Source organism: Ochotona princeps, chromosome 25, assembly GCF_030435755.1.
Source record: "Ochotona princeps isolate mOchPri1 chromosome 25, mOchPri1.hap1, whole genome shotgun sequence".
NCBI classification, from domain to species: Eukaryota; Metazoa; Chordata; class Mammalia; order Lagomorpha; family Ochotonidae; genus Ochotona; species Ochotona princeps.
In genome coordinates this window covers 30,375,805-30,519,983 of record NC_080856.1, presented here as the reverse complement: position 1 = coordinate 30,519,983, position 144,179 = coordinate 30,375,805, and the positions used below count along the sequence as shown (strand labels likewise).

At 46.8% G+C, this 144,179-nt stretch overlaps 2 protein-coding genes, 1 long non-coding RNA gene and 2 pseudogenes across 3 annotated transcripts; 2 read left to right on the top strand and 3 right to left on the bottom strand.

Annotated features, from left to right (window-relative positions):
* The first annotated feature begins 16,539 nt into the window (after window positions 1-16,539).
* On the top strand, window positions 16,540-21,125 carry BICRA (BRD4 interacting chromatin remodeling complex associated protein). The gene is given in 14 exon segments (XM_058681285.1): window positions 16,540-16,920; window positions 16,922-17,139; window positions 17,141-17,367; window positions 17,370-17,866; window positions 17,868-18,237; window positions 18,240-18,435; window positions 18,437-18,527; window positions 18,530-19,560; window positions 19,562-19,662; window positions 19,665-20,249; window positions 20,252-20,423; window positions 20,425-20,513; window positions 20,516-20,653; window positions 20,656-21,125. Coding segments are annotated over 14 exon segments (4,449 nt in total). The 5' UTR covers window positions 16,540-16,656.
* A 23,805-nt stretch (window positions 21,126-44,930) lies between these two features.
* On the top strand, window positions 44,931-50,888 carry LOC131483370 (uncharacterized). Its single transcript, XR_009247621.1, has 3 exons — window positions 44,931-45,164; window positions 45,462-45,566; window positions 50,766-50,888. It is a non-coding gene; the product is annotated as an uncharacterized LOC131483370 (long non-coding RNA).
* A 12,397-nt stretch (window positions 50,889-63,285) lies between these two features.
* On the bottom strand, window positions 63,286-97,461 carry LOC131483349 (zinc finger protein 260-like). Its single transcript, XM_058681284.1, has 8 exons — window positions 97,370-97,461; window positions 86,947-87,004; window positions 70,642-70,768; window positions 70,418-70,510; window positions 69,770-69,830; window positions 65,041-65,338; window positions 63,655-64,899; window positions 63,286-63,486 (listed from the first exon to the last, which is right to left on the bottom strand). Exons 2-8 carry the CDS (start codon window positions 86,980-86,982, stop codon window positions 63,286-63,288), a joined length of 2,061 nt encoding a protein of 686 aa, XP_058537267.1. The 5' UTR covers window positions 86,983-87,004; window positions 97,370-97,461.
* A 26,156-nt stretch (window positions 97,462-123,617) lies between these two features.
* Window positions 123,618-132,577, bottom strand: LOC131483348 (transcription factor SOX-2-like; annotated as a pseudogene).
* A 9,312-nt stretch (window positions 132,578-141,889) lies between these two features.
* Window positions 141,890-144,179, bottom strand: part of LOC101524143 (BRD4-interacting chromatin-remodeling complex-associated protein-like) — a 4,249-nt pseudogene continuing 1,959 nt past the window's right edge.

Sequence of the window (144,179 nt, the reverse complement as noted above, 5' to 3'; positions counted from 1 at the left end):
GCCCTGGGATCCCATATGGGCGCCGGTTCTAATCCCGGCAGCTCCACTTCCCATCCAGCTCCCTGCTTGTGGCCTGGGAAAGCAGTCCAGGACGGCCCAGTGCATTGGGACCCTGCACCCACATGGGAGACCAGGAAGAGGTTCCAGGTTCCCGGCTTCGGACAGGTGTGCATTGGCCTGTTGCGGGCAGCTCACTTGGGGAGTGAATCGCCGGACAGAAGATCTTCCTCTCTGTCTCTCCTCCTCTGTGTATATCTGGCTGTAATAAAATGAATAAATCTTTAAAAAAAGAAAAAAAAAGTTAATGCTGTCTGTGGACACAAAGAAGGCCCAGAACCCAGGGACATTCAAGGTATGCTTGTGCCCCCAGCCTGCCCTGCTCAGGAACCTTAGCAAGAGCCTGGGTGCCCCAGTTAAGGGATCTGTACACGTCCTCATCTGCCTTCATCTCCCTCGGTCCTGATTCAGGGACACTCCACTGCTTCTCACACCCAGCCAGGCCTGGCCATCTGCTTTTGCCTACAGCCCTGCCCTTCTTCCTGTTAGGTACACCTGGGCAGCTTGGCACAGAACAGGCACTATGTGGCTGGGCCCAAGAGGAAAAGGAGACTGCAGCACGAGACCCTGAGTTTCAATAGGTTCTGTGTTACCTGGCCTGCCCTCACCTGGGCCTGCCTTATCCTGGCCTTGCATCATCTAGTAATGCCCACACCTGAAGTGGCTGGTCTACATGTCACACTCATCTCTCAGCAACTTCTGGGAAATGTGGGAAATTGAGAGTGTTGGTAACGAATGCCGACTATCACCCTCATGGGCTGCCATCAGGAAACAGGGTGCACTGGTGTTGCCATCCTTACCCCCTCATACCATCAACACCAAGTTGTGTTTGTAGCTGCCCAAGAGACGGGCTTGAAGAAATCCATTGCACAGTGTCAAGTCAAAGCAGCTTCCACTGTCTGGTTGGAGGTGGGCTCTCCTGTGTGGAGCAGCACGGAGGCTGATAAAGGTGTGGCTGGGACACCAGTGGGGAAGAACTTGGGCCTGACTGTGCAGATTCCTCAACAGTGTGGGCAGGAAGGGGGCTTGACAGAGGGATCTGACAGAACCCCTGGCCCGATGCTGACCATAGTGGTCCCTTCTGCAGGTGCTGAAAGAGTAGGCCCGACTGCACTGTGATCAAGTCCATCAGAACGACACTGCGGTGCACTGGAAGTTCAGAAATCACCTGATGTTCCAAGAAAGATATGGAATGAAGTGAGGCCTCTGGGCTACAGGGGCCCAGAGGGCATGGGGAGGAGCAAGGGGACTGGAGGGGACTGGGGAGACTGGGTGCAGGCCTAAAGCACATGGGCTATGATGGAAAAAAATAGACCCATATGCCTTATTTATACTATATACAATTTCCAAAGACACCAGGGAAAGAATGAAAGGAAAAGAAACTCAAGGGAAGAGATGCACTCACATCTCATCATGGTGTGACTTCCAGCATATACAAAGAACCCTTCAGCTCAGTTGTTAACAAGAGCAGTGGATAGCCTCCCAGCACCCCGGGGACACAGGTTCAAGAGGGACACTGCGTGAAAGCACAGGCATTTCATCTCGTCCACATAAGGACAGTTGCTTAGTACCTAAACCAACATGTGTGCCTGCACTTACTGCTGTGAAAGAAGCCTGTGAAGACACCAGCTGCTGTGGGCATGGGACACAGGCACAGGGCTGGGTCATTGCTAGGAGGATGCTGCAGAGGTCTTGGCACTTGACAGCACTGCCAGGCAGATGCTCACAGAGATCAACACTCAATGCCCACGTGAACATACTACACACATGCACACTTCCCCAACACTGAGGAACTCACTGCAAAGAAGCATCTTCTGCTAGGATCCACTCCTGTATTCACAGTCACTAAATATGGAGGAAGCCTGGGTGATGGTCACCTGGGAACAGATCATCTGTGTTGCGTCTGATTCCTAGACAGGATTCAGAGAGAAGCAGGAGGGTCATGACTCTGGGCTAACCAGCAGGGATCTCAGGTGTGTTCTGCAAAAGGAGGAGGCCAACACTCAATGCCTGCCTGCCTGCCCATGCTGTGAGGCAAGGACAAGACAAGGGTGGCCCAGGCTGGTGGAGGGTGAGAGATGCCAAAGGATTCCATGGGCAACTGCTGGGTCCAGAAGCTGCTCCTTACATGGCTGAATTGGCTTGTGAGTGGTGACTCTCTGGCATGGAAACCCCTCCAACTGCATCTCAACAGAGATGCTCAGCTGTGTAAATTGGAAAGCCACCAGAAGGATGCTAAGATTGCACACACTGCATCCCTGAGATGTGTGTGAGTCCTGCTGGGCAGCCCTCACTCTGTGCAGAAAACGCTGGTGCCCTGAGCACAGCCCTACTCCTGTGGGAGGGCAGTGGACTGTAGTACCTTCCATGAGGCTGGCGGGATCTGGTGGGCAGGACCACACTGAGAGCCTCAGGCAAGGAAACAGCACCTCTTCTCTCTTCCAGGCAACGGGCCTTATTTGAAGTGCTGGCAGCCTAGGCCATGTACAACCCCGTGAGTATTTTGGAATATCTTTCCCGGGTCCCTTTCCCAGGGAGTGTTTTGTCACAGAGAGCCAAGGCTGGTTTGTTGGGAGCTCTCCCATCCACGCCTGAGAGAGCAGGTGCAGGGGTCATGTTCATGTCCACCCTGGACCCCACCTTGAGTTCTGGAAAGAGAAATAGTGCCTTCTTTGTGAACTGCAATCGGTACCCCAGGAGCAGACAGTGTAGGGGATGCTCCTCAGAGTACCAGCGTTCCACAAGGATGGGCAAGTTGTGCCACTTCGCAGTGCTCATCACAATCAAGTCTGGGTACTCTTGAGCTATGGTTCTCACCAGATACGTGGCAGGTGCTATGGAGCTGAATGCTACTCCACGCAGTTCCATGACCTTGCAGTCCCACTCAGAAGAGCTGCTGAAATCCTCAGGAGACCTCAGCAAGGTCTGCCTCACCTCTGGGCATCCTGCCTGCTGCCTGTAGGAGTGGTAGCCAGGCACCCTGTATCTACTACACTCATGCCTTACCCATTCTCTGCTCTGGCGCTGGCAGACCTGACCCTGGTGCTTCTTCCTCTGGGCTAAAATGGTACCCACCAGGGCACCCAGAGAACACAGAGTTCCAGGGGCTGCCTTAAGGGTGTGGTCTACATTTGCACAGCAGCTTGCACTACCCTGAAATCTTGGGGTACACACATGTCCTTGCCTCTGGTCTCCCTCTGGCACTACCTGAGCTGAAGTCCTGAAGGATTCCCTCCAGAAACATGCAAATCTGGTACATGCACCAATTCTTAAAGCCCCGACAGCCAGGGGCAAGACAGGGAGGGGCTCCATCCATCTTCCTACTCACTTCAGCATGTCATCAACCCTCCCAGTGAGGGCATCTAGCCTACCTGAGCTCATGCTGACACAGCGTTTTGGGCTCTTGCAGGAGGGTGGGCGATGGCCAGGGCCTGAGCCACATAGTGGCACTGTTGCTCATGTGGCTCATTGAGGAGGATGCATTTTGGGCTCTGGTCCAGCTCATGGAGAATAAGAAGTACTTGATGTCTGGTAGGAGGATTAAAGGGGTGGGCCCTGTGCAGGCCAGTCTACTCACAGTCATAGAGCCATGTGACTGGGTCTGTGTCCCTCTCTGGCTCCTGGATGTGGAGGGCAGTCTCTCTTTGGAGGGTTCCTTAGAAGTCTTGGCTGGCAGAGGCCTCCCCTACACATTCTGTCCTCCCTGTCACCCAAGACCCTGCAGCTTTGCTCTAGCCTCCAGGTCAATGGGTCCCATCTGTGTCCAAGCGCCTGATGTCCTCACTGGCTTCTGTGCCTCCCACCCACTGAGCACACTAAGGAACTCCTGAAGGCAGCATCCCCAGTAGGCCACCCCTTCCTCCATCGTGTGTATGACCATAGTCATGACACACCCAGTCAGTCTGTAGCATTTCTCACAATTATTTGGGGCAGCCTGGATTGCATCCCGCGCAGTCCCACAAGTACCCACATTCTGAGGTTTCTCTCACTGGCCATCTGCCCATTCACTTGTCCTCTGAGAGTCTCCTTTGGCTTCCTGGGAGGGGGCTCTGATCCCAGAGCTGGGGCTGACCCTGCTCAGGTCTCTACAAGCCAGGATCACCAATGCTGGAGACACTCCAGGAGCACCTGGGACACCATACACTCCCGACTCTTGAAAAACATCTGGTGAGTGAGCCTCCTTGCTTCCCTGGGGCTCTCATCACACAGATGCAGCTGCGGGCATACAAATTCATCAGCCCTTACTGATTCTTGGAGGCCTTATTTTTCCAAAGGCTTTCCTGGGTTATCCGGCTCTGTGGCAGTGTGGGTGTTAGGTTTGCTTTCCAGAACATGGTGATCGGCGTTTGCAAAGATGTAAAGGGGTGCTCCCCAGGAGACTGTATGGCTGTGAGATGCGCATGTACCTGCTACTGGGATTCCAGCACTCAGAGGCTCTGCTGAGGGGGTCACCAGGGGAGTTCCAGCCTGCTCTCAGCCTTGAGCTCCCTCTGCCTTTTTCTCAGGAGAAGCAGGGAGTGCGGCTCAGTGACACCATTGCCTACTGGTTTACCCAAGGTTTCCTGGATGAAGTAAGTGCCCCCTGGGGGACCCTTGCCCAGGGAACCTTCTGGCTCGCCCCCCCACACACACACACTGTGTCCCACAGCAGGGCTGACTCTCCCCACGCCCACCTCCACACATATACAGCCACTGTGCCCACAGCAGGGATGAGGTGCCTCAGCCTGGCAGATGAAGGAGGAACCTTGCTCTGCATACAGGGAGACTCTGCCTTCAGGCTGAGGCTGAGTGTCAGGCCAACAGGGAGGGATAGGTGCCCTGGGCACACTGCCTGAGAAGCCTGACCAAGCCCCAAGTCTGCAGGAATAGACAAGAAATGCTTAAGACCTGAGCAGTCCCTGCAGGGTGGAGCTAGGCTGCTGGGTTTTCATTGCTGGGTTGGCCCTCCGAGTGGACCTGGGCTGCTGTGGCCTCACTACTGGGTGAGCCCACAGCACACTTATATCACACACAGGTCACTGTGGCATGTGCCTGCCCATGTCCTCCAACACACACAAAGCAGGCTCCTTAGCCTCTCTGGCACTGTCTGTTCCTGCCAGGCCTTAGCCCACTTCTCTTTAGGCTTGGGAGCTCAGATGTGGCTGAGAGACATGGCCGCAGCAGCAGCAAGAAGAGTCCCCCACATAGGGGCCCATGACTTCAAGTGAGACAGCTCCCTGGGGCCTGCACCTGTGGTGGGGCTGGTGCACTGTCCATCCTACAGCCCTCAGGTGTCCTGCTCAGGCCTGGATAAGAGCAGTTCTCTCATGCCTGCTCTTCCTAGGTGCCGCTCCCACTGGTGTTGCGGATTTGGGACATCTTTATATTAGAAGGGACACACGTACTCACCACCATGGCCTCTGTAGCCTTGAAACTAAACCAAAGTAAGTTCTTAGGGTCTAGAGAGGCCAGGGTGCCAGTGAAGGGAAGTGAGGGTCCTTAACTGATGCACAGGGAGCAGAGGTGGGGATGAGGAGGCTTGATGATCCCTAGGTCACTGGGGAGGGCACTGAGAAGGCCCCTGGGCTGCCCCAATCAGTCCAGGACAATGCACAGGGATGCATGGGCAGGGGTTGTTCCCTGGAAGTGTGGTCCCAGACAAGTCCCTTCCATGCTTAGCTTGCCACCCATAGGTACTCATGACAGCAGCCAGCAGCTGTTAATGCAGGGACAAGGATTGGAGCAGCCATGGCTGCTGGACCCTCCCTGTGGTCCCTCCCAGCCTGACACCCACCCTCATGCCTAGAGCGCCTGCTGAAGATGCCCAGGAACCAAATCCAGGAGTTCCTGCAGGTTACCCTGAAGCAAGCCTGGAACCTGGACAATAATGTTGTCATCAAGCAGCTACAAGCTTCCAAGCGTGACCTGGCTAAGCGACAATGCCTCCTTCTGCCTTCTGAAGGTGAGCTCTGCCTAGGACTCTGGTCCACTTCTCTTCTGGGAGGATATCAGCAGTGAGAGGCCCAGCTGTGGGGATTTCTACCTTCTCCTCACACTCCTTGTCTTCCCATGCTCCTCAGCTCCGCTTGAGAACCTTCTGATCATAAGGCCAGGCTGGGCCTTAGGCAGTTTCCAATACGGCTATTTGGGGAGGGTGCAAGGTTGACGGTTCTCCCACTCCCACAAAGGCACCACCCCACCTGGAAGGTCCAGTTTCCCTGATTCCACCAGTGGGCATAGGACTGCAGATCCTTGCACAGAACTCAGAGTGCAGTTGAGTGTAGGAGTGACCCTGCCTGACACCAAGGCCTCTGAGGGCACAGCACCATCCATGTATGTGATGCAGAGGGTCCCTGTGCTTGCCTGCGGTTGCTGCCAGAGATGACTGGAGAGCCTGGGTCAGGCATGCAGAACAGAGATGGGCTTGTCCCAGTTCTGGAGGTTGTAGAGTGGGCTCAGGGGCCGGCCTGTGCAGGCACTGGTGAGGCCTCCCAGTGGGTGTCTTCCCTGTGTGCTTCCATAGCAGAGATGGTGATGGCCAAATCTCCCAGCAGGATGAGTTCATTTTGTGTCCTCAGGTGGCAGAGGCTCAAGGGCAGAGGTCCAGGGCTTGCCCAGCCCCCACTGTGGAGGACAGCATCTCTTGTTCCCAAGGACCCTGCCTGGGACTGCATCTTTGCCCCACATGCCTAGCTCTTCTACCAATCCTGGAGTGTTCAGACCCATCCTAGCCATTTAATGGGTGACTCAAATGCTCCTAATTAAGCCATTCCCATGATGCAGCACAGGGAAACCGAGGGGTTAGGTGACAGGGCCACCATGAGTCCTGAGTGGATGCCAAGTATCTGCAAAGATGAGGCCAAGAGGCAGGGCCCTCAGGTCCTGTGCATCTCTTGGGGCCTTCCGGGGGAGCCAGAAGTGTCCCTGACACTGCCCTGGTCCAAGCTACACACAGCCTTCCCTTGAGTGTCAGCAACCTGGAGGGTGTCCGCATGTCACTTTGGTGTTGGGGTTCCAAGAGATTAGGTGTGAACCATGCACTCTGTAGGTCCCATAGTGCCCAGAGAGAAGCAAACTTGCTCTGTTTTTCTTTCAGCAAAGCTTGGTGAGGCCTGTAGCAGGGACCATGGGCAGATCCACAGCCATGAAAAGCCTGCCTTTAAAGCCCTGCATGGCAGGGACACAGCTCAGGACCTGGGGCCACCATGGCAGCCTCCTGAGTCTCCAGATTCCCTCACCATGAGTAGCTTTTCTGAACCACCCACCATCTATGTTGATTGGGTAGAAGATACAGAAGAGGAGGAAAACTCTTCCGAGGAAGACATGTTTGAACACCTCGGCTGAGACACACACATGCAGGCTTGGAGGGCTCCATGTGGGCCTAGCATCACCAAGACTCCATGGAGCGTGTGGCACAAGGGAAGGCTGTTCCAGTGGTGGAGTCTGCCCAATCTCCAAGGGCCTGTGCCAGGTGCAGATGGCTCATTGCTGGGGACGGGCAGCCAGGAGGGCCTCCGTGCTCCTCTGCATTCCTCCAAGCCCCTGGTTCCAGGACCCACGCAGGCCATCCAGGCCCCAGGTTTAGGCCTGAAGACAGCTTCCCTCCGTGATGTCCACCGGAGTACTCTGGAGTATGGTGACTCTGATGGGCGGGGGTCTCCCCAAGCCTGACATCTCTAGTTGGCCAATCCATGGGGAAGCTTCATGTCTGTAGGAGTTTTGAAGAAGCATTGGGCCCCCATGGTGTCCACCCCAGAATGGACAATAACCTACTGTGCCTAAACATGGTGGCCTCCTTGCTGCAGGGGACACCTCATCAGGATTCCTGCCCCCCTCCCTGCTTCCTCTTGATGGGCTTGGGATGTGAGTCTGGGTGTGCTAAGCCTGGCGCCACCAGGCTGTATCCTTTTGTGCTCTCCGGAAGGAGCTTTTAGGACTTCACCCTCTTCATGATTAAGTAAATTGTTCAGCATGTGCTTGCTCCCATTTTGTGCCCCCAGAACCCAGGTGCAGCAGCTTCCCGAGGTTCCTACTGAGCAGCCAGAGGCTCCATGGGCCCCAGCTCCATGCAGATACCTGCTGACCCTGGATGTCTGCACTGTCCTGCTAGGGAAAAGCCACTACAAGCATGGGTGCCAAGTACTGGCCATGCTTCCCCCAGACCAGGTCCTGAGACTGTGGTGCCCAGAAGTCTGCAGTCATAGGAGGTACTCACCCATGGGGGAGGAGGATTGACTGCCAGGAACCATCAGCACCCAGGTTCCTGAAAGGGCTCTGGTAGCTGGGCCACAACGCCTGTTGTTTTGTGTGAGATATAGGGCTGGGCACGGACCTGACCAGGAAGCTACATCCACCAGTATGTGTATAGGCTGATACAGGTGACTAAACTGAACCCCACATTAGCTGCTATACAGAAAAGTCAAGTTTGAGGTCACCCCGGGTAAGATTTCTTTGCGGACTCCTCAACTAGAATCCTGGATTCAGGCCCTGGCCACAGGGAAAACACAGGCTGTGTGGTGTGATCTTTGAGTGCATGTATTGGGACTAGCCCTCAGGTGCTGATGCCTGTGTGATCAACAGCATGGCCAGATGCACACGAGGGACAAATCAGCTAGTTTATCTAGGAAAACAGGGTATGTCAACTGCCTCCTCAGAGGATGGAAAGCAAAACAGGTTAGGCAACTTTTCCTGGCTAAGCTTTGCGGTATGTCCCTGGGCTTGTGGATGCACTAAGGTGGGTGCTGTCAACCAACAGACCTTGGAAAGATTTTCTTAGTCCTAATACAGCAAACCAACAACTTCTCAGCAGTATCACAACCACACAATGAACACCCTCAGAACACTCTTCTCCACGTCAGGGTTTCTAATGCATCATCAAATGATGGTCTCCAACCCCAGTCTTGATGTAGTTTAACAAGGAGGATACTACAGAGGAAAAAATAAGACTGAAGCCCATGTCCCATCCATGTTCTCTGCACCTGGCATCCTGCACCCTAATCAGAGGCCCACATGGGCATGCACGCCTCTCGCTGGTGTAGACAATATTTTAAATAATATTTAAAAGTTAATTAATCTTTCAAACAAACAAACAAAAAGAATTCCAGATGAAAGAAAGTACAGGCTGCATTGTAATCTGCGCATGTGCACTGTCAGTTGCTGGGGAAGGGAACTGCAGACAGGACGGGAGGGAGAGAGCACCCTGACGCCAACCCTTCTTAGCCTGGCACAGGGAACTCAGCAGAACGTATGTAAACGGTAGAGCAAAAGTGCGGTTGTGACCCTGCGGGGTTGACCCTGTAGGTGAAGACCCGAGAGAGGCAAATTCTGCATCCTTTTCCACATGCTGAGTCTGGGCACTTCTGACTGTTAGCGCAGATCATCCAGCAAGCACTGCTTTGTTTTGGGGGGTTTGTTTTGTTTTTAAGACACTCTGAATGGCAATCCCCAATCTACTGCTCTCTTTAAGGGGGAATGAGTGAGCCAGAAGATGTGTTACTCATGTTTGTTTGCTACAAAGTGTTTTGGAACTCAGAAAACAAAAAGAATGTAGCGAGGAGTATGTAAATGTTTCAATGGGGGATCACAAGTTGAGGCCACTCAAATAAAATGTATGCACTTCAGTTAGGTAAAAGGAGATGTACTAAGACTTTAGAGGTTTAATTTAGTTTATTTCTGATTTACTGGGCAGACCTTTTCATCCACTCTCCCACTTCCCACATGTCTGCAACAGCCACCAGACCAAACGTAAGTCAGGTTTTGCACACTGGTACCCAAGCCACCGTCTCTGCCTCCCAGCCTGGGCAGTAGCTGCACACTGCATTTGCACAGAACTGAAACCCAGGCATTCTGATGGAGACACGGGAGTCCCAATGTCATCTTAGCCACTGTCACACACACCCACACAGGGCAGTGAGACCTTCCTGTGCTGTGTCAGGTGGGCATTCACTGCTTTTCTCCCATGCCTACTGTTCACGGAAAATAGTTTCTTTTACAGAGCCAATGCTTATTTTGTGAGGGAAAAAGAAAAAAGAAAAAGGACTACTTACAGAATTGTATCTTGGAGGAAACAGTGGTAAAGATGTGAATTTTTAGGGCAAAGTTTAGCAGTTGGCATTGAGGTAAGACTTCTGGACTTTCAGAGATTTATTCCCTGCCTTAGTGCTCTCTGTTGAACCTGACTTACTCCCTCTACAACTCATGGGAAGTTTTAATCCTGATTCTAAGAATTTGAGGGAATGGGTGACAACATACCAGAAGCCATCAGCATAAATCAGTAGTGCTGCCTTAACAACTCCTTCCTCAGGTTCTTTTAAAGAAGCCCCTTTGCGTGAGTTCGCATGCCCTCCGTTTGTTTCTCCACAAGGTCGCTGTGCCACCCAGGCCTCTGCCAAGCACAACGCCAGCACCACATGCTGCCCCTCAACCTTAGAGAAAAGCTGTCAGGAAAACAAGGCTGTTGGGCACGGTGGCGTGGCCCAGCGGCTAAAGTCCTCGCCTTGAACGCCCCGGGATCCCATATGGGTGCCGCTTCTAATCCCGGCAGCTCCACTTCCCATCCAGCTCCCTGCTTGTGGCCTGGGAAAGCAGTCGAGGACGGCCCAATGCATTGGGACCCTGCACCCGCGTGGGAGACCCGGAAGAGGTTCCAGGTTCCCGGCTTCGGATCGGCGCGCACCGGCCCGTTGTAGGAGGAGCTTCACTGAGGACTGAGCTGGGGGCTTCAGACACTGCTTCTCAAATCAAGATAATCAAGTAAAAAAAAAAAAAAAAAACTACAAATAAAGAAAAAAGAAATCATGCCTAACATGAAGACCGAACTGTCCCTGAACACACACACCCACCCCTCCTCACTGCACAATGGCTTCAACTGGGAGTTCTAGTGTTCAAGGTCAGTGCTGCAGAGTGAGGAACCCAAGCTCCCCCTCCTGGCCCCCCGCCCGCCCCGGGGCCTCAGGACATGCTCTCACACACTCACCCTTCCCAGCTTCTGGCCAGTCGGGGGTCCTGCAGAGGCTCCTGCGGGGAGGGAGCTCACAGGGCAGCACTGGCTCAGCCACCTGGGCCTCTCCACCAGCACAACCAGCAATGCGGTTATGATGGCGCCCACAACAACCTTCCACCTGCTGCCACAGGGCTTCCTGGGCGTGCCTTGGACCGCTCCTACACACCTTCACTGCGCATGAGGTCAGACAATGCGCAGCCAATCAAAATCACAAAGGGCAGAAGGCACTCAGGTAGAATTCTGGAGGGAGGGGGAGTGAGAGGCGGGGCTTCACCTCAGGCTGGAAATGGCCTTCTCTCTTGCACTTTAAGCCTTCCAACAGCACGGGCCGCTGTCCATCTCACATCAGTCCACCTCCTGGCCTCTTCTTCCCTCTGCTTGATGTTCAAGTCTGGAAACCCAGAAATACATGACAAGAGTCTGCAGATATGCCTCACTGGATGTTCAATAGTTTCTGGTACTTTTCTTCTTTATGTTGGCTTTTTTTTTCATCAGTTCATTTGACTTTTTAAAATGTAGAATTGAAGAATACTTCAAAATACAATATAATGTTTTCAATCTCATTTCTGCTACTCATGTTTATTTCATGGTCTGTGTTTCTTTATATTCATAATGTTGCATATCTCTTTCTTATTAGTACAGAGTAATTTGACTTTCTGCATTGATCACCTGCCCAGAAATCTTTCTTGATTCTCTCCTCTTTTAATTTGGTTTTCCACAAAAGCACCATTAGTGTACATTGATAGTTTTGCGGCTTAAAACTTGATAATTCTGCTAACAATTTCCTTTCTGTGCTTAATTACCATATTACAGATTAAAAACAATGTGTGAGAGACAGAGAAAAAGGCTTCTCTAAATTCAATCTAGGGAAAAAAACGTGCAGTGTTATATGTAGATATAGTGTATTTATACTTCCTATGTTTCTCACTATATGTATTTCCGTAACTTGATCTCCATAATGTGTGCTTTTGGTTTTTGTTTTACAACATCATTTTTGGGAAGATTTACAAAAAAATTTTTTATTGGAAAGTCAGATATACAGAGAGAAGAGATAGAGAGGAAGATCTTCTTTCTGCTGATTCACTCTCCAAGTAGCAACAGTGGCCCGTGCTGTGCCAATCTGAAGTCAGGAGAGTGGAGCCTCCGTCTCAAGACTTTGGGCTGTTCTCAACAGCTGCCCAGCCATAAGCAAGGGAATGGATGGGAAGCAGGGCTGCCAGGATGGGAAATGGTGCTCATATAGGATCACAGCTCCAACAAAGAAGGGACCTAGGCTACTGCCCCGGGCCCTGTTTTAAAACATCTTATGCCTAGGTATTTCAGAAAATGCTCTCATAATCTCAGAAAAGATTACAGGCTTTATGCCCAGATCTCAGACTCCAGACCCTATGTGCACGTGGTGAGCTCTCCCCCAGCCTGCCTGCGCTCTGGGGGCTGCTCCCTTCAGGGTGAGTACACTGACCAAGGGGGGAAGTCTCTGTGACTGAGCAGGGCAGGCCCAGGGTCTGGGGCCCACCCACCACCCTCATTGGGTGGTGAATGGGATTGGGGAGGGGCGCCACCTTGGGTCTGGGGTTTAAACTTCCTGCAGACTCTCAGCTGCAGGGGGGCTCAGGACAGGGGTCTCATGACCAGATCCCAGACTCCTGCCACCATGTGCACATGGTGAGCTGTCTCCAGGAGGCCAGTGCACCATTTGGTACCAGGGTCTGCCTGCTGGCTGCATGGCTGGCTGGGGAACTCTGGGGTTTTGGTTCTTTGAATCATTGTTTACGTAGCTCCACGTTAAACCCATTGTGCTTCTGGGAAGTGAATCAATCCTAAAGATTTCCAATGACAGTAACTCTTCCTTTGAAGAACTTGTAAGCACTGAACAATGCTGACCACCAAACAACAGTCCATGCAAAAGCTAAAGCTCAGGGCTTGTCCAGCAGGATATCCTATTACCTGATATGATGATGGATCAGCAGACGGACCACATTTGGCAGGGCCATGACATTAACTAGCACTCGAGAACCATATCCGGGGGAAGATTCTGTGGCGGATGTGTGTGCTCTGTGGAAATACTAGTCCCACTGGTTAGCTCAAGAGTTACAGTGGTGATGGACTAAGCTAGGTGTGACCAAAGAGCCTGCCATCACTCACAGGTAAAAGAACACACAACAGTCAGCATTGATCAAAGCAGCAGTACCCGAATGTGCATCCCGAATAGGGTGTGGGGTGGGCCGGGCTGCAACGTCCACCAGCTCATAGAAGGACAAATGGAAGGCCAGACTACACTGGGCACTGGCCTAAAACCCACTGGCATGTATGAGAACTGGGTGTGGGAGTGGATCAAGTGGAGGAACTTGGGAAACTCCCCTGGTGAGTCATAGCTCCCACTGGTGAACGTATGGTCCAGAACTGGGAGTCAGACAAGCTGGGCAAAGTAGCTCCAGCATCTGGCTAATGGGTGGGTTGGTAATGGAAAGGGGTGTACTGGGCATGACTGAGCAAACCCTAGCCTACAAGCAAAAATACAAACCAGGATGGAGCACAGGTCATGCCGAGCTAGGCTCTTAAACCTACTGTTCTGCATGAGCCAGGGATGCTAGGCCAAAGCATCAAAGGCAAAGGACAAGACAGGTGAGAGGTTATGCTAAGCTGAGTCAGAGCAACCACTGGCACATGCACAATTTATGGCTTGAAACAGGCCTGGTTAGGGAGCTAAGGGGATACCCTAGCTGAGTTGGGGTTCCCACTGAGGAGCGCAGGGGCTGAAGTGAGTGCTGCATTCTGGTATGCATATGGCTGCAGTCTCCCTTGGCACAAGTGTGGACTGGGACTGGACACACCAAGCCAGGGCAGACTCCAACACCATCTGATGTTCTGCAGGAAGAGGGTAGCTGTGGGATGGACTAGGCTAGGTCTCAACCGTACTGAGCCTTGTGTGACCTGTGTTTGGGTATGGATGAGCCTTGGCTGCACTGAAACATCCAACAATAACCAGAATAGGTTGAAGACCAGTCAGGAAAGACCACTGTTCCTGCTAGGACAAGAGGCAGACTGAGTAGGACTGGCTCATGGACACACCAATATATGCAAAATCTGGCATTGGGAGAGGTTCTGATGAAGGAGCCTGGGCAACTCCTCTGTCAGGACACAACCCTTCAGGTAAGTGCTAGAAGCACAAAAGGAACAGCTCAGAACAGGCCAGGGAAAGGTACCCACTGGCATACATTTGGCACAGGTCAGGGGTGGACCAGGCTGAACCAGTTCACATCACCGCTGACGAATCTGAGCAACAGAACAGTGTGGGTCGAATCAGTTATGGTTGCAACACATAGCAGTACATATTACAGCTGGAATTGGGGGTGGGCCGTGCCGGGCAGGCTACAGCACCCGCTAGCAAATGCTGAGGTAATGGCAGCCATGCCAGACTGGGCCACAGTGCTAGTAGGAACCAGGGAAGTAGGGGGTAAAGCTGGTAGGGGGAATGCAGAGGGCACCCTGCTAGAACAACTCACCCACTGGAGAGCATGAGTTGATACCAGGCAGGGCTATAACACCTGTGGGCCTTAGGCAAGCCAGATTAGGAAAGAGCCAGGCTTGGTTGATTGTTCCTACTGGGGCAAACAAAACAGAATGGGTGAGGGTTGGTTGGGCTTTACAACAGCATCAGATAGAAGATAATGGCACCAGTGGCTAAACTGTCAAGTTAAACTACACAACCACCTGGAGAGTACATGATCTGGGAGTGGGAGTGATTTAGGAGGGAAATAGGGGCACCTCCCTCTTGGGTTACCACTCACACCGGAGAGCATGAAAACCAGCACTAGGGCAGGGGTGGCTAGACAGAACGGCACCCACCAGCATGTGTGTGGGTTGGATAGTGGAGCTGGTTAGGTTAAACTAGGCTTTAATGCCCATTGGCATGTAGGAGAGCTGAATTGGATGTGGGACAGACTGAACTAGTCTGCTGCACATACTGGCAAGCATGGGAACTAGGGCAGGGGACTGGCCTGATGGGAATTACTGTGGGGGGCTCCGACTAGGCTGCAGCTCCCAATGGTTTATGTGAGAGCCAAGTGTGTGCTGGGCACAATCAGGCTGGACTGCAACACCCATTGATTCCAGTGGAAGACAGGGCTGGAAACACAACCACACCAGCAATTGCAACCACCAGCTGATTGGGGCAATGGACGGTACCACGTCCTGTACGTGCAAGTACACACAATAATATAGTCCAGGATCACCTCAAAGTTTCTTTGGGGATTTCACCAATCAAACTGTCAGAATCAGAACCCTACCAGTGAAGAGAAGTGCAGGTTCCATGGTCTACCATGGAGTGCAAGGGCCAGAGCCTTGCCTCCTCAGAGGCTCAGACAGAGCAGTGGAGAACATGACCAGGTACACATGGAGGATATGGCAGTCTATCAGAACCTGCAGAGGATACCCGGCACCACAACAGAGGACAGAACGAATCAATCCATTACCCCAGTCATATGTTGGCAGTGAGAAACTGGGCAAATGGAGACTCTAAGATGGACTATGTCAATCAGTGGATTCTGTAGTGACTTCATTGTGCTTAGAATGGTGAGATTAGGGCCTGGCGCCATGGCCTAGTGGCTAAAGTCCTCGCCTTGAGCACTCCAGGATCCCATTTGGTCACCGGTTCTAATCCAGGCAGCCCGCTTCCCATCCAGCTCCCTGCTTGTGGCCTGGGAAACCAGTCAAGGACTGCCCAAAGCTTTGGGACCCTGCACCCATGTGGGAGACACATAAGAGCTCCTGTCTGCCAGCATCAGACTGGCGCAGTACTGGCCATTCCGGTCACTTGGGGAGTGAATCGCCAGACAGAAGATCTTCCTCTCTGTCTCTCCTCCTCTCTGTATAACCGGCTTTCCAATAAAAAATAAATAAAATAATAAATAAATAAATAAATAAATATTTTTAAAAAGAAAAAAAAAAGAATGGCTTGATTGGCAGCAATTTGTAACTGTTGACCTATCAAAACCACTTGAGCAAGACCCTCGGAGCATGCTCCATGTTGGAGACCTGAGATAGGTGGGAGGCTGAGTGGAATTTTCCCTTTATCTCCCCCTTTACCCCAGATACAGAAAAAAAGAGAATGTGCAAATAATAGTCTTACCACTTTCCTGTAGCCCTTGAACCTTTATGCCCTAATTAACCATGTAAAGACTGAAAAAAAAAATTATGAGACACATATCCTTGGTATCTTCATAAAGGACAGAAAATGCAATCCTATAAGATATGCAGTTAAAATGAGGCCTTTGCACACCTGAGGGGCGCTCCCAGAAGCAGGCGCAGGAAGTGTGGGGGGGGGGGGGTTGGGACACATGGGCCACGGTGGGAGGCGGTGGCCAGGGCCTGTGGCACAGCCTGAACGGCCGCCATGCAATCAGGAAGTGCGCTGACTGGCCAGGTCGCCAGGCTCCATCTGGGTCCTCCCTTTGCAGCCTGTGCGGGGCCGTCCTGGAGACGCCGCGCTGGCAGCTGCTCAAATATCAAGCTGGCCGCCAAAAGGATGCTCTCGGATTCCCCAGCCGGGGGCCATGCATAGGCCTGGAGCAGACACCCCCTCCTTCCCTTCATGATTCGATTGTAGCGCAGTGGCGATGAATGATGAGGACAGGAAATGCTTACTGGACGTGATTTGTGACCCTCAGGCCCTCAATGACTTCCTGCTTGGATCAAAGAAGCTCAACAGTGATGACCTCCTGGACAATGCTGGTGAGGCCCCAGGTGCCTTCTATCAAGGCCCGGAGCTGAACATGCAGGAAGCTTCCAGTAACCATCTGAACCCAGAGCCCAGCTACCCGGCCCCTAGTGTGGACCTGAACTTCCTGGAAGATGACATCCTCTGCTCACCAGCCACCAGAGGGTGGGGGGGCAGCAGGCAGTGGGGGCGCCGACCAGCCCTGCAAAATACTCCAGCAAAGCCTGCAGGAAACCAACATCACCGAGCAGACCCTGGAGGCCGAGGCCAAGCTGCACCTGGGCCCCTTCCAGCTGCCTACCCTGAAGCCAGCAGATGCTGTGGCCGGCCCTGCTGGGGCTGCAGGCACTACTGCCATGGCCACAGGGCCCCAGGTGCTCTTCTTTGGCAGAACCAACTGTGCTGACACACCAGGCCCTGGTGCCGCCCCAGGACGTGGTCAACAAGGCCCTGAGTGTGCAGCCCTTCCTGCAGCCTGTGGGCCTGGGCAATGTGACCCTGCAGCCCATTCTGGGCCTTCAGGCCCTGCCCAATGGCAGCCCTGGGGATGTCCCAGCGGCCACACTCGGCCTGGCACCCATCCAGATGGTCAGCCAACCTGTCATGGCACTCAACCACCCACCTCCCACTTACTGTCCAAGCAGGTGCCCATCAGCGGCTACCTGGCCTTGGCAGTCGGCCCCTCAGAGCCCATGACACTGGCCTCTGCTGGTGTCTCCCCACAGGGGGCTGGCCTGGTCATCCAGAAGAACCTCCCAGCTGCCGTGGCCACCACGCTCAATGGGAACTCGGTATTCGCCAATACTGGTACAGTCACGGCCACAACTGGTGGAACAACTTCAGGACAGCCACTGGTGGTGGCTCTGGGCCTCGGCATGGCACCACTGGTCCCAGCGCCCAACGTGATCCTGCACCGTACACCCATGCCCATCCAGCCCAATCCAGCAGGGGTGGCGGCCCCCAAGCTATACCAACTGATGCCTAAGCCCTTTGCACTTTCCAGTACCACACTCACAATCCAGGGTGAGCCGGGCTCCCTCCCACCACAGCCCAAGGCACCACAGAACCTAACCTTCATGGCAGCTGGCAAAGCTGGCCAGAACATGGCAGCTGTCAGGCTTCCCCGTGCCCACCCTGCAGGCCAGCATCTTCAGGCAGCCACTGGCCACCACAACTGGGGCAACACCACTGCAGCCACTGGGCGCTCTGAGAAAGCCCATGAGTGTGCACCTGCTGAACCAGGGCAGCAGTATCATCATCCCTGCCCAGCACAAGCTGCCTGGCCAGAACTAGTTCCTGCTGCCTGGCACCCCCAACATCCAGCTCCTGCAACCACTCGCAGCCCTGCCAGCCAATGTGGGTGGCCAGATCCTGGCTGCTGTGACCCCTCACGCCACGGGACAGCTCATTACCAACCTCATCCTCACAAACCAGAAGTTCGCAACCCCGATGAGCCTGGACCCTGTGCTGGCCCCACCCTCAGTGCACACAGCACTGCCACACACTTCCTCTCCTCTGCGTCCATCCAGGTGGGCCAGCCCACGCTCTCCCAGATGCCCGTGTCGCTGGCAGCAGGCAGCCTGCCCGCACAGAGCCAGCCTACACCCGCGGGCCCCACCACCACCACACTCCTGCAGGGCATCACCCTGCCTCCCAGTGCCTTGGCCAGCAGCTCCTCCCGCTGTAGAGGCTGTCTCCTCCACAACTACCACTGGGGAGACCACCCCCACACTCACTGTGCAGCCCACCCTACCAGCACCCCCTGCAGCCAGGCAGCCAGTACAACCCTGCCCCTGGGCCTCCAGCAGGCGCAGGTACAGAAGTCCACCTAGGGCACGGCCCCTCCAACTGCTGCCCCACCTCAGGCCAGCACCGCACAGCCCAACCCAGGCCTGGCATCCAGCCCAGAGAAGATGGTCCTTGGGCAGCCACTACCCTCAGCTACCACAGTCATCCTCATTCAGGACTCCCTACAGATGTTCCTGCTCCAGATCCCGCAGCTGCTCCACTGTCCACTGAAGGGCCCCAGTCCTTCCTCGTCCCCCTTGCTACCTCACCAGGCCCCACTGGGAGACAGCCCACTCCTACCCTCCCCACATCCAGCCCAACCTCCCTCCCGCTCCCCTGCCAGCACCACTCTCACCCCCCCTTCCCAGCCCCAGAGCCTGTCCCGTCCCCCTTCTGAACCCACGCTGCACCCTCCTCCCCCACCCCAGGCCCCACCCACCCTGCCAGGCATCTTCATTATCCAGAACCCACTGGGCATCCCCCAGGCTGCCAGCACCCCAGCCCCCACCGTGGCCGGCCCCCAGCCTCCTCTGCCAGCTGAGGGGGCCACTGCCTCCCACCCTCCACACCATGCCACCCATCCCACACCGGCCTCCACCGTGGCTTCCTCTGAGACATTCACCAGGGTGCCCGTCCACCTGCCATCTGACTGTCAGTTTCAGTTCCCAGCTGGCCAGGGACCCCACAAGTCCCCCACAATCCCACTGAGCCCCCACCTGCTCCCCGAGCCCGTGGTGCCCCCGCTGCCGCCCCCACAGACCTTCTAGATGGTGGCTGCCCCCTTCCCAGCTCTGCCCCTGCCAAAGGCCCTGCTGGAGAGATTCCACCAGGTAACTTCTGGAATCCTCCTCCAGCACAAACCAGGCGGGGTCTCTGCTGCCACCCCACAGGCCCTGGCCAGCCCCACGACCTCCGTGCTGGTCAGTGGACAGGCCCCCTCTGGAACCCCCGCATACCCCAGCCATGCCCTTGTCCCGGCACCCATGGCCAACACAGGCCTCCCTCCTCTGCTCCCTGTTACCCGGCAGCCTCCCAGCCCTGAGTGTGACCAAGGGCCCTGTACCTTAACTGCAGCTGAAGAAGGTCCCTGCACTGCAACCCAGCAAGGAGGCCTGTTTCTGGAGCATTTGCACAATCACCAAGGCTCCATGCTGCACCCCGACTGCAAGACCACCTTCCCCTCCCTGCATGATGCCCTGCAGTGCCTGCTGCCCTACCACGTGTACCAGGGCGCCCTCCCCTGCCCCAGCAACTACCACAAGGTGGATGAGGAATTTGTAACAGTCTCCACCCAGCTACTGAAACGCACCCAGGCCATGCTCAGTAAGTATCGACTCTTGCTCCTGGAGGAGTCTCAGAGGGTGAGCCCCTCAGTGGAGATGGTCATGACTGACCGAATGTTCATTCAGGAGGAAAAGACCACCATTGCCTTGGACAAACAGCTAGCCAAGGAGAAACCTGATGAGTACGTGTCTTTCTTGCGCTCCGTCAGCCTCCCAATCCCAGCCTCTTCTGATGGCCATCTGCTGTCCAGCCACGGATCCGCATCGTCCTCCTCCACCACCTCCTCCCTGCCGCTGTCACACCTGCCCACCAGGCTTGTGATCTGGCATGGCGGGGCTGGTGGATTGCCGTCTGTGACCTGGGCGCAGATGTCCTCCTCCCTGTCCTCCTCCTGCTCCACGGCCTCCTCCCTGCACGCCAATAGGACGGCCCCATGCCCTCCTGCAACCTCCAGCTCATCAAGACCTACAAGGCGCGGAGCCACATCGGTTTCAAGCTCAAGATCAAACAGGAGGCTGGGCCCAGGAAGGTGGTGCACAACAGGGCACTGGACCCCATGCACCAGCCGTCCCTGGCGCCCCAGAGCGCCGAGCCCCCCGCTGCGCCCACCCTTGCCAGCACCAGCCCCGGCCTGCCAGATGAACCGCACCATGGACCACCCGCCACCTCCGGCGCCACCCGCCACTCACGCAAGCTGGTGGCCGTGGAGGACGAGCTGTACCAGTGGCTATTTAAGGGCACCGCCATTCCGCCTGAGACCGCCCACACAGTAGCCCATGCCAACGGTGGGGATGCCGGCTGGGAGGCCCCAACAATGCCACCCGCCAGCGGGGCAAGTCCGACTCCCCAGACGTGGACCTCGCCAGCTTCTTGCGCTACAGTCCACAGGACGACACTCTCAAGGAGCACTTGCAAAGTGCCATCTACAGCACCCTGAACCTGCAGCAGGTGCCAAGTCGGCCACAAGGTGCGCCAGCACCAGCTGCCTCCCTGCCACCCCTGCATGCACCGGCCAGATGCCTACCCACCCTCCAGCTTCAAGGTGGCCTGGGTCACCAGAACGTTGAACAGATAACAGCGAGCAGCCAGGACCACCCATCCAATGTCTCAGTTATTGCAGTCACTGAGGGCCACCTGGCGGAGATGCGGAAGTGGGGTGCGCACCTGGGGAGGGGCCAAGGGGTGACGGCCCCTCCTTCCCTCCCTCCCCGAGGCCCCCAGTGCCCGTGCCCACCACAGCTCAAACTCGCACAGCGCCTGCAGAAGGGCACCCACAGCAGGGAGGGTCCACCCTGACCGCTCAGCAGCCCTAGAGGAAGCCAGATGTGGGTGGGGCGCGAGCAGAGTCCCCCCACCTCTCCCTGTGTCCTCCCAGTGACCCGCACAGTCGCCCCTCACCCCTCTGCTGGGATGCTAGTGCAACCACCAGAAACCAGGGTACTCCCCGCCCCCCAAAACACATGGCACCTTCACGGCCAGTCTTCCTCTGCCTCAAGCCGCCCATGCTAAGTTTCCAAAACCCGGAGACAGAACTAGTAGTGTAAGATAAATTTTTTTGTACTGTATTTATTGTGTATAACGAGTTTTTAAAGGCGAATTCTGTACATTTAGAACTTTTGTAAATTAAAAGCCGATCCCTTTTTTCAAAAACCGAAAAAAATTAATCCGTAAAAAGGAGGGCATCTAGTAGAGTGGATGAGAAACTGCTTAGGAGACGCTCACGCTACACTGGACTTCTGTGTTTGTGTTAGCGCTGCACAACAAATCCCATCTCGCTGCTAACGCACTCCCTGGAAGCAGGCAGGGAATTTCTCAAGTACGGACGTCATTGCACCTGCTGTCATGGACACAGATTTAGTTCGTGGCTGCTATTTTTGACCTGACCTTGTCACAATCTTGAAGGACTTTGAGGAGTTAACCAGATGGTAGATCACTCTGTCTCTATGACTTGTATACATGATATAAACTAACAAAAATTATATTAAAAATAAGAGGAAAGCACTTTTTAAAGATTTATTTATTTTTATTGCAAAATCAGATATACAAAGATAGGGAGAGACACAGAGAGGAAGATCTTCTGTCCAGTGATTCACTTCCCAAGTCACCACAATGGCCTGCGTTGTTCCAATCCGAAGCCAGGAGCCAGGAACTTCCTCCGGGTCTCCCCACAAGTGCAGAGTCCCAAGACTTTGGACTGTCCTCGACTGCTTTTTCAGGCCACAAGCAGGGAGCTGGACTGTCAGGATTAGAACCTGAGAACATATGGGATCCTGGTGCGTTCAAGGCAAGGACTTTAGCCACTGTGCCAGGCCCGAGAAAAGTAATTTGAAAACAAGAAGTGGCATGGCTGTTTACTGCAGCTTTTCACACACAATTTGGAGGACCACATGCTTCTTCCCAGTGATTCTAAATACAGCAGCATATTATGTGAAAGAAAATCTCATAGAACAGCAAGGGAAGGTACACACCGACTGGCAGTAATCAGGACAAGTTAATGCTGCAGTGTCAGTGCCCAGCCAGTGGGAACTGCTACTTAGCAATGTGATCAGAGATCTCAGTTAACACTACATGAAGAAGGCCCAGCAGCATGGCCTAGTGGCTAAAGTCCTCGCCTTGAACACCCCTGGATCCCATATGGGCGCCGGTTCTAATCCTGGCAGCTCCACTTCCCATCCAGCTCCCTGCTTGTGGCCTGGGAAAGCAGTCAAGGATGGCCCAAAGCTTTGGGACCCTGCACCCGCATGGGAGACCTGGAAGAGGTTCCTGGTTCCTGGCTTCAGATCGGCGCAACACCGGTCATTGTGGTCACTTGGGGAGTGAATCATCGGACAGAAGATCTTCCTCTGTCTCTCTTCCTCTCTGTATATCTGACTTTGTAATAAAAATAAAGAAATCTTAAAAAAAAAAACACTACTAGTGTAGGATAGGAATAGATGCACCAGGCCAGTTCAGACCCCAACACCATCTGGTATCATGGAGAACCAGGGTAGATGTGGGACTGACTAGGCTGGGTCTCAATCCCCTACTGAGCCATGTGTGAGCAGTATGTGGGTATGGACAAACCATGGCTGGGCGGAAATATCCAACAACAAAAACCAGAATGGGGTGAAACCAGCCAGGAAAAGCCACTGTTTCTGCTAGGACAGGAGGTGAACTGAGTAGGGTTGGCTCAAGGACCCCCTGGTATGCGCAAAATCTGGCATTGGGAGGGGTTCTGATGGAGCAGCCTGGGCAACTCCTCTGGCAAGACACAGTCCCTGCAGGTAAGCGCAAGAAGCATGATAGGAAACAGCCCAGAATAGGCCATGGGAAGTTTCCCAGTGGCACACATTCGGCATGGGTCAGGGGCAGACCAGGCTGAATCAGTTCATGTCATCCACTGGCAAATCCGAACACTGGAACAGAGTGTGGGTCGAGCCGGGTTTGGTCACGACATATCCAGTACACATTATGGAATGCCAGGGTGAGCTTGCCTGTACTGGATATGAATGCTGCACCCAACCAGCACACGTGACATCCAGGAAGGGAGAGGCAGAACTGGCAGGGGGATTAAGGGGCTGGTCCCCTCACCAGACAGCTACTCCCACTGGAGAGCGTGGGCTGGGATGAGGACAGACCAGACTAAGCAAGGCTGCAACACCTGTGCGCTGCATGTGGACTAGATCAGGGAAAAGCCAGGCTGGGCTGATTATTCCTGCGGGTGCAAGCATAAATTAGAGTGGGTGAGGGATGTTTGGGCTTAGCTGCAGCACCAGCTGGCAGAAGCTGGCACTGGGGACTAATTCTGTCAAGTCAAATCACAGAACCACCTAAAGAGTGCATAAACCGGAACTGAGAGAGACCTGGGAGGAAAAAAGTGGGTTCCCCCTTCTTGGGTCATGAAAACTAGGATGGGGGCTGGGGTGGCTAGACAGAGAGGCACTCAACAACATCCGTGAGGGCTGAATGGTTGAGCTGGTTAGATGGAACTAAGCTTTAATACCCATTGACAAGCATGAGAGCCAAATGGCATATGGGACAGACTGGACAAGTCAGCTACACACACTGGCAAACCAGGGTAGGGGGCGGGCTTGGTGGGGGTTATTGTGGGTCGCTCCAACTAGGCTGCAGCTCCCACTGGTTTATGTGAGGGCCGAGTATGTGCTGGGCAGAACCAGGCTGGACTGCAACACCCATTGGTTCCAGTGCAACTCTGGACTGAAAACAGAACCAACCCAGTAATTGCAACCACCACCTGATCATGGAGATGGACTGTGCCGGGCCCTGTGCTTGCTAGAACATACAAAAAACTAATCTGGGAATACCTCAAAGTTTCTTTGGAGATCTCCCCAATCGAACTGCTGGACTCAGAACTCTAACCAAGAAAAGACAGAAGACAGAAAAGGACAATCATTCATCTCAGCTATATGTTGGCAGCGAAATATGGGGCAAACGGAGACTTTATGATGGACTATATCAATGGTGGATGACCTCATCGAGCAAAACTGGCAGTGATTCATAACTGGAGAACTATTAAAACCACTTGAGCAAATATCTCAGAGCATGCCCCATATCCGGGATTTGGGGTGGGTGGGAAACGGGGTGGGGCTTCTCCCTCAATATCCCCCTTTACCTCAGATACATGATGGAAACAATATGGACATAATTGTATTACCCACTTCCCTATACCCCCTGAACCTTTTTTAAGCGTAATTAACTATGTAAAGATTGTCAACAACAATGCAATAAAATAAATTTAAAAAAACACTACATGAAGAAAACAAAATCTACCAAGCCCTTGAGAAACACAAAATAAGCAAGTGCACATGGAGCAAATCTTAGACTCCAACCCTTCTACCTTAACAGTACTCCATACACCATCAGAATTTATTCACAATTTCAACCTAAGAATATTGAACCATCTGGAAAAACACTTGACAGAATTAGTATATGAGAAATAAAAAGCAAGAAAAATATTGTCACCAGTATCAAAAGCTAAAGCAGACACATTCTGGTGGCCTAGCAGCTAAAGTCCTCGCCTTGAACATGCCATGGTACCAAATGGGCACTAAATCTCATCCTGGCAACCCTGCTTCTTATCCAGCTCCCTGCTTGTGTGCTGGGAAAGCAGTCAAGGATGCCCAAAGCCTTGGAACCCTGCACCTGCAAGGGAGACCTGGAAGAGGCTCCTGCCTCCTGCTTTGAATAGGCATGGCTCCAGCCACTGCAGTCACTTGGGAGTGAATCATCAGACAAAAGATCTTACTCTCTATCTTTTCTCTATATATCTCTGACTTTGCAATGAAAATAAGAAATTCTTAAAAAAAAAAATGAACACTTCTTAAAAAAAAAAAAAGAGTCAAAGCAAAGGCCAGCATCAGGGTATAATATGTAAAGCTGCTAACTACAACACCAGCATCCTATATGGAATCAGCTGTTGCACTTCCAACCCAACTCTGTTAATCTCCTGGCAAAAGCAGTGGAAGATCATCCAAGTGCCTGGGCCCTGATCACCCACAGGCAAGCCCTGGAGGAAGCTGCAGGCTCCTGGACACAGCTTGGTGCAGCACTGCTTATTTTAGCCGTCAGAGTAGAGAGCCAGTGGATACAAGATCTTTGTTTCTACCTTTCTAACTATCACTTGGAAATAAACAAACAAAACAAACAAAATAATTTTTAAAAAAGAAAAGAAAGATATTTTTAAGGTTTATTTATTTATTTGAACGAGGGGAGAAAGAGATCCATCTTCTAGTTCACTCCGTATATGGCAGCACTTTGTGGGACAAACCAAAGCAAGGAAATTAGAGCTTCTTCTGGGAGTCCCACAGGGGGGCAGGAACCCAAGCACTTGGCACATGTTAGGCTGCTTTCCCAGATTTCATAGTGAGGAGCAGAACTGCTAATCAAACAGCCACATCTTGAACCCATATACAGGTAGCAGCTTGATTTACTGTGATATCATATTACTGAAAAATACAATATAAGCCATCACAAACATCAATTATCAGACAGTACTAGGATTCATTCATCTCTGGGGATGGAAGATCGGAACTGACAAAGAATTTTCTCGATAGGTATGCAGCTGATATTGTTTCCACTCTTACTGAAAACTTGCAGAAATAAAGTTGTCAAGAATTTACATTTCCTGGGCCCGGTGGCGTAGCCTAGTGGCTAAACGTCCTCGCCTTGAACATGCCAGGATAACATATGGGCGCCGGTTCTAATCTCGGCAGCTCCACTTCCCATCCAGCTCCCTGCTTGTGGCCTGGGAAAGCAGTCGAGGATGGCCCAAAGCTTTGGGACCCTGCACCCGCGTGGAAGACCTGGAAGAGGTGTTGGTTCCCGACTTTGGATCGGCACAGCACCAACCGTTGCAGTCACTTGGGGAGTGAAACATCGGACGGAAGATCTTCCTCTCTGTCTCTCCTCCTCTCTGTATATCTGACTTTGTAATAAAATAAATAAATCTTTAAAAAAAAAAAAGAATTTACATTTCTTTCTCTGAGACCATTAAAACAAACTCAGGTTCCATGCAAGAGAACAAAGTTGTGACATCCCTGTCAGGGCACAGCATTCCTGCCTAACTAAGCAAACTGGAAATCAAAGCACCAGGACATGACAGAGAATGAGCTCTGGGAAGCAGCCTGCTTACACTTCATAGGGAGACCCACACTCAGCAGCTTCCCCATGTTCCCAGGACTGGGGGATCACTCTCACTGAAGACACAGTGCCCGGGGGGCTCGCTGCACTGATGGAGAATCCCAAGCAGCCAGAAATGTGACAGTATGGACCTGGGAACCCCTCACAGCCTGCAGTGTCTCCTCCAGCAATTAGCTCTCTGCTGACACGACATATCTAAGATCAAGTGTTGGGCCCGGCGGCATGGCCCCGCGGCTAAAGTCCTCGCCTTGAAAGCCCCGGGATCCCATATGGGCGCCGCTTCTAATTCCGGCAGCTCCACTTCCCATCCAGCTCCCTGCTTGAATCCTACGCAACCAGAAATGTGACAGTGTGGACCTAGGAACTCCGCACAGCCTGCAGTGTCTCTGCTGTAACCACACATCTAACACCAACTTAAGGCTGTAGCCTCTGGGATTTTTTTGAATGCTAGATGTGTTATGTTTGCTTAATACCAATTTACTACCAACAACTAATCACAACCCAATTCAATTATTTCATCATCTGCAATTAGTAGAGGAATCTGGGTCAAGGCTCAATTGCGGTACACAGCTGTAGGTTAATGTTACTGCATAGTAGGCGTCAGCTCTCTTTCGGGCCTTTTGTCCACTTTAAGAAGTTACCTAGGGGGCCAAGCACAGTAGCCTAGTGGTTGAAATCCTCCCCTTGCATGGGCCAGGATCCCAAGTAAGTTCCATTTCTAATCCCGACAACCCTGCTTCCCATTCAACTCTCTGCCTGTGGACTGGACTGGAAAAGCAGTTGAGGACAGCACAAAGCCTTGGGAACCTGCACCTATGTGGGAGATCCAGAAGAGGCTCTGGGATCCTGGCTTTGGATCAGCGCAGCTCAGATCTCTGCAGTCCATTCGAGAGTGAATCAATGACTACAAAATCATTCTGTCTCTCCTCCTCTCTGTATATCTGCTTTCCAATAAAAATAAAATGAAATTTTAAAAAGGACTCTTATCCCAGACATTGAGCACAAATGACACTAACTTTTTCTTAAACCAGTCAAATACACTCACATTTTTTTTTTACCCTTTCTATCACCAGAATTGGATCACTGCAAATATTCACTGAAACAACTTATGAAACCAGTCACAAATACACTCACAAATTGATAAGTTATCTAGGTCACCAAAATTTTACCTTCACAAATTATCCTCACTCTTAATCAACTTGTGGATGCAAAATGAAACTGCTGTGTATCCCAAGCTCACTACCCTAGGATATACCTGGGCCTTTGCCAAGGTTTTACTCCCTAGGTAGCCAAGGCTGAGAGAAGCCAGAGTGCATCAATCATTTCTTTGGATGATATTAATATGTCACCAAGGAATGGAGCTCTGGATGGGTAAAGAAAATAGTAATGCTCCAAGGAGTTATCTATATAAACTAAATGGAACCCAATACATGCCCTCCAATTTTAGGGCATCAGCTGCCACTCTGAATTGCAACCTGCAATACTCTGCTATCTTTCAGGGGGAATGATGAGCCAGAAGATAAATTAGTCATGATTGTTTGCTACAAAGTGTTTTGAGCCTGGAACCATGGCCTAGCTGTTAAAGTCCTCACCTTGAGGGCACCGAGATCCCATATGGGCACTTGTTCTAATCCCGGCAGCTCCACTTCCCATCCAGCTCCCTGCTTGTGGCCTGGGAAAGCAGTTGAGGACGTCCAAAAGCCTTGGGAGCCTACACCTACAATGGGAGACTTGGAGGAAGTTCCTGGCTCCCAGCTTTGGTTCGACACAGCACCTGCCATTGCGGTCACTTGGGAAATGACCGGACAGAAGATCTTCCTCTCTATCTCTCCTGTCTGTATATCTGGCATTCAAAGTACAATAAATAAATTTTTTTAAAAAAAGCTGTTTTGAGAAAGTGGTTAAGAAATCGCATTTATTTTTAACATGTTGACTGCTCAATACCATGTCAATTAATTCCATAATGATGTTAAGTGCTGCAGATGGTATATTAGTGCTTTTATTTGACCGGGATGATACTCTGCTGTCTCTGCCCTCAGACCAGAGAGGGTCTACCCAATAAGTAGTTGGACTTGACTGGACTATAAGATGTTGTACTCTATGCTTGGCATATATTTGCAAAGAGGGAATTTCAACTGAACTTGAACTATGGTTATGCAAAAAGGTGGAGGAACCCACCATGGGGGGAGAGTGAGGGGAGAATCCCAGATTCTACGTAATTACAACACAATGTAATTAATGAATAAATTTAATTAAAAAAATAAAAAAGCTGTTTTGCAAATCAGAAATAAAGAAAGAGTGTAGTGAGGACCGTGTAAGGGTTTCAATGGGGGATCGTAGATTGTGGACATTCTAATAAACCATATGCACTTAAGTTAGGTAAAAGGAGATGTAATAAGATTTCAAAGCTTAATTTAGCTTCTTTCTTATGTACGGGGCAGGCTTTTTCATTCACTCTCTCACTTGCCACATGTCTGCAACAGCCACAACATAAAAAGAAATCAGGTTTTCACACTGGTACCCAAGCCACTGTCTGCTGCCTCCCAGCCTGGGCAGTAGCTGCACACTGCATTGGCACAGGACTGAAACCCAGGCATTCTGATGGAGACACGGGAGTCCCAATGTCATCCTAACCACTGTCACACACACCCACACAGGACACTGATGCCTTCCTGTGCTGTGTCAGGTGGGCATTCACTGCTTTACTCCCATGCCTATTGTTCACAGGAAGCAGTTCTTCTAAAGAGCTAATGCTTAGTTTGCCACATAGGGGAAAACAAGAAAAAGAAAAAGAGAGCTTACTGAATTGTATCTTGGAGGAAATAGTGGCTAATGATGTGAATTTTTCAGCGCAGAGCGCAGCACTTGGCATTGAGGCAAGAGTTCTGGACATTCAGAGATTTATTCCCTGCCTTAGTGCTCTCTGTTGAACTGACTTATTCCCTCGACAACTCATGGGGACATTTAATTCCAATTATGAGAACTTCAGGGAATGGGTGACACCATGCCAGAAGCCATCACCATAAATCAGTAGTGCTGCCTTACCAGCTCCTTCCTCAGGTTCTTCTAGAGAAGCCCCTTTGCCTGAGTCCCCTGCACTCCCTTGGCTTGTCTACAAGGGCGCTGGGCCACCCCAGGCCTCTGCCAAGCACTCAACCTGGCAGGAAAACTGTCAGGAAAACAAGGCTGTCTGTTCTAACTACTGGAGTCTGTGCTGCTCTGGTGTCAGCAACAAGAAACCATTTGAACAGAAACCTCAGAGCATGCTCCACCTCTGGGACCCTGGAAAATCAGATGGGCATCCCCAGGGTTCAGGGGTGTTGGGGATTCTGGGAGCAGTTTCTCACCTTCTTTCCCAATTCCCCAGACACAGAAAGGAGAAAATTTAGAAACAATGGTCTCATATTCACTTTCCCTGCATTCAAGACCCTTCCTAACTTAATCAGTGTCCACATGTGCATGCACCCTTCTCAGCTGTGTAAATATCATCAAAAATAAATTTTAGGGCCCAGCGGCGTGGCCTAGTGGCTAAAGTCCTTGCCTTGAAAGCCCCGGGATCCCATATGGGCGCCGGTTCTAATCCTGGCAGCTCCACTTCCCATCCAGCTCCCTGCTTGTGGCCTGGGAAAGCAGTTGAGGACGGCCCAATGCATTGGGACACTGCACCCATGTGGCAGACCCGGAAGAGGTTCCAGGTTCCCGGCTTCTGATCGGCGCGCACCAGCCCGTTGCGGCTCACTTGGGGAGTGAATCATCGGACTGGAGATCTTCCTCTCTATCTCTCCTCCTCTCTGTGTATCCGGCTTTCCAATAATAATAAAATCTTTAAAAAAAAATAAATTTTAATAAGAACCATAAGAAACTAACTTATGTGATTCAAGACAAATATTCGCTAGTATAATTTTATCACAAACAAAACACACTCTTAATTTCAACTATACTTTCTATTAACAAATGAGAAAAAACTGTCCATCATCGGAGAAATATAGAAGTTGAACTTTTCACTTAAGCTGTTCAACACTTAACCAATAACAACAGCAAAAATATCAAATAAGCAATCTAAGTACTAATCTGCAAGTCACAGAACAATAAGATGCCAAGTGTGGGAAGAGTAAAATGAAATTCAAAATAAAAATTAGTAAAGAATGAATAAAAGCTATGCTAAGCAATACTCAAGATAAAACAAAGATTCATTTGTATTAAAAGAAATCAAAATTAATGAATCTCTTGATAGATGAAAAAAGTGGGCTCAAGTACATAACATCAAAAAGAAGAAGAATATATTAAAACTGCTATCACAAAAGTACAGTGGATGTGGGCTGTCTGTACAAAGTGGGTTCCGCCACTGCTTGTGATATGACCTTCAAATGTAGATTCCACCTCAAGTCCTGCCTGATGTATTTCTTTCTCTCTTTCTCCCCATTTAAAAAGATTTATTTACTTTCACTGGAAAGTCAGATATAAAAGGGAGGAAAAGAATATCTTGCATTCGCTGATTCACACCCCAAGATGCCACAATGGCCAGAGCTGAACTGATTTGAGACCAGGAGCCCAGAGCTTATTCTGGGTTGGTCTTCCATGGCTTTGGGCTGTCCTCCATTGCTTTCTCAGGCCAAAAGCACGGAGCTGGATAGGGTCTGCTGGGCTTAGATTGGGCATCCATATGAAATCCTAGCACATGCAAGGCAATGACTTTAGCCACTAGGCTACTGCACCATGCCGGGCTGCTTTATTTCCGATCCTGTTCCCTGTCAGTGCACATGGGAATGCAGATGTCCTAAGTGCTTGATTCCCTGTACTGATGTGGAAAAATTGGGAGAAGCTATTGACTCCTGGCTTCAAGCTGGTCCTGCTTTAGCCGCTGTGGTCACTTGGAGAGGGATAAAGCAGATGGGCATCTCTCTTTCTGACTTTCCCTTTTTTCTCTATAACTCTGCCTTCCATGTAGATAAAATTGATCTTTACTGGAAAAAAATATAATTACTCACTAGGAACTACGAACAATAATTAGAAACAGTAAGTTGTAAGAAATGCTGAATTTCTGTATGCTTAGTATTAGCCTACCAAACCAATTCAGAAAGACACTAATAAACCTGAAAAAACTAACAGTAAATAGCAACAAATCAGGAATAAAATCTCTTCAAACCGAATGTCAACAGCAGGTATCCTCATAAATTCTACCAAATTAATACAAAATTTTCTAGAATTATTGTAAACAATTGAAGGGTACAACATAGTTCCAAGTTTGTGCTGAGCCTAACAATGCATAGATTCCTAAATTAGACTGAAACAGCAGTTGGAATACATCCACCTATATCTTTCTAAACACACACACACACACATACACACACACAGTGGAATTGCTCAGCAAAGATGCAGTTTCCATGCTGTACCATTGATTTTCTGCATATTCTTTTTTAATGCTTCTTCCAAAATAATTTTTCATTGATTCCATTGCATTATGTGACTCTGTCTCGTAGGCCCTGGGATTCCCCCAATCCGTCCCCATACCAAAATAATCTTTCATACTCCAGAAATTTAGATTAAAAAATCATTAACAAATCATAGACCAGTTTACCTGGGATCAGTGCAGTAAGCCTAGTCGCTAAAGTCTTGGCGTTGCAAATGTTGGGAAACCATATGGGTGTTGATTCTAATTGTGGCAGCCCAGCTTCCCATCCTGCTCCCTGCCTGTGGCCTGGGAAAATAATCTAGGATGGCACAGAGCCTTGGGACCCTGCACTCATGTGGGAGACCTGAAAGAGGCTCTAGGCTGTTGGCTTCATATAGAGTTCTGGCCATTGTGTCAGCTTAAGGACTGATACAACAGAAAGAAAATCTAGCCTCTCTCTCTCTCTCCTCCTCTCTGTATATCTGAATTTCCAATAAAAATAAAATATTAAAAATTTATTCACCGGGCCCGGCAGCGTGGCCTAGCGGCTAAAGTCCTCGCCTTGAAAGCCCCGGGATCCCATATGGGCGCCAGTTCTGATCCCGGCAGCTCCACTTCCCATCCGGCTCCCTGCTTGTGGCCTGGGAAGGCAGTTGAGGATGGCCCAATGCATTGGGACACTGCACCCGCGTGGGAGACCCGGAGGAGGTTCTGGGTTCCCAGCATCGGATCGGTGCGCATTGGCCCGTTGTGGCTCACTTGGGGAGTGAATCATCGGACGGAGGATCTTCCTCTCTGTCTCTCCTCCTCTGTGTATATCTGGCTGTAATAAAATGAATAAATCTTTTAAAAAAATATTGACCAGTATATTGGATAAAAACAGATATAAAATCATTATCATAATAAATGTAAAATAAATGCAACAACACATCAATAAACTCAAACATAATAGCTAAGCTGCACCTAACCTGAGTATGTACAACATGATCCAATAAATGCAAATCAACCAACCAAATATTTCACATAAACAGGATGAAGGACAAGCATTATTAAAATTATTTACAGAAAGAAATGAATGAAATTCTACATTTATTTTATAATTTTATGTATATATATATATATACACACACACACACACACACACGTGTTGGGCAAACCTATAAATATAAAAATATACCCGCATATACCTCAATTGAAGTACATAGAAATAGGACTCAATAAAAAAGCATCTGCAGATGACAAATGTAGAATCATCACACACTGAATGACAAAAAACCCAAGCACTTCCTTCAGGATATGTAACCAAATTCGAATGACTACTTTTTATTGTTATGTAATTTAATATTAAACCAAATAGGCAAAGGAAGGAAGTAAAAAATACAGAAGTAAAAATGAAGATACTCCATTCTTTTGATTCTAGATTTCATTTGTCTCACCTGATTTCCTTAATAGTGAACCATAATGAATGCCAAGAGACTGCATTCAGCCATTACAAAGAATAAGGTGCTATCATTTACTACAAAGCAGATGAAACTGGATGTAATAAAGTGAAATAAGGCAAATGGAGAAAAAAATCTAACATGTTGTCATATATAAGTGCTAAAAAACATCTGCCAATTTAGAATTGTGATGCTACAGCTTGCTAAGTGTGAAGACCAGGGATAGGAAGGAGGTAGAAAAGGCAGCAAAGAAAGCAAGACGGAAAGAACAAGATCCAATGTTCCATCCCAGTGTGTGGTGACTACAGCTCACAATATAAGCTTATGCAGAAAACTGGAATGCAGGACGGTGTGTGCTGTAAAAACAAGCATACATGAAAAGCCTGGGCACCTGGTTTACTCAGCTTACACTGTGTGTATATTCAAACACTACGCTGTACCTTATAATAGTATTCAAGTATATGCTGATAAAAATTCTCTAGCATTTTAACAATCACAATCATCCCTTGGCACTAATAATGATCTATTTAGAAGAAATTTAACATTCCCCCATCTAGAACATAAAATACACTTTAAGGAATTAAGCACCTGATGGTAGATCACTGTCTCTATGATTGTATAAATAAAATAAATTAATAAAAATATTTTTTAAATAAGAGAAAAAGAAATAATTTAAAAACAAGAATTGGCATGCATGTTTGGTGCAGCTTTTCACACACAATTTTGAGGACCACACGCTTCTTCACAGTGATTCTAAATAGAGCAGCGCATTATGTGAAGGAAAATCTCACAGAACAGCAAGGCAAGGTACATACTCATTGGCCGGCTATAATCAGGACAAGTTAATGCTGCAGTGCCAGTGCCCAGCCAGTGGGAACTGCTACTTAGTAATGTGATCAGAGATCTTGGTGAACACTAAATGAAGAAAATAAAGACAAGCCAAGTCCTAGATAATCACAAAACAAATAAATGCACATGGAGGAAATGTAGGACTGCAATCCGTCTAACCTACCAACACCTCATACACCATTAAAATTTATCCACAATTGGTAATCTAAGAATATTGCCCCACATAGGAGAACACTTGCCAAGAATTCATGCATGAGAAATAAAAAGCAAGAAATAAATATTGTCGCCATAATCAAAAACTAAAGCAAAGGCCAGTGTTGTGGTATATAATATGTAAAGATGCCAATTGCAACACCAGCATCCCACATCGGATCATCTGTTCCAATTCTGACCCAGCTCCCTGTTAATCTCCTGGCAAAAGCAGTGGAAGAGCATCCAAGTGCCTTGACCCTGATCATGTACACGGAAGACCTGGAGGAAGCTGCAGGCTCCAGGATTCAACTTACTCCAACACTGGTCATTTTAGCCATCTGGTAGTGAGTCAAAGGGCAGATCTCTCACTCTTATTCTTAATCTCTAAGTTGAAAATAAACAAATACAACAAACAATAAGTAATAATAATAATAATAAATAAACAAATAGATATTTTTAAGGTTTATTCACTTAGTTGAAGGCAGGGAGAAACAGAACCATCTTCTGGTTCACTCAATTTATGTCAGCACTTTCTGAGCCAAACCTAAGCAAGGAAATGAGAGCTTCTGGATGTCCCACAGAAGGGCAGGAGCCCAAGCATTTTGGGACATGTAAGGCTTCATTCCCAGATTTCCTAGTGAGGAGTAGAACTGTAAGTGAAGCAGCCAGATCTTGAACCCATATGCAGGTGGCAGCTTGACTTACTGTGATACCACATTACTGAAAAATACAGATTAAGAAATCACAAACATCAATGATCAGATGATCAATGATCAGTACTGGAATTTAGTCACCTCTGGGGATGGAAGATCAAAGAGGCCAAAACCTGAAATGACAAAGGCTTTTTTTTTCTCAATAGGTATGTAATTCACATTGTTTACAGTCTTACTAAAACTTGAAAGAAAATAAAGTTGCCAAGAATTTACTTTTCTTTCTCTGAGACCATTGCATAAACTCAGGTTCCATGCAAGAGAACAAAGATGTGACATCCAAATCAGTGCACAGAATTCCTGCATAGGTGGGCAAACTGTACATCAAAGCACCAGGACATGACAGAGAATGAGCTCTGGGAAGCAGCCTGCTTACACTTCACAGGGAGATCCACACTCAGCAGCTTCCCCATGTTCCTAGGCCTTGGGGATCACTCTCATTGAGGACACAGTGCATGGGGGGGGGGGGTGTCACTGTAGTGACTGAGAGAATCCTAAGCAGGCAGAAATGTGACAGTGTGGACCTGGGAACCCCTCACAGCCTGCAGTGTCTCTCCTCCAGCATCTTAGCTCTCTGATGCAACCACACATTTAACACCAAGTGAAGGTTATGGTCTCTGTGATTATTTTTTTTAACACCAGATGTGTTAGGTTTGCTTAATACCAATTTAGTACAACTAATCATAAAACAATTATTTCATCATCTGCAGTTAGTATAGCCCTCAGGGTCAAGGCTCAATCTCTATACACAAGTTCAGGTTAATGTTAGGGGGTAGCAAGTGTCAGATCTTTCTGGATTTTGTCCCCTTTGTGAAATTATCTGGGTGCACAGCGCAGTATTCTTGCAGCTGATCCTCCTCTTACATGAGCCAAAATCCCATGTAGGTGCCAGTTCTAATCTGAGCGACACTACTTCCCATTCAACTCCGTGCCTGAGGCCTGGGATAGCAGTTGAGGACAGCCCAAACCTGCACCCACGTGGAGGACCCAGAAGAGGCCTCAGGCTCCTGGGTTTGGATCAACACAGCTCAGGCCATTGCAGTCACTCTGGGAGTGAAACAATGAACAGAATATCTTCCTCTGTTTCTCTCCTCCTCATCTCTATATATATGATTTTCAAAAAATATGCATATATTTTTCATAAAGACCCATGTCCCAGATATTGAACAAAAATGATATTTTTTTAAACCAGTCAAACCCAATTTTTATTACTCTTTCTACCTGCAGAATTGGACCACTGCAAATATTCCCTGAAATAACTTATGAAATCAGGAACAAATACACTCACAAAATTGTAATTGCTGAAGGCCACCAAAATTTTACCTTTGCAAAGATTCTTTGTTGGTAAAATTGTCATCTGAGTAAAGCAACATGTGCGTGAAAAATGAAATTGCCCTGTTTCCCAAACACACGATCCTAGCATTTACCTGGCCATTCTCAAGGTTTTACTCCCTAGTAGCAAAGGCTGAGATAACCCAGAATGCATCAATCATTTTTTTAACATTTATTTTATTTTTATTGCAAAGTCAGATATACAGAGAGGAGGAGAGACAGAGAGGAAGATCTTGCATCCGATGATTCACTCCTCAAGTGACCACAACGCCCAGGGCTGCACCAATTGGAAGCAACCCCAATTCTACTGCACTCTTTCAGGAAGAAGGAGTGATCCAGACGATAAGTTTGTCATGTTTGTTTGTTACAAAGTGATTTGAAACTCAGAGAATGAAAAACAGTGTACTGAGAACCAATTAAATATTTCAATGGGGGATCACCAGTTGAGGACACTAGAACAAAATGTATGCACTTAAGTAGAGGGAGATATACTAAGACTTTTGAAGCTTAATTTACTTTAAAAAAAAAAAAAAACTGGGCAGCCTTTTTCATCCACTCTCTCACTTACCACATGCCTGTAACAGCCACAAGACTGAATATAAGTCAGGTTTTCCACACTGGTACACAAGCCACTCTCTGTTGCCTCCCAGCTGGGGCATCAGCTGAACACTGCGTTTGTACAGAACTGAAACCTAGACATTCTGATAGACCCATGTGTCCCTATGTCATCTTAATGTCACATACACCACACAGGGCAGTGACTCCTTCCAGTGCTGTGTCAGGTGGGCATTCACTGCTTTTCTCCCATGCCTACTATCCACAGCAAACAGTTCTTTTAAAGTGCTAATGCTGATTTTGTGAGAGGATAAAAAAATGACAACTTACTGAATTGTATCTTGGAAGAATTAGTGGCTAGTATTTCCCAGGGCAGAGAGCAGTGCTTGACATTGAGTAAGAGTTATGGACATTCAGGGGTTTATTCCCTGCTCGGTGTTGAACCTGATGTATTCTCTCTACAATTCATGGGGACATTTATTCCCAATTATGAGAACTTCAGGGAATGGGAGACATCATATCAGATGCCATCATGATAAAACAGCAGAGGTGCCTTAACAGCTCCTTCTTCAGGTTCTTCTAGAGAAGCCCTTTGTCTGAGTCCCTGTGCACTCCCTTTGCTGGGCCTCAAGGGAGACCATCCTTAGTCTGAAAGTAGAGTTGGCAGAATATAATCTCCTCCAATGAGATGTCATTACACAACTTCAATAACAGGAAGAGACATCAAAATGAACAACATCATGAAGTTAATTAACATGGCATTGAGTGACCAATATGTTAGAAAATGCAAGTTCATAACCACATCCTGTAACTACTTCCTTGACATCTCTCAATTTTAATATATACACAACTGGCTGCTATAAACCTTTTTTTTCTCCCAAGATAACATGTTTTTGAGTTTGACCTAAATCAGCGTGGCACCGGAACACTGAAAGGACCAGCATTAACATCCATCATATATAACAGCTGAGTACAAACTTAGCATTGCAGTTTCTATGCAGTTGCATCGTGTTTAGCATTAACAGTCATAAATTGAAAATGTTTTTTAGAATCTTAAGCCACAACCTAACCTTTGCAGTATAGAGTGATTAAGCACAGTTTTACATGATTTTGTATTTTAATAATTGAGAAATAAGAAAGTATAAGGCAGGTGAGCAGTGAAATCCCCAACAACCCAATGAATGAGGAAGAATTTAACTCTACATCCTACCTAATAAAGCCCAGGAGAAGCAAATAGAGAGCCTGACCAGTAAACGCAGGCTGAGCGATTAGTCTAGTTCACCTGTTCCCTGGCTGTTCCAGACTTTCTATATCAGTGTCTCTCTGTCTATCTTAAAAGCCAAATGGGAAGCCTGATCAGTAAGCTACAAGCTGAGGGATTATCAGCTATCCGGCCTTTATTAGTCTCTGTCTATCTGAACTAATTTTGGGGTTCACAAGCAATCCTGATTGTTAGTGTAAGAGAGGGCTGGGAGCCACAGCTGGAACTAGATAAGGACCAGAGAAAGCTTCTCTCCTGAGTCCACAAGGAAACTTACAATCCTTTTATTTCTGAGTGCCACCTGGGGCTCCTGGATGTAGTTCTGATGTCACCAGACTCTATGAGATTGCTTTTGTTCAAGGTCAGAGCTGAAGAAGATCCCAGAGTCGCCCTACTCTCCCCCTCCTGCCCCGGGGCATGAGGAGATGCTGACACACACTCACTGCTTCCAGCCCAAGGGGTCGGGTGTTCAGCACAGGCTCCTGCGGGAAGGGAGCTCACAGGGCAGCACCTCCTGAGCCACCTGGGTCTTCTTGGGAACAGATCCAGCAATGAGGCTATGGCGGGGCCAGAGAAGAACCTCCTGCACAGTTCCACAGGATTTCCCTGGGTGTGTGTGATTGGACCAATCCCACAGACCTGGGCTACGCATGATGTCAGAGGCTGCGCAGCCAATCAGAAGTGCAACAGGTGTAGGTTGTCCCAAAGAATTCTGGAGAAATGGGGAGTGAGGGGCGTGGCTTCACCTGAGGTCGAGGGGGGTGGCCTCCTCTGTTGCAGTTTGAGCATTCCAACAGCAGGGGCCGCTGTAGATTCTCAAGTCCACCTCCTGGCTTCTCCTTCCCTCTCTGCTTCATGTTGCAGGTCTGGAAACCCAGAATTGTACGACAAGGGGCTCCAGTTACAATTGACTGAATAGTCAATAGATTCTGGGACTTTTCTTTTTTCTATTGGGTTTGTTTTCCAACAGTTCATATGACTTTAAAATGCAGAACTGAAGAATATTTTGAAAATATGATATAAAATAACCTTTTCAATATCATTTCTTATTGATGTTCATTAACTGGTCTGTACGTTTTGCTTTCATATTGTACCGTAACTGCTTCCTATAAGTACGCAGTAATTTGACTCTATATATTAATCTGCCCAGAATTCTTGCTGGATTCTCTCATCAGTGTGTTTGGTTTTCCAAAATAGAGCCATTAGTGCACATGGGTAGTTTTGTTGCTTAAAACGTGATTGCTCTGGTGCAGTTTCCTTTCTGTGTTTAACCTCATGATTACACATTCACAACAATGTATAAGAAACAAAATGTCAAGAGGGCTTGTCCAGATTCAATCTAGGGGAAAAACTTGCGGTGTTCTATGCTACAGATATTGTATTTTTATTTCCTATGTTATGCAGTATATATATTTCTGTAATTTAGTTTCCATAGTTTGTGGCTTTTGGTTTCCACAATTTGTGGCTTCTGGTTTCTGTTTCAAAAGATTCTTTTTTTTTTTTTTTGGAGGATTTTGAAAAATTATTATTTGAAAATCAGATGTACAGAGAGGAGGAAAGACAGAGGAACATGTTTTGTTCACTGATCCACTCCCCAAGCAGCCACAATGGACAGAACTGCACCAGTCTGAAACCAGGAGCCCAGAGGCTTTTCCAGGTCTCACTCTCAGGTCAAGGGTCCCAAGGTTTTGGACCATATTCAACAGCTTTCCCCAGGAACAAGCCAGGAGCTGCATGGGAAATAGGACTGCCAGGATTAGAACTGGTGCCCATGTGGGATGCCAGCATGTGCAAGGCAAGGACTTATGCCCTTAGGTTACTGCAGCAGGCCCTGTTTTAAAACATCTTATTCCTAAGTATTTCAGAAAATCCTCTCATATCATAAAAGATTAAAAGTTTTATGAGGGATGATATTTATATTCTTGAAATTAATTATTTACATGGCATATTTTTCTTAATGGCTTCCTAATTGCTATTTTGATATTTATTTGCTTTTTATTGGAAAGACAGATTTACAGATAAAAGGAGAGACATAGAGACAAATCTTCCATCTACTGGTTCCATTTAGAATTGAACCCCATAGCCGAAACTGAGTTGATCTGAAGCCAAGAGCCTCATCCAGGCATTCCATTTGTGTGCGTGGTCACAAGGCTTTGTGCCCTCATTGGATGCTTTCCCAGGCTGTAAGCAGGGAGCTAGATGGGAAGTGGAGCAGCTGTAACATGAACTGGCACTCATATGGGATCCCAGCATAGGCAACCTGAGGATTTAGCCACTGAGTCATCATGCAAGACCCAAAATTGTTGCTAATTTTGTTAATGCATTGCCACAGTGGATGGTTTTCAGTATATGCAAACACTCACTTGAGGCTATAAATCAATCTTCAGCTACTGTGCTGGTTTATGGGATATATTCTGCATTTTATCCTATGCTTTAGAAACTTACACAAGTTTATGGGCCCGGCGGCGTGGCCTAGCAGCTAAAGTCCTCGCCTTGAAAGCCCCGGGATCCCATATGGGCACCGGTTCTAATCCCAGCGGCTCCACTTCCCATTCAGCTCCCTGCTTGTGTCCTGGGAAAGCAGTTGAGGATGGCCCAATGCATTGGGACCCTGCACCACGTGGGAGACCCGGAAGAGGTTCCTGGTTCCCGGCATCGGATCGGCTCTCACCGGCCCGTTGCAGCTCACTTGGGGAGTGAATCATCAGACGGAAGATCTTCCTCTCTGTCTCTCCTCCTCTCTGTATATCTGGCTGTAATAAGATGAATAAATCTTTAAAAAAAAAAAAAAGAAACTTACACAAATCGTCTGACTCCTCATGTCTCGAACCTTATATGCATGTAGTTAGGCCTGATTTTGCGTAGCTCTGATCTTGTTCCTGGGACTATAGGTTATCTGCAGTTTCAAAACCTCGCATGAATGTGGCCCATATTTATCCTTGCATTTTGTCATTATAGAAATCTGGACCATCTGCTGCTTTTGCCACAGCATTATCAGGGAGCTGGATCAAAAGTGGAACAGCTGCCATGATACAGTGAGCAGACAGGGATGGCAGTAGGATAAATAATGACAGCTTTACCACTATGCCACATTGCCAGCCCCCCTTTGACACTTTTTTATGAAATGTTTTATGGCTGAGAAAAGTGATCTTTCTTGGCGTATTCTCCTCTTGTCCATGAAGAGAATGTATATGCAACTCTAGTTGGATGAAGTGGTCTATAGTGGTAAATTGTGACATTGAGTGCAACTTACCAATGTTCTACCTGCTAAATCTGCCCATTCCTGAGAAAAGAGTGATGAAGTTTTCAACTATAATCATGGATTCTTCTGTTTCTCCTTATGGTTCGATCAGTCTTGTTTCCTGTATTTTAGCACCCTGTTTTTAGGTGTATGTACATTGAGGATTATTATTTCTTCTGTCTCCTCAAGTCTAAACTTGTATTATGTTGTACACTTATGTATCCTTTTTCCTTGGTAAAACAAAAAACTTTTTTCCGTATGTACAGACCTTTTTCGCTTCACCCATTGGCATTTCTTGGAGTCAGACACACTACCATTGCGCCACGAGGTCAGTCACCCATTGGCATTTCTTAACGTGGTTCAGACCAGTGTGTGATGATGTGAGGTATCATTGCAGATAGATGCCATTTGAGTGATCTGGGGAGTGATAGAATGAGGTCCAGGACAGCAAGTGACTAAACAGGTTGAGAGGGATCTTAACACTGGACAGCTCCATCAGCAAGAAATATGGCAGGAGGACCTGGCACGATGGCCTGGTGGCTAAATCCTTGCCTTGCATGTGCTAGGATCCCATATGGGCACCAGTTTGTACCCTGACTGCTCCACTTTCCATCCAGCTCTCTGATGTGGCCTGGGAAAGCACTAGAAAATGGACCAGAGGTTTGGGATCCTGTGCCCACGTCGGAGGCCCAGAAGAGGCTTCTGGCTGCTGGCTTTGGATCAGCTCAGGCTGTTGTGACCATTTGGACAGTGAACCAGCAGACAGAGGATCCTTCTAGCTCCTTATTTCTGCAAATCTGCCTTTCCAATAAAAATAAATAGATCTTTAAAAAAAGAAACAGAGCAGGAGAACCTGTAGAAGGTTAACTGGAGACTATGAGAGGGCAGACTGGTATCAGTATACCTTCACCAGCAAAGTTCCTTCTATCTGAATGCCTGGCTGTTAGTACACAGACTGGGGACTAGAAAATCCAGTGTGGAAGGAGGTTTCAGTGTTACTGGAGGGTGGAGCAAAGGACACGGGCAAAGCACAGATCAAAATTCGGAGTCCATCTAGACACCAGGGTCAAAATCACCCACACAGGCTGAGTGTCCAGCAGGCCTGCCAAATAGGGCCTTGGGTCTCTGTTTTGAAGCTCAATAGTTTTATTCCAGTGTACTTTCTGTGATCATATACAGCATTCGGAGCTGCTGAACCACAGTTTCAGTGTTAGCCATAACAAATATCTGCCATTTGAACACCCCACTTCCTTCCTTTCCCTCTACCTATTAACTGACTCTAGGAGTTCCTACAGCCACTATTTGCTCTATTTGTCCAGTTATGAGTCAAGCATTCCCATCTTTATCAACCTTGACCTTGATTGGTTTTGCCTCCAGTTAGTATGAAAAAGGGATAGAGGGCTCTAAAACAAGAATTGCTTATTGTTAACTGGGAGTTCTGATGAGGAGTAAACATAATAGCATTGCACTTGATACTGAACTGGCTGTATTTCAAAATATTGTTTAGTTCTCCAAAATCTTCTCACAGTTTATGCCTGCCCTGGTCATCAGGGCTTCCAGGCTCTTAGCATGAAAGTCCCCTCATCAGGCTTTTAATGTTAGCTGGCTACTGGCTCCAAAAGACAAGTATTGGCATTTGCTTGCCCTCTGAGAGAGGCTGTGACATCTTTTGGGGGCCCAAACTCCCCTGAATCATCTTTTGCTTCCATCAGAATATGGTCCTTGTTTTTCCATAACTGACTGGAAGAGAACACTCTCTGGTTAGCAGTTGGATTCTCCCATAAGCATAGCCCTGAAGCAAGGTGACTGCTGTGTGGTAAATACAGAGGAAGACTTCTCAGTACAAGCATCTTATCTCTCTTGCTTTGAATCAGTCAGAGACGAGGAACAGCAGGAGCAGAGCTGGGAACAGGGAATATGGTCAGGATGCACCGACACACCTTGCTTACCACAGTTTTTAGTCTGGCTTTTCCACACTGGTCTCAGGCAGGGGGTCATTTCATCATCAACTATTTATTGGGCACTTACTAGGTACAAGAAGCCCATGTAAAGCAGAACCAGGTGTTCTCCAACCTGCATCCAAGATGCTTAAAGTTCTATCTAGTGCATCTTAAACATCAAATTGGAGTTGGCTGAGAACACAAATGCATGGGTTGGGGTGGGGTGAGTTAGTGAATCCATAAAGAAGTACTGATCTCTTAGGAATCTGCTTGGTAAAGCTGGAGGACCAGATGAGGATCTGGCTTTGATGTCTCCAGCAGTCATATGAAACCAGATGGAAGCAAAAATCTGGACTTCCTTAAAAGCTCACAGGACAGAGACACAAAGTTGCAGAGGAAGACTGAACTGAAGTTAGCTACTGCCTTTGTGTAAGGACAAATGTGACCCAAAAGATAGTTGGGCCAAATTCATTTATGAGCTTAATGATTAATTTCCTAGTTAATAATTGATGTGTTGTAAGAGAGAAACTGGAATAAAAATGTTTATTATTTCATCATCTAGGACTCTCCTGTCTTTCTATGTCCTGGTTTTAGTCACCATGCATCACATGGGAACATCAGCAGCAAAAAGCACCTTTAAAAACCCTTTTTAAGAAATTAAGTAAGTTCAAATAAAATTAATTTAAGTGAAATCTCCTTAGTTCCCTGAAGAGGGACAGGGGTAGTGCAGGGGTACCATAAACACGTCCTCCTTTAGGATCTGAGACCCTTGGCTGGGGTAATGCTTTCATAGTAACCCCGTGTGGAACTGGAAAACTTAGTCTAACAAGAAAACTCTGAGGGATTTTACTTTGTTATTTCCTCTTTAAACACAACAGAAAGAAACCACTTAGGTGGTATTTTGGAACACTGCCATCACTTCCTGCCCTCTCTGACTATAAACTTCATCAAGGGATCACAAAAATATACTTGGGGAATCCTGTCATACAGAACCACTGATGTCAGTGACTTCTGCCTGGTCTCTGATATTTAGTCCAAACAATGGAAGAGACATGATAATTGTAGGACTGGCTCTGCTGAGGAGGGCTGAGTAAAGGAAATGGAGCTAGCCAGAAGTTCATTCCAGTCAGGCAGCCTTGTCAGTCAGTTGCCTACCACTATACTAAATGTGGCCTCTGGATTTAACATATTAAAAAAAAAAAAAAACTCCTATCCTGTGATTTTGTGTATCAGAAATTTACAAAGTTCAACCAGTAGACTAGCCTACACTGTGTGTGCCATCAGCCATGGAATGAGTTGCTGGGTAGTCTCCTCTGGAGGCTCCAACTGAAACACAGAACATTTCTAGAACAATGGTAGGCCAGACAGCAACTCATGAACTATACAAACTGGCAGTATCAATGGCCAGGCATCCTGTATGTGGTTAGGTCTCCTGGGAAATGTGCTCCAAGGCACCTGGATGGGATGTAAAAAGTGCTTTATGACCTCACCTCAGATGTGTCACTTCTGTTGCACTATGATCCAACCAGTCACCAAGAGCAGCCAGTTGAGCTTTCACCACCCGGCTCCTCCACCACCATCCTGTTGGACTGCCAGGCATTCACCACCCTCTGCTCTTCCACCGCCTTCCTGTTAGACTTCTGGGCCCTTCACACACTCAACTCCTTGACTGCCCTGCAGGTGGACTGACCGGTCCTGACTGTCATAGGCTCCTCCACTACCCAACAGTTGAACTAGCTGGCAAATCATCACCCTCGGGTCCTCCACCACCCTCTGGTTGGACAGGTAAGCTGTTTACCACCCTTGTCCTCGACTGCCTTCCAGATGGACTAGTAGGCCCTGACCATTCTAGGCTCCTCTGCTGCCCAAGAGTTGAACCGGCAGGACATCGAACACCCTGTGCTCCTCTACCTCCCTCTGGTTGGACAGGCAGGTGTTCACCACCCTGGGATGTTCCTCCACCAGCCTCTGGTTGGACAGGCAGGCTGTTCACCATCCTGGGCTCCTCCACCACCCTTCATGTTGACTGGAAGAGCTTTTCACTATCTCTGCTGCTCCACAATACTCCAATTTGGCCCACAGGTCTTTCACCATCCTCAACTCCTCTACCACCATTCAGATGGGATGGAAAATCAAACATCGCCTTCAGTTGGACTGCCAGACCGATCATCACCATTCCAACTGGAGGTCAGTGCAGGAACCAAGGTGGAGAAGGTAGTGAAGGTAATAAAGGGCTAGGCAGTCCACCACTAGGCGGTGGAAAAGCAGAGGTTGTGAGCAGCTTGCTAGTCTGACTAGAGGGCTGAGTGGCCCTTCACCAACCTGGGCTCCTGCACCACCCTTAGTTTAACTGGCAAGCTGTTCACCACCTCGGATCCTTGACTGCCCTCTGGTTAGACTTGCAGTCCATTCACCACCTTCAGCTCCTCTATCACCCTCTGTTTGGGCTGGTAGGTCCTTCACACCCCTTGACTGCTCCACCACTCTTTGGAATGGCAGGTCAATCACCAGTACAACTGAAAGGAAGTATAGGAATCAAGGTGGTGCAGAAAGCCAAGGCTGTGAGCAACCCTCAGTAAAACTGAAAGGTGGTGGTGATACCAAGGGTGGTAATTGGCTCAGCAATGCATTGGCAATGCATTGAACTCATCCTTCACCAACCTTGGCTCCTGCACCACCTCTAGTTGGACTGGTGAGCTGTTCACCACCTTGGCTCCTCTACTATCCTCCACTTGAACTGGTGGGGAGATCACCACCCTCAACTCCTCACCTGCCCTCCAGTTTTTCTGGAAGGCATTGAATGTCCTAGGCTCTTCCACCACCCAACAGTTGAACTGTCAGGAATTCACCACCCTGGGCTCTTCCACTGTCCACTCGTGGGCCCATTCATCCTCCTCAACTCCTCCACCAGCCTACAGTTGGAATGGCAAGCCAGTCATCACTGTCCAATTGGACTGCTGGGTCAGTCACCTCCATGAACTCCTCTACTGCCCTCCAGTTGGACTGATGGACTGTTCACCACCCTTAGCTCCTCGACTACCTCCAGGTGAATGGACTGTCCTAGGCTCCTCCATCACCCAACAGTTGAAACAGCAGATCATTCACCACCTTGGATTCCTCCACTGCCTTGCAGTCGACTAGTGGGCCCTTTGACACCCTGGGATCCTCCACCACCCTCCAGGTTGACTGGGAGGGTCTTTCACTACCTCAGCTGCCCCACAATACTCCAGTTTGGCTGTGGAGGAGCTGAGGGTGGTAAGAGGCCCACTAGTCAACCTGGAGCGCTATGGTGGAGCTGAGAATTGTGTAAGGCCCTAATGGTATTTCTGGAGAAATGTTGAGGATCCCATGTTGTGAAAGGCCATTCTGGTCAACTTGGAGAGGTTGGGGGATCCGAGGGTGATGAAAGACCCTGATTAATCTGGAGGGCTATGGAGGAGTTGATGTTAGTAGAAGACCCTTTGTTCAACTTTGAGGCTTGTGGAGGAGTTGAGCATGGTATGAGTCATTTCCAATCAATACAGAGAGCAGTGGCAGAGCTTCGGTGGTTAAAGGCCCTTTTGATTTTCCTTGAGCACTGTGGAGATCTTTGAGCCATTTCAACCCTCAACTTCCACAGCCCTCCAGGGTTACAGGGGTTCTCCAACCACCCTCGCCACCTCCGCTGCTGTCCAATTATAGAAGGTACTTATAGCACCATCAATTCCTCCACAGCCCTCCAGGATGAATAGTGGGCCTTACCATTCTCAGTTCTTCCTCAGGTCTCCAGGTTGGCTGGTGGGCCTTTCATCATTCTCAGGTCCTCCAAAGCACTGCAGGTTACCACAATGACTTCCAATACCACCACCGACTCCTCCACAGAACTCCTGATTGACCTGTGGGCCTTTTTAACCCTCAACATCTCCACAGCCCTCCAGTTACTGGACAGAACTACACCACTCTCAACACTTCCACAGCCCTCAAAGATACAGGAGGGGCTTACATAACCATAAACTCCACCAGAAAACTCCTGGTTGACCCATGGGCCTTTTTAATCCATGACACCTCCACAGCCCGAATTGTTACCAGAAGGACTTACACAACCATCAACTTCTTCACAGCCCTCCTGGTTGCCTATGTGCCTTTCATAACACTCAACAACTAAACAACCTTCCAAGTTGCCACAGGAACTTATACCACCCTCAACCCCTTCACAGCCTTACAAGTTCCCAGAAAACTTACAAGCCATTAACTCCTGCACAGCCTTCCAGGTCCATAAGGACAAAACCTGCAATCAGTTCTTCCACAGCCCTCATGATTGACCTATGGGCCTATTTAACCCTTGACAAGTTCACAACCCTGGAAGTTACTGCCGAGACTTACAACACTATTGGCACATCCACAGCCTTAAACCATAGTGAAGAGATAGTGGACACCTCCACAGCCCTGTTGGAAGACCCATTGCCCTTTTATCACAATCATCAACACCTCCACATCATTCCAGGATTCAGGAAGGACTGACACTGCCATCAACTCCAGTTTCCGGAAAGACCTCTAATTCCATCAAATCCTCTTCATCCTTTCAGGTTCAAAGAGAGATGACTCCACCATCAACTCCTCTTCTTTCTTCCAAACTCCCAGCTGGACTTACATTGCCATCTACTCCATGTCCTTCCAGGTTCCCAGATCAACTTACATCACCAACAACTCCTCCTGTTTTTCCAGTTTCCCATAGGGAAAGACTCTGCATCAACTACTCCAAGTACTTTCAGGTTCCCAGAAAGACTTACATGACCAACAGCTCCTTGTCCTTCCAGGTTCCCGGAAAGATTTAGAACACCATCAGCTCCTCCACATCCTTCCAGGTTCCTGGATCAACTTACATCACCATCACCTCCTCCAAATCCTTCCAGGTTCCCAGAAAGACTTAGAACACCATCAATTCCTCCACCTCTTTCCAGGTTCCCGGAAAGACTTAGAATACCATCAACTCCATGTCCTTCCAGGCTCCTGGAAAGGCTTAGAACACCATCACCTCCTCCATGTCCTTCCGGGTTCCTATAGGAACAGACTCTGATATCAACTCCTCCTCCTCGACACCGTCATCATCTCCTCCAACTACTTCCAGGTTCCTGAAAGGTTCACCTCCTCCATGTCCTTCTAGGTTCCTGGATCAACTTACATCACCATCAACTCTTCCACGTCCTTCCAGATTCCTGGAGAGACTTATAACACCACCAACTCCTCCTTGTCCTTCCAGGTTCCCATAGGGAAAGACTCTAGCATCAACTACTCCACGTCCTTCCAGCTTTCCAGAAAGACTTACACGACCATTAACTCCTCCACGTATTTCCAGGTTCCTGGATCAACTTACATCACCGTCACCTCCTCCACATCCTTCCAGGTTCCCAGAAAAACTTAGAACACCATCAATTCCTCCACCTCCTTCTAGGTTCCCGGAAAGACTTAAAACACCATCAACTCCTCCACATCCTTCCAGGTTCCCGGAAAGACTTATAACAACATTACCTCCTCCTCGTCCTTCCAGGTTCCCGTAGGTACAGACTCTGCCATCAACTCCTCCTTCTCGACACTGCCATCATCTCCTCCAACTACTTCCAGGTTCTCAGAAAGACCTACACCACCATCTACTCCTACAAGTACTTCCAGGCTCCTGGCTGGACTGACTCCACCATCAACTCCTCTAATCCTTCCAGGTTCCTGGAGGGACTTACACCATCATGAACTCCTCCACATCCTTGCAGGTTTCTGGAGCAATTTACACCACTATCAACTCCTCCACGGCTCTCCTGATTGACCTGTGGTCCTTTTTAACCCTCTACACCCTCACAGCCCGCCATGTTATTGGAAGGACTTGCACCACCATTGCTTTCCTCCACACCCTTCCTTGTTGTTGGTGCAGTTTACTCCACCATCGGCTCTTCCCCAGCCATTCTGAATGACTCATCGGGCTTTGATAACATATGAGAGGTAAACAATTACAGGAGGGACTTATACCACCCTTGACCTACCCACAGCTTCCAGGTATCTAGAGAGTCTTACACCATCATGGACTCCTCCACAGCCCTGCTGATTTTCCTGTTGGCTTTTATTGCATTTGAATTTTCCATAGCCTCCCCGGTTACTGAGGGACTTACACCACCATAAACTCCTCCACAGCCCTCCTGATTGACCCATGTGCCTTTTTCAAACTCCATACCTCCACTTCCCTCCAGGTTTACCTCAGAGCCTTGCAACACTGTTCATTCTGCCATAGCTTTCCTGGTTGACTGGAGGGCCTGTCATCACCCTCAAATCCTCCACAGGCCTCAGTGTTGACAAGAATGGCCTTTCATAACCATATTCAGAAATATTACTTGAAGACACAATCAGGGCCTTTCACCCACTTCAGCTCCTCCACAGGCCTGCAGGGTGACCAGTGGGCCTCTTATGACCTCAGGCTCCTTCACAAGCATGCAAGGTAGCCAACAGGCCTCTTACTATCCTAGGCTACTCCATAGGCCTATAGGGTGACCAGCGGGCCTCTTATAACCCAAACCGTTTCCATAGGCATGCAAGGTAACCAGCGAGCCTCTTATTATCCTAGGCTCCTCCATAGGCCTGCTGGATAACCAACAGGCATCTTACCATGCTAGGATTCTCCATAGGCCTGCAGGTTCACTAACAGCCTTTTCACCATCCTAAGTTCGTCCACGGGCCTGTAGGGTGACCAGCAGGCTTCTTAACACCTTAGGCTCCTCCATAGGCATGCCAGTTCACTAACAGGCCTCTTACCACTCTAGGTTCCTCCATAGGCCTGCCGGTTCACTAAAAGACCTGTTACCATCCTCGGCTCCTCCATAGGCTTGTAGGGTGACCAGCTGGCCTCTTACCACCGTTGGCTCCTCCATAGGCCTGCAGGGTAACCACTGGCTTTTTTTGTTTGTTTGTTTGTTTTGACCAACTTAGTCTCCTCCACAGGCCCACAGGGTGACCAGCAGGGCTGTTATGACCCTAGGCTCCTCCACAGGCCTTCAACTTGACCATTGGGTCTGTCAACAATCTCAGCTCCCACATGCCTCTAAGATGGCCAGCAGGCCGCTTACCATCTTCTGTCCCTCTGCGACCTCCAGGTTTAGTGAAAGTTCTACCATCTCTGACTTTCATTGGCTGTCCAACTGAAAGAGTTGTTAAATCTTTAAATGCATATTTAATTGCTGTTACAATAAATAATTGAAAATAGGCTCTGTCAAAGAATTATGCTTTTTCAAGTGTAGCTTTTTCTTTAGATGGAAGTGCAAAAGCAGATGTAGGTACTGTGGTATAGCTGGTTTATTCACTGCTTGGGACACCCGCATCCCACACAAGAGTGTCCTTGGTTAAAGTGCACCTCTCCTTGCATTCCAGCTTCCTGATAATGCAAACCTTGGAACCAACAGATAATAGTTCAAGTTCTTGGATGCCTCCTCACACTTGGTATACTCTAATTGGAGCTTTGGGCTTTTGCTTTCAACCTGGCCCAACCTCAGCAATTGCTGGAATTTAGGGAGTGAATCAACAGATGGAGGATATCTCTTGCTCTCATACTGTTGTTCTTGCTTTGCCTTTGAGATAAAATAAACTTTCTAAAGGCAAACAAGTCCTGTTTTTAGAAAGTATAGGAGCAGAAGTTATAATTTATTTTTCTCAAATTTCACTGGGTATCTCTGGATCTCAGTCTTGTTCTAGACCCATGACTGTTGCCCTCTGAATGGTGAGTCCAGTGATGCTGGAACATCTACAACAGCAACAAGCCTTCAGGTTTTAAGACAATGGATCTCTGATACCTCCATCTGTTAACAAGTTTTGGTCTACTGGTAGAGATTGGAACTGAAATTTGAGCAACTTTTCCCAAGCCAGTTTAGAAGAATAACCAATAACATCTTAGAATAACTCCTCTCCATTTAGCCAAAGATATGGTATAGTCTTATTTCATGCATTCATACAAGAAAACACCACTGGCTGCCTCCTGTGTATGATCATAAAATAGTCACCCCCCAAAAAATCACATTCAAATTGACCCAGATGCCACATTTTTGAAATGTGCTGTTTAAAGATATAAGGGTGCCTGAGTCACAATGACCACAACTACAAGGAAAGTAACAATACAATGAAACTAGCAAATGGTGCTGAGTTTGTAGAAAGACTTTAAACATCCACACCATAGATCCTGAATAATCTGCTTTATTTTTTTCAACGAGCCTTTATTCCTCATTTAAAGCCAAATTAAGTTCATGTCAAACCTGTTAAACACTAAGCCATTTTTAAATTAATGTGAAAAGCTTTTCTTCTCTTTTTCTTTATTTTTTTGGACAGAGAAAGAAAACATTGTACTCATTTTTAAAGGGATCCAAAAAGCCAGGTGGACTTCTAGGGAGTTTTCCAAACACAAGAGAAAGGGAGAAGTAAGCTAATGTTAAATATAAGAGAAGTTGGGACTTGCGAAAATTTCATTTAAATATATACAAAGATACTTCAAAAAGTTTGCAGGAAATGAAATTAAAAGATAAATTTATCTTACTGCAAAAATTTTTTGAGAGCCACTCAATTTTCTCAAAATACCCATTTCTGTAAATTTTTGGAAGATTTTTTTGAGTGAATTTTAATTTTTTCTGCAACCAAAAGAAATTTCTTCAAATTCAAAGCTTTTTTTTTTCTTTTTATTGTATTGTTGTTGACAATCTTTACATAGTTAATTATAGTTAAAGGAAAAAGAAGGAAAAAAAAAAAGGTTTAGGGGGATAGGGAAGTGGGTAATGCTATTATGTCCATATTGTTTCCATCATGTATCTGAGGTAAAGGGGGATATTGAGGGAGAAGCCCCACCCGGTTTCCCGCCCACCCTAAGTCCCGGATGTGGGGCATGCTCTGAGATATGTGCTCGAGTGGTGTTAATAGTTCTCCAGTTATGAATAGCTGCCAGTTTCGCTCAATGAGGTCGTCCACCGATTGATATGGTCCATCATAAAGTCTCCATTTGCCCCATAATTTGCTGCCAACATATAGCTGAGATGAATGATTGTCCTTTTCTGTCTTCTGTCTTTTCTTGGTTAGAGTTCTGAGTCCAGCAGTTCGATTGGGGAGATCTCCAAAGATACTTTGAGGTATTCCCAGACTAGATTCTTATATGTTCTAGCAAGCACAGGGCCCGGCACAGTCCATCACCCCGATCAGCTGGTGGTTGCAATTGCTGTGTTGGTTCTGTTTTCAGTCCCGAGTTGCACTGGAACCAATGGGTGTTGCAGTCCAGTCTGGTTAGGCCCTTACATCAACCAGTGGGAGCTGCAGCCTAGTAAGGGCGACCCACAATAACCCCCACCAAGCCCGCCCCCTACCCTGGTTTGCCAGTATGTGTAGCAGAAGACCACTCTGTCCCCCATCCCATTCGGCTCTCATACTTGTCAATGGGTATTAAAGCTTAGTTCTGTCTAACCAACTCAACCATCCAGCCCTCACAGATGTTGTTGAGTGCCTCTCTATCTAGCCATCCCAGCCCCCGTCCTAGTTTTCATGCCCTCCCACGGGAATAGTGACCCAAGAAGGGGGAACCCACTTTTCCCTCCCAGGTCTCTCTGTCCCGGTTTATGCACTCTTTAGGTGGTCCTGAGATTTGACTAGACGGAATTAGTCCCCAGTGCCAGCTTCTGCCAGCTGATGCTGCGGCCCTGATCTATTCCACATGCAGCGCACAGGTGTTATAGCCTTGCTTAGTCGGGTCTGTCTCTATCCCAGCCAAAACTCTCCAGTGGGAGTAGCTGACTGGTGAGGGGACCAGCCCCTTAATCCCCCCGCCAGCTCTGCCCCTTCCTTCCTGGATCTCACGTGTGCTGGATGGGTGCTGCATTCACATCCAGTACAGGCAACCACGCCCTGGCATTCCATAATGTATACTGGTTGTGTCGCAACCAAACCCGGCCCATCCCACACTCTGTTCTGGCGATCAGATTTGCCAGTGGTTGACATGAACTGATTCAGCCTGGTCTGCTCCTGACCCATGCCGAATGTATGCCACTGGGAAACTTGCCATGGCCTATTCTGGGCTGTTTCCTATCATGCTTCTTGCGCTTACCTGCAGGGACTGTGTCCTGCCAGAGGAGTTGCCCAGGCTCCTCCATCAGAACCCCTCCCAATGCCAGATTCTGCGTTTGCCAGGGGGTTCTTGAGCCAACCCTACTCAGTTCACCTCCTGTCCTAGCAGAAACAGTGGCTTTTCCTGGCTGGCTTTCACCCCATTCCGGTTCTTGTTGTTGGATGTTTCAGCCCAGCCATGGCTCGTCCATACCCACATACAGCTCACACATGGCTCAGAAGAGGAGTGAGACCCAGCCTAGTCAGTCCCACATCTACCCTGGTTCTCCCATAACACCAGATGGTGTTGGGATCTGAACCGGCCTGGTGCATCCAATCCCAGCCCACACTAGTGCCTCGGGTGACTACAGCTGTTTCCTAGATAGAACGCAGCCCCCATTCCAGCACATACACTCCTTGGTGGGAGCCTCATCCCAGTTGTGGTGTCCCCTTACCTCCCAGATTGGGCCTGTTCCTAGCCGTAAATCACACACCTGCCCGTGGTTGTTCTGAGGACCATTAGCTGCAAGCCTCAAGTTCATTTGGGATTCTCTCATTGCCAGCATTCTGTTTCCTCCATTTTGATTGAAGGGATCCCCAAAGAGACTTTGAGGTGTTCAGAGATCAGGTTACTAGCAAGCACAATGCTTCATGCCCCAAGCACTGTGGGTTCAGAGGGAGCCTCCCAGGCAGCAGGTCAATGAACCAAAAGTCAAAAACTCTCTGGCCGGGCGGCCAGCAGGCGGAGCCTGGCGCCAAAGCTTTTTGAAATAGCCTCATTTGATGCCAGTTTAGAAAAAAAAAAAATCAAGGTCAGCATTTCGCTTGGGCTCAGAATTAACTCCCACCCCAAAATATGAGTAAATATATTGGTTGTTATATAATTTATATTGTTGCAAATGCAATATCCATGTGACTTTCGCTTGAAGGCATATTGGGCACACAAGCCTTGCAAAACCAAGGCTGTTCTGGGTTTCTTTTGTTAGAAGTTGCTATCAGGATTTCTATATCAGCCCTTCTCTTGTGCTTTATAATAAACAGAGCTTCCCAATAAAGACAACAGTTATAAACCTCTTCTTCAGCTGCCTTGACTGGGAGACACCTTGCATGAATTAAAGCTGCAAAGTACTGCAAATGCTTGCGTCTGTACTGACTGGTTGTGCAGACCATAGGGTTCAGGAGACACCAGGACCTTCCAAAAAAAACTGACCCCTCTGAAGAGGCCACCAAGGTCCTCTCTGTGCTTCTGCACTGGCTTTTTCTTCACTCAGCTCAATCCACTTGCCTCCATGGGAAGCTGTCTGCTAATGAAGCTGTCCTATAAGTCCTTTTCCCAAAGTTTATATTAACTGGCACTCCTTCCCTACCCTCCCCCCAGACAATTCATCTAACTATGGCTCATATCTACAGCTGTGTCAATAGCCATGAGGTGTCATTTCACTTGCAAAAAGATTGATTTTTAAAACCCTATTACCCAATTCATTTTCTTCTGAAACTCAAAATATGTTTTACTATGTGAATGTGGATATGCATCTAGTCAGAAAGCCCACACACAGCTTCCGTCAGCCCATTTGTGCTCCACGATGCTCGGGAGCCAAGCACGTTACTTCACATTTGCCGTGTCAGCAACCCCATCCGTGGGTAGCTCAGTCTCCACGCACTTCGGCTCCCTCTATGTAAATGACTGACATGCTTCGTTTTCTCAAGCGAATAAAGAGTAATCACACTACTTTCAGATCAAACCAAGGACACAAAGCATCAACGCTGGGTTCACAGGCTTTGAGCCCAGGCAACTGGAGAGATTCATTGGGTCAGGTTTGACTATAAATCTGGAAACTCTAACACAACACATCCTGGGTTGGTATATGGATGGAGGAGACGAAAGCCAGGAATGGTGGAAATGGGAGAAAAAAGGACAGTGAATTTGGTTTGGGAACTGCCTATCTTATTAAGTAGGGTATTTGAACACACACCACCAGGTGCAATGGAAGATCCTCATTAGAGGTAGAGACTGAAGAGGTAGCTGCATAAAGGTGACATCGGACAACCAGACATTTGACTGGCTAAGGGACAATGCAAAATCAATGATAATGGCCCTCCTGAACTTCATGATATAAAAAACTGATGTCAGGTCCAGCATAGTAGCCTAGCAACTAAAGTCCGTGCCTTGCACATGCCAGGAGACCAATGGGCACCAGATTGTATACCAACGACCCCATTTCTCATCCAGCTTCCTGCGTGTGACCTGGGAAAATAGTTGAGGATGAACTAAAGCCTTGGGACCTGTACCCGCGTGGGAGACCCAGAGAAAGCTTCTGGCTCCTGGCTTTGGATCAGCTTATCTCCCGCCATTGTGGCCGCTAGGGGAGTGAATCAGCAGACATTAGATCTTCATCTCTATTTCTCCTTCTCTCTGCATGTCTGAGTTTCCAAAAAAAAAAAAAAAAAAAAAAAAGCTGATGTCCTCACAGAGGCTGTGAATGGGTCTGTTTATCTCACTTTGAGCAGTTTATAGTTCAATATCATTTGCAAGGAGGCTTTCCCTATGCAGAGTCCTTATCCAAACATGCATTGGTTTGGCCTGAGTTTGGCGATGATAGCGACTAACAGGACCCACAGCCTAATGTTAAGGCTGGGTGGAGGTGGTACTTAGAGTCACTTCCCCCACCCCACCAACCCCTGAAAGCCAGTACTAGTGAAAGTCATATAAGTGGTGCTAGTGTTGTGGCAAAGAAAGTTAAGTTACTGCCTGCAGCATCTGAACTCCATGTCAGAGTACCAGTTCAAATCCTGATGATTGCTTCCAATTCAGCTTCCTGCTAGGAAAAAAGTGGAAGATGAATCAAGTACTTAGGCCTCTGTCACCTCCATGGGAGACCAGGTTGGAATTCTAGGCTGTTGGCTTCACCAGGCCCAGGCTTAGCCTTGGAAGTCATTTCAGCAGTGAACCAACGGGTGGAAGATCTTTTCTCTCCACTCTGCCTTTCAAATAAGTAATAACTCTTTAAAAAGAAAGTCTTAGGAGGCAGTGGAAGGCCAGCAAGGGGCAAACAACAAGTTAGAAGGAAAGGGAGGGTGTGGAAAGGGAAAAATAGGTGTACTCAGCACAAGGGTAAAGATGCTGCTTGCAGCCCTCAAATGTGCATCCTGAGTAGGGTGAGAGGTGGGGCGGGCTGCTACATTCACCAGCTCATACAAGGACAAATGGAAGGCCAGACTATGCCAGGCACTGGCCTAAAACCCACTGGCATGTATGAAAATTAGGTCTGGGAGTGGATCAAGTGGAGGAACTTGTGAAACTTCCCTGGTGAGTCATACCTCCGACTGGTGAACATGTGGTCCAGATCTGGGAGTCAGAAAAGCTGGGCAAAGTAGCTCCAACAGCTGGCTCATGTGTGAATGGCTAATGGAATGGGATGCATCGGACAGGACTGATCAAACCTTAGCCCATAAATAAAATTAGAAACCAGGATGGAGCACAGGTCTAGCTGAGCTAGGATCTTGCATCTACTGGTCTGTCAGAGCCAGAGACACTAAGCCACAGTGTCTAAGGAAGAGGCCAGGACAAGTGAGGGGTTATTCCAAACTGAGTCAGAGCAACCACTGGCATCCACATGATCAATAGCTGGGAACAGGCCTGGTTGGGGAGCTAAGGGGACATCCTACCTTGGTTGAGTTGCCACCAAGGGGCGAGTGGGCTGGAATGAGGGCTGCTTCTGATCAGGAAACAGTTACAGTCTTGCTTGGCACTATTGTTGTCTGGGATTGGATGCACCAACCCGGGCAAGACTCCAACACCATCTAGTGTCCTGGAAGACCAGGGTAGATGTGGGATGGACTAGGCTAGGTCTCAACCCCTACTGAGCCATGTGTGAGCAGTATGTGGGTATGGACGAGCCATGGCTGGGCTGAAACATCCAACAACAAGAACCGGAATGGGTTGAAAGCCAGCCAGGAAAAGCCACTGTTCCTGCTAGGACAGGAGGTGAACTGAGTAGGGCTGGCTCAAGGACCCCGTTATGTGCAAAATCTGGCATTGGGAGGGGTTCTGATGGAGGAGCCTGGGCAACTCCTCTGGCAGGACACAGTCCCTACATGTTAGCGCAAGAAGCATGACAGGAAACAGCTCAGAATAGGCCATGGCAAGTTTCCCACTGGCATACATTTGGCATGGGTCAGGGGCAGCCCAGGCTGAATCAGTTCACGTCATCCACTGGCAAATCCAAGCACCAGAACAGAGTGTGTGTCGAGCCAGGTTCGTTTGCAACAAAAACCAGTGCACAATATGGAATGCCAAGGTGAGGTTGCCTGTACTGGATATGAATGCAGCACCCATCCAGCACACATGAGAACCAGGAAGGGAGGGGGCAGAGCCCGCAGGGAGATTAAGGGCTGGTTCCTTGGTGGCCAGTTACTCCCACTGGATAGCATGAGCTGGGATGGGGGCAGACCCGACTAAGCAGGGCTACAACACCTGTGGGCCACATGAGGACTAGTTCAGGAGAAAGGCTGGGCTGATTGTTCCTGTGGGTGCAAACTACAATTAGTAGTTGGGTGAGGGTTGTTTGGGCTTAGCTTCAACATCAGCTGGCAGAAGCTAGCACTGGGGGCTAATTCTGTCAAGTCAAACCACAGAACCAACTAGAGAGTGCATAATCCGGGAGTAAGAGAGACCTGGGAGAGAAATAATGGGCTCCTCCCTCTTGGGATAGTACTTCCACGGGAGGGCATGAAAACTAGGACAGGGACTGGGGTGGCTAGACAGAGAGGCACTCAGCAACATCCGTGAGGGCTGGATAGTTGAGCTGGTTAGATGGAACCAAGCTTCAATGCCCATCTACATGTACGAGAGCCATATGGGATGTGGGACAGACTGGACTAGTCTGCTACACATACTGGCAAACCAGGATAGGGCAGTCCTGGTGGGAGTTATGTGGGTCGCTCTGACTAGGTTGTAGCTCCCACTGGTTTATGTGAGGGCCGAATATGTGCTAGGCAGAACCAGGCTGGACTGCAACACCCATTGGTTCCAGTGGAAGTCGGGGCTGAAAACAGAACCAACCCAGCAATTGCAACCACCACCTGATAGGAAAGTGATGGACTGTGCCAGGCCCTGTGCTTTCTAGATCATACAAGAATCAGGTCTGGGAATACCTCACAGCTTCTGTGGGGAACTCCCCAATCGAAATGCTGGACTCAGAACCCTAGCCAAGAAAAGACGGAAGAAAGAGCAATTCAATTCAACCACCTCAGCTATATGTTGGCAGCGAAATACTGGGCAAATGGAGACTCTATGATGGACTATATCAATCAGTGGATTCTTCAAAGACCTCATTGTGCTTGGAGTGGCGAGAATGTCAGCGATTCATAACTGGTGAACTTAAACCACTTGAGCAAGTATCTCAAAGCATGCCCCACATTCGGGACCTGGGGTGGGTGGGAAACTGGGTGGGGCTTCTCCCTTAATATCCCCCTTTACCTCAGATAAATGAAGGAAACATTATGGAAACAATAGTCTTACCCACTTCCCAATAGCCCTTGCACCTTTTTACTGTAGCTAACTATGTAAAGATTGTCAAAAATATAATAAAAAAAGAAAAAGAAAAAAAAAGAAAATTTGGAAAAAGTGATCTCACTCATGCACCCATATTCCTAACGCCTTCTTATCCTGGTTAGCTGTGTAAGCATTATCAGAAATAAAAAAATAAAATAACTTTTTTTTAAGATTTATTTTTATTACAAAGTCAGATATACAGAGAGGAGAGACAGAGAGGAAGATCTTCCATCCCATGATTCACTCCCCAAGTGAGCACAATGGCCGGTGCTGCACCAACCCGAAGCCAGGAACCAGGAACCTCTTCTGGGTCTCCCAAGTTGGTGCAGGGTCCCAAACCCTTGGGCCGTCCTCAACTGCTTTCCCAGGCCACAAGCAGGGAGCTGGATGGGAAGTGGAGCTGCTGGGATTAGAACTGGCGCCCATATGGGATCCCGGGGCATTCAAGGCGAGGACTTTAGCCGTTAGGCCATGCTGCCAGGCCCAAATAAGTTATTTTTTGACACACACACAAAAGAATTGCTTAGAGAGACTAACAGAGGGAGAGTCTTCCATCTAATGGGTCACTCCCCTTTTAAATCAACACAACGGCTAGAACGAGGCTGCTCCTAAGCCAGGAGCACATAGATTCTTCCAGGTTTCCAACATGGGTGCAGGGATCCAAGTCCTTGGACCACGATGTGCTCGTTTCCCAAGTACCTTAGCAGTGAGCTGAATCATTTAAGTGGAGCATCCATAGAATGCTGGTGCTGCAGATGATGCTTACACATTATGTCATAGTGTCCGCCACTGTATGTTCTTACCAAAATGAAATATTGCAGGATGGGTAACATATAAAGATATTGGCTTGAAGTTTGAGGGGCAGAAAATAGTAATAGTATGGTGCCAGTATTTCCCAGAGTTCTTTTGACTGCATCACCTCAATGCAATGAGAGCAGAGTGATAGTGTGTGTGCATGTATGTGGGTGTGTGGGTGTGTACTGTACAGATGAAGAAACTAAGACACAGACCAATTGACTTTTTTGGGTCAAACACCCTGATACAAATCATAAAACTTCTTAAATTGTCATTAGTGAGCCTAAGGATTTTAGAGGTATAAAAGAAATGATTTTCAATAAATCATTCAGTAGCAAGGCAAAAAAAAAAAAAATCATAAAACTTCTTGACTTTGTACAAACTCATTTCCAGGAGTATTTAAAGATTTATATTTCTCATAAAAGTGCAAGTTTTTGGTAGCGAGAATTTCTCTTAAGGTTTTTAAACTTTTTCTTGGAAAAACAGATTTATACAAAGGAAGAGAGACAGAGATAAAAGTATTCCATCTGCTAGTTCACTCTCCAAGTAGCTGCAAAGGCCAAACTGAGGTGATCCAGAGCGAGGGGCCTTTTTCATGTGCCCCACACACGTGCAGGGTCCCAAGGCTTTGGGCCATCCTCAACTGCTATTCCAGGCCAGAAGCATGGAGCTAGGTGGAAAGTGGTGCAGCCATGACATGAACCATCACCCATACGGGAAATTGGTGCATGTAGGATAATTTGTCACAGAGGAAATGAATTGAATGAAAGCTAACGTTCCAGAAGTTAAAAACACAGTGGAGCAAGAATTGGAAGATATTTCCTGTCACCAGGGGAAACCCACCAAAAAAAAAAAAAAAAAAAAAAGCTGGAATAGAGCCAGGTCAAGATAAAGAAAAGTATCCAAGAATTTTAAAATACAATTAACAGGCCCAAATAAGAATGATGGGAGTTTCAAAAGATGCAGAGAGAGAAATTGGGATTTAAGCATTATTCATTGAAATAATATATGAAAACTTCCCCAATCTGGAGAAAGAATTTGCAAACAACATCCAGGAGGGGCACAATACTCCTAACAGAATTGATCACCATGATACATCATAATCAAGCTCTCCGCAGTTGAACATAAGAGAAAAAAAAAAAAAAAAAAAAACCCTTAGATGTGCATGTGAGAAAAATCAAGTGACCTATGGAGGAACTCCAATCAAACTCACAACTGACCTCTCAGAGGAAACACCATAGTAGAGAAGATAATGGAGTGACATATTCCAGATTCTAAAAGGGAAAAAAGTTTCAGCCCAGAATAACGTATTCTATAAAGCTCTCCTTTGTCTTTGAAAATGAAAAAATTCTTCCACAGTAAAGAAAAACTCCAAATATTCAAACCCTCCAAACCTACCCTACAGCTATAGAATATTCCAAGATTTTCTATTGAAAGAGAAAAAGAAGCAAAACCAAAGGCAGAAGTGGAAAACATCCCACTAAAAGGTGAACCGAAAACTAAATCAAAGGACAACCCATTACTAAGATGACAGCAGGAGTTTGCCCCTATCCCATATTAACATTGAATGTAAATGGCTTAAAAACATCAATCAAACTCCATAGATTGGAAGACTGGATCAGAAAGCAAAACCCATCCATCTGCTGCTTACAGGAGACACATCTCACTAACAAAGTTCAGAGGAAACTGAAAGTGAAACGATGAAAAAAGATATTGCAAGCGAATGGTAAGGAAAATTTTGCAGGGGTAGCCGTAATTGTTACAGATGACACAGACATCGATGTGAAAAACATTAAAAGAGATGAAGAAGGATACCATACAATATGCAAAGGTTCAATTCACCAAGAAGAGATCACTGTAATAAATGTATATGCACCACATTCCAAGCCATCTGGCTGTGTGAAACAAACATGAACGAACTTAAAGGGAGAAATAGACTCCAATATAATCATAGTGGACGTATTAAATACCACACTAACATCAATGAACAGATTAAAAAAAAAAAAAAAAAAAAAGAAAACAAAAAAAGCAGAAACTCAGCAAAGAAACAACACAACTCACCCAAATTCTAGAACAAATGGACTTAGTTGATTTCTACTGAGCCTTTAATTCTACAGAAGAAAATACACTTTTTTTTTTTTTTTGGTCAGTACATGGAACCATCTCCAAAATTGACCATATTATAGGCCACAAAACAAGTATAACCAAATTTTTAGAAATCAACATTAAACCATGCATCTTCTCAGACCATCATGGAGTGAGGCGAAAGACCAAGAAGCCATAAACTTAGGAAAACTTGCAAACACATGGAGACTGAATAATATGTTACTAAATGAGCAATGGGTTAGAGAGAAAATCAAAGGGGAAATTGTTAAAAGCCTGAAACAAATGAAGGCATCAACACAAGATATCAAAACTTACAGGAAACAATCACGGCAATGCAAAGAGCAATGTTCATCTCAGTGCTTGTGTTAAGAAACTAGAAAAGCTTCAAGTAAATCAGTTAATCTTACAATTGAAGAAAATAGAAAAACAACAGCAAAGCATTCTCAAGATTACTAGGGAAAAAGAAATAATCAAAATAAGGGAGAAAATAAACCAAATACAGACCTATGGCATCCTGCATGATACAAGAAGGCAGAGATTCAGGGGCGGTTTCACACAGTGATTATTCAAGGAGAGATAGTGGCCAAACAGGATCCACATTTGGCCAGATACCACAACAGAATCTTGCCTCTAGACAAGATTCATCCTTCAAACCTGCGTCTTTATCATTATAACTGCCACATGCATCAGTTGCTATTTGTGACTCCAATATAATTCTGTAACAAAATGTGGAATTTTGGGATTCTAAAAAAGCTCTATTAGATAAATGTGTAAATGATCAAGATGGTATCTTAAACAAGTGTTACACACTGAACATTTATTACCAACATTAAATCTGAAAGCAGCATTCACATTTCTTACCTCAAAACAAAGCAAGATCATATACAACTTGCATCTTAATTATTTTAGCGATAAATAACCTCTCTGCTGAAATTAAGTGAAACTCCACCTGTTTATTAAACACTTGCTGAGACTTTCAAAGTATGTTTCCATATCCATTACCCTTTTATAATGTTTTGTATTTGTACTCTTGCTAATGCTTGTTTCATTCACTTTGTAAGCTCTGACAGACTATAATTACAGGTTTATGGTAGCTTGTCTTTCTGTTTACATGCTTTTAGTTCTGAGGTACATGACTGTGCTAACAATTGACAGCAGAAAAATGACTTTTCTGATAATGCAGTGAGTTTGCTCATTTCTGTGAATATGCTAATTACTGAAGCATGTATGTTTTCCACTGTGCTCAAAATGTTTGTGTATTATTTTAACACATGTAATACATTCATGCTTTTCCCATGTGAATCCTATTTAATGAAACTTGACTGCTTGCAACAGAGTCTTCCACTCATTACATTCATGAGGTTATTATCCTGTGTGGATTCTCTGACGTTGAATGAAACCTGTCTGGTAAGTAAGGGCTTTAAGATACACACTACATTCGTAAGGTTTCATCCCTGTGTGGACCCTCTGATGTATGATTAAATTTGACTTCTGAGTAAAAGCTTTTCCACAGCCACTACATTCATACGGTTTTTCCCCAGTATGGATTCTCTGATGTCTAATGAGGTGTTGCTTACAAGGAAAGCCTTATCCACACTCACTACATTCATAAGGTTTTTCACCTGTGTGCTTTCTCTGATGTCTAATGAGATGTGACTTATGAATAAAAGCTTTTCCACACTCACTTCATTCATAAGTTTTTTCCCCAGTGTGGATTCTCTGATGTGATCTAATACTTGACTTATCAGAAAAGGTTTTTCCACACTCACTACATTCATAAGGTTTTTCACCTGTGTGGATTCTCTGATGTGATCTAATACTTGACTTATCAGAAAAGGTTTTTCCACACTCGCTACATTCATAAGGTTTTTCACCTGTGTGGATTCTGAGATGTATGATTAGATTTGACTTCTGAGCAAAAGCTTTTCCACACTCACTACATTCATAAGGTTTTTCACCTGTATGGATTCTCTGATGTCTAATGAGATGTGACTTATGAATAAAAGCTTTTCGACACTCACTACATTCATAAGGTTTTTCTCCAGTGTGGATTCTCTGATGTGATCTAATGCTTGACTTACAAGAAAATGTTTTTCCACACTCACTACATTCATAAGGTTTTTCACCTGTGTGGATCCTCTGATGTGGTCTAATGCTTGACTTATGAGCAAAAGCTTTTCCACACTCACTACATTCATAAGGTTTTTCCCCGGTGTGGATTCTCTGATGTCTAATGAGATTTGACTTCTGAGCAAAAGCTTTTCCACACTCACTACATTCATACGGTTTTCCCACAGTGTGGATTCTCTGATGTCTAATGAGGATTGGCTTACAAGGAAAGCCTTTTCCACATTCACTGCATTCATAAGGTTTTTCACCTGTGTGGATTCTCTGATGTGATCTAACGCTTGACTTATCAGAAAACGTTTTTCCACACTCACTACATTCATAAGGTTTTTCCCCGGTGTGGATTCTCTGATGTCTAATGAGACTTGACTTCTGAGCAAAAGCTTTTTCACACTCACTACATTCGTACGGTTTTCCCACGGTGTGGATTCTCTGATGTCTAATGAGATTTGACTTCTGAGCACAAGCTTTTTCACACTCACTACATTCATAAGGTCTTTCCCCACTGTGGATTCTCTGATGTCTAATGAGGTGTGACTTACGAATAAAAGCTTTTCCACACTCACTGCATTCATAAGGTTTTTTCCCTGTGTGGATTCTCTGATGTGATCTAATGTTTGACTTATTAGAAAAAGCTTTTCCACATGCACTATATTCATAAGGTTTTTTCCCAGTGTGGATTCTCTGATGTGCAAGGAGGTGGTGCTTATGAGAAAAGCATTTCCCACACTCACTACATTTATAAAGTTTCTCCCTGGTGTGGATTCTCTGATGCATGGTTAAATTTGAGTTATGAGAACATGCTTCTCTACACTCGCTATATTCATAAAATATTTTCCTTCTGTGGAGTCTCTGTTGCCCAATGAGAGATAATTGCTGGTGAAAGATTTTTCCATGCTCATTGCATTCATATGGATTCTCTGCACTTCGAAGGACCTGATCTCTAATGAGTTCTGACTTCTGGTACATGTTTTCTTTACATTCATTAGACACATATAAATTATCTCCTGTGTCAGCTCTGTGTTTGGTAGTAAGGCAAGATTTATAGGAGCCAACATGAATTGCTTCTCCCACACTGACAGGCTGCTGATTACACAGGTCTTTGGTATAAACATGGTCACACATAAGGACTATCGTCTTCCCACTGAAAGTTTTCTCTTTCCCATTGTGTTCAAAGGACTGCTGACAAATGTGGATCTTGTCAAGCTGACTGAGATTTTCCTCACTCTCTAGGTTGTTCTCAGGGACATTAGAAGTATGCTTCTTTTCAAATGGCATTTCATCAGGCTTCCTGTGGGATAAGAGGATTTAAAATAAACTATTATGTTATTTCCTCTCTCTTTTCAAAAGCAACCAGATCTCTGAGCTCCTCCTGGGAGTTGCTTTCCCCCACCCCTCTTCCAAGTTCAGCTGGTCAATTAACAAGTAAAAGTTTGGTCTGCAACTAGTTTCCATTTTCTGTTTCTATACTATGTTAAAGGAAAGATTCACTGAGCTTTCCTGGTAACATTTGGTTTGATGCACAATATGGGACTTGAAAAAGAATTTTGGCTCATATAAAAGATTTATGAGGATAGACTTAGGAAAAAGAAGACTCCACAAGGTTTGTACTGAACCTGTGTAAGTGACCTTAGGTACAACATGCCTCTGAAAAAACATGAACCCACCCACCTACTCACATAATCCCCAGCCACTGCCTAGCTCCGGCTCAACCTCAAGGTGGATTGTACTTGGATAGGCCACAGCACACAGCAACATGAAGTGGAATTGGGGGAAGACTAGACTGAGCCAGGCTGCAACACTTACTGGTGGAAAATAAGTTGAGGCAAGCCATGGCAGTCAGGGGGATGTTGCTGCTGGACTCATGATCCCTGGGTACAGGAGATCCAGTGGGGCCCTGGTAGCCTTGTCTGGGCCCTTGAGCACAGCTGTGTGATGAGCCCAGTTTATGAACCCCAGCAGCTGTATGCGTTGCCTGGCCTAGGTACTTGGCTGGCCAGTGCAATGGGTCCTGGGTCTGAGTCCTGGGAGTAGAGGGTGTGGCAAGCCTCAGGTTACCTGGCTTGGATAATTTACATGCCTGCATGGTGGTGCTAGCTCAGTGAGTGCTGAGGGTGGGACTCCACTGGGTCAGGACTGACTAGCTCAAGGTCTTTGTAAGAACTGGTACTCCTCGGGCTCGGCAGCGTGGTCTAGTGGCTAAGGTCCTTGCCTTGATCCCATATGGCTGCTGGTCCTAATCCCGGCAGCTCCACTTCCTCTCTATCTCTCCTTCTCTCAGTATATCTGACTTTGTAATAAAAATAAAATAAATCTTTAAAAAAAAAAAAAAAAAAGAACTGGTACTCCTCAGTTGAAAAGGAGTATTGGACAACTGGCCTGGATCCACCTGGAGATGGCAGCCCACTGAGGCCTGGAAAGCATACTGGGACCATCCAAGAGAAAGGAGGAGAGAACAGATTGAATAACTACCCCAGCCAAATGATGACAGCAAATATCTGGATGAGACTCTAAGGTCAACCATGTCAGTGAGATGGACCTCATTTCAAAACCACCTGGACAGAAACCTTGGAGTGTGTGCCACATTGTCACCCTGGTTTGGTCTCAGGGGTCCAGTACTCATCCCTGGGAAGCCTGGTATAGCTTCTCTGAATATCATTTAACCCTGAACTAAAACAGGAAGGAAAAATAGAAAATTTGGAAATGATCATACCAATTTCTCTGTAATGATCTAATATATATATATACACACATTGAGCGCAATTAAATCACACACACACACACACACACACAATACACAGAAACTGAACTCATGAAAAAATTATGAAGTTGCATTCCCCCAGGCCCATCCAACTCATGATGTTGGAGGTGGGTGGAGCCTAGGACTGCCTTGTTCCCAACGTATCTGCTCCCAGTGTACTCACCAGGAACAGTGAAGCCTTTTGAACCCAGGCAGGCTCAGGCCTAGCTCACCACATGGTCATAGTGGCTGGACCTAGGGTCCCAAGCATGGACTCCAATCTGGCTCGGGTCCTCCCAGGAACCGTAAGTGTATTTGAGGACAGTAAAATGTGTAGTTTCTACTAAAAACCAGTTGATCACATTCAAGAGAAAGTGGATCTCAAAGTCATTTTTTAAATTTATCTTTTGGGACACAGAGAAGTTTTATTTGCAAAGTGGTCATGTGAGCAAGGGAAGAGGAGGGAAGAGGAAAACACTTCTCGAGAGAAAACTAGATGGTGGTGTGCTTCTTGAAATTAGGGAATTCTAGTTAGTAACTCTTGATTGTTGTTCCAACCCTTGGTTATTGAAACAGGATGCATAACTGGAAAAAAGGACCCACTCCTCTATTTTCTCCCAATTCTTGTGAATCCCATCCTTCTACCTTATTCCACACTCCTACTTCTCTATATAAGTTAAAAGAATCACTGAGCTTTCCTGGTAACATCTGGTTTGGTGCACAATATGGGACTTGAAAAAGACTGCTGGCTCTTATAGAGGAGCTATGTGGCTGGACTTAGCAAAGAGAAGACTCCACAAGGTTTGTACTAAACCTGTGGAAATGACCCTTGGCACCCAATGTCTCTGCACAAACACACCCACCTAATCTCCAGTCACTGTCTAGCTCCAGCTAAACCTCCACACTGATTGTAATTGGGGGGGTGGGGTGGGGGATGGAGATAGGAAGTATAACACTTTAGGACTTTAGAGGCTTTAATCACCAACTACCTATTTTCACTTTTGCTATCACGTCAATTTTCACTTTAGAAGCAAGTCTCTGGGTCCTTATACTTGGAAAACTCTTGGAGGATTGACAGAAGAGGTCAATTTTCTGCATGACTTGAAACTCCTTCAGTAGATCCTGAATCCCAACTACCTGACATGGGACCAAAGTTCTGGGCTCCTTCTTCATGCTTCACATTGGTTTATCCTCATTGGAGGAGGGATGAGAGTCCAGGCACCACCAAATATTCACTTTGGTTTGAGTTTTTATTGTTAAGATGCATTTATATGTACTGGAAATTCAGATTATACATACAGCATGTGAGACACACAGGAAGATCTTCCATATGCTGATTCACTTCCCAAAAATATACAACTGCCAGAGCTGAGCTGCTTCAAAGCCAAGAACCAAGAGCTTCTTCTGGGTCTCCTACGCAGCTGTATAGTCATAAGTGTGTATGGTGTCCTCAACAGCGTTCCCAGACCACAGGTTGCTGAGGTCCATGCAGTGGGTGTGAAAGACACGAAGGTGTGAAGAGAACTTTTCCATTGCAGGCAGGGCCTCAAGGAATTTTGCGCTGCATGGCAAGGCCCAGTGGATGTTGCTACAACCACCTGAAAAGCAGTTCCACCTCCCTTTGCATACACACTGGACAACCCCACAGATATTTCTATTATTAATCATTGTCTGCCACTGTGCAGTTGTTTTTAGGATCAATGTGAACTTGGAAGATGATGTTGGTGATAACGTCTTAGCAAAAGGGTCTTTTACTATTCCTGCTCCCTCAGCTACCCCTCTGATCATATGAAAATCAAGAATAGTAAGTCCCTACACGTAGCAGGAACCTATGCTTAAGGTTGTCCTCCCACATTGACCATATGCTAATCAAGGATGTTAAGTCCCTAGATACAGTGGAAATCTATTCTTTCCCTCTTTCCTTAATCTTTAGGTCCCCCCTTCTGTGATGCACTTCCTCCCTTAACTGAATCAAGACTAAAATGTAGCATCAGAATTGTAATATGATTGTGTTCCTGATTGACATGTACCATCGATTGAGAACTTCCTGACCACAGGATTAGGACAGCTGATATCCTGCCTCAAGGTGAAACAATTAGTAGAACTATCCTTAGCAATGCCCGCTTGACGAGGTGTGAAAAGTAGGTGCCAGAGATTGTGAAGGCTTCTGTATAAATAAAGAGGACAGCTTTCTCACATTGTCCATTATGATCCTGAAACTGTAGTGGTCCATTTATTTTTTATGCCTACTCCATAGATCCTTCTTAAGTTCTGAACTTGGCTAAGCTGGACTCCAGCAACGGGCAGAGAGCTGGATCTTAAGTGGGGCTGCCAGGGCACAAACCAGTGTCCATATATGATCCCAGTGCATGCACGGCAAGAGCCAGGCACTAGGCTACCATGCCATGCCCTCAGGTTTGATCTTTTGAAATGACTTATGTGGATGACCCCCTCTACACTACATACATGAGTTCAGAAAAAGCCAGTTTCTTCAAATTGTCACTCATGTGGCTTCCTACCTCTAAGAGCTGAACAGCCACAGAATGGCAGGTGTTTGTAGCTGTGTAGTAGCAGCTATTCCCTTGCTGGTGGAGAGACAACCAATGGGAAGTGTCTTAGTGTCTTACCCACAGGTTCCTGTCCAGACAAGGAATGCTCAGGGGACACTTAAAAATCTGTGTTCCTTCTGAAAAATTCTGCAGTCTCCATCCAAGAGGCACACCATCTCCTGGCTCTCTCCCAAGAAATGCTATTTGACTCCCTCTGCTTTCTACATTCACCTGGTCACTTGGCAAATAAAACTACTGTCTGCAAATGAAAAGAAAAAAGGAGAAAGAATGAAATCCTATTTCTCAAGCCTCATTATTGTACAATTGTCCTTTCATATTGTGCTTCCATTATGGCCAGAGCTAATGCTAAGCATCTTCGTGGCAATGCAGCTCTCTTTTCAGTTATTATATAATTTTTCTGATTACAACTTACCTGAAGATTATTTCTTGATCTTTCTGATTAGCTTCAAACAGCTCATTCTTTCCATGGGGATCTGAAATGAGGAAAAGAGTAACCATATGTATGAATCACATCTCAATGTTTCTTTTCAAATGCTCAAGCGAAGCCAATGAAATTTGTTGCCATTCTAGATACAGCATATTTTAATATTAGTAAGCTATGGGCATTTGTGAGCATTATTAAATAAGCATTACATCTCATCTACTAATGCCTTAACATAATACCCATTTTTTAATGAAAATTTCAATGACATGACATTGTGTATTTAACTTAAAGTGGGATATGAGAGAAAATATGGTATAAAAATTTAAAATAAGGAGTGGGGTATCTTACATCCCATCTTAGCACTAGTTTGTCTTTTCCTGGCTACTCTTCAACCCCCTAAAAATGTATCTTGGGAGCTGGCAGTTGTCATTCAAGTGTATGGGATCGTGAAAAGACTCATATATATTTCTAGATTTATGGTGACAGGCTGGCAAATTGCTAGAATAAACCTATACATGGAGACTATAGAATGCCTGTGTCTCACCGGCTGTCCTTCTGGAAGAAACTCAAAGTAAAACTCCAATATAATTCCAGTCAACATTTACTGAAAGAAGTATCAACTTCCTGCTAACCTACCTGCAAGTCTCTGCTTGGCAGATTTCTCCGCTGTCCATGGTGCTGATTCTTGTTCCAACTTGAAGATCACATCAGGCTTTGTCATGGAATACCCTGTTAATGGAGAATGATGGAGATTTTCTGAAATCAACACTAGTCCTACCAACTACTACACTTTTTAAACTCCTCTTTCATTAGCAAACTATACAGAAGTGTTCTGTAAGGCATGACAGAACTTCACTCACCCACGGACAGCAGATTGTCATAGGTCTCAAGCATCACCTCCCTGTACAGGGTACGCTGAGTGTTGTCCATTGTCTGCCATTCTTCCTGGGTAAAGTCCACAGCCACATCTTCAAATGACACCAACACCTGTAACAGCACATGTCTCCTCACCTCTGGATCATTAAATAGAAAGACTAACAGTACATTCTCTGTATATTTAATTTGCAACTTCTATGGATATAGTTTAATTTACAATTCCTACAGCATCACAGAGTAACAGTTAAATGAAAATATCTTGTGCTGTATTACTTTTGCAATTCCAGTACTACAACAGAATATTCCTTATTCTCTTAAAGGTTGTTTTCTCCAAAGATTCTCATTCTAATGAACTGTTGCAGACATTGCTAGAATAGCTCTCCAAGTGGAAGATGTGACTCTGTGTTTCCTTTATTGCCACTCTACTTTTCAACTAAATTAACATAAGTAACCCTATTGACACTGAGCCGAAATATTAACTCAGGACTTATAATACTAAGCTGAGCTAATTCTTTTTTTTTTTTTTAAGATTTATTTATTTTATTACAAAGTCAGATATACAGAGAGGAGGAGAGACAGAGAGGAAGATCTTCCATCCGATGGTTCATTCCCCAAGTGAGCCGCTACGGGCCGGTGCGCGCCGATCCGAAGCTGGGAACCTGGAACCTCTTCCAGGTCTCCCACACGGGTGCAGGGTCCCAATGCATTGGGCCGTCCTCAACTGCTTTCCCAGGCCACAAGCACGGAGCTGGATGAGAAGTGGAACTGCTGGGATTAGAATCGGCGCCCATATGGGATCCCGGGGCTTTCAAGGCGAGGACTTTAGCTGCTAGGCCACGCCGCCGGGCCCCAGCTGAGTTAATTCTTTTGTGCGTGTTCAATTTGCATCATCTAGGAAGGCAGCTTAATTTACAATCTATCTGGCAACAAGGTAAAAACAAAGCATTTTGTCCTGTATTCTGTTCGCAATTATGAAGCTATAATTCTATTATTATTCTGTATCAGATTGTTTTCTATAATAAGCATAAAATGAGTTCATTGTGCAATCTTTAGATACACATGAGCTAAATAACATGCTAGATTAGATAATTAAGATAAATGCTTACTATTGCACAAGATGAGAAAATTATTGAGCAGCTTACTAATGATTTCCTCATACATACTAACATATTTAAAAATGTTGTAAATTCAATTTTCTTATTTTAAAGTGAAATAATGAAATACTGAAAATATTTGTAAACTTTACTTGCATGAGTAAATATTTCCTTCAGCTTATACTGGAATTCAATATATATAATATATGATTGTATATACCAATAATATATATATATATATATGTACATACTCAAAAGTCAAAACAGTATGGAATACATATGCATGTAATTCTAGTGTATAAATATAAAGCAATATATATGCTTTTTCTTTTTTTTACTTTTGAGTATGCACATAATCAAACTTTCTACTTTGTTTTTGCTTTACTCTTTATGGAATAACATAATTAAACTGAAGTTTTAATTTCTACATAGTAAACTACAGCTTAGGAGCGAAACACATGATACTCTCATACAGAACTCTCTTCTTCAGACAATTGGTTGGTATCAGCCAGTCACAGCCTGCCAGCTGAACAGAAGATATACATAGAAGACAAATGCCATGCTGTAACAAATCTAATCCTTTTTTTAATGTTCTGGAAGCCTTTAGCATTTACCAGTTTTCTGGGTTTGCCTTTTGTTCCAGGAATTTATTTACTAATTTTAACATAAAAACAGCCACTGTAGCAGATATACAGACATTTAACAGTATGATACTTCTTTTGAATCTCCCCTTTTCCCGTTACTCTCTTAAGCATTTGAAATCACATGTTTGAAATTCACATTGTACTCAAGATCTTAATTTTTCAGTAAGTGATTCAAAGAATAGTAAAATGACCAATTTGATAGGTAAGCACTATAAATACAATGAAATGAAAAGATATGTTTCAGTCATACAATTGACAAACACAAATCATTTAAACTACAGTAGGATATCATCATTCACTGTGTGACAAAGATATAAATCAAATGTAACAAATCATGTTTGCTTCAACACCGATATATACCAAGGTTTCTTCCCCACCTTTTTTGTTGCTGCTTATGATTCTTTAAGCTACTCTACATAACAAAATATCATATTTGTATATATGTATTTAGGATGTTTCTTTTTTTTAAAGATTTATTTATTTTTATTACAAAGTCAGATATACAGAGAGGAGGAGAGACAGAGAGGAAGATCTTCCAGCTGATAATTTACTCCCCAAGTGAGCGCAATGGCTGGTGCTGTGCCAATCCAATGCCAGGAGCCAGGAACTCTTCCGGGTCTCCCACGCAGGTGTAGGGTCCCAAAGCATTAGGCCATCCTTGACTGCTCTCCCAGGCCACAAGCAGGGAATTGAATGGGAAGTGGAGCTGGCCGGGATTACAACCAGCACCCATATGGGATCCTGGTGCATTCAACATGAGGACTTTAGCTACTAGGCCACACCGCCAGGCCCTGTATTTAGGATATTTCACTTAACATCTTGCACTCTAGTTATACACATTTTGATAGAATATACAGAATTTTGTTTTCACAGCTGAAAAACAGGCTGTTGTACACATATACTATGTTTTCCTTATTCAACTATCTGATGGTGGACACCTCAATTCATTTCACATCTTGTGTATTATGAATAGTGCTGCTATAAAAAAGATGGCATCTCTTTCATACAATGTTTTCATAACTCAGAAAATACAATTAGTAATGAGATTGCAAACTTACAGCAAATTTATAGAAATGTAATCTTTTTTATATTATTTAAGCTTTTTAAAAAGGTCTATTTATTTTTTATTGCCAAGTCAGATATACGGAGACAAAGAGTGACAGAGAGGAAGGTCTTCCATCCAATGATTCACTGCCCAAGTGGCCTCAATGGGTAGTGCTGTGCTGATCCAAAGCCAGGAACCACGAGCTCTTCCAGGTCTCCCATACAGGTGCAGGGTGCCAAGGCTTTGGGCCAACCTGGACTACTTTTCTAGACCACAGGCAGGGAGCTGGATGGGAAGCAAGGCTGCTGGGCTTAGAACCTGTGCATATATGGGATCCCAGCACATTCTAGGCAAGGAATTTAGTTACTAGTTCACTGTTCTGAGCCCAGCAATCTTATTTTTAGACCTTCAAGAAATTTTATACTATTTTTCACGTGTTGACTTAATCTATAACTCCATTAGCAATGTAAAAAAGTTCCCATTTTTTTACTTCCTCACCAGTATTTGTTACCAATTTTTTCCAAATAATAGCCATTCTGACAGGGTTGAGATATCTCATTGTGATTTTAATTTACATTTCCCAAATGGCTACATTTTGAGAACTATCTACTGAGGTCCTTTGATCATTTCTTTAGCGAACAGAGGATGTATATGTTGTTAAGGTCACAAGGAGCTTGAAAGATAAAAGTTGCCAATTTGAACAACACATGGAACTTCCTGTGTCCTGATATTTGACAAATTATTAACAGTGATATAGAGGGCCAGGCGTGGTGGCCTAGCCACCTTGCCTTGAACATACTGGAATTCCATATGCTGCCAGTTCTAATCCCGGCAGCTCCACGTCCCCCTTCCAGGACCCTGCTTGTGGCCTGAGAAAGCCATCAAGGATGGATCAAAGCTTTGGAAACCTGCACCCACGCGGGAGACTCAGAAAGAAGTTCCTGGCTCCTGGCTTCAGATTGGCGCAGCTCCGGCAGTTGTGGTCACTTGGGGAATGACTCATCAGATGGAAGATCTTCCTCTCTGCCTCTTCTCCTCTCTGTATATCTGACTTTGTAATAAAAATAAATCTTTAAAAAGAAAAAAGAGTGATATAGAAACACTAATAATCCAAAAAGCTCATTATACAAGTACAATCTCTCTAGAAAAAAAAAAAACACACAAAAACCTAATATTTTCTAATGGAACGCAACTTCCATTTAGATTTGGAATTTTTTGTTTCCCTGTTTTAGAATCATTTATTTATTTGAAAACCAGATATAGAGAAATTGAAAAAGGGGATGGCACAATAGCCAAGGGGTCAAAGCCCTCACATTGCGTGAACCAGGATGCCATGTAGGTGACAGTATATGTCCTGGCTAATCCGCTTCCTAGGCAGCACCCTGCCAGTGGTGTGGGAATGTGGTAAAGCACAGCCAAAAGCCTTGGGACCCTGAACCTGTGTGGTGGGTCCCGGAGAACCTCCAGCTTCTCATCGGCCCAGCTCCTTCCATTGCAACTCTTTCAGAGTGAAAGCAGATGGAGAATCTTTGTATTCCCTTCTTTCTGTATATCTGCTTTTTCAAAACAATCATATATGTGTGTGTGTGTGTGTGTGTGTGTGTGTGAACAAACATACATATGTGTGTGAATTTTCTTTGTTTATTGTGGATGAAGTTTACGTAAATGATCAGGGTGGGAAGGTTCAAGGCTTAGGGAAAAGTTGACGTGATCATTGTATCCAAATTTTCTATTCCTTCTTCCTATGGAACTGGCTCATATTCCGGTTGCTTATATCCCATCTAGCTCCCTGCTTGTGGCCTCCGAAAGCAGTAGCAGTAGGCCCAAAGTCATGGGTCCTGCACCTGAGTGGGAAATCTGGAAAAAGTTCCTGGCTTCAGATCGGCTCACCTCTGGCAGCTCCGGCCATTGCAGCCACTTTGGGATTATACCAGTGGATGGAAAATCGGTCTCTCCTTCTCTCTGTAAATCTGACTTTCCAATCACAATAATTTTTAAAAACACATTTAACAAATTGTACCATAACAATGGCATTATAGGTTGATTTGTAGTCATCAAGATTTCACTCCTCTTCACACATTACAGCACATTCACAGTGGGCTGCTTTAAGAAATATTATGCCACAGTAAACATAGTTGCGACACTGAAAAAGTTATTAAGGTCAACTCATGGTAGAGTTACAGCACAATCTTCATTTAATTTGTGTATCAGTCGCAAATTAAATAAGCATGTATTACAGCATAAGTGTGATTGTCAACTCAAATGCTACCTGGTGGGCATGACTAACAGCTCCCCCTGTCTATGACCCTGAGGCATGACTTAGAGTCATGTTTGCAGTACTTGACCTGTGACTTGATTGGAGTTCTAAAGGGATAGACATGCCTTCTAGTCAATTACAGTATCCTTGTTGTGTGGGAGGGCTATCTGGGACTGCCCTTCTGCTGTCTCCTTTCCTAGTGAATGAGTTGTGCTCACATTACAATAAATGGTCATGTTCCCTCAGACTATCCCCAGTGGTTCTCACAGCCCAGGACCACTGACACATCCCCTTGGTGGTCTCGGGCATGTTCGCAGGAAAATCCCAAAACTCAAAAGCAATAAAAACAGATACCTAAATGGACAAAGAACTAAATATATTTCTATAAAGAAGATAACCAAAAGGCTAATTAATTAGCACAAAAGATTTTCAGCATGATTGATCATTAAATGAATGAAAATGGCAATCACAATGATATACCATTTTATATCCATTGCAATGTCCTTCATTAAAACAACCCAAGCAAGTATGGCTCAAGCTGCCTTCAAGCAGCCAGGCACTGTTCTGTCCTTCCCCCAACTAACCAAAAGTGGCCAGTGGTACTAGAGTTCCTTTGGTGCACATGCCAAGGCCAGGATGGATCAAGCTGCCTTTAAGCAAGCAGGCCGTGCTGTGTCCCTCACCTCAGCCAAAGTTAGCCAGTGTGGTCCACGATCCAGTTTGGCACCTAGCCCAGGCCAGAATGGCTCAAGCTGCCTTTAAGCAGCCAGGCTACGCTATGCCCTTCCCACCACCAGCCAAGAGCTGACAGTGGGTCCAAGGTCACGTTTACACTCTCAGCCCACACCAGGTTGTCTGCAGCTGCATTCAAGCAGCTAGGCTGTGATGCTTGACTCCCAGAAGCAGGAACTGTGGATTGCTCAGGAGAAGGGGTAAGGCAATGTGAGGGAGGCAGGACCACGGAAGGAGTATGTTGCAGCTAAGGAATGACTTCTACTGACAAAAGCCACTTTACTTGCAGGCTAACATCTAGTGGTTTGGAAGCTATAACTGAGGAAATTTCTGGGCCAGACGAGTACACATGCCCACATGGGTAACTGAGCTGGGATAATTAACATGGACTACCACCACCCACCAATGCACACTTAAGGCAAGGCTGGGGGCCTGCCTGGCAAGGAAAGATTACACTACTGCCAATGAGTTTCATAGAAGGGGCAGATAATGTTAGGCCGGGTCATGATACAGACAGGCATGCACAAGAACTAGGTCTGGGGGCAGATCATGTGGGCAATACGTAGGCTCAACCTGTGGGACTAATTTCTCCTGGTTGGCTCAAGAGCTGAGAGTTGTAAAGAGCTGAGCTATACAGGACCATGGAACCCTCTGACACTCATGAATACTGGGATTGGGAAAAGGACACACTGGTCCACGCTGCAGCAAAGAGCAGTCTGCTGCTCAAAACAACATGCAAAGGAACCATAGCTGGGACAGGCCTAATATGGGTTATTAGGTGTCACTGTGACTGGGATGCAGTTCCCAAATGGTGTACATGAGAGCTGAATGTGGGATGGACATGGTTGAGCTTCACAACAGCATCAACTGGTTTGCATAGGAGATGGGACTAGAGACAAAACTTATCCAGCAACTGCAACCACCAGTGTGTGGTAGACTGATGTGGGTGACACAGTAAGCAGGACCCTGGACTGGCAAGTAAACAAAAATCTCTATGATTTATTCAGGGATCACCATCACTGAACCAATGGACTCAGAACTCCAAAAATGTGGACAAATGTGGAATCTGTGCATTCAACTTGGAGTGCATGTGTCAGAACTGGGCCGCCTCATTTGCTGAATGAACATGCTTAGATGCACATAGGGGATATGGCAGTCTGTTGGAGCCTGCAGATGAAGGAGAGCAGAACAGATTGGACAACTACCCCAGGCAAGTATTGACATTAAATATCTGGCTGAATGGAAACTCTAGTTGGAATGTCAACCAATCGACCTGAAAAGGATTTCTTATGTAAATCACTTGAACAGAACCCTCAGAGCATGCTCCACATCGGGGACCCAGGAAAATAAGATGGCCATTTCACATCCCAAGGTTCTATTGTGGGGATTCTGGGAGTGGCTTCTCTCCTACACCCCACCATCCCCCCAGACACAGGAAGAAGAACATTTGGAAACAATGGTCTCATCCACTTTCCCCTAACTCTCAATCCTTCCTAGCTTAATCAGTATCCACATGTGCACGCATGCTCCCTTCTCAACTGTGTAAACATCATCAAAATAAAATTTAAAAGGGAACCATAAGAAATGAATTACTGTGATTCAAGACACACATTCTATAGTATATATTTATGGCAACCAAAGCACACTCGTCTTTGTAACTATACTTCCTATTGCCAATGAGAAAGAACCGCCCATCATCACAGAAATATACAAATCAAGTTTTCACTTTACATGGTCAACACCTGAGCTATAACAACAAAAATGTCAAATAAGCACCCTAAGTACTGATCTCCAAGTTTCACAAAAATAAGAAGTCAAGTCTAGGTGTAGAAAAAGGATTTTCAAAATAAAGATTAATGAAGAAATGAATAATAACTATATTCAGCAATACTGAAGATAAAGGAAGCATTCACTGTTCTTAAAAGGAGAACAAAATCAGTAAAACTTCTGCTAGATTAAGCAAAAGGTAGGCTCAAGTACATAACATCAAAAAGAAGAGAGACATGTTACAATTGATATCACAGAAGTACAGTGAATCAAGGTGGTCTGGACAAAGTGGGTTCTGCCAATGCTTGTGATATGTTCTTCCCATGTAGATCCCACCTTAAGTCCTGGCTGCTGCATTTTCTCTCTCTCTCTCTCTTTTTTAATAAACATTTATCTACTTTTATTGGAAAGCCTGATATTCTTCTTTTTAAAAAAAAGGAGAGACAGATATGATGATCATGCATTTGCTGATTCACGCCCCAAGTGGCCACAATTACCCAAGCTGAGCCAAATTGAAGCCAGGAGCCTGGAGGTTCTTCCAGGTCTTCCACACGTGCAGGGTCCCATGTGTTTGGGCCATCCTCCACTGATTTCCCATGCTACAATCAGGGTGCTGGATGAGAAGTGGGGCCATTAGCACTCATATGGAATCCCAGCATGTGCAAGGCAAGGCCTTTACCCACTAGGTCACTGCGGAGGACCAGCTGCTTTAGCTATGATCCAGCTCCCTTCTAGTGCATGTGGGAATGCAGAGGATGTTGCAAGTGCTTGGTTCCCTGTACTGATATGGACTTTAGCTGTTAGGCCACCACGCCAGGCCTGACCAAATAAATCTTTACTGGAAAAATGGATGTGCAATGGATCACTAGGGACTATCAACAGCAGTTAAAAACAAATAAATCATAAAAAAAGGCTTAATTTCTGGATACTTAGCATTAGGCTACAAACTGAATGAGTAAGACACCAAAAAACTTGATAAAACAGGCAGTTAACAATGAATCAGGAATAAATCTCTTCAAACCAAAGGTCAAGACCAGGCGTCTTCATTACTAAATTCTACCAAATTAACACCAAATTTTCTAGAATTACTGTAAAAAATTAAAACAAAGAAACAATCCCAAAATTATGCTAAGCCTAACAATACTTGGATTCCTAAACTAGACTGAATCAGCAGTAGGAAGTTCTTCAACTATGTCTGACTGTTTAAAATTGGGGGGGGGGGGAGATGGAATTGCTCAGTAAAAGCACAATCTCCATTGCTGTACAATTAGTTCTCTGTATATTTACTTAATGCTTCTTCTGAAATAATTGCTCATAGTCCAGAAATCTAGTTTAAAATCATTAAAAAGTCATAGATCAACATACCTGATAAAACAGATGTAAAATTATTACCATAGGGCCCAATGTGGTGGCCTTGTGGCTAAAGTCCTTGTATTGCATGCGCCAGGATCCCATATAGTCACCAGTTGTAATCCAGCAGCCCACACTTCCCCACTTGGGTATGAAACCATCAAACCTAAGATTTTAATCTAAGTCTCTCCTCCACTCTATATATGATTTTGCAATAAATAAAATCTTTAATAAAAACATTCCTATAACTCATGTAAAATAAATGAAACATTACATCAATAAGCTCACATGTGCTAGCCAAGGTGCACCTAACTACAGAATGTAGAAAACAGGCCAATAAATGAAAACCGACAACCAAATATTTCACATTAACCCGATGAAGGACAAGCATCACTAAAATTATCTTATAAAAAGCACTCAATGAATTTCTACATTTATTTTGCAATAACATTTTTGTAAATTGAGGAAATCTCACATAAATAAATACATCCAAATATACCTCAGTTGAGGTACACAGAAATAGGTCTCAATAAAATAGTATCTATAGGGCCCGGCGGCATGGCCTAGCGGCTAAAGTCCTCGCCTTGAAAGCCCTGGGATCCCATATGGGCGCCAGTTCTAATCCCAGCAGCTCCACTTCCCATCCAGCTCCCTGCTTGTGGCCTGGGAAAGCAGTTGAGGACGGCCCAAAGCTTTGGGACCCTGCAACCGCCTGGGAGACCTGGAAGAAGTTCCTGGTTCCCGGCATCGGATTGGCGCATACTGGTCCATTGCGGCTCACTTGGGGAGTGAAACATCAGATGGAAGATCTTCCTCTCTGTCTCTCCTCCTCTCTGTATATCCGGCTTTCCAATAACAATAAAATCTTAAAAAAAAACAAAACAAAACAGTATCTATAGATAACAAACCTATAGCCATCACACAACTGAATGCCAAAAAACCAAAAGCGTTTCCTCTAAGATACGTAACCAAATTAGAATGACTACTTTTTATTGCTATGTAACTTAATATTCATATAAAAGTAGACAAGGTAAGGAAATAAAAGGCACAGAAATAAAAATATACTAAATTAGTATACTAAAAAAGATACTAAATTAATTTTGACTCTAAATTTCATACAATTTCATACAACATCCCCCGATGTTATTAAAAGTGAAACCTAATGAATGCCAAGAGACTGTATTCAGTCATTAAAAACAACAAATTCTTATTTGTTACAAAATAGATGAACATGGATGTAGTGAAATAAAATAAGGCAAATGTAGAAAAAACTAACATGTTATCATATATATAAATGTTAAAAAAAAAATAGCTGCAAACTTAGAAATGTGATTGCTATGGGTTGGTAAGAGTGAAGACCAGGGAAAGGAAGGAGGTAGAACAGGTAGCAAAGAGACAGAAGGAACAAGATCCAGTGTTCCATCCCAGTGCGTGGTGACTACAGTTCACAATGATAAGGCATCTGGAATGGAGGACCCTGTGTGCTGTTTAAAACAAACAAACAAACAAACAAACAAACAAACAAACACATGGAAAGCCTGGGCACCTGATTTACTCAGCTGATGCTGTGCATATGCTTAAATAAAACACTGTACCCTATGATATTATTCAAATACATGTTGATCAAAATTCACTGGATTTTTTTTTTTTAGAAATCAGAATCATCCCTTTACACTAAAATCTATTTAGAAGATATTAAACACCCCAGCTCTAGGCAGCTGTCTTTTTGCATTGTACCTAGGTAAGTGTTACACAGGTGAGAGAAAATCAGCTAAGAGCTGGTGGGCATCCTGGGTCTGGTTAATGTTAAATATGTGTTAACTATACCAGTGTGTCATCATAGCTGCATATTCTTTTTCTCCTTTTCTTTTATTATTATTATTTTTTAAGATACATGCGAGGGACCTCAGGGCTGTGTTAATGGAGTTGCCAGCAGCATGGGGGCTGCCAGGGGTAACTGAGTCAGCTCAGACTCATACTTGGAGCACTAGCAACAGCCATGGATGCCAAGTGCTGAGTGAATCCTGGGCTTGTGGGTAGCCAAAACACCAACCGGCACCGGGCTTCACCTGCTAGCTTCACCCAGGGGCGAGCTTTAGAGTCTTGGGGTGTGGAATTGTTACCTAGGGACATTCATGGATAAGGCCACTGTATGTGCAGGTAATGAATGAATCCTGAGGGACACCCAGTGACAGGGCCACTGCACTTGCAGGAAAATGAGGGGACTGAGACATGGTGGTTTGGAGGGGAGAGACTAGAAGCACTGTATGGGTCAGACTGATACACCAACCCATATGGGAGTCCTGAGTAGGAATTCTTAGTGAGGAATATTGCTGACCACCACATGCTAGCCCATGCAAAATTAGGACTGGGGATCTGTCAGAGAGGGCTAGACCCCACTGCCCGACTGAATGTCGGAACAGGGATGGGTCATATTAGGCAGGGCCATGACATCAGCATGTGAGAGAACCAGGTCCAGGGGTAGATTCTGTGGGGGATATGTGGGCCTATAGCTGTGGAAATACAAGTCCCACTGGTTAGCTCAAGAGCTGGGAGGGTGATGGGTTGAGCCACGTGTGATCATAGAACCTGTCAACATTCGCAGGTACAGACACCGAGAATAATTCAGGCAGGTCCAGGCTACAGCACCAGCATATGCATCCTAAAAAAGGGTGTGCAGCAGTCTGGGCAACAATATTCATAAGCTCTTACAAGGGCAAGATGGAGGGGCAGCCTATGCCGGGCGAGGGCCTAGCACCCACTGACATGAGATAGATCCGGGTCTGGGAGTAAGCAGAGTAGGAAAACTTGGGAAACTCTCCTGCTGGGTCATAGCTCCTGCTGGTGAGCATATGATCCAAGTCTGGGGGTTGGGCTAGGTGGTCAAGGTGGGCAAGTTAGCTCCACCTATTGGCAAATGTGTGGGCTGGCTGTGCAAGGGGGCAGACCAGGCAGGGCCAAGCAAATCTTAACTCACCAGCAAGTACAGAAACCAGGCTGGAGTATAGGCCATTCCAGCGAGGCTGTCACACCTACCAACTTTCATGGGCCAGAATGGGAAGAGACTGAGCCAGTGCAGGTTACAGTATCCACCAGCAAGAGTTGGGACTGGGGCAGGCTGGGCTTGGCCAGGCTCCAGCATTTGAAAGCAAAGGCCAAGACAGGTGAGGGACTATGTCAAGCTGGGTCAGAGCAACCACTGGCACAAACAAGATCTATGGCTGGGAACAGGCCTGGTTAGAGAGCTAAGGGTATACACTGACTGGGTTGTGGTTCCTACTGGGGAGTCTGAGGGCCTGAGTAGGGGCTGTTATCTGGTCTGGACATGGCTGCAGTTTATTTGGCACAAGTGTGGACTAGGTCTGGTGTGTGTAGACTGAGCTAGACTCCAACACACACTGGGCTCTTGAGAACAAGGCTTAATGTAGGATGACTAGGCTACATCTCTCCCAGCTGAGCTATGTATGAGCTGTGTCTGGGTGTAGACGATCCTGGGCTGGGCTGCAATACCCAACAGAAAAAACCAGAATGGGTTGAGGGTCAATCAGGAAAGGCCACTGTTCCTGCTAAGACAGGTGATGGACAAAGTAGGGCTGGACCATGATCCCACTAAACTGGCATTGGGATAAGTTCTCATGGAGGAGCTTGTGGAATTCCTCTGTTGGGACACAGTCCCTGCAGATGAGCTCAAGAACCATGACAGGGAGCAGCCTAGGCCAGGCCAGGTTATGGTACCCAAGGGCATACCTTTGGCCCAAGTCTGGAGCAAACCAGACTAGGCCAGTTCATATCACCCAGTGGCAAAAATGAGAGAATGGTATGTGGATCATGCTGAGTTGGGCCACAACACCACGCAATTCACATTAAGGATGGGACTGGCGGCTGGTTGGACTGGCTAGGCTGTAGCTCCCACCTATATGAGCTTGCACTGGGGACAAGCTGGGTTGGGCCAGGCTGTAGCACTCAATGGCAAATGCCAAGGTGAACTATGCTATGCCAGACTGGGTCACAGCACATAACCATCACAAGTGAGACCCACGGGAAAGCAGGCAAACCCAGTAGGGGGGCTGCAGGGAGCTCTGCTTACTGAGCCACAACTCGTACTGGTGAATGTGAGAGCTGGTATTTGGGCAGACCAGTCCGGGCAGGGATACAACACATGTTGGCCTGCATGTTTAGTGGAACAGGGAAAATGCAAGGTGGGCAGACTGTACCTACTGGTACGTGTATAAGCCAGAGTGGGTGAAGGTTGGGTTGGATGGGCTTTGCCACAGCATCACCTAGCAGATGATGGCTCCAGTGGGGGGCAGGGGAGAGTAAACTTTTTCAAACTAAACTGCAGAAACACCTGGAGAGTGCAAGATCCAGGAATGGGAGACAGCCCATGAAGGAAACAGTTAGCACCTCTCTGATAGACTGCAACACTCATTGGTATGTATAGAAGAGAGGGCTGGAGGCAGATCTGATCCAGCAATATCAACTACCAACATGTGCTTAAGCTGATTGGGGTGATGGAATGTGCTGGACCCTCTGTTGGTATGCACACACACAAGAATCAGGTCTGGGATCACATCAGATCAAGTTTCTTTGGGGATTCCCCCAATTGAATCACTGGATTTAGAACTCCAACCATGGAGAGAACTGCAGGTTCCATGGACTGATCATGGAGGGTATGTGTCAGAGCCAGGCTTCCTCAGTGGCTTCGATGGAGCAGTGAACAGCATACTCAGCTGCACACAGAGCATTTGGCAATACATTGGAGCATGCACTGGACACTGGGTACCATAACAGAGTACAAAGAACAGAACAAACCGATCAACTACCCCAACAAGTGTTGGAGTTGAATATGTGGGTAAACGGAGACTCTAAGATGGACTATATCAACCAGTGGATTCTGGACAGATTTCATTGTGCTTGGAATGGCGAGACTGGCAGTAACTCAGTTCTGTTGTACTATCAAAATCTCATGAGCAGGACCCTCAGAGCATGCCCCACATCAGGGATCATGGGATGGTTGGGAGGCTGGGTGTGGCTTCTCCCTGTATGTCCTCCCTTACCCAGATACAGGAAGAAAAAAAAAAAAAAAAGAGAGAGAGAGAGAGAATGTGGTAATGGTGATCTCATCTAACTTGCTGTAGCCTTGACCCACCACCCCAAACAACTATGTAACAATCACCAAAACTAAAAGCAATTAAAAAGAAACTAAACAGTCCCCAATCTACAGAGTATAAAGTGTAGTGGTTTTTAAATTCCTTTAAAAAAAATTACTTACTTAAAAGTGAAGGTTACAGAGCAACACTCAAATCCAGCCAGACAAAGATGTTCCCTCCACTTGTTTACTCCCCATGTGGCCACAAGATGCAGCATTCCTGTGGAGGGGTGCAGGTGTCCAAGGAACTTGGACATTTTCTGCTATCTCCCAAGCACATGAACAGGAAAGTAGATCAGAAGGTAAACATCAGGGACCTAACTGGTCCTTACTTAGAATTTCGGCATTGCATGCAACAGTGTAGCATGTTATCTCAAAACATGCCACAAGGATCGCTTAAATAAATCTGGTAATCAAAAGTCAGGTTGGTTTTCCCATTGAACCTCCTCTTCATCCCATACCTGATATACGATGACGTTATTTGGCATTTTGCATAATTTAAATACCACTACTGGAAAAGGAACCCTGAACCTAGATGGAAAGATATTTACACTGCTTTTACAATATCACTATTCACAAAACATAAAATGCCAAGGTGAAATGGCCTGTGCTAGTAGGGAATGCAACACCCGACCAGCACTCCTCCCACTGGTTTAGGTGAGGGACGAGAGTGTGATGGGCAGAGCCGGGGAGAGATGCGATACTCATTGGTTCCAATAGAGGTCGGGGCTCAGAAGAGAACCAACCCAGGGGTTACAACCACCAGCTGATCGGAGTGATGGACGGTGGCGGGCACTGTGCTTACTAGTTGTACATGTAGGAGCCTGGACTGGGAATGCCTCAAAGTTTTTTTTTTAGGGGGATTCCCCTGAACAAAATGGAGGAATCAAAGCATTAATCAAAAAAAGATGGAAAATGGAGTACATGAATCAACCACCTCAGCTTTATGCTTGCAGCGGAAAACTGGACAAGGGGAAACCCTAAGACGGACTATGTCAATCAGTGGACTCTGCACCAGCCTCATCATACCTGGACTGTTGCTGATGATATGTTGGAGCTTCTAACTGATTGAGGTGACGCTCTGCTGGCTCTGCCTACAAACCTGAGAGGGCCTCCCTAAGAGGCCGTTGAACTTGAACTGGACAAGTGGGATGCTGGACTCTGTATGGTGTAAACTTTTAATTAGGGAATCTCAACGGAACTTGAGCTGTGGTTATGCATCAAGGTGAAGGAATTCATGATGGGGGAAGGGTTTGGGGTGAAGGGGGGGGAATCCCAGTACCTATGAAATTGTGTCATGTAATACAATGTAATTAATGAATAAATGAATATTAAAGAAAAAAAAAAAAACAATATCACTATTCACTTGACAGGATGAATGACAGAAAAAACAAATGTTTTATGCAATTTTTTTTTTTTCTGAATGCATTTACTAGCTGTGACTGTGTCAGACTGACTCCAGGTCCGCATCTTGCATCTCACACATGGGTGTGACATATGCAAATACTTATACCACCACCAGATGCTTCTCAGATGCATTAGCAGGAGGCTGGATTGAAAGGGTGGAGTAGCCAAGACTAGAATGAGGTGCACTGTAATTACATGCATTGACCCCACCATACTGACACACCCTTACCCTGTTGAACTCATTTTAATACCGCTGTCAACTTACTGTGAATATCTCAGACAGGGCAAATTGCAGTCATCTAGCGGATAAGTTCTCACCTTGAACATGCCAGGATTCCACATGGGTGCCAGTTCTGATCCCGGCAGCTACACTTCCCATCCAGCTGCCTGCTCATGGCCTGGGAAAGCAGTCAAGGATGGCCCAAAGCTTTGGGACCCTGCACCCATGTGGGAACCCCAGAAGAGTATTTGGGCCCCTAGCTTCATTTGGTGCACCACAGGCCATTTCAGTCACTTGGGGAGTGAATCATGGGATGGAAGAGCTTCCTCTCTGTCTCTCCTCCTCTCTGTATATCTGACTTTGCAATAAAAATAAATAAATCTTTTTAAAGGATATATATATATATATATATATATATATATATATATATATATATATCTTTAAAATATATATTTAAAACAGAAAACCTGGAGAGGAAGTTTCAATCAGCTTTGACAGTTTCAATGTTTAGTTATCACAATTTTACCTTCTTTCTCTCACACTTTTTTCATTTTAGTTTAAAAACTATCATCATGCTCCTCACATACCATGGAAAACAAGCTGAGAAGTAAACAAAGAACTTACTGAAGGCGTGTTGGTGTTCTCCAGCCTGGGAAGCATGTAGCAGGCCTCAGGGCTACACCTGCAAGAGAAGGTGGAGAGAGGGAGTTATGCATTGCTCTTGATTGTTCCTAGCCTCTTTAGTGGTTCCCACTGTGCTAAGTCAACTTGGAGGCAGACACAGTGGCTGGAAAATAAAAGCCATCAGCTTCCCTGGGCAAGAATAGTGCCTTACAAGTGCCAAAAAGGCATCCTTGAAACAGTATCAATAATTTCAATAACTGGCAGTGATTAAAGTCAAGTAATCATTAGGTCAATGCAAAAAATTACAATTTATGTAAAAATAATGTTCCTGGGACTGGCACTGTAGCCTAGTGACTAAATTTCTCACCTTGCACCTACAGGGATCCCATATGGATGCTGGTGTTTATCCTGACTGCTATATTTCCCATCAAGCACCCTGCTTGTGGCCTGTGAAAGCAGTCAAGGACAGAACAATACCTTGTGAGACTGCACCCATATGGGAAGAAGCTCACAAGACGAACTCACAAGAAGCTCCTGGCTTCTGATTTGGCTCAGCTCCGGCCGCTGAGGTGACCTGGGGAATAAGGCAGCAGATGGAAGATCTTTCTTCTCTGTTACTGTAAATCTGACTTTCCAATGAAAGTTTTTTACAAATTAAAACAATCATAATGTCACTGCAAAGCACTGACTTATTTTTTCAACAAGTATTGTTCACATTACAAAATACCATAGGAAAATCATATTGTCACTAAAATGTATGTTTCAGAAAAATAACTGGATGGTATTAAGTACTTCAACATTTCTACATTCAAAGTAATTTTCTCTATAACTATATATGAAAATTGAATATAATATTAAATCTGTTAAGTTTTCTAGTAATTGTTCCAAATGAAAGGTCCTCAGTCTTCAATGACACTTCCCAGTTCCTAAACCCTCAACAACACTTGACTTTGCCATTTCATTTGCCTCAGCCCATAGAACATCCATAAATATGACAGCAACATAGTTTGAGAAATCCTTTTATTTTACCTCATTAAATAGTTACATTATGGCAACAGCAAGAGAAAACCATTAGATTCGAATGAGTAAATGTCCTGAACCAGGAAGCTGGGCTGCTGCTTGGGACAGATAATATCTGATACCCAAATGCCTTATTTATGCCTACTGGCTATGTAACACTTCCGATGCAGTATCCTGCTATTGTGCCTGGAACACGGTAGGTGGGTTCCAAGAATCCTCTGGGAAACCTAGAAGCATTCCTGTTGTTGGACTAAGCATGGCAGGGCCCTGACATCTTGGGAGTGAATCAACCCATTTTCTCTCCTATTCACCTTTCAAATATACATAGTATTTATAAAAATGGTTACGAAGAAACACACCTCATCTAGAACAACATATTTTAAGTTGATTTGTGGATATATCTTGGTGAGTAGCAAAGAATTACATTTCAAATTCAATTCAGAGAGCTTCACAAAGATACTTCTACAACTGACATTTTTATACGTATTTGGGCATTCTACTTCCTTTTTTTTCTCTTTATTTTATATTTAACTTTATGATCCATGGGCTCTTGGATTTCCTTTACTGCAATTTTCTATGCTATATGACCAGCAGTGATCTAACACACTACACCACAACGCAAGCACTAAAGGTTAGTCTTTTTGACTCATTACTACCAAAAATATTCTTATGTACCTTAGGTATCAGTCCATTTTTTTTTTAATATCTTACACCCGATGATTCACTCCCCAAGTGACTGGAAAGGCCAGTATACACTGATGTGAATCCAGAAGCCAGGAAATCCTTCCAGGTCTCCCACGCGAGTGCAGGGTCACAAGGCCTTGGGCCGACCATGACTACTTTCCAGGCCACAAGCAAGGAGCTAGATGGGAAGCGGGGATGCTGGGATTAGTACTGGTGCATATGGGATTCCAGCATGTTCAGTGTGAGGATTTCAGCCTCCAAACCAGCATACCGGGTCCTAATTGTAGTTTTTTTTTTTTTAATTAATTCATTCTATAACTTATTCTTCAACAGACAAGCACATTAATGTTCCCTTTCCCCGAAACTCTCGACCTGAAACAATCATTGTAATTCATGTCACTATGTGTGACCATCCATTATGGTTACATTTATATTCAAATGCAAAATACCATAAGAAGGAAAATCATGTTTAATGTGGGTTGGAGTATGACATAGTAAAATAAACTTGAAAATTTTGAAATAATTTATTGCATCACTTTACAATGTTAAAAATCACATAAGAATGAATAACAATTTAAAAAAAATCATTATTTTTCAATTATGACCATCACCACCATCAATTTTTAGCTATTTTCAGCTTCTAAAACTTACTGGAGTTGCTCATAGTAGTAACATTACTGCTTGGGACCAACACAACCCAGAGTGCCTGGTTTGAATGCACACGCTGTCGCTGTCCTGCAGCGATGGACTTGGTGCACGGAGCCGATAATAACATGCTTGGACTACTGACTGATGATCAATAGCCACAATTTATTAGGGGCAACAGACTTTACATGCTGAGGGTCATACAGGATTAGGGTAGAGATACTTAGTTCATCAACAGAACCATCAACTGTTTCTATGCCTTAGTTTGGAAGTCCTTTTGCCTTGTATATTACTTCCCACTCAACTGTTCTTATACAAATGATATCTCATCAGGTATACAAAAGGTAGCCATACAGTTGTTCTCATGCAAAGGATATCCAATCAGTCACACACAAGACATCCATTCAGTTGTTTATCATACAAATATTGTCCCATCAACTGTAATCCTGTGCTCCCTGACTACGGTCACTGACCTACAGTCACAATGTCCTCCTACACACACCATGCCTGATTCCATTATACCTACCAGCACAAATCCACCCGGGGGGCATCACTGAGATGTGAAGTTCAAGTAGACATTTCAGTTATGTTGAATACTTAGATTTAACACATAGCTTCTAACTACTAACAATTATGTGTTTATTTATTTATTTATTTATTTATTTATTTGAAATGCACAAAGAGCTTGCATCTGGTGGTTCATGCTACCCACTCTGACAAGAGCTGAGTCAAGCCAAAATTAGAAAGGAGGAACTCCTTTTGGGTTAAAGATTTATTATTATTGTTGTTATCATTATTATTATTATTATTTGGAAAGTCAGGTATACAGATGAGTCAAGTCAAAGTTAGAAATGAGGAATATTATCCATGCTCCCATAGGGATAGTTAGAAACCCACTTTGGTGGCACATTTTTGCTGTCTAACCAGGAAGTTGCTAATTAGAAGTAGCCAAATCCTGAGCTAGCAATCTTGAAAGATAACATGGGTATCCATATCACTTGATAAACTTGCTCTGCTACCATACATGCCTCATTAGCTCCCAGTTTTAACGTAATCTAATATGGGACAAGAATCTGGGTAGGGAACCAGCTTCTGAGAGTACTCTCTCTCCATGCTCTCTGTCCTGGCCTCTAAAACACAAACACACAAACACACAACAAGATGGCACCAGCATCCTGTGGCTAAACATCCACCATCAGTGCTGCTTCAACTTAGGCTGTTCTGCTTGCAATCCAGCTCCCTGCTAATGGCTAGGAAAGAGGTAAGGATGGTCCAAGTACTTGAGCACCTATGCTTATGTTGGAGGGCTAAGAAAAACTCCAGGCTCTTAACTAGCACCAGCCACCTTCAGCTAGTGAGAACAGTTAGGGAGGGAACCACCAGATGGAAGATCCCTCTCTGCCTCTGCTTCTTTTTCTGTAATGCTGCCTTTCAAATAAAAATACATTTTAACAGAATATATATTTCAAAAAAGAAAAAGAGAAGAGGCCCAGTCCTCTCTGGACTTCTCCCTAATACCATTAATACTTCTAATCCAAAGTCACTGTAAATGTGCTGCTTCTATAGAGATTCTCCCACAGTGGATGCTGCATATGGTGAAGATGGGATCTAGGTGTCCTCAGGATCAATAAAGAGCCTTATCACCCTTGCAGGCCCTGGGCCCATACCTCTCAGCACCACTCAGCAGAGCGTGATCCTGGCAACAGGCAACTGAGCACAGAAAAAGCAGAGCTGTCATCTTCTGGCAGTCAGCAGGAGGTGGAGGGCTGTGTTCTCAGTTGCAATTGCCTGGTCATGATGCAGGAGGGAGGAACGAGTTCTATTGTCAAATAACACTAAGTCTCCCTGCCTTGATCAAATCTTGAATTTTCTTCAAATATGTTTTTTTCTTTTTAAGGAAGATAATTACCAGAAACTATATAATTGTGAATGTTTCAAAATGCCTTAGGTTCCTTTAGAAAAGGATGCCCATGGACAGAAGAAACACCACGTGAGGGTACAGGAAGCTGGGGGCTGTGAGTCGGCCAGGGAGTGACCTCAGCAGATACCAAATTGATTACCACCTTGCTCTTAGACTTTCAATCATTAAAAACACAAGAAATCGGGCCCGGCGGCATGGCCTAGCGGCTAAAGTCCTCGCCTTGAAAGCCCCGGGATCCCATATGGGCGCCGGTTCTAATCCCGGCAGCTCCACTTCCCATCCAGCTCCCTGCTTGTGGCCTGGGAAAGCAGTTGAGGACGGCCCAATGCATTGGGACACTGCACCCTTGTGGGAGACCTGGAAGAGGTTCCTGGTTCCCGGCATCGGATCGGCGCGCATCGGCCCGTTGCGGCTCACTTGGGGAGTGAATCATCGGACGGAAGATCTTCCTCTCTGTCTCTCCTCCTCTCTGTATATCTGGCTGTAATAAAATGAATAAATCTTTAAAAAAAAAAAAAACACAAGAAATGAATGACTGTGATTCAAGACAGACATTTGATAGTATATTTTTATGGCAAACAGAACACACTCTTCTTTTCAACTATACTTCTTACTGCCAATGAGAAAGAACCCATCAGAGTAATATAGAAACCACAGGTTATGACTTCAGATGCCTAACACTTAAAGAACAATAGCAACAGCAAAAAGTCAAATAAGCAACTTAAGTACTGACCTCAAAGTCTTAGAAAAATCAAGAAATGTTTAGGAGTCGCAAAAGGAATTTCAAAATAATGATTGGTGAAGAAATGAATAAACTATATTAAGCAATACTGAAGACAATGCAAATATTGATTTTCTGTGCTCGCTTCGGCAGCACATATACTAAAATTGGAACGATTTTTTAAAAGACAAAATTAATGAACCTTTATCTAGATTAAGAAAAAGTAGAGCCCTACATGGTAGACTCACAGCTAAAGTGCTCACCTTGCAAGCGCCAGAACACCATATGGGCACTGGATCTAATCCTGGCAGCCCTGGTTCTCATTCATCTCCCTGCTTGTGGCTTAGAAAAGCAGTCGAGGACAACCCAAAGCCTTGAGGCCCTGGACCTGTGTGGGAGACCCAGAAGAGGTCAGGGCTCCTAACTTTGAATAGGCACAGCACGGGCCGTTGTGGTCACTTGGGAAGTGAATCATCAGAAGATATTTCTGTCTCTCCTATTCTCTCTTTCTCTCTCTCTACATATATATCTGACTTTACAATAAAAATAAATAAATCTATAAAAAAGGAATTAATTCTTAAAAAAGAAAGAAAAAAGGTAGTCGTGATCATAACAGACTGAGAAGAGTGAGAGGCCTGGGGAAAGGAAGGAGGTAGAACAGGGAGCAAAGAAAGTGAGAGAGAAGGAACAAGATCCAGTGTTCCATCCCAGTGCGTGGTGACTACAGTTCACAATAAGCTTATGCAGAAAACTGGAACAGAGCACTCTGTTTACTGTAAAAGCAAAGCTACATGGAAAGCCTGGGCACCTGGTTTACTCAGCTTAGGCTGTATATGTACACAAATACTGCACTGTACCTTGAGATAGTATTCAAGTACCTGTTGATCAAAGTTCTGTGAAGGTTTTAAAAATCAGAATCATCTCTTCACAGTAACAATATCTAAAAAAAATTAAACAGTCTCGATCTACACAGTATAAAATATGTTTATTGCTTTTTAAATTCTTTATTGAATTTTTGTTTTGTAAAGTATTTATTCATTTTCACTGGAAATTCAGATTTACACAGAGGAGACCAGAGAGAAATATCTCTCATCCACTGGTTCACTGCCCACATGGCCACAACACCTGGAGTTGAGCTGATCTGAAGCCAGGAACCAAGAGCTTCTTCTGGGTCTCTCATGCACATGCAGGGTCTCAAGACTTTGGGCTGTCCTCTACTTTTTCCCAGGTCACAGGCAGAGAGCTGGATAGCAATGGGAGCAGCTCGGAGAGGAACTTATGCCCTTATGGGGTCCTGACATATGCAAGATTAGGACTGTAGCAACTAGGCTATTGTGCTAAATTCTTTCTTTTCCAAGAAAATGTAATCTTACTGGTTATTTTTTTTTTTTACCTTTTATTATTATCACTTTCTGATGATTTCCATAGGCCCTGGGATTTTCCTTACCCCCTCCGTCTTAACTACTTAAAAACAATTTACTTATTTGCTTAAATGTGAAAAGTACACAGCAAGAGTCAAAGACAGACTGAAATCTTCCCTCCACTTGTTTATTCCCCATGTGGCCACAAGAGGCAGCAAAGTCCAGGACAAAGCCAAGAGCCTGAACTCCATTCTGATCCCCCACAGGTGTGTAGGTGTCCAAGGAACTGGGACATTTTATTCTATGTTCCAAGCACATTAGAAGGGAGCTACAGGGCCCAGCGGCGTGGCCTAGCGGCTAAAGTCCTCGCCTTGAAAGCCCCGGGATCCCATATGGGCGCCGGTTCTAATCCCGGCAGCTCCACTTCCCATCCAGCTCCCTGCTTGTGGCCTGGGAAAGCAGTTGAGGACGGCCCAATGCATTGGAACACTGCACCCGCGTGGGAGACCCGGAAGAGGTTCCAGGTTCCCGGCTTTGGATCAGCGCACATTGGCCCATTGCAGCTCACTAGGGGAGTGAATCATCGGACAGAAGATCTTCCTCTCTATCTCTCCTCCTCTCTGTGTATCTAGGTGTAATAAAATGAATAAATCTTAAAAAAAAAAAAAAGAAAAAGAAGGGAGCTACATCAGAAAGTGAACAGCACATTACAACTGATGTCTCTCACATTCTTTTAAACAAATAATAGAGAAATTAATCAAAAAGTACAATGTGATTTTGGATGTTGAGTCATTCAAAGAAAAGCGTTTGATACTAAATGATGGTATAAACCTTTACTTTCTCCATTCTGATACCTTTTAACATATAAATCTTTATTCAAACTGATACTACCAAAAATGAACAAGATTGTTGCTCTTGATACTAAGTAAAAAGAATGACAAAAATTACACACAGCATATAGGATAAACGAAAATGGTTTGGATTATTCCTGAACTTCTCAAGAAACTGGGAGTATACCTGAATTTCTAAAGAAATGAGACAGTGTTATTTGCAATTGGGTTTGCATTATTTGCAAATACACTTTACAGACTCCAGGGAAACTACTCAAGGAGAAACTTAGAAGATATATCCATGATAACCTAATAGAGGACACAATATGCAACCATCCAACATATTCAGTTACAGTGAGGAGATGTGGGCATCTAGTAGAGTGGATGAGAAACTGCTTAGGAGACGCTCACCCTACACGGACTTCCTATGTTTGTGTTACGGCTCCACAACAAATTCCATCTTGCTGCAATTTGACTTTCTGGATGGAAACAAGAAATTTCTCAAGTATGCAAGTCCTTGCACCTGCTAAAATGGACAGAGATTTAGTTCCTGGCTCCTGTTTTTGGCTTGACCTTGTCACAATCTTGCAAGAATTTAAAGAATTAATTAGCAGATGCTACATCACTCTCTCGCTCCACGACTTTTATAAATGAAACATACTAACAAGAATTACTTGTTTGAAATGATAAGAGAAACATAATTGCAAAATGAAAATTGGCATGGATGTTTGGCACAGCTTTTCACACACAATTATGAGGATCACATGTTTCTTCCCAGTGATTCTAAACAGAGCAGCGCATTCTTTAAATGTAAGTCTCATAAAAGAACAAAGGAAAGTCCACACTGACTGACAGTGATGAGTATTAGTTAACACAACAGTATAACTACTCAGTCAGTGGTAACTGCTACTCAGCGATGTGATTAGAGATCTCAGTTAACACTACATGAAGAAAACAAGTCACACCAAATCGTAGAGAAACACAAAATAAGTGTACATGAAGGAAATGTTAGATTGCAAACATTCTACCCTATCCATACTTCATACACCATCAGAATTTATCCCCAGTCTGGAACATAATATTGTCCCACATGCAAAACAATTGCAATGAATTAGCATATGAGAAATGAAAAGCAAGACAAGTACTGTCATCTTATCAAAAACTAAAGCAAAGGCCAGCATTGGGGTATAATATGTAAAGCTGCCAACTGCAACACCAGCATCCCATATGGAATCAGCCGTTCCACTTCTTTTCCCAGCTGTTAATCTCCTGGGAAAAGCAGTGGAAGATCAACCAAGTGCCTGGGCCCTGATCACTCACAGGTAAGACCTGGAGGAAGCTGCATGCCCCTGGACTCAGCTTGGTCCAGCACTGGTTATTTTAGCCACCTGTGTAGTGAGCTAGTGGGTGGAAGATCTCTGTGTCTTATTTTTTTTTTAAGATTCATTTATTTTTATTGCAGTCAGACATATATATATATATATAGAAAGAGAGAGAGAGAGAGAAAGAGAGAGTAGGAGAGACAGAAACATCTGCTGTTCGCTGATTCACTCCACAAGTGGCTGCAACTGCCGGCACTGTGCTAATCCGAAGTTAGGAGCCAGGGACTCTCTGGGGTCTCCCACGAGAGTGCAGGGGTCCTAAGGCCTTGCGCCGATCATGACTACTTTCCCAGGCCACAAGCACAGAGCTGGATGGAAAGCGGGGCTGCCAGGATTAGAACCGGCGCCCAACCCAAATGGGATCCCAGGGCGCTCAAGGCAAGGACTTTAGCCAGTAGTCCAAGGCGCCTGGCCATTTCTCTTACTTGAACTCTCATTTGAACATAAACAAATAAAACAATAAAAAAAAAAAAAGAAAAGAAAGACCTTTTTAAGATCTATTTATCATACCATATCACTTTAAAAATTTCAGTTTAAGAAATCACAAACACCTCAAAGTTTCTTTGGAGATCTCCCCAATCGAACTGCTGGACTCAGAACTCTAATCAAGAAAAGACAGAAGACAGAGCAGATCAATCATTCATCTCAGCTATATGTTGGCAGCGAAAAATGGGGCAAACAGAGACTTTATACTGGACCATATCAATCAGTGGACGACCTCATCGAGCGAAACTGGCAGCGATTCATAACTGGAGAACTATTAACACCACTCGAGCACATATCTCAGAGCATGCCCCACATCCGGGACTCAGGGTGGGCGGGAAGCCGGGTGGGGCTTCTCCCTCAATATCCCCCTTTACCTCAGATACAAGATGGAAACAATATGGACATAATAGTATTACCCACTTCCCTATCCCCCTGAACCTTTTTTTTTTCTCTTTTTCTTTCTTTAACTGTAATTAACTATGTAAAGATTGTCAACAACACAATAAAATAGATTATAAAAAAAAAAAAAAAGAAATCACAAACGTCCGACAGTACTAGGATTTAGTCACCTTTGGGGATGGAAGATCAAAGACACCAAGACACCGAGACTTCAATTGACAGAGGATTTTTTCAAATAGCTTGTCTACAAGGTCGCTGTGCCACCCCAGGCCTCTGCCAAGCACAGCGCCAGCACCACATGCTGCCCCTCAACCTTGCAGCAAAACTCCCAGGAAAACAAGGCTGTCTGTTCTAACTGCTGGAGTCTGTGCTGCTCTGGTGTCAGCAACAAGAAAACTGCCCCAGACCCTTAGGAGGAGCTTCACTGAGGATTGAGCTGGGGGATCCAGACGCTCTTCATCAACTCAAAATATACCTTTGCATAAAGAAAAAGGAAATCCTGCCTGACATGAAGGTTGAACTGACCCCGAGCACTCCCCCCTCCTCACTGCACAATGGCTTCAACTGGGAGTCCTAGTGTTCAAGGTCAGTGCTGCAGAGTGAGGAACCCAAGGTCCCCCTCCTGGCCCCCGCCTGCCCCAGGGCCTCAGGAGATGCTCTCACACACTCACCCTTCCCAGCTTCTGACCAGTCGGGGGTCCTGCAGAGGCTCCTGCGGGGAGGGAGCTCACAGGGCAGCACTGGCTCAGCCACCTGCACCTCTCCACCAGCACAACCAGCAATGCGCCTATGGCGGAACCACACAACAACCTCCCGCCTGCTGCCACAGGGCTTCCTGGACGCGCCTGATTGGACCGCTCCCACACACCTTGACTACGCATGACGTCACAATGCGCAGCCAATCAGCATCACAAAGGGCAGAAGGCAGTCAGGTAGGATTCTGGAGGGAGGGGGAGTGAGAGGCGCGGCTTCACCTCAGGCTGGAAGGGGCCTCCTCTCTTGCAGCTTGAGCCTTCCAACAACAGGGGCCGCTGTCGCCTCTCACATCAGTCCACCTCCTGGCCTCTCCTTTCCTCCTTGCTTCAGGTTCAAGTCTGGAAACCCAGAAACAGATGGCAGGAGTCTCAGATGCAACTCACTGAATGTTCAACAGATTCTGGGACTTTTTTTCCTTTACATTTGCTTTTTTTCCCATTAGTTCATTCGACCTTTTAAAATGCCCAACTGAACTATACTTGAAAATAAATAAATTAATCTTTTCAATCTCATTTCTGCTACTCATGTTCATTTCCTGGTCTGTATTTTTAATTTCATAGTGTTCCATATCTGTTTCTTATGAGCACATATTGATTTGATTCTGTATGTTGATCTCCTACCCAGAAATCTTGCTTGACTCTCTCCTCTGTTTAAATTTGGTTTTCCACAAAAGGGCCATTAGTGTACATTTATAGTTTTGCAGCTTAAAACATGACCATTGGGCTCAGCGCGAAAGCGTAATGGTAAGGGTCCTCTCCTTGAATGCGCAGAAATCCCATATGGGGCGCCGGTTCTAATCCTGGCAGCTCCACTTTCCATCCAGCTCCCTGCTTGTGGCCTGGGAAAGCATTCCAGGATGGTTCAAAGCCTTGGGAATCTGAACACGTGAGGGAGACCCAGAAAGAAGTTCCTGGCTATTGGCTTTGGATTGGCGCAACACTGGCCCTTGGGGCCACTTGGGAAGTGAATCATCAGATGCAAGATCTTCCTCTCTGTTTCTCCTCTCTCTGTACATCTGCATTTCCAACAAAATAAATAAATCTTACCAAAAAAAACTTGATCATTCTGCTACAATTTCTTTCTGTGTTTCATTTTCTGGTTACGCTTTCACAACAATGTGTAACAGACACAGAGAGAAGAGGGCTTGTCTAGATACAATCTAGCAAAATAAAACCAGCAGTGAGTGATATATGTGATTAATATTCTATGCATATTTCCTGTGTTACGCAGTATATATTTATATCTGTTGCTTGGTTTCCAGAATGTGTGGCTTTTGGTTTTTGTTTTATAACACATCTCTTGTAAGCATTTTTAAAAAATTTTGTTGGAAAGTCAGATATACAAGAGGAGGAGAGACAGAGAAGATCTTCCTTCCACTGATTCACTCTCTAAGTGGGCACAATGGCCAGAGCTGTGCCAGTCTGAAGCCAGGAGCCTAGAGCCTCTTCCCAGTCTCCATGTGCATACAGGGTCTCGTGGCTTTGGACCATCCTCAACAGCTTTCCTAGCCACAAGCGGGGAGCTGGATGGGAAGCAGGGCTGCTGGGATTAGAACTGGTACCCAAATGCAATCCCGGCACATACAAGGCAAAGGGTTAGACCACTAGTCTACTACCCCGGGCCCTGTTTTAAAACATCTTACGCCAAAGTATTTCAGAAAATCCTCTCATAATCTCGTGAAAGATTACAAATTTTATGAAGAATTGTTTATACTGCTGAAATGTATTATTTACATGCAATTTCATTCTTAATGACTTACTAATTTATTTTGATATATATTTATTTATTTGTCGGGAAAACAGATTTAACTAGAGAAAGAGAGACAGAGAAAAGGCTTGAATCTGATCGTTCCCTTCACAAGTGGACACAACAGCCAGACCCAAGTTGATGAGAAGCCAGGAGCCTCATCGAGGTTTCCCCTGTGTGTGCAGGGTCCCAAGGTCCTGGGCCATTATCTACTGCCTTCTCAGGCCACAGCAGGGAGCTAGATGGGAAGTGGAGTGGCCGACACATGAACTGGTGCACATATAGGATCCCAGCACATGCAAGCAGAGAATTTAGCCAATGAGCCATTGGGCCAGACCCCTAATATTAGTTGATTTTGTTAATGCATTGCCACAGTGGCTGGTTTTCACTATATGCAACACAAACTTGAGACTATAAATGGATCCCCACATACTGTGCTGATTTATGTGTCATGCTCTGTATTTCATGCTGTGTTTTAGGAACTTATACAAGCCTTGTCTGCCTCCTCATGTCTCGAGCCCTACATGTCTGGAGCTGGGCCTGGATGCGTATAACTCTGACCTTGTTTCTGGGACTATGGCTCATCGGAAGTTTCAACACCTCACATGAATGCGACCTGTGCTCATCCTTGCATCTTGTCATTATAGAAATCTATCATTTGGACATGACACAGTAGCCTAGTGGCTAAAAGTCCTCACCTTACACTAGCAAGGATCCCATTTGAGCAATGGTTCCAGTCCTGGTGGTCCCACATCCCATCCAGCTCCATGCTTGTGGCCTGAAAAAACAGTGGAGGATGGTCCAAAGCATAAGAACTCTTATACGCATGGGAGACTCAGAAGAAGTTCCTAGCTGGAAGGTTAAGATCAGCTCAGCTCTGGCCATTGCAGCCAAGTGGATATTCCTTGTGCCTACAGCATAAGCCAGCTGCCTGTAAAGCAACATCATTTACTTTGATCAATAATCAATATTTCCCTCCACCCTCTCCCATCTCTCTAAGTCACACTGTGCTCTACCTGCTTCTCACATCTTACTCCTTCCTTCACCCTCCTCTGTCTGAAGTTCCCTAGCTAGCTTTCCTCACTGAGAATCTGAGCGGCTACAACCACTTCTCCCCTGTCCCTCTCTCTTCCTCTGCTTGAAATTGGAGTTTTTCCAAGGTTTAAGCTTTTTCCTTTCTGTTTTGTATACTTCACCTACACCCTCCCCTAATCCAGAGGGATGCGCTTAAGGACAAGCTAAGTAGCATCTACTGGCAAACAAATCAAAATGTTACTTTCAAAGCTTGTTCAGTAACATGCTACAACACAGCCCTCCAAAAGTAATGAATATTCAACCAGAGATGTCTACACCTTCAATTTGATTTAGGGCCTGGCATATTGGTCTAGCAGCTAGAGTTCTCATCTAAAATGTGCTAGGACTCCATATGGGCACTAGTTCTAATCCCGGCAGCCCCGCTTCCCATCCAGCTCCCTGCTTGTGGCCTGGGAATGCAGTTGAGGATTGCCTAAAGCCTTGGAACCCTGCACCCACATGGGAGACCTGGAAGAAGTTCCTGGCTCCTGGCTTTGGAATGGTGCAGCTCCAACCATTGCAGTCACTTGGGGAGTGAATCATCAGACAATATTTCTTTGTCTCTCCTCCTCTCTGTATATCTGAGTTTGCTATAAAAATAAGATAAATCTTTAAACATTTTTTTATTTAAGTGAGATAAATATTGTCAAAATATAAACATAAGAATAACTAGCCTCTTGGTACCTATGAACAATGTTTGTGATTAAATACAATTATTTTCTTTTTTGTGAAAGATTTAGTTTATTTTTATTGCTAAGTAAGATACAGAGACAGGAGGGGAATCTGATCTGTACCCTATTATGCAAACAGATTCTATTTCAATCAGATAATTTATGCCTTCAGGGCATTCTTGACAGGCACTCAGAAATTCAAAAGCTTCCAATTCTGGCACTTTAAATTCTGCAACAAGATAAATTTTGGAATTAGCACTTGTAAAAATAGTTTTTAGGCAAGTTGTGGTAACCAAGTGCAAATATCCTTTCCTTGCACTTACTGGGATCCCATATGGGCTACAGTTCATGTCCCAGCTACTCCACTTCCCATCCAGCTTCCTGCTTGTGCCCTGGCAAACCAGTAGAGGATGGCCCAAAGTCTTGGGACCATGCACTCACATGGGAAACCTGGTGAAGGCTCCTGGCTCCTGGCATTGGATCATCTCAGCTCCAGTGGAGGCTGCCACTTGTGGAGTGAACCAGCAGATGGAAGACCTTCCTCTATGTCTCTCATTATCTCTGCAACCTGACTCTCTAATACTAAGTAACTAAATCTTTTTAAAAAATAATCTTTTTAGGGCCCGGCGGCATGGCCTAGAGGCTAAAGTCCTCGCCTTGAAAGTCCCGGGATCCCTTATGGGCACCGGTTCTAATCCCGGCAGCTCCACTCCCCATCCAGCTCCCTGCTTGTGGCCTGGGAAAGCAGTTGAGGACGGCCCAATGCATTGGGACACTGCACCCGTGTGGGAGACCCGAAAGAGATCCCAGGTTCCCGGCATCGGATCGGCGTGCATCGGCCCGTTGCGGCTCACTTGGGGAGTGAATCATCGGACGGAAGATCTTCCTCTCTGTCTCTCCTCCATTCTGTATATCTGGCTGTAATAAAATGAATAAATCTTTAAAAAAAATAATCTTTTTATGATGCACTTTGAAGCATTTATAAATCTCTGTGACGTTGGAATCATGTGAAACAAAAATGTGTACATGTATAAAATATGCATTTAAAGAACTTCAAATGGATGAAATAATATATACATTTATTCAATGTAAATTTTGAAAGGTTTATTGACAGGTACACTTTTAGTCAAGTATGATGAGTCTCTATATAAAGTCCAATAAAGCAACCAGAAATAAAATTGTGTTGTTCTCAGTGCTGACTGAATGGCTGGGCTAATTCTCAACTCCTACTGAGAAGTATGCCTGTGGCTCTGACAGAACCCAGTATTAGCTAACAGCACTGCTGTGGAATCAGTCAGCACCCAGCGGGGTCACTGGACCAGGCACTGCCCTGCCCACATCTTACCATTGATGCTGAACAAGCAAGGCAGTGGCCCAATGATGGCCAGTCAAGTGAAAGGTCAAGGGCGGGGAGGAGGGGAAACCAGGAGATCCCTGACACTGATGGAATTGGAAGCTCAGAATCCTGTTCTGGATGTGGACTCCATGAGAAATGATGCCATGTTAGCCTAGGGGTCATTGTTGAAAAGGTTTCTGTGGCTACCAAATAAGACCCTTGAGAAAACACACTGTGATTCTACAAAGGGACACCATTTTGCTTAGAACCAATCCTACAAAATAAGCAAGATTCATTTGAAGACATCATATCACAGACAACAACTTCACTGTTTATTAGGAGGCTTGCAATAAGTTACATCGTAAATGTAATTATAAGCAGCAGTTGGCCTGGAGGCGCAGTGGCCTAGTGGCTAAAATCCTTGCCTTGAACACGCCTGGATCCCATATGGGCACCGGTTCTAATCCCAGCCACTCCACTTTCCATCCAGCTCCCTGCTTGTGGCCTGGGAAAGTAGTCCAAGACGGCCCAAAGCTTTGGGACCCTGCACCCGCGTGGGAGACCCAGAGGAGGTTCCAGGTTCCCGGCTTCGGATCAGCGCAGCACCGGCCATTGCTGTCACGTGGGGAGCGAATCATCGGACAGAAGACCTTCCTGTCTGTCTCTAGTCCTCTGTATATCTGACTTTGTAATAAAAATAAGTAAATCGTAAAAAAAAAAAATAAGCAGCAGTCAAGTGAATGATGTTCACCATAGCCTCTGCCCCTTTTTGAAGCAAGGCTGTCTCTGCCAGTACCACTGTCCTGGTAGCTGCTTTCCCCTGGAAGGTGCCAGCGACTTCAACCCCCAGTGACCATGCCAGGCTTGCTCAGCAGCTGAGCAGCTCACCTCTAGGTTGCTGTCCCTGAATGCCACTCCAGGCTAAAAGTGTTTGTGCCTAGGTCCCCAGTGACCCTAACCCGCATGCCAGCCCTTCCAGGGAGAGCTGGGCTGTGATGGCCCACAGTGAGTCTCTACAATGACCCCTACCACAAGCCATCTGCACCACAGCCAGGTGGTCTTGGTCAGCGCCCCAAGTGCTCACAGCCGCTGCTGCACCTCTCTTGGGCCAGGAGGTTTTGCCAAAGTCCCTAGCACTGCTTCGCAGCCTAGCCTGATCTGATACCCACATGCTGAGCTAGGGACAGGTTGGCTTGGCCACAGCCACCAACCCCCCCAGAAGATTAGGTGAACCTGGTGGACATGCCTGGCACTCCAGGGTCCAGTGGCCTTGGCCATGCGCCTCTTTTCCTACTTCCCCTATAAACCTGTAGCATGTCTGCCCTGATGAGCTGGGCCACGATCCTGTTCATTCACACAGCTGCTCCTGGGTCGTGTATGCTGGGCTGGCCACTGGCCCCTGGGTCCCCATCACTACGCCCCCTGCTCCATGGTGGAGCCAGTCTCTCCCACCCCTCCTGCATGACACTCTGTCTGAGTTCCAGGGCTAGACCCGCCCACCGCCTACACTGCCTCTAGCACTCCTGCCCTGTCCCTGATGCAGGAACAGGCCTACTTGGAAGGAGATCCCTAACCTCCAATCTAGCTGGACCTATGCTCCACAGGTGGCTTGAAGACAAACAGAATCAGTCAGTGCTCCCTGCTCACCCTGCACCTCTAGTGCCCATCAGGATGGCACTCCAGGGTCAGGCCAGTGTACATGGAGCCCACGCTCCCCTAGCCTACCTGCTGAGTGCTCCAGAGCTTCAAGGACTAGGTTGATGATCTCCGTGCCTCTAGCCCTCCCACTATGCCCGCTGCTCTAGGGTCAGGCAAATCCTGCCTGCAATCCACCACCACCCACCAAATACACACACACAAACACTCACACTCACAAACACAGGGCAGGCTGCTGTGCTTGCTGCAGCAGAACCAGGTAGGCTCTGCCAGGCATCCAGTGCCCTCAGCAGTCTGCTTTTCCACCTGCCGCTCCAGGAACTTGCCCTGCTCAGGCGGCTCATACACCACTGCTGAAAGGACCTGCTGATTGAGCCAGCGTCTCCTGTGCCCCAAGCCTGCCTGCTGTCCATTTCGCCAACAACCAATCCTCCAGCACCCTCCCCCATTCGCAGCTTGTCTGCTAGTCACTCCAGGGTCAGGTGGACTCAGCTGGTGCCTTATGCCCCTCTAGGCCTTCCTCCTCCACAGCCACCTCCTGAGGTTCTAGGACTAGGCCTATTCAGAGGTTGCTTCATGGGCCCCAGCACGCACGCTATGCACTCTAGGGCCACGTCCTCCAAGCCACATAGGACAGTGCATCCTGCACAGCACCCTTAGCTCACAGGCCACACAGCTCCTCCCACTGGTTGATACAGGGTTAGGCAGGTTTAGCCAGCATCACACACCCCGCGCTCCCACTCTGGGCCTTTGCTTGGGCCCTATCAGACAGCATGCCATGCATCCCATTTCTCCCACTGTGCCAGCTCCTCACTCAGACCACACCCTGTGAGTCCCCTGAATGCCCACCACCCACTGTCTCTTCCAGGGCCATGCTGCCCTGATTGCCTCTGCAAAACCAGGCTGGGGAAGGATGCCATCAGGTTCAACCCGCCTGCCAGGAGCTCCAGGGCCACATGAACAGTGACTCCACCCAGCCTGCTGTCCACTCCTGGGCCAAGAGGGCTTAGCTGGCACCCCCATGCGTGCCAGGCATGCACAAAGTTGTGCTCCAGGGACAAGGGGTCATGACAACAAGCCAAGGAGCAAAGGCACCCACTGGCAGTTTTTCCAGGGCTGGTGCACTCTACACCCGCTGTCCTCCCACCATCTACTTCACAGCCAAGTTGTTCTGGCCAGTGTCCCTGCTCCCACAGCACTGTAGTCATCTACTTCAGGGCTGAATTGTGATGGGGGAAGGGTGCACCTCTAACAAGCTCCCTCCATTGCCCCACTTGCCCATCCAGGGCCAGACTTGGTGAGCCAGCGCCAGTGCACTTCTAGCCCAAGCGCACTGTCACACTGTCCGCCATCTGTTGCTGAGAGCCAGTCAGGCTCAGTCAGTGATCCTGTTCCCTGCTTGCTCTCTGGCTTCTGGCAGACAATCTCTGAGGACAGGTAGCCCCTGTGCATAGATCCTGTACGTCTGTATTCCTCACCTTGTGTTCACTCTTTGAGCATGATAGTAAAGATGTTAATTCTAAGATGCATTGTATTACTAACTTGTCTACTTTCCAAAGTGCCAGGAGAGATGAGGCCTAGCAGTAATGGAATGTGCACAGAGAAGGCAGGGAAATGCGAATGCCTGCATCCTTGTAAGTCTGTCCAGGTTGTTTGCTGTATGTCTCTTAGGATAACTTATATTTCTGGGGAAGCTGAGATATAGATCTTCAGATTAACAGACTTCTGGGTAATGACCATTTCTGCCTCTCAGGGTTTCCATTCAAACTGGATTGTCACATGGACTTGGCATTTGTTAATTTCTAGTGGGCCCTGTTATCACCAAACTGGGTTAACAAAGACTCTTTAATACATCCTAGACTTGTCTGGCATGATCTTGTTTGCACCCCCACAACACCATCCTGGAGATAAACTGAAAGCTAAAATGCAGTTCCTTTGACAGTGACCCAGAGACGAGGTTCGTATGAGCCACATCTCACTGCATTTGATATGGCAACAGCTGTGATGGATGATTAATATGCTAATTCTATCCCTGTGTTCCCTTCCCAGAGGACGGGAACAGGAAGGACATGGAAATCGGGGAAGACCCTATTCTCATATTTTGAAGGATAATTTTACCAGGTACCAGGAGATACAGTCTGACTCCTCACACACTACTCCAGTGCCGTCATGTCCACAACCGCCCTCTGCTTGTTCCAGGGCCAGGCAGGCTAGGCCAGATTCTCCTTTCATTAAGCATGCATGCCCACCATCCTGCTTGTCACTGAGGGACCATGCCAGCTCAGGTGGTGTCCACTGTGTCCCCCTACCTGATGGTGGCTATAGGGCCAGGCCAGGTGGAAGAGCATCCACAAGCCTTTAACACAAAGGCCCTCCAGCCCTGCACGCTGCTTCAGGCCAGTTCTGTGAACCATCCACACACACAAAGCAGTCCACCAGCTGCTCTGTTTGCTGCTTCAGGTCTAGGCTGGCTTTGCCAGGGATCCTGTCACTCCTGCCTTCCATCTTGCTACTCGGGGCTAGCCTCACTCTCCCTGGACCCACAGCACCTCTAGCATTCCCACCTTGGTCCTGCAGCAGGCACAGGTTTTCTGGGCAGGAAAAACCTGTGCTTCCACCCAGGCTATCATGTCTCGCTCAGGCTACTTTTGGTGGCTCTGCCTGCCACTCCAGGGACAGACAGGCTTGGCCAGAATAACATGCCGCAAAACGCAGCCACCCCACCAACCAGCCTTGGCACACCAGGTCAGATGAGCCCAGATGTCAATTTCCGTGCTCCCAGCCTGCTTGTCAAACACTCCAGGGTTCGGAAGGCTCTGCCACCATCCCATCAACCCCAACATGCCTGTACCATGCCTGTCCATCTGCTCCATCCGCAGCTCAAGGCCAGACTGTCTCAGCCAGCAACCTGCTCCCTCTGACAGCTGCTGACCCACCATACTGCTCATGACTGGTCAGGACTGCTCAGCTGCCAACCCCCTTGGTACTCTGTGCCTCTGATAACATGCCCACTGTTCCAAGGCCAGGACAGGCCACTTGGGCCAGCGTACAAGCACTCCATCTTGCAGGCACCACACTCTTTCTGAAGCTCCAAGCCTGCTTGTCCTGTGCCCACCATGCCTCTAGCATTCCTGCCAGTGCCTCTAGTGCCAATGCCCCACAAATCTGCTCCAGGGACAGACCAACTCCCTCATGCCCCTGGTCTCCCTCCCTCCACCACCTGCTTCAGGGCCACACAGGCCCTTCCGGCATCCCCACACACCCAGCACAGCTGCCCTGCTGGTCCACTGGCTGTTGCAGCACCAGACCAACTTGGATGGCAACCCTACATCCAGACCCACCTGCCAGCCTCTCCAGGTTTAGGTGTGCTCAGTCAGCCATGTCCCCTACCACCACCACCACCCCAGCACTCAACGCCATCTGCTGCATCACCAGGGCCTTAAAACCTGGCATCCCCAATGCATCTAGCCAGCCAGACCTGCCTCACAGCAGCTGACCCAGGGCCAGGCACAGTCACTCAGCCACCCGGCACACCCAGCAGGCCATTGGCCCACCTGCTGTTTCCCCTGTGCCAGTCACAAATCTAGCACTCAAACCCTGCCTAGTCCTACAAGCACAGGATGGCAGGACTGGCCATTCTAGGACTCTAGCCTGCCCAGCCCATGGCAGTGGCTGCTGTTACAGAGCCAAAGCAGTTTGGGCAGCGCCCCCTCTGCCCTCAACCCCCAAATGCCCACTCCAGGGACAGGCAACACCACTAACACCAATAAATCCCCCACTCCACTTCAACCCACATTCCCAGCAAGCCTGCCAGCCACTCCAGGGCCAGGCTGACTTAGCTGGATCCCAGCTTCCTGCTCTAGGGAAAGACCTGTTCAGTGGGTGCTTCACAAGCCCTGAGCACACACGCCATCCACCCCAAGACTGGGGACATGGCTATGGTACCCTCATGTGTAGCCTGCCCACTGCCCTGCTTGGTGCTCCAGGACCAGGCAGACTTGGCCAGTGACACAGTGCCACCTTCAGCGGACTCACCTGCCTGCCACTCCAGAGCCAGCTCTGTTCACCCTGCACCCACCATGCATCTCCCATTTCCACCATAACTGCTACTCCAGGTCCAGGTATGGGCCTAATTCTGGGAACAGGGGCTGGAGTCTTCCAGGGGCCATGTTGCTTCCCTCCATCCCCTACCCATCTCCTGTTCCCCACCAACCAGTGGTCTGGGCTATGGTCTTCCAGAGATGGGTACAGGTTCCCTGTGGATAGTTTCCCCTGTTTTTTCTCCCTGGTCCCGGCCTTTGCTGTTCGTGTGTGTGGCTGCATGCGGAGACTCACCCTTACCCACATGGTGCTTGCAAGATGGACTCTTGGTGCCATTTCCTGCATGATTTCGTCTCACAGGCTGCTGTGAGCAGAGCAGGATTTGACCCAGGGCCAGCTGCACACTCCTCTCTGCATGTCTCATTCCATGCTGGTGGGCACCTGCACCTTTCTGGAGGTCACAGTACAGGGAACAAGAAACCCTCCACTGAAGGCATGGCAGATTGATTCGAAAGGCATGATAACAAAGGAAAAGAGATCTTGCATCAGCTGATTTATCAACTGTTTCAGAAACTTGGGGGTATTACAGCGAAGTGTTGAGGCCATTAACATCATCAACAAAGAGAGATTGTTTGCAAAATGTCTTAGTTAAGAAAATGAAAAAAAAGAAAAAAGAAAAAAGAAAAAAAAGAAATGATCAAATGATATGTTAAGATTCCAGAGAATCTTAATGGTGGATTAAAAAACATCAAACTGATTGATGGTGAAGACTCTGAATCAAAGTATCCAGCTTGGACCCAGCACAACAGCCTAGTGGCTAAATCCTAGCCTGACATGCCTGGGATTCAATAGGGGTGGCAGTTTGTGTGTCAGCAGCTCTAGTTACCTTCCAGCTTCCTGCTTGTGGCCTGAGAAAGCAGTAGTGCTTGGGCAAAAGCCTTGAAACTCTACACCCAGGGGGGAGATCTGGAATAGGCTCCTGGCTCCTGGCTTCAGAGCAGCTCAACTTTGGCTGTGGCTGTCACTTGGGGAGTGAACCAGTGGATGGAGGAGATTTATCTCTCCTTCTTTCTGTAGATCTGACTCTACAATAAAAATAAAACAAAACCCGTAATGTCACTAATATTCTCCTGCTACACACACATTCTCTCTCAAACTCTCTATGCATATATATGCATATTTAGTAGTGAGTCTGTCAGTTAAGAAAACACTTTGATCCAAAGGGCTCCAAAATGCACTAGGAGATCAGTTACATATGTTTGTTCCTTGTGGTTGATGTGCACATCACAAAGATCCAGACTGGACAGCACCAAGTGGTCCATCAGGCTCTGTGTTGGCCCTTCTTGCACTGGCACAGCACTACCCACCATTGCTCAAGACTTTCAGGGAAGTTCTAAAATAACAGCTTCTATACAATCCCTCTGAGCCTTTACTAATGCTCCATCAGCCTCACCACCACAGTGGGTGTGCTCCTCTAAGACAATTCCTTAAGACTGACTGCAAAGCTGCAGCACCATTTTATGGCAATTGTAAGCCACAGCAAGAAAGAAGTGATTGTATGGGAAAGAATCTGATTATGACAGATCACTTAATTAGCAAAGTATCTGATGTTATAATACACTGTACTCTAGGCAGGCATCAGGCTCCACTCCCTCAGTGAAGAAAGCTGCAAAGAACTTCTCAGCTGCACACTCTAAGGCCTGGGCTGAACAAAACACAAGCAAACCAAATGCCTTAAAGTGGTTAAGGAAGAGACAGGAGACAACTACTTAACAGGGCCACTGCTGCCATAGGGTTTCTCTAAGAAGTCAGAAAGGACTTCACATCTCTGCTTTCACAAACCCAATTTTTTTAAACTTATGCATGTGCAGAATAAATGAGGCTTCACTTCCTTCTGCTGCAGAGAAAAACTAGATGAGGAAAGGGACAAAGGTTTTAGTAAGGTACCCTGAGGTTCAAATTTCTAGCTCTAAGTATGCACAAGCTAAGTAAATTGTCAAATTTACTAGGCAATTCCGTTTCTTTAAGTGTAAGTTAGGGATACCATCAAATACTTAATGTGGTTATGGGCAGGGTTAATGAGATAATAGAGTGTTTGGCTGGCTGCCTGATTTGCATTAAGTCCCTTTTCATCTAATTTATTGTATGTGTTTGCAGGGACAGGCACTGTGGCACACCACATAGAGCTGCTGACTGCTTGAGGCACCCACTTCCCATATGAGCACTGGTTCAAGTTCTGGATGTTCCACACCGGATGCAGCTTTCTGATGTGCCTGAGAAAGCATTGGGGAATGGTCAAGAGCTTGTGCCCTGGACCCATGTGGAAGGCCCTGAAGAAGCTCCTGAATCTTGATGCTGAACCAGCCCTCTTTCAGCCATTGCAGCTGTTTGGTTTGGGGAGTGAACTAGCAATGGAAGACCCCTTTCTTTATCCCTCCCTTTATTTTGCCAAATGCAAAAACAAATTTAAAAATTCAGGGCCCAGCATGGAGGCCTAGCAGCTGAAGTCCTCAACTTGAACATATGAGAGCTGGTTCTAATCTTGGCGGCAGTGGGGGACAACTCAAAGCCTTGGGATCCTGCACCCATGTGAGAGACCCAGAAGAAGCTCTAGCTCCTGGCTTCAGGTAGGCTCAGCTCCAGCCATTGCAGTCGCTTGGGGAATGAATCATTGGATGGAAGATCTTCCTCTCTGTCTCTCCTCCTTTCTGTATATCCAGCTTTCCAATAATAATAAATAAATCTTTAAAAATATTTGAGTTTTTAGAAAAGGTTTATTCATACTTATTGCAAAGTAAGCTATACAGAGAGGAGGAGAGACAGAGGGTAAGATCTTCCATCCAATGATTCACTCCCTAAGTGAGCTGCAACGGGCCAGTGCTGTCCCATTCCGATGCCGGGAATCTGGAACCTCCTCTGGGTCTCCCACACGGTGCAGGGTCCCAATGAATTGGGCCGTCCTCGACTGCTTTCCCAGGCCACAAGCAGGGAGCTGGATGGGGAGTGGAGCTGCAGAGATTAGAACCAGCGCACATATGGGATCCCGGGGCGTTCAAGGCGAGGACTTTAGCTGCTAGGCCATGCCGCCGGGCCCAAAAACTCAAATTTTAAACAAAGGCCTCTGTTAAATTAAGGAAATTTATCCAGTTTTTCCATAATATCCATTTGCATAAATTTCCAAACACTGCCTCATATGCATGCATTCAAATTGCAAAATGAACTCATCATTATCTTCTTCATGATCAATGTTGAAGTATCAATCTATATTATTTTGTTGACCACGAGCTAAGGAAAGTAGATATATTCCAAGGCCCAAAGTCTTAGGGATTATTTCTCTTATTTAAGAACTTGCGCGACTGGACTCTAGCATGTGGCCTGCGGCCACATAGAAAAACAGGCTTTTGAAATCTCAGTATTCTTTCTGCATTTCCTGTTTTGTTTTTGTTTGCTTGTTTCCAGTTAACTGTATCATGCCCATATTTCTCCACAGAAACAGAGTAAAAGACTCTAGAATGAAAAGTGTTCAATCATCTATTCCATATACAGAAATGGCATCTCCTCTACATACCGCGCACTAAGTGTTACCAAATGCACAAAAAAATGAAAACCTCAGGTAAAACCAGCTTTTATCAAGCCACCCTGTATTTGAACTTCAGAATGCTGGGCACTCACTAGTATTTCATAAACATGCATGTGTTGGAAGACTAATTTAGTAAAAATCTCACTCCCAAGCCCAGCACGGTAGCATAGTGGCTCAAGTACTTGTCCTGCATGCAACAATTTCAGGAAATGGTTCATGTCCCGGCTGCCCCAACTCCCACCTAGCTCCATACCTGTGGCCTGGGAAAGCAGTTGAAAATGGTTCAAAGCCTTCGGACCATGAACTTGTGTGGGGGATACGAAAAAGGCTCCTGGCTCTGGATCACTTCAACTCCAGCCTTTGCAGCTACTTGGAGAATCAACTAGCAGATGGAAGACTTTTATCTCTGTCTCTCTTCCTTTCCGTAAATCTGACTCTGCTAAAATTTTTTTTTTAAATCTTAAAAAGGTTCTCACTACCAAGAACTTACACTTCTATGAGAAATACAAATCTTTAAATACACCTTGCAATGAATTTGCACAAAATCAAGAAACAAGAAATGTTGTCATTTACCATCAGGGTGTGTGACCCAAAAAGTCAGTTGCTCTGTGACCTAGTTTGTTCATTTGAACAGCACACACACACACACACACACACACACACACACACACTCCTACTATGTTCTCATTGCACTGAAGTGATGCAGCCAAAGGAACTCTGAGAAAAGCTGGCACCATGCTGTTAATATTTTCTGTCCCTAAACTCTGAACAAATATCTTTATGCATTATTCATCCTCTAATATTTCAGTTCAGTAAGAATATACAGTGGCTGGCACTACGGCATAATGTGTAAGGCACCATCTACAGCACCAGCATCCTATGGGATGCCTCACTTATGATCCAGCTCCCTGCTAAGGTACTTGGGAAAGCAGCACATCATGGCCCAGGGACTTGGGTTTCTGCACCCATGCAGGGGACCTGGTAGAAGCTATGTGCTCCTGGCTTAGGACCAGCCCAGCTCTAGCCATTGTGTTGATTTCAATGGGAAGTGAACCATTAGATGGAAGACTCTCCCTCTCTTAGTCTCCCTATGTAACTCTTGATTAAAAAGTAAAAGAAATGATTTTTTGAAAAGCAAATGTTTTTGGAGAGTTTTCTGCCTTCCACACATTCCACCCTAGCCTGTAATAAACTAACTCAATGCAAATAATTTGGGCCCAGCACAGTAGGTCAGTGACCAAATCCTCACCTTGCATGAGCTGGGATCCCATAGGAATGCCAGTTTCTTTCCTGGCTGCTCCACTTCCCTTCTAGATTCCTGCTCGTGGCCTGGGAAAGCAGAAGAGGAGGAACCAAAGCCTTGGGACACTGCACCAACAGGGGAGTAGAAGAAAAGTCTCCTGGCTTTTCTTTTTTATTGTGGTCACTTGGAGAGGGAACCAGGGGACAGAAGATCTTTTTTTCTCAGATATAGAGAGAGGAGGAGACAGAGAATAAGATCTTCTGTCTGCTGTTTCACTCCACAATTGTCCACAATCAATGGAGCAGAGGTGATCCGAAGTCAAGAGCCAATTTTTTGTGGCAAGTGAGATATACAGAGAGGAGAGAGAGAGAGAGAGAGAGAGAGAGAGAGAGAGAAAGAGAGAGAGAGAGAGAGAGAGAGAGAGAAGACTCTTCCATCCACTGGTTCACTCCTCCGGCAGCTGCAATGGCCTAAGCTGAGCCGATCCAAAGCCAGCAGCCAGAAACTGTTTCCTGGTTTCCATGTGGGTTCAAGATTGCAAGGCTTTGTGCCATCCTTGACTGCTTCCCAAGGCCATAAGCAGGGAAGTAGATGTGAAATCCAGCAGGCAAAATATAAACCAACACCCATAAGGAATCCTGGCACATGCAAGTCAAGAACTTTAGCCACTAGACTACCATGCTGGGTCCTACACAGTAATCTTGAAGAAAAATGAAAATGATTTGAGGAAGCACACAAGGAAATGGTCCACTACGAGTTAGAGTCAGAGAGTGGCCTGAATGCATTGGGGGAGAGCTCAGCTCCATCTGCCCACCCAGATAGAGACAAAGAAAAGTTTACACCAACAGTTCTCAAAGCTTCCCTGAAAAATAAAAAAATGCAACAAAACAATTTTAAAAATCCCCACTTCTTTTCAGATTATCAAGATCTGACATGTGCTTCTAACAATTTTACAAAATATAAAAACAAAAGATAAAGAAAATATCACTCATTTCCCTCCTCTCAGAAATTGTACTGGAATTCTGCTGCCCTGGTTCAAGCTGATGCCTACAACACCACCATTCCACATCAGAGCACTGGTTTGAGTCCTGGCTGCTCCACTTCCCATTTCACCTCTCTGATAACGCTCCTGGGAAATGTCCCTGCACCCACGGAGGAAACCTGGATGAAACATCTGGTTCCTAGCTTTAGCCTAGCCTAACCACGACTGTCCTGGTCAACCAGGGAGTAAAACCAGCTGATGCAAGATCTCTTTCCCTCTGTTACCATGCCTTTCAAATCAACAAATCTGCTATGCCTTCAGTAGAGGGTCCCTTGTTGCCTGTACTGTGACCTCCACAAAGGTGCAGGTGTCCACCAAACAGCATGGCCTGTGGTAGCCCTGGGTCAAACCCTGTGCTGGGTCACAGCAGGTTGTGGGATGAAGTCAAGCAGGAAATGGCACCAAGAGTCCATCTTGCAAGCACCACCAGAGTAAGGGTGAAGAGTCACCACATCCAGCCACGCATAGAGGCGGCAAAGCCAGGGGACATGGAGCAAAAACAAAGGACACTACACACAGAGAAGCTCAACCCACTTTTTAAATTATAGCACTTTGTTCAGGGGTTGGGGTGGAGGGGAAGGGGAGGAGAGGGAGGGAAACAGCAGTACCCCTGGAATATTCCAGACCCTGACCCAGTTCCCAACTTGACCCTGGAAAGCAGGTGCAGTAGGGATGTGGGAGATGCATGGTGGCTGCAGGGCAAGCGGACCTGGCTCTGGAGCTGCAGGCAGGCAAGCCACCTGAAGCAGACACCATGTCACTGGCAAAGCCTGCCTGGTCCTGGAGCAGTAGGCAAGGTGGTGGGAGGACTACAGGTGCAAGGACCCTGGCTGTGCCCCAATCCTGGAACAGATATAGTGGGTGCTGGGGGCTGGTGGAGCACCAACAGAACAGGTCTGGCCCTAGAGCAGAGGACTGGGCACCAGCTAAGCCCACCTGGCCCTGGAGTGGTTTACAGGTAGCCTGGGAACTTGGGATAGGGTGGGATGGGGCATTTATTGGTGTTAGTGAGCTGGCCTGGCCCTGAAGTGGATGGCTGGCAGTCGAGAGCAGAAGGGGCACCACACAAATCAGCCTGGTTCTGGAACAGCGGCTGCAGCAGTGGACCAGGAAGGCTAAAGTCCTGGGGTCAAGAGTGCAGCTAGCCTGTCCTCATAGCAATGGTGGGATGGGCGTGCTAGATGTACAGCTGGCACTGAGAAAGTGGCAGGTGTGCCAGAATCCAAGCTCACCTGGCCCTAGGGCAGCGAGAAGGGAGGAAGGACTGATTGACTAGATTTGTAGGGTTGTTGGGCTTGGGATCCTGGAGGCACATCAGATGGTGTTGAGTGCTGGGGAAACGTGGCTGGCTGAGCACACCTGGCCCTGGAGTGGATGGGAGGTAGATGGGTCCCGGGGATGCCATCCAAGCTGGCCTAGTTCGGCAGCAATGAGCAGGCCAGCAGGGTAGTTGTACTGGGTGTGTGGGGATTCTGGAAGAGCTACCATGGTTCTGGAGCAGGTGGTGGAGCTCAGCCAGGACAGGGGTGCTGGGGAGCTGGCCCGGCCCTGGAAGGGCCTCATGGGGGCTTGCTAGAGGCACTGACAGGAGTGCCAGAGGCACGGTGGCACAGGACAAGCAGGGCTCACCCTAGAGCTGCAGGCAGAGCATGGTGCCTGCATGATGGGGTGTGTGTACACTGGCTAAGTTGAACTGTCCTGGTACGGAAGCAGTGGGCATGGTGGCAGGGCTGGCAGCCAGAAGCACAGGGTGCATAGTAAGCAGCAGTATATCGATCCTGGTTCAAAAGCAGCTGGTGAATCAATAGCTGTCGGAGGGAGCGGGTTGCTGGCTGAGCCAGCCTGGCCATCAAGTTTTGGATGGAGCAGACAGGACAGGTATGTGTGGGTTTGATGGAGTGGTACCCAAGCCTTCCAAACCCTGGAGGGTTTGATAAGCAGGCTGGACCATGGGAAATTCTGCTGGGCCCATCTGACCTGGCATTGGTGAGGCTGGGCAGCGGAGTGGTTTTGTTGTGGAACATGTTGCTCTGGCCAAGCTGGTCCATCCCTGGAGCGATGGGCAGAGCACCTGGAGGAGCCTGAGGGAGGCATGACAGGCAGGCTAGAAGCACAGGCTTTGCCAAATCTGAAGATCTAAGTTTGCTGCAGCAGTCAAGGCGGTAATACAAGAGGTATTGAGGGCCTAGGGAGAGTGAGCCTATTCCTGAGGAGCAAGATGGAGGGTAGGGGTGGCAAGGTCCCTGGCAGAGCCAGTCTAGAGCTGGCACCTCCTGCAGTGTTACAGCCCACCCACTGTCCACCCATTGTAAACATGGCAGCCTCCTGTGGCTGTCCAACTCACCTGGTTCCTACAGCTATATAACTCACTCTTTTCACAAAAATCTATCTAACTTTCACATTGAGGTCACTCTCTGAAAGACAGGAGAGCTGGCCATGCTGGTTGTCCATTTAGCTGCCTCCTTCATAAACTTTGCTGATTAGCAAACAGGCTGGAACCAAAGGGTCATGGGCAGAAGGGGCCCGGCCCTGGGCTGTACTTCTTGAAAAGAGGCTCAGGCTGCAGACATCCACTTTTCCCTGGTTTCTCTGCCCACATTCCATTACTGCTAGGCCTCACCTCTCCTGAACTCTTGAAAGTACAAATTAGAAATACAAGGCATGCTAGAATTAGCATCCTCACTGTCCCACCCAAACTGTGAACAGAGGGTAAGACATACAGACATACAGGGGACATGCACAGGGGTTGCCTGTCCTCAGAGATTCTCTGCACGAAGCCAGAGAACATGCAAGAGTGAGCCCTACCTATCAGGGGCCATTGTGGGGGCTTGTGAAGGGCATGCTTATAAAACAATGCAATACCACAACCTCTCGGGTTCCAGGTGATGATAGATGAGTGTCCCAGGTGGGCAGAAGGGAATGCCTAGGTGGTGGGATGGAGTTTTGCTTCCAAGCTGGTGACCCTGAACTAGCTGCCTACCTCATGACTTTGGGAGAAGGAACCCACAAGTCTCACCATTTTATTTCTGGGTGAGATGGTAGACATTAGTGCCCATTGGGAATAAGTTTCTTTCTCTGCCCTTGGGTGACTCATCTGAGCCCCTCCCTGAGATGGTGCTGAATGGACACAATTTCCACCATTTCCTCGGGTTTTTCCTCCCTTGGAGTTCCTCCTGCTGCTAGGGTGAACCACCTTCCTCCTGCTTCTTAAATAAACTCTTCTTTGCAAACTAGAGTTGCATACATCAACATTTTTTTGTGAGACAGGAAATAGGTTGTTGCAGTGTTTCGTGTTAATTTCCCTATCACACTAGCCTGCTTTGCCCTGCAGCAGCAGGAAGGCTATGGGGGTGGGCAGGCAGGAAATGAGTGTGGTGCGTCCAAGCCCTTCTGGCCCTAGATGAGATTCGAGGCAGGCCAGGGGCATTGGAGAAGACACTGGAGGGTCAGGTAAGGTGGCAGAGGGGGCATGTTGTAGGGCAGGGGACTCAAGGCATGCAGGCTGGGGCTGCAGGGTCACCAGCAGAAGAGGCTCAGCTCTGGAGCGGCTGGCAAGTACACTGCTTGCTGAGGGAGCAGGATCACTGGCTGAGCCCAACTGGCTCTTGAGCTGCAGACAGTGGATGGTGAGGCAGTGCTCCCGGGCTAGAGCCTCACTGGTGCTAGCTATCTATATCTGAGCCTGGGCCTGGATGGGCATGTGGGGCAACTGAAGGCATATGATAGAAGCATGCCCTTCTTCCTCCTCTAGCCGTGCAATTCAGTCTGGCCCTGAAATGCAGGACTACAGTGCCATAGGAGCAGGGACACTGGCCAGGATGACCTGGCTATGAAGCAGAGGGCAGGCAGAGAGGGGGCTCACAGTGCACCCGCTTGACCATCTTGTCCCTGGAACAATGGCCAGTGGGCTCCTTGGGCTCTGGGCTTACTGCCATGACCCATTGGCTCTGGAATGCACGGTGTGTGTACTGGGGGCAGAAGGGATGCCAACCAAGCAGCATGTGGGGCTGAATGGCCTGTGAGCTAGGGTTGGGGGGTGCACTGGCCTAGGCAGCTTGGGCGACATGGCCCTGGAGCAAACAAAGCACATGTTCAGGGCTGTGAGGTACTGTCTGAACAGGCCTGGCCCTAGATCAGCAGTAGGGGGCAATGGAGAGGTTGGGTCAGGTGTGTGGAGCACCAGTTGAGCCCACCTGACCCTGGAGTGGCTTGCAGGCAAGCAGGGAATGGGGAGCGGGATTAAGGGTAGCAGGCTTGTAAGCGGAGCCAATATTATGTCAGGCTGGGGGCACGAGGGATGTCAACTAAATGTGCAACAGTGGTCTATGAGCTGCCTGGCAGGATAAGCCTACCTTGCCCTGGAGTGACAGATAGGCAAGCACCCTATAGGGGGTGCCAGGTGACTGGCAGAGCCCACCTGTTCTACAACAGCAAGTGGGGCAACTGGTAGGTGTGCTGGGGTCTTGGGAAGAATGGGCCTGGCCCTGGAGCAGTGGGAGGCCTAGACGTATAGGGGTCATCAGACTGACCCTTTTGGCTCAAGAGCAGGAGGCCAAGAAGGCAAAGGGAGCAGGGGCATCATCCAAGCTGGCCAGGCCCTGGAGTGGCCATCCTGGGGCATGTTAGAAGTGTAAGAGAGGTGGCAAGCACTGGCTGATTTTACCTGCTCTTGAGATACCTGTGGCAAGGAGGGTCAGGTGGGCTAGAGGTAAGGTGTCTCTCACCAAGCAAGCCTGTCCCTGCAGCAGGGGACAAGGCAGCAGTGCTAGGGGAAGTGTAGGTGCTGGATAGGGGTGTCTGGTGTTGGAACGCAGGCAGAGTGTGGTGCATGAAGGCTTGGGTCCATCGACTCTGGCCCAGGAGGCCTGGTTCCATCCTGGACAAGAGGTCATTGTGTCAGGTGGGGTGCGGGTGCAGGGGAGACAGAGACCAGCCCAGGCTGCTAAGCATGGCAACGGCTGGTGGGCAAGAGGCTGTCTGAAGAAGTGGATGGCCGAACAAGCCATAAAGCTGTGGACCGAGTGGGTGTGCTACAGGCTCACTGGGGATGTAGGCAGCGGATGGGCACAGCCTAACAGCCTGGGCCTGGATCCAGTGCCAGCAGGCAAGCAGCGCGTACCTGCTGTGGGGTGGATTTCTGTGGCAAAGATGACCGAGCCCTAGAGCAGCCGGCAGGGTGATGGGGTAGGCTGAGAAGTGGCGCAGGGGACACTGGCAAAGCTGTCTTGGAGCAGGCAAGGGCAGCTGTGAGCACATGGGGTGCTGGCTGAGACCACCGGGCCCTGGTGCAGTGGGCTTGTGGTAGGGGGCATGCAAGAGACTCACTGAGGGCCAGCATAGCCCAGCTGGGCCTGGAAGGGATGGCATATGGGTGAGGGTTGTTGGGGACACCAGCAGAACCTCATGAGCCTGGAATGGAATGTGGGGCAGGCTGGCTACAGATGCAACTTACAGCAGCTCAGCCATGAAGTGAGCAAACTGGAAATCAAAGCACCAGGACATGACAGAGAATGAGCTCTGGGAAGCAGCCTGGTTACGCTTCATAGGGAGACACACACTCAGCAGCTTTCCCATTTTCCAAGGCTTTTGCCCCCTTTAAGAAGCTATCTAGGGGGCCCATGTCTGTATTCTAGCAGCTAAAATCCTGCCTTTGCATGGGCCAGAATCCCATGTAGGTGCCGGATTTTATCCCGATGACCCTGCTTCCCATTCAACTCCCTGCCTGTGGCCTGAAAAGGCAGTGGGGGACAGACCAAAGCCTTGGGAACTGGCACCCATGTGGGAGACCCAGAAGAGGCTCTGGGCTCCTAGCTATGGATCGGCGCAGCTCAGCCATTTGCAGTCACTTGGGGACTGAATCAAGGAACAGAACATCTTCCTCTCTGTGTATCTGCTTTCCAAATAAAAATAAAATGAAATTTTAAAAAGGACTCTTATCCCAGACATTGAGCACAAATGATACTAACCTTTTATTAATACAATCAAATACACTTACAACTTTTTGTACCCTTTCTGCCACCAGAATTGGACCACTGCAATATTCCCTGAAATAACTTGTGAAACCAGTCACAAATACACTCACATATTGATAAGTGCTCTAGGCCACCAAAATTTTACATTCACAACGATTCTTTGTTGGTACAAATGATCTTCTTACTAAACCAACCTGTGGATACAAAATGAAACTGCTGCGTATCCCAAGCTCACTACCCTAGGATGTACCTGGGCCCTTGCCAAGGTTTTACTCCCTAGGTAGCCAAGGCTGAGACAATCCAGAATGCATCAATCATTTCTTTAGATGATATTAATATGTCGCCAAAGAAGGAAGCTTTGTAAGGGTTAAAAAATATAGTAATGCTCCAAGCAGCTAACTATATAAACTAGATGGAACACAATAGATGCTCTCCAATTTTAGGGCATCAGCTGCCACTCTGAATGGCAATCCCCAATCTACTGCTATCTATCAGGGAGAATTAGTGCACCAGAGGATAAGATAGTCATGTCTATTTGTTAAAAGTGTTTTGAAACTCAGGAAAAGAAAAAGAGTGTAGTGTGGACCATGAAAATGTTTGAATGCGGGAATAAAAGTTGAAGAGTTTCTTACAGCTAATTTAGTGCTTTTCTTATGTACGGGCAGGCTTTTTCATCCACTCTCTCACTTGCCACATGTCTGCAACAGCCACAACGTAAAAAGAAGTCAGGTTTTCACACTGGTACCCAAGCCACTGTCTGCTGCCTCCCAGCCTGGGCAGTAGCTGCACACTGCATTGGCACAGGACTGAAACCCAGGCATTCTGATGGAGCCACGGGAGTCCCAATGTCATCTTAACCACTGTCACACACACCCACACAGGGCACTGATGCCTTCCTGTGCTGTGTCAGGTGGGCATTCGCTGCTTTACTCCCACGCCTATTGTTCACAGGAAGCAGTTCTTCTAAAGAGCTAATGCTTACTTTGTCACATAGGGGGAAAAGGAAAAAGAAAGAGAGCTTACTGAATTGTATCTTGGAGGAAATAGTGACTCGTGCTGTGATTTTTCAGGGCAGAGAGTAGCATTTAGCATTAAGGCAAGAGTTCTGGACTTTCAGAGATTTAATCCCTGCCTTAGTGCTCTCTGTTGAACTGACTTATTCCCTCGACAACTCATGGGGACATTTAATTCCAATTATGAGAACTTCAGGGAATGGGTGACAACATGCCAGAAGCCATCACCATAAATCAGTAGTGCTGCCTTACCAGCTCCTTCCTCAGGTTCTTCTAGAGAAGCCCCTTTGCCTGAGTCCCCTGCACTCCCTTGGCTTGTCTACAAGGGCGCTGGGCCACCCCAGGCCTCTGCCAAGCACAACGCCAGCACCACATGCTGCCCCTCAACCTGGCAGTAAAACTCAGAGAAAACAAGGCTGTCTGTTCTAACTGCTGGAGTCTGTGCTGCTCTGGTGTCAGCAACAAGAAAACTGCCCCAGACCCTTAGGAGGAGCTTCACTGACGACTGAGCTGGGGGCTCCAGATGCTGTGGCTCAACTCAAGAAACTCAGGCCAACTTTAACAACAAACAACAACAACAACAACAACTACAAATAAAGAAAAAGAAATCATGCCTAACATGAAGGTCGAATTGTCCCTGGGCACACACACCCACCCCTCCTCACTGCACAATGGCTTCAACTGGGACTCCTAGTGTTCAAGGTCAGTGCTGCAGAGTGAGGACCTTAAGGGTCCCCTCCTGGCCCCCGCCCACCCCGGGGCCTCAGGAGATGCTCTCACACACTCACCCTTCCCAGCTTCTGACCAGTCGGGGGTCCTGCAGAGGCTCCTGCAGGGAGGGAGCTCACAGGGCAGCACTGCCTCAGCCACCTGCGCCCCTCCACCAGCACGACCAGCAACGTGGCTATGGCGGGGCCCACAACAACCTCCCGCCTGCTGCCACAGGGCTTCCTGGACGCGCCTGATTGGACCGCTCCCACACACCTTGACTACGCATGACGTCAGACAATGCGCAGCCAATCATAATCACAAAGGGCAGAAGGCAGTCAGGTAGGATTCTGGAGGGAGGGGGACTGAGGGGCGGGGCTTCACTTCAGGCTGGAAGGGGCCTCCTCTCCTGCAGCTTGAGCCTTCCAACAGCAGGGGCCGCTGTCGCCTCTCACATCAGTCCACCTCCTGGCCTCTCCTTCCCTCTCTGCTTGATGTGCAAGTCTGGGAACCCAGAAATACATGACAAGTGTCTACAGATACGCCTCACTGAATGCTCAACAGTTTCTGGTACTTTTCTTCTTTATATTGCCGGTTTGGGGTCGTGCACCGTGGCCTAGCGGCTAAAGTCCTTGCCTTGAACGCGCCAGGATAACATATGGGCGCCGGTTCTAATCCTGGCAGCTCCACTTCCCATCCAGCTCCCTGCTTGAGGCCTGGGAAAGCAGTAGAGGATGACCCATAGGTTTGGTACCCTGCACCCGCGTGGGAGACTGGAAGAGGTTTCAGGTTCCCGACTTCGGATCGGCACGACACTGGCCATTGCGGTCACTTGGGGAATGAATCATCGGATGGAAGATCTTCCTCTCTGTCTCTCCTCCTCTCTGTATATCTGACTTTGTAATAAAAATAAAGAAATCTTTAAATGTATATATATATATATTTTTCCGGTTATTTCCCATTAGTTCATTTCACTTTTTAAAGTGCAGACTACACATTCACAGTGATGTGTAAGACACAAAGAGAGAAGAGGTCTTGTTCAGATTCAATCTAGCAAAAGACAACTTGCAGGGCCCGGCGGCGTGGCCTAGCGGCTAAAGTCCTCGCCTTTAATGCCCCGGGATCCCATATGGGCGCCGGTTCTAATCCCGGCAGCTCCACTTCCCATCCAGCTCCCTGCTTGTGTCCTGGGAAAGCAGTCAAGGACTGCTGGGAAAGCAGTCAAGAGGTTCCAGGTTGCGGCTCACTTGGGGAGTGAATCATTCGGACGGAAGATCTTCCTCTCTGTCTCTCCTCTTCTGTGTATATCTGGCTGTAATAAAATGAATAAATCTTTAAAAAAAACAAAAAGACAACTTGCAGTGATATTTGTAATTCATATTATATCTATATTTCCTATTTTATACACTTTATACGTATTTCTACACTTGATCTTAGTCAAAAGGCCTAGTAGTGATTATATAGGTATTTCTGCAACTCAGTTTCCACAATTTGTGAGTTTGGGTTTATGTTCTAAAACATCTTTATAAGGAATAATTTAAATTTTTTTATGGTAAAGTCAGACATACAGAGAGGAGGAGAGACAGAGAGGAAGGTTTTCCATCTGCTGATTCACTCCCCAATCAGCTGCAATGGCCGGTGCTGCGCCAGACTGAAGCCAGAAGCCCACAGTCTCTTCTAGTTCTCCCACAGAGCTGTAGGGTTCCAAGGCTTTGGGCAGTGCTAAACTGTGCTCCCAGTCCACGACCAGGGAGCTGGATGGGAAATAATGCTGCTGGGATTAGAATTGGTGCTCAAATGCAATTCTGGCATGTCTAAGGCAAGGACTTAGGCCACTAGGCTACTGCGCTGGACCTGTTTTAAAAACATCTTAGGGGCCCAGTGGCGTAGCCTAGCGGCTAAAGTCCTCGCCTCGAACGCCCCTGGATCCCATAATGGCGCCAGTTCTAATCCCGGCAGCTCTACTTCCCATCCAGCTCCCTGCTTGTGGCCTGGGAACGCAGTCGAGGACGGCCCAATGCATTGGGACCCTGCAATCGCATGGGAGACCTGGAAGAGGTTCCTGGTTTTTAGCCTCTGATCGGTGCACATCGGCCCGTTGCGGCTCACTTGGGGAGTGAATCATCAGATGGGAGATCTTCCTCTCTGTCTCTCCTCCTCTCTGTATATCTGACTTTGTAATACAAATAAATAAATCTTAAAAAAAAATCTTACTTCTAAGTATTTCAGAAAATCTTCTCATAATCTTGTGAATGATTGCAAGTTTTATGAAGAGTGATGTTTATATCTCAGAAATAAATTATTTACAAGGCATTTCTTTCTTAACGACGTTTACTCTTTTTTTATTTTGATGTTAATTAATTCATTAATTTATTGAAAGAGATTTACATAGAAACAGAGAGTATGGAGTTGTACTGCAGCGCGCTCACGTGGTATTGGTGCATTTTTAGCATCTGAACCACGCCATGCGCATTGAATCCCGGGTGCTGCGTTCGGCCCAGCTGGCCCTGCATCTTGCTGTAGCTGCCATTGCTCCAGCCGTACACGTGCGCATAGCTGTCCATGCTCTGGTTCACCCCCGCGCACAGGCCAGCGCCCACCCTGACCCCGCTGACCGTGCTGTTGCTGCCAGGAGCCAGCAGCCCTCTGGGCTGCGTGTACTTATCCTCATTCATGAGCCTCTTGGTTTTTGGCCACTGCCAATATTTATAATCCAGGTGCTCCTTCTTGTGCAGCGATCTCAGTCGCTTGGCCTCAGCGATAAACTGCTGCTTCGCCATCTCCGACTAAGTTTCCACTCGGGGTCCAGGCGCTTGCTGATATCAGAGTTGTGCAATTTGGAGTTCTCCTGGGCCATCTTGCAACTTTGCCCACGGGAGCACACCATAAAGGCATCATGGGCCTTTTGGTTGCCCCCGACCGCTGCCACCACGGCGTTGCCATCACCGCCGCCCCCCTACCCCCGAATTCAGCTGCAGGCCCAGTGGCTTGAGCTTTGTCTCCACCTGTTGTACATCCGTGCGCTGTGCGCGTGGGCCCGGCCCGCTGGAGGCCGGAGTCCCTCGGAGCGGCCTGCAACTCGGGGATGCCCAGCGGACGAGGGGTACAGGAGGAGGAGGAGGTGTAAGGGAGGCGGGCGGGGGTGATTGGGGATCGCGGGGGTTCCTAGAGAAGACCAGGTGGAGGAGAGCAATTTGGGAAGGGGAGGAAGGAAAGGGACGGAGGTGGGAGAGAGAGCGAGAGAGGGAGAATGAGATAGGAAGAGAGAGAGAGAGAGAAGCGAATTGGATTTGGGATCAAAAAAGCAGTGCTTCCCTCTGCCTCGGTCCCATGCCGCTGCCCCGATTGCGATGATCATTATTGTTACTATTGTTGTTGTTATTATTATTTTTTTGGAAAGGCTTAAACTCCGGACTCAAACTTCTTTCTGCCTTTCTTTCTCTCCATTTCTTGCTCACTCAGTCCTTAAACCGGCAGCAAACTACTTCCCCTCTTTTGCAAACACTCTCTTCTCTGCCTTTACAATTCCGGATACTTTTTCAACAAGTTAATAGACAATCGTGAGGACGCTGGTTCTAATCCCGGGAGCCCTGCTTCCCACCCACCTCCCTGCTTGTGGCCTGGGAAAGCCCTGGGACCCTACACCTCTGTGGGAGACCTGGAGGAAGTTCCTGGCTCCTGGCTCCGGATCGGCAAGCACCAGCCTTTGCGGTCACTTGGGGAATGAATCATCAAATGGAAGGTCTTCCTCTCTGTCTCTCCTCCTTTCTGTATACCTGACTTTGCAATAAAGTAAACTAAATCTTAAAAAAAAAAAAAAAAAAAAAGAGTTGTCTGGCTTGGCAGCGTGGCCTAGTGGCTAAGGTCCTCGCCTTGATCCCATATGGCCGCTGGTTCTAATCCCGGCAGCAACACTTCCTCTCTCTATCTCTCCTCCTCTCAGTATATCTGACTTTGTAATAAAAATAAAATAAAATCTTAAAAAAAAAAATAACTATGGCACAAACAGACGTTTAAAAAAAAAGAGTTGTATTTAATCAGGCACAAACATTGTTCATAGGGCACAAGAGGCTGAGAATTCTTAAATTTACATTTAGAAAATCTCATGGTCGGCAAAGGGTGTACACATGTTTGAGATGATGGAAAATTATTAAATAGGGTAAAGAACAGAGAGCAGATTATAGAAAAAGTTAGGGGCCAGGAAGTCAACAGGGAGGTACTTGGAGAACCCCTGGACACAAAGAAGAGGCAACGATGGCTGAGCGGTGTTTAGGGAACAGAAAACCCAGCAGCCACTGGTGAGCTGTGATCCAGACTCAAAGGACAACCAAGGATCTAATGGCAGCCACGGATCAGCCCTTGCAGCAGCCAGGTGGGAGCTTGGGTTCCCATTGGGCACTCGGGAGGTGAAGACAGGCTGGGACTGGCCAATTGGATGTGAGGAGAAAGGCACCCTCCTTCACTGCTGGTGGGAGTGTAGGCTAATACAACCACTGTGGAAATCAGTATGGAGAGTGCTTGGTGAATTGCAAATAAATCTGCCATATGACCCAGCAATCCCACTGCCAGGAATACACCCAATAGAAATGAAATCTGCATATGATAAGGGGCAATGTAATCCTGTATTTGCAGCATCACAATCCACAATAGCAAAGACATGGAAGCAATCTAGATGTGTGTCCAAAGAAGAGTGGTTAAAGAAACTGTGGTACATCTACTCCATGGAATATTATTCCACTATTAAGAACAATGAAACTGTACTATTTACAACTAGGTGGTCCCAACCAGAGACCATTATGCTCAGTGAAATGAGTCAATCACAAAGAACAAATACCATATGTTCACTTTCATATAAGGAGGCCAACATGGAAAGCGTAACTCCAACAGTCCAATCTATACTTTTTTTTTCGGTGATTGTCTGTTAGCTCTTTTGGCTGCATCTCATATGTTTTGATGTTTTTGTGTCAGTTTGTTTGCTTCCAAATAATCTCTATTCTCTAGTAGAATTCATCAAGTGCTCATGAAGTATACGAGGGCATCACATTTCCCAAAAGACCTTTGTATTTCCTTTTAGTTAAGCATGTGTTGCATACTCAGTGGCACATTATTTTAGCAGGGTGCTACAATTTGTTGTTGATGTTGTTGTTACTGTTATTGTGATCGATGTGGCTGTTATGAAATGATGTCAATCCGAAAAACAGTAATATTATCTCAACCCCAAACAGCCTGTATCTCATGCAGTAAGATATTGTGAAGTAACCAATGATATGAGGCAGATTGCTTATGATCTACATCAAAGAATTGTAAAACCTAATGTACTGGTAAGACTCCATGATACTTGGAAATGGGGAGGGAGAGCAGAGAAATCTTACATCACCCTAGAAGGTGTGAGGAAGACGGGAAATATAACCAATCAGGATCATAACTGGTAACTCATAGACAACAAACTCGAATTAGCATTAGACAATAGCAAAACTACAAAGGCAAATGGGGGAATCAGGAGTAATCCTAACAACCTCTTAACAGGAGGTCATGCGCATAGAGCAGGGAGGGGTCCCCAGAGTGGAGCAGGCAGACAGAAGGAGGCTTTTATCCCAAACCTGAAGACTCCTAGATCCTCACCAAGGACTATCAGTATGAGCACCGAGGACTACATCCCTACTGCCAAGGAGACCACGGGGAAATGGAGTGCCTTCGGAGACCAAGAACTCTGAGCTCACTCACCCCCATTTGGATCTACCACATGGGATGGAAGAAGCCCAAATCCTGCCTTGCAGGATCCAAGGTCTTTGGAACAACAACCAGGATCCCTGAGTGGTCCGCAGAAACAGAAGAACAGTAAACTTCCTTCAGGACTAGGGAGAGGAGCTTTCTCTGGTCCTTGTCTGCTTCCAATTTTGGGTCCCCCACCCCCTCTCATAATAACCATCAGGAGTGCTCCAGAAACCCCTCAAAACAAACAAACAAGCAAACAAAACTGGAATAGATAGACAGAGAACAACAAGGAAAGCTTAGAAACAGACAGGAAACGGTCAGCGGGGATGCACTTATAACTCACTGGGTGGGACACAAAAATTAGTTACTCCTCACTGGGGTATGGAAGATTTCTCTGCACACCACTCCTAAACAGGCTCACCTAAACAGTTGACACATATCCTGTTAGAATTATAGAGTTAGACCACCTGAAAAACAGCCAGGTTCAGCGAAAACATACTTCAATGCTATAAACTGCTAAAGACTAAAATTAAAATAGGCATGAGACAGCTGAATAGCAATCTATAGCCATTTTAAGGTGTATAGAACATGGTTGAATATAAACCAAAATTGAAATGTCTATGAAGAAGTCACAGGTTGTGGTTGAGAACCTGCATTTTCCTAGCAACGTATTAGTTAATCAATACCATGTCAATTAATGTCACAATGTTGTAAAAGGTTGGAAATATTATGTTGGGTCTTTTAATTGATTGGTATGATACTCTGCCGGCTCTACCTTCAGACCAGAGATGGTCTCACCAACAAACCATTGAACTTACCAGGACAATAAGATGCTGGACTTTATGCTTGGTAAATACCTCCAATGAAAGAATGTCAACTGAATTTGAATTATGGAAATGCAACAAGGTGGAGCAATCCGCCATGGGGGGAGGGGCGGGGGGAATCCCAGTGCATAAAAAATGTATCACATAATGCAATGTAATTAATTTTTTAAAAAATGAAATGCAATAAAAATGTTAAAAAAAAAAAAAAAGAATTGGTGCCCATATAGGATCCTGGCAAAAATACTCACTTTTCTCTTGTCGAATTCATTGTTGGCTCATGGACTATATGGTGGCATTATTTTTCCCAAGAGACTTATATCTCCTTCTTGTCACCCATGTGTTGGTTACTCAGTGGCATGTTTTTTTCATGGAGCTGTATATTTTTGTTGTTGAGGCTATTGTTCTAACTCATACCAGTTGTTGACCTTGTTTCATGGTTTCTCAATTATGAAAATATATAGTGATGAGGTACTGGGGTCTACCATATCCAGATGTGGGGTTATAATGCAACATGCATCCCTCATCCAAATGAAAGATGGGTTCCCAATGAAACTGTTGGACAAGTGTAGACAATGCAATGCTGTACTGTCTGCATTTGACTGTTCCAGCAATGTTGTGGTACACTTAAATAAGAGACTGATGGAATTATAATTCCTTATGAAGGATTATACTACTGTAGTAAAATGGGAAAACTCTGGAGATGGGAATTTGGGGGGAAATCCCAGTCTATATGAAATTGTAACACATAGTTCAAATATTCAAAATTAATATATATATATATATATATATATATATATATATATATATTTCTAAAAGGAAAAAAAAGAACTGAAAAGCTTGATATGCTTTTAATACCCTATGTTATTCTGCAATGGCTCAGGAGAGCAGAGAAATCTTCCACCTTCTTAGAATGTGTGAGGAAGAAGTTAAGTATACTCTATCAAGATTGTAACAGGTAATTTACAGACTCCAGACTCGAATATGCATTTGACATTAACAAAAAGTATAAAGACATACAGTGGGACCCAAGAGTGATCCTGACAACCTCTTAACAGGAGGTCATGTGCTCAGAGCAGGAGGGGACCCCAGAGTGGAACAGGAGGACAGGAGGAGACTTGCATCCTAATCCCAGAGACTCCTGGTACATCACCAAGAAATATCAGTATGGGCACCAAGGACTATATCCCAACTGCCAAGGAGATCACAGGGAATTGTGGTACCCTCATAGGCCGAGAATTCTGAGGTCAACTATTTCCTATTGAATTTCCCACACTGGATGGAAGAAGCCCAGATCCTTCCTCATAGGATCTAACGTCATCAGAACAACATCCAGGAGCCCTGAGCAGTTCTCAGAAACAGAAGAACAGTAAACTTCCATCGGGACTTGGGAGAGGAGCTTTCTCTGGTCCTTATTTAGCTCCAACTTTGGCTCCCCACCCTCTCTTGCAATGACCATCAGGGTCACTATGGAGCCCCCAAAACTGGATCAGATAGACAGAGAGAGACCAATAAAGAAAGCTTAAAACAGTTAGGAAAAAGTCAGCTTGGACTTCCATATACCTTACTAGGTAGAACACAAAAATCAGTTACTCCTCACTAAGGTACTGAAGATTTCTCTGTATACCCCTCCTAAAATTGTTTTGCTCCTCAATCACTAACATATGGCTTATGAGAGTTATAAGCCTGTCTGGACTACCCTACAATTTGTGAAGTTCAGTAAAAATCACACTTGAGTACTATAAGCTGCTAAATAAAAACTGAAAATACATATGAGACAGTTGAATAGTACCCTATAACCAATTTAGGCTTTTAGCAACTGATTGTGTATATACTAAAATTGAGATGTCAATGAAGTAGTTACAGGATGTGGTTAGGAACTTGCATTTTCTAACAAATTGGTCATTCAATACCATGTTGTGAATTTCCATGTTTCTTCCTGTTGTTGAAATTGTGCAGTGGCTTTTCCTTGGTGGGGATGATACTCTGCCAGCTCTACTTTTGGACCAAGGAGGGTCACGCAATGAAACTGTTGAATTTATCTGGACAATGTGATGCTGGACTCTCTTCAAAGACCTTGCCCGCAATGATGGAATCATGAATGGATATGAACTGTAACAATGGATGTGATGCTGGACTCTCTTCAAGGACCTTGCCCGCAATGACGGAATCATGAATGGATATGAATTGTAACAATATGGAGGAATTCAATATGGAGGGAGGGCTTGGGGAGAGATTGGGGGAATCCCAGAGCCTATGAAACCATGTCATAAAATGAAATAATAATCAACTAAGGAAAATATTTGTCTCACTTAAATGAAAAGAATTTTTTAAAGATTTATTTTATTTTTAGAGCAAAGTCAGATATACAGAGAAGAGGAGAGACAGAGGGGAAGATCTTCCATCTGATGGTTCGTTCTCCAACTGACCACAATGGCCGGTGCTGCGCCAAGCCAAAGCCAGGTTCCAGGAACTCCCTCCCGGTCTCCCATGTGGGTGCAGGGTCCCAAGGCTTTGGATCATCATCCTCCACTGCTTTCCAGGCCACAAGCAGGGAACAGTATAGGAAGCAGGGCTTTTGGGATTAGAACTGGTGCCCATATGGGATCTCGGCCCTTTCAAGGTGAGGACTTCAGCTGCTAGGCCTCCACAATGGGGCCTAAATCGAAATTTAAGGTGTAGAATTCATGTTGAATGCTTATTACTTTTGGAGGGCTCTGTTCTAGTAAGTTCCTGAACAAGTTTGGCAAGTAACATTTTGTTTTGTTTTATTTATAAGTAGATGTTACGTAGCTTATCCTGTACCCCTTCCCTCTGGATTAGGGGTGAGGGTGGGTGAAGTATACATAAGAGTAAAGAAAAACTGCAGTTTCAAGCAGAGGAAGAGGGAGGAGGAGGGGAGAAGTGGTTGTGGCTGCTCAGATTCTCAGTGAGGAAAGCTAGCTGGGGAACTTCAGACAGAGGAGGGTGAAGGAAGGAGTGAGATGTGAGAAGTAGGTGGAGCCCAGTGTGACTTAGAGAGATGGGAGAGGGTGGAGGGAAATATTGATTATTGATCAAAGTAAATAATATTGCTTTACAGGCAGCTGGCTTATGCTGTAGGCACAAGGAATATCCAAGTGGCAGCAGCAGCCAGAGCTGAGCTGATCCTAACCTAGGAGCCAGGAACTTCTTCTAGGTTTCCAACAGCAGTAAAATTTCCAAGGCTACTCACAATAAGTGAGGATCCATTTATAGCAGCAAATGAGTGTTTGCATATACTGAAAACTAGCTATTGTGACAATCTATTAACAAAATTAGCAAAAATTAGGGGTCTGGCACAGTGGCTCAGTGGCGGAAGCGTTAGATTGCAAGTTCTGGGATCCCATATGTGCACCATTAATATGAAGCTGCTCTACGTCCCATCCAACTCCCTGCTTGTGGCCTGGGAAAGCAGTCGAGAGCCTTGGGACTCTGCACACACATAAAATACCAGAATGTAACTCTTCACATCAGATCAACTCAACTCTGGCTGTTGTGTCCACTTATGAAGGGAACCAGCAGAGACAAGATTTATTTCTCTGTCTCTCCTTCTCTATGTAAATATCTCAATAAATTAATGAATTAATTAACATCAAAATAAAAAAGAGTAAACGTCATTAAGAAAGAAATGCCTTGCAAATAACTTATTTCTGGGATATAAACATCACTCTTCATAAAACTTGTAATCATTCACAAGATTATGAGAAGATTTTCTGAAATACTTAAAAGTAAGATGTTTTTTACAACAGGGCCAGAAGTTGCCTAGAGGCCTAAGTCCTCGCCTTAGACATGCCAGAATTGCATTTGAGCACCAGTTCTAATCCCAGCAGCATTATTTCCCATCCAGCTCCCTGGTCATGGACTGGGAGCACAGTTTAGCACTGCCCAAAGCCTTGGAACCCTACAGCTCTGTGGGAGAACTAGAAGAGACTGTGGGCTTCTGGCTTCAGCCTGGCGCAGCACCGGCCATTGCAGCTGATTGGGGAGTGAATCAACAGATGGAAAACCTTCCTCTCTGTCTCTCCTCCTCTCTGTATGTCTGACTTTACCATAAAAAAATTTAAACTATTCCTTATAAAGATGTTTTAGAACATAAACCCAAACTCACAAATTGTGGAAACTGAGTTGCAGAAATACCTATATAATCACTACTAGGCCTTTTGGCTAAGGTCAAGTGTAGAAATACGTATAAAGTGTATAAAATAGGAAATATAGATATAATATGAATTACATATATCACTGCAAGTTGTCTTTTGCTAGATTGAATCTGAACAAGACCTCTTCTCTCTTTGTGTCTTACACCTCACTGTGAATGTGTAGTCTGCACTTTAAAAAGTGAAATGAACCAATGGGAAAAAAAACGGAAATATATATATATATACATTTAAAGATTTATTTATTTTTATTACAAAGTCAGATATACAGAGAGGAGGAGAGACAGAGAGGAAGAGCTTCCATCTGATGATTCACTCCCCAAGTGACCGCAATGGCCAGTGTCGTGCCGATCCGAAGTTGGGAACTTGGAACCTCTTCCAGTCTCCCACGCAGGTGCAGGGTACCAAGTCTATGGGTCATCCTCTACTGCTTTCCCAGGACACAAGCAGGGAGCTGGATGGGAAGTGGAGCTGCCAGGATTAGAACCGGCGCCCATATGTTATCCTGGCGCGTTCAAGGCAAGGACTTTAGCCGCTAGGCCACGGTGCACGACCCCAAACTGGCAATATAAAGAAGAAAAGTACCAGAAACTGTTGAATATCCAGTGAGGCGTATCTGTAGACACTTGTCATGTATTTCTGGGTTCCCAGGCTTGCACATCAAGCAGAGCGGGAAGGAGAGGCCAGGAGGTGGACTGATGTGAGAGGCGACAGCGGCCCCTGCTGTTGGAAGGCTCAAGCTGCAGGAGAGGAGGCCCCTTCCAGCCTGAGGTGAAGCCCCGCCTCTTACTCCCCCTCCCTCCAGAATCCTACCTGACTGGTTTCTGTCCTTTGTGATTGTGACTGGCTGCGCATTGTCTGACGTCTTGCGTAGTCAAGGTGTGTGGGCGCGGTCCAATCAGGCGCGTCCAGGAAGCCCCGTGGCAGCAGGCTGGAGGTTGTTGTGTGGTGCTGCCATAGGCGCGTTGCTGGTTGTGCTGGTGGAGGGGCGCAGGTGGCTGAGGCAGTGCTGCCCTGTGAGCTCCCTCCCCGCAGGAGCCTCTGCAGGACCCCCGACTGGTCAGAAGCTGGGAAGGGTGAGTGTGTGAGAGCATCTCCTGAGGCCCCGGGGTGGGCGGGGTGGGGGCCAGGAGGGGGACCTTGGGTTCCTCACTCTGCAGCACTGACCTTGAACACTAGGAGTCCCAGTTGAAGCCATTGTGCAGTGAGGAGGGGTGGGTGTGTGTGCCCAGGGACAATTCGACCTTCATGTTAGGCACGATTTGTTTTTTTCTTTATTTGTAGTTGTTGTTGTTGTTTGTTGTTAAAGTTGGCCTGAGTTTCTTGAGTTGAGAAAGAGCATCTCGAGCCCCCAGCTCAGTCCTCAGTGAAGCTCCGCCTAAGGGTCTGGGGCAGTTTTCTTGTTGCTGACAGCACAGCAGCACAGACTCCAGCAGTTAGAACAGACAGCCTTGTTTTCCTGACAGTTTTCCTGCCAGGTTGAGTGTTTGGCAGAGGCCTGGGGTGACCCAGCGCCCTTGTAGACAAGCCAAGGGAGTGCAGGGGACTCAGGCAAAGGGGCTTCTCTAGAAGAACCTGAGGAAGGAGCTGGTAAGGCAGCACTACTGATTTATGGCGATGGCTTCTGGCATGTTGTCACCCATTCCCTGAAGTTCTCATAATTGGAATTAAATGTCCCCATGAGTTGTCGAGGGAATAAGTCAGTTCAACAGAGAGCACTAAGGCAGGGATTAAATCTCTGAAAGTCCAGAACTCTTGCCTTAATGCTAAATGCTACTCTCTGCCCTGAAAAATCACAGCAGGAGTCACTATTTCCTCCAAGATACAATTCAATAAGCTCTCTTTCTTTTTCCTTTTCCCCCTATGTGACAAAGTAAGCATTAGCTCTTTAGAAGAACTGTTTCCTGTGAACAGTAGGCGTGGGAGAAAAGCAGTGAATGCCCACCTGACACAGCACAGGAAGGCCTCACTGCCCTGTGTGGGTGTGTGTGACAGTGGTTAAGATGACATTGGGACTCCCGTGTCTCCATCAGAATGCCTGGGTTTCAGTCCTGTGCCAATGCAGTGTGCAGCTACTGCCCAGGCTGGGAGGCAGCAGAAAGTGGCTTGGGTACCAGTGTGAAAACCTGACTTCTTTTTATGTTGTGGCTGTTGCAGACATGTGGCAAGTGAGAGAGTGGATGAAAAAGCCTGCCCCGTACATAAGAAAGAAGCTAAATTAAGCTTTAAAATCTTATTACATCTCCTTTTACCTAACTTTAGTGCATATGTTTTATTAGAACGTCCACAATCTACGATCCCCCATTGAAACCCTTACATGGCCCTCACTACACTCTTTCTATATTTCTGATTTGCAAAACAGCTTTTTAAAAAAAGATTTATTTATTGTACTTTGAACACCAGATACACAGACAGGAGAGACAGAGAGGAAGATCTTCTATCCGGTCATTTCCCAAATGACCGCAATGGCAGGTGCTGTGCCGAACCAAAGCTGGGAGCCAGGAACTTCCTCCAAGTCTCGCATTGTAGGTTTAGGCTCCCAAGGCTTTGGGACATCCTCAACTGCTTTCCCAGGACACAAGCAGGGAGCTGGATGGGAAGTGGAACTGCCGGGATTAGAACCAGTGCCCATATGGGATCTTGGTGCCCTCAAGGTGAGGACTTTAACCGCCAGGCCATGGTGCCAGGCTCAAAACACTTTGTAGCAAACAATCATGACTAATTTATCTTCTGGCTCATCATTCCCCCCGAAAGATAGCAGAGTATTGCAGGTTGCAATTCAGAGTGGCAGCTGGTGCCCTAAAATTGGAGGGCATGTATTGGGTTCCATTTAGTTTATATAGATAACTCCTTGGAGCATTACTATTTTCTTTACCCATCCAGAGCTCCATTCCTTGGTGACATATTAATATCATCCAAAGAAATGATTGATGCACTCTGGGTTCTCTCAGCCTTGGCTACCTAAAACCTTGGCAAAGGCCCAGGTATATCCTAGGGTAGTGAGCCTGGGATACACAGCAGTTGCATTTTGTATCCACAAGTTGATTAAGAGTGAGGATAATTTGTGAAGGTAAAATTTTGGTGACCTAGATCACTTATCAATTTGTGAGTGTATTTGTGACTGGTTTCATAAGTTGTTTCAGTGAATATTTGCAGTGATCCAATTCTGGTGATAGAAAGGGTAAAAAAAAAAATGTGAGTGTATTTGACTGGTTTAAGAAAAAGTTAGTGTCATTTGTGCTCAATGTCTGGGATAAGAGTCCTTTTTAAAATTTCATTTTATTTTTATTGGAAAGCAGATATACAGAGAGGAGGAGAGACAGAATGATTTTCTAGTCATTGATTCATTCTCGAATGGACTGCAGAGATCTGAGCTGCGCTGATCCAAAGCCAGGATCCCAGAGCCTCTTCTGGATCTCCCACATAGGTGCAGGTTCCCAAGGCTTTGTGCTGTCCTCAACTGCTTTTCCAGTCCAGTCCACAGGCAGAGAGTTGAATGGGAAGCAGGGTTGTCGGGATTAGAAATGGAACTTACTTGGGATCCTGGCCCATGCAAGGGGAGGATTTCAACCACTAGGCTACTGTGCTTGGCCCCCTAGGTAACTTCTTAAAGTGGACAAAAGGCCCGAAAGAGAGCTGACACCTACTATGCAGTAACATTAACCTACAGCTGTGTACCGCAATTGAGCCTTGACCCCGATTCCTCTACTAATTGCAGATGATGAAATAATTGAATTGGGTTGTCATTAGTTGTTGGTAGTAAATTGGTATTAAGCAAACATAACACATCTAGCATTCAAAAAAATCCCAGAGGCTACAGCCTTAAGTTGGTGTTAGATGTGTGGTTGCAGCAGAGACACTGCAGGCTGTGAGGAGTTCCCAGGTCCACACTGTCACATTTCTGGCTGCTTAGGATTCCCTCAGTCAGTGCAGTGAGCCCCCTGGGCACTGTGTCCTCAGTGAGAGTGATCCCCAAGGCCTGGGAACATGGGGAAGCTGCTGAGTGTGGGTCTCCCTGTGAAGTGTAAGCAGGCTGCTTCCCAGAGCTCATTCTCTGTCATGTCCTGGTGCTTTGATTCACAGTTTGCTCACTTAGGCAGGGATGCTGTGCCCTGACTGGGATGTCACATCTTTGTTCTCTTGCATGGAACCTGAGTTTGTTTTAATGGTCTCACAGAAAGAAATGTAAATTCTTTTTTTTTAAAAGATTTATTTATTTTATTACAAAGTCAGATATACAGAGAGAAGGAGAGACAGAGAGGAAGATCTTCCGTCCGATGTTTCACTCCCCAAGTGACTGCAACGGCCGGTGCTGTGCCGATCCAAAGTCGGGAACCAACACCTCTTCCAGGTCTCCCACATGGGTGCAGGGTCCCAAAGCTTTGGGCCATCCTTGACTGCTTTCCCAAGCCTCAAGCAGGGAGCTGGATGGGAAGGGGAGCTGCCGGGATTAGAACCGGTGCCCATATGTTATCCTGGCATGTTCAAGGCGAGAACTTTTAGCCGCTAGGCCACACCGCTGGACCCAAGAAATGTAAATTCTTGACAACTTTATTTCTGCAAGTTTTCAGTAAGAGTGGAAACAATATCAGCTGCATACCTATCGAGAAAATTCTTTGTCAGTTCCGGTCTTGGCCTCTTTGATCTTCCATCCCCAGAGATGAATGAATCCTAGTACTGTCTGATAATTGATGTTTGTGATGGCTTATATTGTATTTTTCAGTAATATGGTATCACAGTAAATCAAGCTGCTACCTGTATATGGGTTCAAGATGTGGCTGTTTGATTAGCAGTTCTGCTCCTCACTATGAAATCTGGGAAAGCAGCCTAACATGTGCCAAGTGCTTGGGTTCCTGCCCCCCTGTGGGACTCCCAGAAGAAGCTCTAATTTTCTTGCTTTGGTTTGTCCCACAAAGTGCTGCCCTATCTGGAGTGAACTAGAAGATGGATCTCTTTCTCCCCTCGTTCAAATAAATAAATAAACCTTAAAAATATCTTTCTTTTCTTTTTTAAAAAATTATTTTGTTTGTTTTATTTGTTTATTTCCAAGTGATAGTTAGAAAGGTAGAAACAAAGATCTTGTATCCACTGGCTGTCTACTCTGACGGCTAAAATAACCAGTGCTGCACCAAGCTGTGTCCAGGAGCCTGCAGCTTCCTCCAGGGCTTGCCTGTGGGTGATCAGGGCCCAGGCACTTGGATGATCTTCCACTGCTTTTGCCAGGAGATTAACAGAGTTGGGTTGGAAGTGCAACAGCTGATTCCATATGGGATGCTGGTGTTGTAGTTAGCAGCTTTACATATTATACCCTGATGCTGGCCTTTGCTTTGACTCTTTTTTTTTTTTTAAGAAGTGTTCATTTTTTTTTTTAAGAATTTCTTATTTTCATTGCAAAGTCAGAGATATATAGAGAAAAGATAGAGAGTAAGATCTTTTGTCTGATGATTCACTCCCAAGTGACTGCAGTGGCTGGAGCCATGCCTATTCAAAGCAGGAGGCAGGAGCCTCTTCCAGGTCTCCCTTGCAGGTGCAGGGTTCCAAGGCTTTGGGCATCCTTGACTGCTTTCCCAGCACACAAGCAGGGAGCTGGATAAGAAGCAGGGTTGCCAGGATGAGATTTAGTGCCCATTTGGTACCATGGCATGTTCAAGGCGAGGACTTTAGCTGCTAAGCCACCAGAATGGGCCCTGCTTTAGCTTTTGATACTGGTGACAATATTTTTCTTGCTTTTTATTTCTCATATACTAATTATGTCAAGTGTTTTTCCAGACGGTTCAATATTCTTTTTTTTTTTTAAGATTTTATTATTATTATTGGTTAGCTGGATATACAGAGAGGAAGAGAGACAGAGAGGAAGATCTTCCATCCAATGTTTCACTCCCCAAGTGCGCCGCAACAGGCCAGTACGTGCCAATCCGATGCTGAGACCAGGAACCTCTTCCGGGTCTCCCACACGGGTGCAGGGTCCCAATGCATTGGGCCGTCCTCGACTGCTTTCCCAGGCCACAAGCAGGGAGCTGGATGGGAAGTGGAGCTGCCATGAATAGAACCGGCCCCCATATGGAATCCTGGGGCATTCAAGGAGAGGACCTTAGCCGCTAGGTCACACCGCTGGGCCCGGTTCAATATTCTTAGGTTAGAAATTGTGAATAAATTCTGATGGTGTATGGAGTACTGTTAAGGTAGAAGGGTTGGAGTCTAAGATTTGCTCCATGTGCACTTACTTATTTTGTGATTCTCTAGGGCTTGGTAGATTTTCTTCATGTAGTGTTTTTTTTTTAATTTATTTTATTGTTGTTGACAATCTTTACATAGTTAATTACGCTTAAAAAAAAGGTTCAGGGGGTATAGGGAAGTGGGTAATAGTATTATGTACATATTGTTTCCATCATGTATCTGAGGTAACGAGGGATATTGAGGGAGAAGCCCCACCTGGTTTCCCACCCACCCCAAATCCCAAATATGGGGCATGCTCTGAGATCCTTGCTCAAGTGGTTTTAATAGTTCCCCAGTTATGAATCACTGCCAGTTTTGCTCAATGAGGTCGTCCACTGATTGATATGGTCCATCATAAAGTCTCCGTTTGCCCCATATTTTGCTGCCATCATATAGCTGAGATGAATGATTGACCTGTTCTGTCTTCTGTCTGTTCTTGGTTAGAGTTCTGAGTCCAGCAGTTCAATTGGGGAGATCTCCAAAGAAACTCTCAGGTATTCCCAGACCAGATTCTTGTATGTTCTAGCAAGCACAGGGTCCGGCACAGTCCATCCCCATGATCAGCTGGTGGTTGCAATTGCTGGGTTGGTTCTGTTTTCAGTCCAGACTTCCACTGGAACCAATGGGTGTTGCAGTCCAGTCTGGTTCTGCCCAGCACATACTCGGCCCTCACATAAACCAGTGGGAGCTGCAGCCTAGTCGGAGCGACCCACAATAACCCCCAACAGGCCCGCTTCCTACCCTGGTTTGCCAATGTGTATAGCAGACTTGTCCAGTCTGTCCCATATGCCATTTGGCTCTCATACTTGTCAGTGGGTATTGAAGCTTAGTTCTATGTAACCAGCTCAACCATCCAGCCCTCACGGATGTTGTTGAGTGCCTCTCTATCTAGCCACCCCAGCCCCCGTCCTAGTTTTCATGCCCTCCCACAGAAGTAGCAACCCAAGAAGGGGGAACCCACTTTTTCCCTCCCAGGTCTTTCTCAGTCCCGGTTTATGCACTCTTTAGGTGGTTCTGTGATTTGACTTGACAGAATTAGTCCCCAGTGCCAGCTTCTGCCAGCTGATGTTGTGGCTAAGCCCAAACAACCCTCACCCACTCTAATTTATGCTTGCACCCGCAGGAATAATCAGCCCAGCCTGGCTTTTCCCTGATCTAGTCCACATGCAGCGCACAGGTGTTGCAGCCTTGCTTAGTCTGGTCTGTCCCCATCGCAGCCCATGCTCTCCAGTGGGAGTAGCTGTCTGTCGAGGGGACCAGCCCCTTAATCCCCCTGCTAGTTCTGCCTCTCCCTCCTGGATCTCACGTGTGCTGGTTGGGTGCAGCAGTCACATCCAGTACAGGCAATCTCACTCTGGCATTCCATAATGTGTACTGGTTATGTCGTGACCAAACCCGGCTCAACCCACACTCTGTTCCAGTGTTTGGATTTGCCAGTGCATGACATGAACTGATTCAGCCTGGTCTGCCCCCAATCCATGCCAAATGTGTGCCACTGGGAAACTTTCCATGGCCTATTCTGGGCTGTTTCCTATCATGCTTCTTGCGCTTACCTGCAGGGACTGTGTCCTCCAGAGGAGTTGCCCAGGCTCCTCCATCAGAACCCCTCCCAATGCCAGATTTTGCGCATACCAGGGGGTCCTTGAGCCAACCCTACTCAGTTCACCTCCTGTCCTAGCAGAAACAGTGGCTTTTCCTGGCTGGCTTTTACCCCATTCTGGCTCTTGTTGTTGGATGTTTCAGCCCAGCCATGGCTCGTTCATATCCACATAGAGCTCACACATGGCTCAGTAGGGGGTTGAGACCCAGCCTAGTCAGTCCCACATCTACCCTGTTTCTCCATGACACCAGATGGTGTTGGGGTCTGAACTGTCCTGGTGCATCCAATCCCAGCCCACACTAGTAGTGTTTTTTTTTTTTTTTTTTTTTTTTTTTTTTTTAAGATTTCTTTATTTTTATTACAAAGTCAGGTATACAGAGAGGAAGAGAGACAGAGAGGAAGATCTTCCGTCCGATGGTTCACTCCCCAAGTGACCACAATGACCGGTGTTGCGCCGATCTGAAGCCGGGAACCAGGAACCTCTTCCAGGTCTCCCATGCGGGTGCAGGGTCCCAAAGCTTTGGGCCATCCTTGACTGCTTTCCCAGGCCACAAGCAGGGAGCTGGATGGGAAGTGGAGCTGCCGGGATTAGAACCGGCGCTGATATGGGATCCAGGGGTGTTCAAGGTGAGGACTTTAGCCACTAGGCCATGCCGCTGGGCCTTCTTCATGTAGTGTTAACTGAGATCTCTGATCACATTGCTAAGTAGCAGTTCCCACTGGCTGGTACTGACACTGCAACATTAACTTGTCCTGATTACTGCCAGTCGGTGTGTACCTTCCCTTGCTGTTCTATGAGATTTTCTTTCTCATAATACGCTGCTGTATTTAGAATCACTGGGAAGAAGCATGTGGTCCTCCAAATTGTGTGTGAAAAGCTGCAATAAACAGCCATGCCACTTCTTGTTTTCAAATTACTTTTCTCGGGCCTGGCACAATGGCTAAAGTCCTTGCTTTGAACGCACCAGGATCCCATATGTTCTCAGGTTCTAATCCTGACAGTCCAGCTCCCTGCTTGTGGCCTGAAAAAGCAGTCGAGGACAGTCCAAAGTCTTGGGACTCTGCACCTGTGGGGAGACCCGGAGTAAGTTCCTGGCTCCTGGCTTCGGATTGGAACAACGCAGGCCATTGTGGTGACTTGGGAAGTGAATCACTGGACAGAAGATCTTCCTCTCTGTGTCTCTCCCTGTCTTTGTATATCTGACTTTGCAATAAAAATAAATAAATCTTTAAAAAATGTTTTCCTCTTATTTTTAATATAATTTTTGTTAATTTATATCATGTATACAAGTCATAGAGACAGAGTGATCTACCATCTGGTTAACTCCTCAAAGTCCTTCAAGATTGTGACAAGGTCAGGTCAAAAATAGCAGCCACAAACTAAATCTGTGTCCATGACAGCAGGTGCAATGACATCCGTACTTGAGAAATTCCCTGCCTGCTTCCAGGGAGTGCGTTAGCAGCGAGATGGGATTTGTTGCGCAGCGCTAACACAAACACAGAAGTCCAGTGTAGCGTGAGAATCTCCTAAGCAGTTTCTCATCCACTCTACTAGATGCCCTTCTTTTTACTGATTGATTTTTTTCGGTTTTTGAAAAAAGGGATCGGCTTTTAATTTACAAAAGTTCTAAATGTACAGAATTCGCCTTTAAAAACTCGTTATACACAATAGATACAGTACCAAAAAAATTCATCTTACACTACTAGTTCTGTCTCCGGGTTTTCAAAACTTGGCATGGGCGGCTTGAGGCAGAGGAAGACTGGCCGTGAAGGTGCCGTGTGTTTTGGGGGGCGGGGAGTACCCTGGTTTCTGGTGGCTGCACTAGCATCCCAGCAGAGGGGTGAGGGGCGACTGTGCGGGTCACTGGGAGGACACAGGGGGAGGTGGGGGGACTCTGCTCGAGCCCCACCCACATCTGGCTTCCTCTAGGGCTGCTGAGCGGTCAGGGCGGACCCTCCCTGCTGTGGGTGCCCTTCTGCAGGCGCTGCGCGAGTTTGAGCTGTGTTGGGCACGGGTACTGGGGGCCTCGGGGAGGGAGGGAAGGAGGGGCCGTCACCCTCTGGCCCCTCCCCAGGTGCACACCCCACTCCCGCATCTCTGCCAGGTGGCCCTCGGTGACTGCAATAACTTAGACATTGGATGGGTGGTCCCGGCTGCCCGTTGTTATCTGTTCAACGTCCTGGTGACCCAGACCACCTTTGAAGCTGGAGGGAGGGTAGGCATCTGGCTGGTGCAAAGGTGGCAGGGAGGCGGCAGGTGCTGGCGCACCTTGTGGCCGACTCGGCACCTGCTGCAGGTTCAGGGTGCTGTAGATGGCACTTTGCAAGTGTTCCTTGAGAGTGTCGTCCTGTGGACTGTAGCGCGAGAAGCTGGCCAGTTCCACGTCTGGGGAGTTGGACTTGCCCCGCTGGCGGGTGGCATTGTGGGGGCCTCCCAGCCGGCATCCCCACCGTTGGCATGGGCGACTGTGTGGGCGGGCTCAGGCGGAATGGCGGTGCCCTTAAGTAGGCACCGGTACAGCTCGTTCTCCACGGCCACCAGCTTGCGTGAGTGGCGGGTGGCGCTGGAGGTGGCGGGTGGTCCATGGTGCCGTTCATCTGGCCGGCCGGGGCTGGTGGTGGCAAGGGTGGGCGCAGCGGGGGGCTCGGCCCTCTGGGGCACCGGGGATGGCTGGTGCATGGGGTCCAGCGCCCTGTTGTGCACCACCTTCCTGGGCCCGGCCTCCCGTTTGATCTTGAGCTTGAAACCGATGTGGCTCTGCGCCTTGTAGGTCTTGATGAGCTGGAGGTTGCGGGAGGGCATGGGGCCGTCCTGTTGGCGTCCAGGGAGGAGGCCGTGGAGGAGTAGGAGGACAGGGAGGAGGACGTCTGCGCCCAGGTCACAGACGGCACTCCACCAGCCCCGCCATGCCAGATCACAAGCCTGGTGGGCAGGTGTGACAGCAGCAGGGAGGAGGTGGTGGAGGAGGACGATGCGGATCCGTGGCTGGACAGCTGATGGCCATCAGAAGAGGCTGGGACCGGGAGGCCGACAGAGCGCAAGGAAGACACGTACTCATCAGGTTTCTCCTTGGCTAGCTGTTTGTCCAAGGCAATGGTGGTCTTTTCCTCCTGAATGAACATTTGGTCAGTCATGACCATCTCCGCCGAGGGGCTCACCCTCTGAGATTCCTCCAGGAGCAAGAGTCGATACTCTCTGAGCATGGCCTGGGTGCGTTTCAGTAGCTGGGTGGAGACTGTCACAAATTCCTCGTCCACCTTGTGGTAGTCGCTGGGGCAGGGGAGGGCGCCCTGGTATACGTGGTAGGGCAGCAGGCACTGCAGGGCATCATGCAGGGAGGGGAAGGCGGTCTTGCAGTCGGGGTGCAGCATGGAGCCTTGGTGATTGTGCAAATGCTCCAGAAACAGGCCTCCTTGCTGGGTTGCAGTGCAGGGACCTTCTTCAGCTGCAGTTAAGGTACAGGGCCCTTGGTCACACTCAGGGCTGGGAGGCTGCCGGCTAACGGGGAGCAGAGGAGGGAGGCCTGTGTTGGCCATGAGTGTCAGGACAAGGGCATGGCTGGGGTATGCACGGGTTCCAGAGGGGGCCTGTCCACTGACCAGCACGGAGGTCGTGGGGATGGCCAGGGCCTGTGGGGTGGCAGCAGAGGCCCCGCCTGGTTTGTGCTAGAGGAGGATTCCGGAAGTTACCTGGTGGAATCTCTCCAGCAGGGCCTTTGGCAGGGGCAGAGCTGGGAAGGGGGCAGCCACCATCTAGAAGGTCTGTGGGGGCGGCAGCGGGGGCACCACGGGCTCGGGGAGCAGGTGGGGGCTCAGTGGGATTGTGGGGGATTTGTGGGGTCCCTGGCCAGCTGGGAACTGAAACTGACAGATGGCAAGGGGGCGGGCACCCTGGTGAACGTCTCAGAAAAAGCCACGGTGGAGGCCGGTGTGGGATGGGTGGCGTGGTGTGGAGGGTGGGAGGCAGTGGCCCCCTCAGCTGGCAGAGGAGGCTTGGGGCCGGTGACAGTGGGGCTGGGGTGCTGGCAGCCTGGGGGACGCCCAGTGGGTTCTGGATAACGAAGATGCCTGGCAGGGTGGGTGGGACCTGGGGTGGGGGAGGAGGGTGCAGGGTGGGTTCAGAAGGGGGACGGGACAGGCTCTGGGGCTGGGAAGGGGGATGAGAGTGGTGCTGGCAGGGGAGCTGGAGGGAGGTCGGGCTGGATATGGGGAGGGTAGGTGTGGGCTGTCTCCCAGTGGGGCCTGGTGAGGTAGCAAGGGGGACGAGGAAGGACTGGGGCCCTTCAGTGGACAGTGGAGCAGCTGCCGGGATCTGGAGCAGGAACATCTGTAGGGAGTCCTGAATGAGGATGACTGTGGTAGCTGCGGGTGGTGGCTGCCCAAGGACCATCTTCTCTGGGCTGGATGCCAGGCCTGGGT

Coding starts and splice junctions, on each gene's coding strand:
- LOC131483349 (XM_058681284.1), bottom strand. CDS start 86,982: ATGCTTCCCAGGCTGGAGAACACCAACACGCCTTCA. Junction 70,511..70,641: donor TGACAATCTGCTGTCCGTGG/GTGAGTGAAGTT, acceptor CTCCATTAACAG/GGTATTCCATGACAAAGCCT. Junction 65,339..69,769: donor GATCAAGAAATAATCTTCAG/GTAAGTTGTAAT, acceptor CTTATCCCACAG/GAAGCCTGATGAAATGCCAT.